General features: G+C 44.7%; 2 protein-coding genes across 6 annotated transcripts in view; both read right to left on the bottom strand.

The window, feature by feature from the left end:
- Nucleotides 1-36,168, bottom strand: part of pdlim4 (PDZ and LIM domain 4) — a 61,404-nt gene extending 25,236 nt beyond the window's left edge. The window contains exons 1-2 of the mRNA XM_078411343.1: nt 35,979-36,168; nt 16,183-16,334 (exon numbers count right to left, since the gene is read on the bottom strand). Coding sequence (XP_078267469.1) covers nt 16,183-16,334; nt 35,979-36,071 — 245 coding nt within the window. The 5' untranslated portion in view covers nt 36,072-36,168. The remainder of the gene's footprint in view (nt 1-16,182; nt 16,335-35,978) is intronic.
- A 29,533-nt stretch (nt 36,169-65,701) lies between these two features.
- LOC144599806 (uncharacterized) lies at nt 65,702-141,050 on the bottom strand. Of its 5 annotated transcripts, none has more exons than XM_078411047.1 (18): nt 140,838-141,050; nt 136,198-136,229; nt 135,238-135,332; nt 127,183-127,315; nt 125,003-125,169; nt 114,583-114,655; nt 108,354-108,756; nt 105,915-106,029; nt 100,338-100,393; nt 96,353-96,501; nt 93,913-93,989; nt 92,564-92,610; nt 88,188-88,302; nt 87,994-88,095; nt 82,489-82,695; nt 74,963-75,012; nt 71,454-71,560; nt 65,702-65,960 (listed from the first exon to the last, which is right to left on the bottom strand). In XM_078411047.1, exons 2-18 carry the CDS (start codon nt 136,202-136,204, stop codon nt 65,890-65,892), a joined length of 1,974 nt encoding a protein of 657 aa, XP_078267173.1. In that variant the 5' UTR covers nt 136,205-136,229; nt 140,838-141,050; the 3' UTR covers nt 65,702-65,889. The 5 variants fall into 5 exon arrangements, with proteins under 5 accessions (XP_078267173.1, XP_078267177.1, XP_078267178.1 ...); XM_078411051.1 differs by having other exon boundaries at nt 108,663-108,756; XM_078411052.1 differs by having other exon boundaries at nt 108,710-108,756; nt 114,587-114,655.
- Nucleotides 141,051-144,179: the final 3,129 nt, after the last annotated feature.

Here is a 144,179-nt window from a genome sequence, read left to right as displayed (position 1 = left end):
GAGAAGGAATGGGTGATGTTTCTGGCCAAAATTCTTCTTTAGAATCAGAGGGGAAGCAGCACAAGTTCACAAAATATAGTAAAATTAGGCCATTCGGCCCATCAAGTCTACTCCACCATTCATCATGGCTGATCTGTCTCCTCATCCCATTTTCCTGCCTCCTCATCCCATTTTCCTGCCTTCCCCATAACCCTTGACACCCATTCTAATCAATAATTTGTTTATCTCTGCCTTAAAAATATCCACTGGCTTGGCCTCCACAGCTCTCTGTGGCAATGAGTTCCACAAATTAACTACCCTCTGACTAAAGAAGTTCTTTCTCACCTCCTTTCTAAAAGAGCACCCTTTAATTGGTCCTCTGGTCCTAGACTCTCCCACCAGTGGAAACAACCTCTCCACATCCAAGAGAGGGTGTTGCAGAACTTCTTCAAAGTAGACGCACCTTGTGGAGGTTTTACAGTGGAGCAGACAATGTGTAGGAAGGAACTGCAGATGCTGGTTTACACCAAAGATAGACACAATACGCTGGAGTAACTCAGTGGCAGCATCTCCAGAGAGAAGCAATGGGTGACGTTTCGGTCCGAGACCCTTCTTCAAATCCTGATGGATTACTGTTTACTTGATGAAACAGATCTAATTACTAATGACAAGTTCTTTGTGCTTTCTACATGGAGGGTGTGTGGGGCAGGTGGGTGTAATAGGCAAGGGGTCAGTATCATTGCAGGTTAAGTGACAGGTTAAACATAGGTTAAGAGCAATCACCTGTTCCTGCCCTCAAAAAATGCAAAGACCTTCAACTAGTTGAGTTTAGTCTATTGTCACAAAGGTACAGCAAAAAGCTTTGTTGCTAACCAGTCAGCAGAAAGACTATACATGATTGCAATCGAACAGTCCAGTGTAGATACATGATAAAGGGAATAACATTTAGTGCAAGATGAAGTCCAATAAAGTCTGATTAAAGATAGTCTGAGGGTCTCCAGCTACTAGTCTTTCTGATTTCCAGACTTCCTAACTCCATGGGACAATACCAACTATCTTCATTTTCTGCACGCATTGTCACATTGCACTGCACAATGCAAATTTTTTCAATTAGGGTGGCACGGTGATGCAGCGGTAGAGCTGTTGCCTGACAGCGCCAAAGGCACGGGTTCTATCCTGACTACGGATGCTGTCTGCGTGGAGCTTGCAAGTTCTCCAATGAACTGCGTGGGTTTTCTCTGATCTTTGGTTTCCTCCCACCCTCCAAAGACATACAGGTTTGTAGGTTAATTGGCTTGGTATAATTGTAAATTGTTCCCAGTGTATAGGAGAGCATTCATTTTTTTAGTTTAGTGATACAGTGTGGAAACAGGCCTTTCGGCCCAGTGGGTCCGCGCCGACCAGCGATCCCCGCACATTAACACTATTCTATACACACTCGGGACAATTTTTACATTTACCAAGCCAATTAACCTACATACCTGTGGGTATGGGAGGAAACCGAAGATCTGAGAAAACCCAGGCAGGTCACGGGGAGAACGTACAAACTCCGAACAGACAGCAACCTTAGTCGGGATCGAGCCCAGGTCTCCGGCGCTGCATTCGCTGTAAGGCAGCAACTCTACCGCTGCGCCAAATGTGCAGGGATTGCTGGTAGCCGTGGACCAGGTGGACTGAAGATCCTGTTTCCATGCTGAATCACTAAACTAAATTAAGGCTCATGACTTGCTACGGTTTTTCCAGGCACCTGCAATCCACATTACCCTGTCCAAGAAGCCATTCTTGGTGCAAGGTTCACCTGTGATTATTAATAAGCTAAAAGCTAATCCAAGTTTCTCGAATGAACCTTGAAAGCTAATATTTCATTGTTTGCAGTGGAGCACCTAAAACCAACACTCCTAATTCCTCCCTTTGAATTGGCGCATGTGCAAGCACGAATTCACAACACTTTCAAAAAGCTAGGAATTTATGATGTGATTAATTGCTTTCACAAGAAATGTTTAATCTCTATTTACCCAAAAGGTTTGGGTTTTTCTTGTGAAACGAGGTTGTGGAGAAATTTAGTGATGGGATGGGAATAGTCAAAGCGCAGGTTGAGTTACACCAAATTGCAGAGAACTGCGGATGTAGCCCAGTCCATCACACACACCAGGCTCCCCACCATCAACTCCATCTACACTTCACTCTGCCTTAGGCCAGCATAATCAAAGACTTGTTCCACCCTAGTCATTCCCTCTTCTCCCTGCTCCCATTGGGAAGATGATACAGAAGCGTGAAAGTGTGCACCACCGGAATCAGAAACAACTTCTGCTCTGGTATCATGCTTCCGAACGGTCCTACCATAAGCTGGGCTACTGCCCAATTTTCCTCTAGCCCATTGCAGACATTAGGCTATCTCTGGAACTTATACACTACAATGCCAAGAACTACATTCTCCACTCTGCATCTTTCCATTCACAATACCTATTGTACTTGAGTTTGGTTGCATTTATGTATAGTATATCTGAACTGTTTGGACAGCGTACAAAACAAAGCTTTTCACTGCACCTCGATACACGCAACAATAATAAACCTAAACAATCTCCTTCAACATCACAAGGAAATCAGAAACTAAATCTCCATACAAAACACAACAGCTCAGAATATTGCAATTTTTTTTCTCCGTGAAAGAAAAATAATAGGCCAATCATATCATCATATCATATCATATATATACAGCGCAGAAACAGGCCTTTTCAGCCCACCAAGTCCGCGCCGCCCAGTGATCCCCGCACATTAACACTATCCTACACCCACTAGGGACAATTTTTACATTTACCCAATCAATTAACCTAAGGATTCCTGCTCAACAAATAGTCCAGACCACACCAAATTGGCGACTGCTAGAGTTCCTGCCAGGAGCTCCGGTTTCTTCCCACATCCCAAAGACGTGCAGGTTGGTAGGTTAATTGGCCTCTGTAAATTGCCCCTAGTGTGTAGGGAGTGGATGGGAAAGTGAACTAATGTGAATGGCCAATCGATGGTCGGCACTGACTCAGTGAGCCGAAGAGGATGTTTCAATGTTCCAACTCTAAACTAAATTAAACAAAACGAGTGGCATGGTGGTGCAGCAGTAGAATTGCTGCCTTACAGTGCCAGGGACCTGGGTTCAATCCATGGGTGCTGTCTGTACAGAGTTTGCACGTTCTCCCCGTGATTGGCCTGGGTTTTTGCCGAGATCTTCGGTTTCCTCCCACACTCCAAAGATGTACAGGTTTGTGGGTTAATTGGCTTGGTACGAATGTAAAAATCGTCCCTAGTGTGTGTAGGATAGTGTAAGTGTGCGGGGATCACTGGTCGGTGCGGACTCGGTGGGCCAGAGGGCCTGTTTCTGCGCTGTATCTTGAAAATAATAAACAAAAACTGGAAGAACTTAGGTCAAGCAGCATCTGTGGAGGCAAGGCTATGGCTGATAATTCTGGTCAGCACCTTGCATCATCACTTTTAACCACAGATGCTGCTTGATGCACTGAATTCCTCCAGCAGTATTTTGTTAAGTAATACATTTTTTTCCCCCTTCCCTGCCCAAGCCACCCCATGTCAAGACTCAATTAATTTCAACTTTAAACCATCCAAGCTGCTGGCTTAATGGAAATCTCAAAGCTTTCATTACGTTTTCAACTAAAAAACATATCCGAAAATCCAGGTGCCTAAAATAACACACAAATTTAGGACCAATGCAATATGCCATAATCGAAAAGCAGTTCTTCTCTATTGATTTTGCATTTAAATTCCAAATACAGAGATAGATTGGAACACAGCAAATTATTTGTAGAATTTCATGGATAAAGTCCCAGTAGAAACAAGGAACTGCAGATGCTGGTTTACAAAATATAAAAACCACAAAGTGCTGGAGTAGTTCAGCAGGTCAGGCAGCATCTCTGAAAAACATGGATAGGTGACCCTTCTTCTGACAGATAGTGGTGAGGGGATAGTGGGCGAAAGCTAGAAGAGAGGGACAGGACAAAGCCTAGCCAGAGACAGGTAGGCAAAATGTGCAGGAAGGAACTGCAGATGCTGGTTTATGCTGAAGGGAGACACAAAATGCTGGAGTAACTCAGTGGGCCAGGCAGCATCTCTGGAGAAAAGGAACTGGTGACATTTTGGGTCCAAACCCTTCTTCAGATGATAGATAGCTAGTTATAGGCTAGGAGTGTTGAGAGGCAGATGGTTGGATAAAGGACATAGATGAAAAGGTAAAAAGGTGTGAGATTAGGATAGAGGAGTTATGAATTGTGAAGCCAGAGAAAGGAATACAAGTAGAAGGGAGAAGGGAAGGGGAGAAATGTGTGCTACTCGGGTCAGCGGAAAGACATACATGACGACAATTGAGCCATTCAATGGGTACAGATACATAAGGGAATAATGTTTAGTGCAAGGTAAAGCCCGATCAAAGATAGTCCGAGGATCACCAATGAGGTATATAGTAGTTCAGGACTGCTCTCTGGTTGTGGTAGGATGGTTCAGTTGTCTGATACATTTGGGAAGAAACTGTCCCAGAATCTGGAGGTGTGCATTTTCACACTTCTATACTTCTGCCTGATGGGAGAGGGGAGAAGAGGGAGTGGCCAGGGTGTGACTTGTCCTTGATTATGCTGCTGGCCTTGCCGAGGTATAAATGGAGCAACCGGGACTCCTTGGCGGATCGATTGTACACCGAAATGGTGGCCAAGTCAACACTTGGTCTCAGTGATATAAAGAAAGCTATTTCGGAAGCTCTGGATGCAGTAGATGAGATTAGAGGAGGTGCACGTGAACGTCTGCCTCATCTAGAAGGATCGCTGGGCTACCTGGATAGAGGTGAGGGAGGAACAGAGGTGATAAAGTCCCAGGTAAAAAAGTGAACAAACCTACAGAGAAGCAAAGAAGTCATGATAGCATCTATTTCCATGTAGAGGTAGACTAATAGATTTAAGAAGTATTTCTGACAGCCTTTAAGTTCAAACATTTAAACCTAAACATTATACATTTAAAATATGTTTGCATTGCAGATGCTAAACCACTTTGAAAAAGTCCAGTCACAACATGCATTGTAAATCACTTAAACGTTTGAAATTCAGAGAATTAAATCCAACTGCTCCAGCAACTTGCAGCAAGGTAAATGCAGTTAGGCGGAAAAAATTAGGTTTAAAGAGGCACATCTGCCATGAATCATTTGCAACTGGTTTTCTTTAAGTAGCAGCTCTTACAACACAATGAAATGTCTGCAATTTTGGACAATACCCACAGGTGATCATTAATGGGTTTGTTACGGTGCAGATTTCACAGGGCACATGGCTCCCTTTGTATAGAGCAAATCAAAAGCTTTCAGACACGGGATTACTCCAACAGTGAAGCATCTTGCCAAAATATCTAGGTCAATTTTTCACCCTTCACATTCAATGCTGTGTTTGGGAATTACCGTAAACTGTTCCCTCTTGGCATTTCTCTTCTGAATTTAAAACACATCTCCGTTCACCCACAATCAACTGTATTTACACAGAAATGCTGGTTGACATTATAAATCAGGAAGCCAACATACGATTAATAATTCAACATACACACCAATATCAATACGTGTTTTAAAGAATAAGAGTGAACCGAGGTGTCCAAACCAGACACCGTAACAAGATGCGATGAAGGATGTCTTGTATTATTGGTAATTCCAAAACACATGGTGCAGTGGTAGTATAAGAAAATAACTGCAGATGCTGGTACAAATCGATTTATTCACAAAATGCTGAAGTAACTCAGCAGGTCAGGCAGCATTCTGAACTGGTGCAGTGGTAGAGTTGCTGCCTTGCAGTGCTAGAGACTCGGGTTCAATCCCGATTACAGGTGCTGTGTGCAAGGAGTTTGTATGCTCTCCCCGTGACCGCGTTGGTTTTCTCCGGATGCACCGGTTTCCTCCCATCCAAAGATGTACAGATTTTCGGTTAATTGTCTTGGTATAAATGCAAAATTGTTCCTAGTGTGTAGTATAGTGTTAGTGTGCGAGGATCGCTGGTCAGTGCAGACTCCGTGGACCAAAGGGCCTGTGTCCGTGCTGTATCTCTAAACTAAACAACTTTATCTGACGTTGATCTCCCTCTTAACTCCTCAGGAAAACAGCCAGGAACATAATATTACTTCACTTTTAAGTGTTTTATTCTGGTTAGAGGACATTGACACTTGACTTGGCCAGGCTGACCCTTGCAACACTGACCCAATGCTACCCTCAGGACAACAGGCCTGTGTAGGAATGAACTGCAGAGGCTGGTTTACACCGAAAATAGACAAAGTGCTGGAGTAACTCAGCGGGACAGGCAGATCTCTGAAGAGAAGGAATGGGTGTCCGAAGAAGGGTCTTGACCCAAAACATCATCCACTCCTTCTCTCCAGAGGACAATAGGACTTTATGGCTGGCACTCATTTTAACATTTCTTTTTTTACAAATTCAGACTGGAAGAGTACAAGATGGCACTTAAAATGTGACAACTCTTGTGTACTGCCTCAGTGTGGCCTCCAACTGAAATCTTGTACTTGGTATGATTGTGCCAAGTGTATGGTAGGATTACCACTGAACTGTATGCAAAAAAGAATCTCACTGTACTGAGATACACATGACAATAAAGAACCATTAAACCATTGCTTCCTCTGGGAACCTTCTACGGGGTGAGAGAGAAGGAACAGCCACCTGCTTTAGTTTAGTTTAGAGATACAGCATAGAAACAAACCTTTCAGTCTGCACCAACTATCAATCATCCATTCACACTAGTTCTACGTTATCCCACTTTTGCACCCACTCCCTGCACACTTGGAACAATTTACAGAGGGCAAATTAACCTACAAATCCACATGTCTTTGGGATGCAGTCACAGGAGGGAACGTGTAAACTCTGCACGCAGAGGTCAGGATCTAGCCCGGGACTCTGGTGCTGTGAGGCAGCAGCTCTACCCGCTGCACCACTCTTCCTTAGAAAAAGGAAAATCGTCACAATTGACTCGTAAGCAGCATGACCCAAACACGCGCAGGAAGAACACGACAAGATATCATCAGCTTTCTTCCTGCAAACACTGATAAAAATAAAAAAGGTCTTTCCCAAGTATGTTTGTCATCAGAGATAACTCTGATCTTTGAGAACTGACTGGAAAAATAAAATCACTCGAGCTATGGAAGTGGCAAGCAAGAACAGGCAGGATTAGTAAGACCAGATGGTCCAAGCAAGGGATCTGAAACTTGGCAAAACACATTGTTCGGAAACTAATTGAACAGAGCTTTTTGTTTAAGCTTGAAAAGGCTCCTTACCAACCGGCAGGGTGGGGGGAAAAAGAACACACATTTTGCCTAAATGCTGGCTCTTGCATGGTTTAGAATCACATGTGGTTTAGAAGGTTACATTAGATGAGAGGGTAGTTCTAGTTATTTAGTTATAGAGACAGTGAGGAAACAGACCCTTCGGCCTACTGGGTCTGCACCGACCGCACATTAACACTAACCTACACACACGAGGGACAATTTACATTTATATTAAGCCAAGTGGGAGGAAACCGGAGATCTCGGAGAAAACACACGCAGGTCACAGGGAGAACAGAACGTACAAACTCCATACAGACAGCACCCGTGGTCACGATTTAACCTGGGTCTCTGGCACTGTAAGGCAAGCACTGCGCTATCCAGAGTGATGCTCCAACAGTGCGCTTCAAGCCAAGGTCAGTACTATTCACAAAATTGGAGATAAATAATCAGGATCTCAAACCTCATTGGAGACCCTGGAACTATCTTTAATCACACTTTACCTTGCACTAAATATTATATCCTTCATCCTGTATCTGTACACTGGACCGCCTGACTGCAACCATGTATAGTCTTTTCGCTGACTGGATTGCACGCAACAAAAAGCTTTTTATTATACCTTGGTAGACGAGAGAGTAATAAACTAGACAAAAAATAGAATCTGTTAAGTCTTTTGAATAAGCAGCATTCATGGTGCCAATATTAAAGTATGATGCATCCATTAGTATTTGTGGAGATTACATAGCAACTGTGAATGGTTTCTTAGCAATAAATCTGCATGGCATTCCTTGAATAGAAGCCATTTGGAGTTTTTTGCAGGGCAGCAGTTCACCAAGTTAGATACAGGTCATGCATATTAACAAAGTTTTACAGAGGATTAGACTAAGTTTCTGGCTGTCCTCACACAAGAGCTCGTTCACAAACGGACAACCATGCTTCAGTTTTATCTGCACCTGCTCTCTTTGTGAAGACCATGAAAGGGCTGGTACAGGGCATGTCCAGGGTTGGTGTATGGATGACGTGAATAGTGAACATTTTCAATCAACAAAGCTGTTGCAATAAGGTAGGTCATTTTTTTTGTTTTAGTAATAGAGCGCAGAACAGGCCCTTTGGCCCACCGAGCCCGCACCGACCAGCGATCCCCGCACATTAACACAATCCCACACTAGGGACAATATTTACATATATACCAAGCCGATTAACCTACAAATCTGTACATCTTTGGAGTGTTGGAGGAAACCAAAGTTCTCAGAGAAAACCCTCGCAGCCACAGGGGGAACGTACAAACTCCGTACAGAAAAGAACCAGTAGCCAGGATCAAATAGGGTCCCTGGCACTGTAAGGAGCAACTCTACACTGCAACATCATTACAAAACATAACTAAAGACACAAGCACACACACACACACACACCTCGTGCCAACCAAGATGCCCCATCCAAGCAAGTCCCATTTGCCACATTTAGCTCCAGTCCCTCCATACCATTTTCATCCATGTACCTATCCAAGTGTCTTTTGAGTGTCTGAAGGGTCTCGACCCAAAACATCACCCATTCCTTCTGTCCAGAGATGCTGCCGGTCCCACTGAGTGACTCCAGCATTTTGTGTCTACCTTCGATTTAAACCAGCATCTGCAGTTCCTTCCTACACATCTGCAGTTCCTTCCTACACATCTGCAGTTCCTTCCTACACATCTGCAGTTCCTTCCTACACAAGTGTCTTTTAAAGCTGTTATATTACCTGCCTCAGCTGTCACCTCCAGCAGCTCATACCATATACCTACCACCAATAATGAAAAATATTTTCTGAATGAGGACTCAAAATATATATTATCAAAAAAAGTGCCAAGATAGTGAATGCTTGTCTTGTCAAAAATAAAGCAAGCTCTAAGTAAAGTACCTTGGCGGCACGGTGGTGGAGCTGCTGCCTTACAGTGCCAGAGACCCGGGTTCGATCCTGACTACGGATGCTTGTACTATGTACAGAGTTTGTACGTTCTCCCATGACCTGCGTGGGTTTTCTCAGAGATCTTCGGTTTCCTCCAACGCTCCAAAGACGTACAGGTTTGTAAGTTAATTGGTTTGGTATAAATGTAAATTGTCCAGGATGGTGCTCGTGTGCGGGGATCGCTGGTCGGTGCAGACTCGGTAGGCCGAAGGGCCCGCGCTCACGCTGCATCTCTAAAATAGACAGAAGAATCTAATGTAGCATCAAGAACTAAATGGTTTTTGCCTGTGGATATCCTAAATTGCCACAATGTGGAAGTATTAAACATGCAAGATCCAGCTTTGTGTAACTTCAACAGCTGGTGTCTACAATTGTTGCTTCAGGGCTTCACTCAACATAAACATCAACTTATCCACACTGGGCCTGGATCCTAAACCACTTTTCAGTGTCATCAGCCATTACGTTAATCTCCACAACACATTTGTTTTGTTTCAAGAACAACCCCTGGTGCCCGGTTTCCTTAGATATTCCAAAATGTTTTCTTCCTGCATCATTTGAACTCATCTAAGCAGAACTACCCATCTCCTTTCATCCACCAAACTACTCACTCCCCTCAGAGTCAGTTCTCTGGAATTTTCACACTAAACCATTCATGTTTGCTGCTACTTAGTTTAGAGATACAGCACAGAAACGGGCCGTATCTAGAGTATAACTAGAGTATCGGCAGTGAACTGTGTGAACAGGTGGGTGATTGATGATCCATGTGAACTCGGTGGGCCAAAGGGTCTGTTTCCATGCTGTTTCGTTCAGAGATACAGCATGTTAGCAGGCTGGTCGGCCCACCGAGTCCACACCGACCATCGATCACCTGTTTTCACACTACTTCTATGTTATCCCGCTTTCTCATCTAGGGGGCAATTTGCAGATCAATTAATCTACAAACCCACATGTGTTACAGATGTGGGGGGGAAACTGGAGCATCTGGAGGAAACCCACGTGGTCACAGGGAGAATACGCAAACTCCACACAGACAGCACCAGATTTCAGGATTGAAACCAGGTCTGGTAAAGGTTTAAAAAAGGTTGTTTTAAGTTGGAGAGAGAGAAGGTGGGGGAGATCGTCACACCAGACAGCAAAATACTTGGGTTTATGAAAACAACTATTTACATGGCAGTGGAGGATACACCCAGTTATTATTAGCAAATAAATACAATCAGCATCAGAGGTGCAGCAGTGCAGTTGCTGCCTTACAGCGCTAAAGACCTGGGTTCAATCCTGACTATGGGTGCTGTCTGTAGGGAGTTCACACGTTCTCCCTGTGACTAAGGGGTTTTCTCCTTCTGCTCCAGTTTCCTCCCAAACTCCAAAAAGTCTTGCAGGCTTGTAGGTTAATCTGCTTCTGTTAGTTGTGCCTCGTGTGCAGGATAGAACTACAGGTGATCAATGGTCGACCCAGACTCAGTGGGCCGAAGGGCCCGTTTCCACATTGTATCACTGAAATGAAAAGGTTTAACATATGGTAAGCAAAGCTTTCTCCAGCACACCCTACCCATTACATCCCCCGCCCATTCAAACACTAGAGATATTCAGTCAGTGAAAAGACAAGTAATTGTTAGCCGAAGGGTAAATTGCTCATTATTTACTGTTGCAAGTTCACAATTACTACAGCCATAGGCATTCCAAGTCTCAAAACGGCATTTGTAGACATCTAAAAAGCTGTAAAAAGCAAAAGTGCTGAAAACAATAACTGTCTGGGTTGCAGCTTTTAATGAGTTATTCTGTAAAATACTGATTACATAGTTTAAAATTGCTTACGAGGCATAATTTGATACCCAATTCAGCCTAGATTTACAGTCGCGCAATAATCCTTTTACCCAAAAGGGATTCCCTGTGCTGCAAGTGAGTGGTTACCATGGCAGCCTGTAGTTAGTGGCTTAATTTCATTGCATTTCTGAATTTAAGGGTGGAATTCAGGCCAAGCACGAGATGACATTGCAGTTTTGACAAAATAAAGCCAAACGAAAGGGAGTCATACTGCATGGAAACAGGCCCTTCGGCCCAACTTGCCCATGTTGGTCAGGATGCCCCATGTACACTAACCTGCCGCATTTGGCCCATATCCCTCTAAACCGTTCTTATCCATGTATCTGTCCAAATGTATGTTAATTGTTATTAGAGTACCTGCCTCAATTATCTCCTCTAACAGCTTGTTCCATATACCCATCACCCTCTGTGAAAAGTTTGCCCGTCGGGTTGCTATTAAATCTTTCCCTCCCTCACCTTAAACCTATGAAAAGATTCCGTGCATTCACTTCATTTATTCTCATCGTGATCGTAGTCACGAGATAAGATCACCCTCAGCCTCCTGCGCTCCAAGGAATAAAGTCCAAGCCTGCCAGACATCTCCCTATAGCTCAGGCCCCTCGGGTTCTTGCAATGTCCTCAAATGTCTCTGCACCTTTTCCAGCTTGACGACTTCCAAATATGCCAGTCATTATCTTTGGTTCCTTTGCAGAAAACACTGGAGTGGGCATGAAGATCCTGATCAAAAGCAATCATAAAGAAAGCCCATCAACACCTCTACTTCTCGAGAAGATTTGGTTTGTCAATGAATACTCTTTCGAATTTCTACAGGTGTACAGTGGAGAACATATTGACAGGTTGCATCATGGCCTGGTTTGGCAACTCGAATGCCCAGGAGCAACGAAGATTGCAAAAATTGGTGAACACTGCCTAGTTCATCATGGGTACTGACCTCCCCACCATTGAAGGGATCTACGCGAGTTGCTGCCTCAAAAAGGCAGCCAGCATCATCAGAGACCCACACCACCCTGGCCACGCTGTAGGCACTGGTCTGGCGGCCATCTTACGCGAGGACCGGCCCCAACTGCACATGCGCTGGTTTTTAAAAACTTTAAAATGTGAATAACTTAAAAAATATAACACCAATTTCAATAAAACTACCATTTTTACCATTAAAGCGATGGTGAATAAGGTGGGCCTAAAAATGTCGCGCTCTCTTGTACAGTTTTGGCTGAAGTTCAGTCACAAACAAACAAACAAGAGTTTTAGTATAGAGATTATATAGCGAAACTTTTGTTGTTTATTATGGTGTTTACCGAGCCCTGTTTAGATATCTGTTGTGCTGCTGCAAGTAAGGATTTAATTGTTCTGTTTCAGGATATATGATAATAAAACACTCTCGATTCTCGACTCTTATTAGCGGAACAAAGATTTGAGGCAGATTGCAAGTGTTATTTTTTTCAAAAAGATATTCTGCTTCAGCAAAGAACAAATAATATAAAATTGAAATACAAGCTTGCAAGCTTGTATGTAGAACTGTTTTTCCAATGTCAGACATTAACAAAGTCACCTTAACCTAGTCAGCTGTCGGAAGGTTTTGTGGATGAGACTTTACTTCAGTCCAATGCTCACAATGCAGTATATACCCTGGAAATCATACGACAATTGGCTTGTGTTTGTGACAAGGGCAAGTGAGGCAATAACAGGCAGATCATCCTAACCCAGTAAAATGTAGTCCAAGGCTTCCAGAGCAGACGACAGACACAAAATGCTGGAGTAACTCAGCGGCTCAGGAAGCATCTCTGGAGAGAAAGGATGGGTGACGTTTCTGGTCGTGACCCTTCTTCAGTCTGAGTGTCAGGGGCTGTCGCAGAGTGGGAGAGCAGGGGGAATCAGAGGGGGAGCAGCGAGAGAGGATGTTGCAGAACTCTCATCGGAGAGAGGAGGAGAACTTCTTCAAAGTAGGCACACCTTGAGGAGATATCGCAGTGGAGCAGACAAAGTGTATAAAGGAACTGCAGATGCTGGTTTACATCAAAAATAGATACAAAATGCTGGAGTAACTCAGCGGCTCAGGAAGTATCTCTGGAGAGAAGAAATGGGCGATGTTTTGGGTCAAGACCTTTCTTCAGACTGAGAGTCAGGTAGCATTCCATAGCAGACAAGTACAAATGTGGGCAGCATAGTGGCACAGCGGTAGAGTTGCTGCCTTACAGTGCTTAAAACACCTGAAACCCAGGTTTGATCTTGGCTACAAGTGCTGTTTGTTTGTACGTCCCCCCCGTGACATGCGTGTGGGTTTTCTCCGAGATCTTCGGTTTCCTCCCGCACTCAGACTTACAGGTTTGTAGGCTAATTGGCTTGGTATAAATGTAAATTGTCCCTCGTGTGTGTGTGAGGGATAGTGTTAATCGGCATAGACTCGGTGGGCCAAAGGGCCTGTTTCCGCACTGTATCACTAAACTAAAATTAAAAGTGGAAGTAGTTAGGCTTTGCTTTGCGATTGAAAGATACAGGGTCCAATGACATAAATTTAAAAAATGTGCTCACAAAATGTGCTCCTGAAATTCTATGAACCAAATATGCAAACCACAGAATGCTTCACTTTAAATTTTATTACTTCACGTTAATCAAATGCACATTAGCCAGAACAACGTACAATAGTTGATTCTGCAACGATTAAAAGAATCTCACTGTTGCTTTGCCCTTTCAAAAGTCCAAAGAATTCTAATTAAAATGTAACATTCTTTATTCACTTTGATGTTTAAAAAGTTGCATAAAGCATTGAGTTCCCGTTTTGTCGGGAGAGCAAGTAATTTGGAATGCAAAGGAAATCAATTAGAATCAAACCAAGGCCCCAATGTGTTGGTTCAAAAGCCTTGTTTACACCCTGCTCACAAGTCAGAGTCAGAGTCAAACAGCTGGGAAACAGGCCATTCGGCCCAACTCATCCATGCCAACCACAGACAGGCCTGCGGTGGGGGGCCGGAGGTCAGTCAAGGACGCGCCGCCGAGAACAAAGAGGGACCCAGCGTGGGGGGGCTGCCGACAGAACAAAGAGGGACCATTGGGGACCACATTGAACACTTTGTAACCTTGTGAGCGCCTTACACATGGTGATTCTTTGCATACTTTTGTATGGAATATAAAACAAAGAATGTCACTGTGACACGTCACATGTGATAATAAAGTATCATTCAAGATGCCCATCTAAGCTAGTCCCATATCCCTCTAAACATTTGCTACTTGCATACCTGTTCAAGAATCCTTCAAATGCTGTTATGGTACCAGCCGCAACTACCTCCTCTGGCAGCTCATTCCATACACCCACCACCCTCCGTGTGAAACAGTTGCTCCCAAGTTTACCATCGTGCATTTTTTCTCTCACCTTAGGCAACTTATGTTCTCTGGTAGGTAGGAACTACAGATGCTGGTTTAAATCAAAGATAGACACAAAATGCTGGAGTAACTTAGCGGGACAGGCAGCATCTTTGGAGAGAAGGAATGGGTAACATTTCAGGTCGAGACCTTCTTCAGACTGCATCATTTTGCAACTCTTCAATCCCTTTGTCTCACACCTTCCATCTTTCCATCTTCAGCCTTTGTCCAACCACCTGCCTTTCAAAACCCCTCTCACCTGTAACTACCTATTACCTGCCAGGCTTTGTCCTGCCCCTCCTCTTTTCCAGCATTCTATTCCCCCCCCTCCCACCTTTACAAATCAGTCTGAAGAAGGGTCTTGGCCCAAAACATCATCTTACGAGAACATCCGTGGTCTCCACAAATGCTTCCTGGCCCACCGAGTTACTCCAGCACTCGGTGTCTTTCTGTATATGTATCTGGAACACAAACCTATGGACATGCTAGGTTTATCAACTCTCCTGAATACTTGATAGGAGTAAGAGATGATGAGCAGAACTACTTGCTGTTACAACTCAGACTGGATAACGGCAGAGATGTATTATTATAAACACTTGAGAAGCTTCCATTTATGACAGTTTTCATATCTCTGCCTTGCCTCAAAGCAGCTGGTAACACATCGGGTTTTTTTTTGCAATCACAGTTAAGTGGAGATAAGACAGTGAAATTAGACACAAAATGCTGGAGTAACCAGCAGGTCAGGCAGCATCTCTGGAGAGAGGAATAGGTATCTCTTTGTGTCGGAACCCTTCTTTAGGCAAAGCGGGGGGGGGGGGGGGAAAGAGAAGAATCTGGCGATTGGAAAAGGTAATATATGCTGCCTGACTCGCTAAGTTACCCCAGCATTTTGTGTCTATCTTTGGTACAAACCAGCATTTGCAGTTCTGTTTTATTACAAGAACATATATGCTTGATAACAAACAGACTCATGGAGTGGCCTCAAAGATCAAGCAACAGTTCACATCAATCTTTAAAAAGTCAAAGTTGGCTCACTAGGATATTGAATTCAGTAATATAGTGTTACTACCTCTCGAATCCTTGTGCGTTAAGAACCCATATGAATGCCCAAGCTTAAATAAATGGGGCGAAGGTGCAGAAAGTTATTAAAATTAATTTCCAAAGCATTGGTATTTGGCCAATACATCAGCTTTACATTGCTGTACGACAACATTCTTATTTCATAAATCAAAGGATATTAAAGCACAGGAGGTCATGGGCTCATTACATTCATACCAGCTCGACAGAGTAATTCACTGGTTCCACCCCAAGACCTTTCCTTGTAGCTTTGCAATTATTTTCACCACCATATATTTATCCAATTCCCTTGAAGGCTTCAATGCAAGCTGCCGCCACCCCATCTCCAGCTGTGTGCTCCACATTCCAAAACGTCACCCATTCCTTCTCTCCCGAGCTGCTGCCTGACCTGCTGAGTTACTCCAGCATTTTGTGAATAAATACCTTTGTGTTAGTATATGGTGGTCAGCACAGACTCGGTGGGCCGAAGGGCCCATTTCCACACTGCATCTCTAAAGTCTAAAGCAATGTCTAACTCAACAGGTCAGCTAGCATCCCTGGAGAACATGAATAGGTGATGTTTCAGGTCTGGAAGTCACCCATCCATGTTTTCCAGGGATGCTGCCTGACCGCTGAGTTACTCCAGCATTTGTGCCTTTCCTTGACAAACCAGCATCTGCAGTTCCTCATTTCCGTATCTAGAGTCGTTTTAGACTGAAGTCACTGACCTGTTAATAGAAAGTGTAAGCTGCTCTGAACACGCCTTGATCTTGTTTTGGGCATCCAGATGGTTCATATTTTCCGTGCTGTCTTCATTGATAGCTACAATGATATCTCCGGGGCACAGGTTTGCTGAGGAGGCTTTACTTCCAGGAGTAACCTTCAACAAAATTAAAAAATATTACAAATTAAATCCACAAAGCAAGCATTAATCTACATATTAGTTTGAGTAGAGGCTGATTATTTGAGTAGGGCTGAATAAGACATGGGCAAAACGTTTTTGAATTGTTACAATACATTTTGAAAAGATGCTCTGAAGTTAAAATCATGTCATCACATGTATGTGGTGTGCTTTACCTTGGTAACTACAGCTTTTCCTCACAAAACAAATCTTTGGTGCACTGCTATTTAGGTTTTGGTGAAGGGGAGATTTAATAGGAATCTGAGGGGTAACTTTTCACACAAAGAGCAGTGATTGTGTGGAACGTGTTGCCAGAGGAGATGGTTGAGGCAGGTACTATCGCAATGTTTAAGAAGCAGTTAGACAGGTACATGGATGGGCCAAATGTAGACGGGTGGGACTAGTGTAGCTGGGACTGTTGGCCAGTGTGGGCAGGTTGGGCCTGTTTCCATGCTGTATCACTCTATTTAGGTTGATTATTGTCATGAGTTCTGAGGCACAATGATAAGCTTCCTTTTGCATGCTATCCAAACAATAATACCACACACAGATACAATCGCCTAAACTAAAGTACAATAGACAGAGCAAAGGGTCAGACAGAGTGCAAAATACAATTCTCAACAATGTAGCACATCAGTTCCATTGACATGCACTAATAGCAGCTGGAAACTAGTTTGAGAGAGTGCAAATTTTAGAACTTTATTTATTCAATAAGTCTTTGTTCCCCACCGTGGAACCAGAGGCCACAAGATAATTAATTTAATTGCACAGTGCAAATCTCGTGTACTCTAAAGTAGGTTAAATAGCTGTATTCCTTTGCACACAGAATATTTTGAATGTAAACACGATTCAAAGTTCAACGTCGAAACTCGCCTCTCTGCCTCCCTCATCACTTCAATTCCCAAGTGCTTTGCTGCTATTTCCATGACATTATTGAAACCTTTCCCAACTGTCACTGCAGGGGATCCACCCAAGGATTTGGGAAGTTTTACTCAAATCATGAGAACAATCTTGCACAACCAAAAATCAAACTAAAACAGAAAACATTGGAGATACTCAAGAAGTCTTTTAGTTTTTAGTTTTAGAGATACAGCTCGGAAACAGGCCCTTCGGCCCACCGAGTTCGCACCGACCAGCAATCCCTGCATTTTAGCACTATCCTACACACATTAGGGACAATTTACATTTATAGAAAGCCAATTAACCTACAAACCTGTACGTCTTGAGTGTGGGAGGAAACTGAAGATCTCGGAAAAAACTGACACGCATCATGGGGAGAACGTACAAACTCCGTACAGACAGCACCCGTAGTCGGGATCGAACCCAAGTCTCTGGTGCTGAAAGCATTGCAAGACAGCAACTCTACCGATGCGCCACCATGCTGCCCACACGACACATGTGGAGAGGAGAACAGAGGTAATCTTTCAATAGACAATCATCTGCAGATGCAGATTTTTTTTTTTTTTTTTTAAAGTGCAGGAGTAACTCAGCAGGTCAGCCAGCATGTAGAAATAAAGAATTGCAGATGCAGGTTTAGACTAAAGATAGACACAAAGTACTGGAGTATCTCTGCGAGTCAGGCAGCATCTCTAGAAAAAATGAATAGGTGATGTTTTGGGTTGGGACCCTCTTTCAGACTGAAAGTTTGAAGTTTCTTTCAGTCTGAAGAAGGCTCCCAACTCTAAATGTCATCCATCCTTTTTCTCCAGAGATACTGCCTGACCCATTGAGTTACTCCAGCACTTTGTGTCTATCTTCGGTCAGGCAGCATCTTTGGAGAACATAGATAGGTGCCATTTGGGGTCAGTACCTTTCTTTAGATTGAATGTAGTAGGGGGGAGAAAGCTGGAAGAGAATTGCGGATAGGCAAGAGATCGGCTTTTAAAGCAACTGAATGAACAGACAGTCCAGAGGACAATTTAAGATCACTTGCTTGGCTTTGTCCTGCTCCTACCTCTCAACCAGCTTTCACCCCTCTTCCACAATCAGTCTGAAAAAAAAAATCCTGACCTGAAATGTCATCTATCCATATTCTCTGGAGATGCTGCCTAACTTGTCGAGTTGAGGTACTGCATGCTTGAAGGTGCAGTTTCATTTGGAACACAGTAGATTGCCTGCCAATTGTTTTAATTTCATGGAATGAGATTATAAAGCCAGAGTGCTCCCAGCCCATGGCTTCGTATTGAGCTCCAGTTTAGAGGGAAGTTTCCTTCAATCTTCACCCACGAACTAGAGAGCAGTCCTGACCTACGATCTACCTGGAGTAACTCGGCTCCAGGTAGGTCGTAGACCTACGATCTACGAATGCTGGAGTAACTCAGCAGGTCAGACAGCATCTCGGGAGAGCAGGAATGGGTGACATTTCGGGTCGAGACCCTTCTTCAAAAGGAATGGGTGACGTTTCGGGTCGAGACCCTTCTTGATTGGACTTTACTGGCTTTATCTTGCACTAAATGTTATTCACGATGTTCCCTTTATCATGTATCAGTACACTGTGGATGGCTCGATTGTAACCATGTTTTGTCTTTCCACTGACTGGTTAACACGCAACAAAGGTTTTTCACTGTACCTCAGTACACGTGACAATAAATTAATGACTGACTAATTACCATCACCCCGACCAGCAAACTCCCAAACACTAGCTCTATCCTGCACACTAAGGACAATTTGCTGAAGCTAATTAACCGAATGTAGCCAATTAAACTATAAACCAGAGCACCCGGAGAAAACCCACGCGGTCACAGAATGTACCAAGTCTGTTCAGACAGCACCCGAGGTCAGGATCGAAGCTGGGTCTTTGGCGCTGTAAGGAAGCAACTCTACCATTGTGTCACTATGCCACCCCTTGCACCACTATGCCACCCCTTGCACCACTATGCCACCCCTTGCACCACTATGCCACCCCTTGCACCACTATGCCACCCCTTGCACCACTATGCCACCCCTTGCACCACTATGCCACCCCTTGCACCACTATGCCACCCCTTGCACCACTATGCCACCCCTTGCACCACTATGCCACCCCTTGCACCACTATGCCACCCCTTGCACCACTATGCCACCCCTTGCACCACTATGCCACCCCTTGCACCACTATGCCACCCCTTGCACCACTATGCCACCCCTTGCACCACTATGCCACCCCTTGCACCACTATGCCACCCCTTGCACCACTATGCCACCCCTTGCACCACTATGCCACCCCTTGCACCACTATGCCACCCCTTGCACCACTATGCCACCCCTTGCACCACTATGCCACCCCTTGCACCACTATGCCACCCCTTGCACCACTATGTTGCCCCATCTCATTCCAGAAATTAAAAAAATTGCCAGGCCTTCTGTGTTACGAATGAATACTGCACCTTCATCATCATATCATCATATATATACAGCCGGAAACAGGCCTTTTCGGCCCTCCAAGTCCGTGCCGCCCAGTGATCCCCGCACATTAACACTATCCTACACCCACTAGGGACAATTTTCACATTTACCCAGCCAATTAACCTACATACCTGTACGTCTTTGGAGTGTGGGAGGAAACCGAAGATCTCGGAGAAAACCCACGCAGGTCACGGGGAGAACGTACAAACTCCTTACAGTGCAGCACCCGTAGTCAGGATCGAACCTGAGTCTCCGGCGCTGCATTCGCTGTAAAGCAGCAACTCTACCGCTGCGCTACCGTGCCTTCAATAGTGTAGTATCTGTTGAAAGAGACCAGGTGTCAAGTCTGGTTACTCTCTCAACTGGGTCCAAAGACATCACAACAACCCTTTGAGGATCAGTGACATCACCTCTGGTAGAAGTTACAATCCCATTTGAGATGGACTTTTCTTACAGCAAAAGAAAATTAGACATTGTCTTATAACAGCATGGATTTGCCCTCAGAAACAAAAGAAATACAGATGCAGGTTTATGCTAAAGATAGACACAAAGTGTTGGAGTAACTCAGCGGGTCTGGCAGCATCGCAGGAGAAGAATGGGTGACAATAGACAATAGGTGCAGAAGTAGGCCATTCGGCCCTTCGAGCCAGCACCGCCATTCAATGTGATCATGGCTGATCATTCACAATCAGTACCCCGTCCCTGCCTTCTCCCCATACCCCCCGACTCCACTATCTTTACGAGCTCTATCTAGCTCTCTCTTGAAAGCATCCCGATAATTGGCCTCCACTGCTTTCTGAGGCAGAGAATTCCAGAGATTTACAACCCTCTGACTGAAAAAGTTTTTCCTCATCTCTGTTCAAAATGGCCTAACCCTTGGCCTAAATGGCCAAACTGTGGCCCCTGGTTCTGACGTTTTGGGTCTGGACCCTTCTCACCCATCCTTTCTCTCCAGAGATGCTGCCTGACCTGCTGAGTTACTCCAACACTTTGTGTCTATGGATTTCCCCTCCCATACAGAAAGGGAAATTCAGAGCCAGGAAGAACCCAAATGCCAGGAGCACAGAAATGTTGGCTGTCTGCCATGTGTAGAAATAAATAGAAACATGTATTCTGCAGGCTCTTTTTACTTTACAACTGGGGACTTCCAGAAATCACTGGGGGAATTCTGCACGAGACATAACCTTCATCCATTATAGATGGCTGTGCCAGTGATAATTAACAAACTGCATCAGATGCTTGCTGCCGAGGATGGTAGTGTTGTCTAATCAGCTGTCAATGGCCAGCATTTCACTGCATGTGGTTACAGAAGGGTGACAGAGAGGTGAGCAGATCAGAATTGTTAGAGATCCCTCAGCTCTAATTGAAAGGAATGGTCAATTAATCTCAAAATTGATTTCCTTGCTTAATATCATTCAGAACACCAAATTATTTGTAAACAATCCGCCCTCAAAATCCAGACACAATTTCCCACCAGAATGGCCAAATATTGGGTTACCTCTGAACTAAATAACTTCAGGACACCTATCTCATGAACACCAGGGTTACAAGGAATTTTAGAGTCAGTCATGAGAAAACCTTAAACTTTAGAGATGCAACAAGGAAACAGGCCTTTCAGAACATCAAGTCCACACTGACCTGTGATCACCCCTTACACGAGCACTGCCTACACACGAGGGACAATTTACAATGAACAAGAAGCCAATTAACTTACAAACCTGCACGACATTAGGATGTGGGAGGAAACCAGAGCCCGGAGACAGCATCCGTAGTCGGGTTTGAACCCGGGTGTCTGGCACTAAGGTAGCAACTCTAGCGCTGCACCACAGTGCCGCCCAAGAACAGAGCACTTTGGATTTTGGACATGTTCCCGATGTTGGGGGAGTCCAGAACCAGGGGTCACGCTTTAAGAATAAGGGGTAGGCCATTTAGGACTGAGATGAGGAAAAACTTTTTCACCCAGAGAGTTGCGAATCTGTGGAATTGTCTGGCACAGAAGGCAGTAGAGGCCAATTCACTGGATGTTTTCAAGAGAGAGTTAGATTTGGCTCTTAGGTCTAACGAAATCAAGGGATACGGGGGAAAAGCAGTCGTAGAGCACGAAAACAAGCCCAACTCCTCCATGAATAGACACTACATGCTGGGGTAACTCAGAGGGACAGGCAGCATCTCTGTATAGAAGGACTCCAGAGACGCTGCTTGGGCCGCTGAGTTACTCCAGCATTTAGTCTACCTTCGGTGAAAACCAGCATCTGCAGTTCGTTCCTACCCAACTCGTCCATGCTGACCAAGATGCCCCATCTAAGCTCGTCCCTTTGGGCCACATTTGGCCTTTACCTTGAAACAGTCCTCCCTGCAGGCAATGTTTGGAAACAGCTAGAAACTTTGTCAAAGATAAAATAAAACCTGCCCACCTATAATTCAAATAAAATGTTGGCAGTCCTAATCCCTGGTATCGTGTCCAACATCTAGCAACTAATTAAGTAATGTTCCTAAAGTAAACACCCCAAGAATCATCATTTTGTGTAAACAGACTGCCTTATTTCCTGCATTGCAACTCTCTTAAATACTTCAGAAAGCACATTATTGGCAGCAAAAGAGGTCAGAAGACTATAAATATTTCTTTTTACAGAGAGGCGTCCAATGATGGTGCAATCGTTGAATGCGATCTTGCTTTGGTCTCTACTCTGCCTGAAGAAGTGTTCCGACACAAAATGTTGCCTGGCCTTTCCCTTCAGATGATGATATCTGGCCCGCCAAGTTCCTAAGTCAATTTAAAGGCACGAAGCGCTGGAGTAACTCAACAGGTCAGGCAACATCTCAGGAAAACATAGAGGTGACATTTCTGGTTGGACCCTTCTTCAGACCTCTTCAGGTCCAGACGCAAAACATCACCTATTCATGTTCTCCAGAGATTCTGCCTGATCCGCTGAGTGACCCCAGCACTTTGTGTATTTATTTGTACACCAGCATTGTATCCTCCTGCAATTCGTTTTATGGTTAAACATTAGATGACAATGCAAACGGCATGCAAGGAGTAATCATAAACTTGTTCGACCTAACTTACTGCAGTAGAGCCTTGTTGACCATGGGAGGGGGGGGTAGAATGGTGTCCATTGTTGCTGATTGCCCATTATAACCAAGTACGAGATTATCGTGTGCAGGGAGGAACGGCAGATGCCGGTTTAAACCAAAGACAGACACAAAAAGCTGGAGTAACTCAGCAGGTCAGGCGGCATCCCTGGAGAGAAGGCTTAAGTGACGTTAAGTGATAGGAGCAGAATTAGGCCATTTAGCCCATCAAGTCTACTCCACCATTCAATCATGGCTAATCTATCTTTCTCTCTTAACCCCATTCTCCTGCCACTGCCCCTGACACCCATACTAATCAAGGATCTATCTATCTCTGCCTTAAAAATATTCATTGACTTGGCCTCCACAGCCTTCTGAACCAGATTCACCACCCTCTGACTAAAGAAATTCCTCCTCATCTCCTTCCTAAAGAAACTTCCTTTCATTCTGAGGCTATGACCTCTGGTACTAGTATCTTCCACTAGTGGAAACATCCTTTCCACATCATTCTATCCAGGCCTTTCACTAGTTGGTAAATATCAATGAGGTCCACCGCTCATCCTTCTAAACTCCAGTGAGTCCAGGCTGAAGGCTCTCGACCCCGAAACATCACCTATCCCTTTTCTCCAGAGATGCTGCCAGACCCGCTGAGTTACTCCATCCAGCTTTCTGTGTTTGTCTAAGGGATTACCATTGTACAAGTAGTAGCAACAACACGCAAAATAAAATGCAAAATGCTGTAAGCACTTAGTAGGTCAAGCCATGCCCAGGGGAAGGGAGGCAGAGCTAACACTTGAAGACACTTACGCAAAACACAAAGTCATGGAGAAACCCAATCCACGACACGGCTCGTTATTCCCCTTTTGATCAAGTCTGGCATTTAGCGGCGTTCTTCAAAAACTGATCAAGTCAACAAAAAATATAATTGTTTGCAATTTGAAAATGCATAGATCAAGTCATCTTTTAAAATCATACAGCTCATATTTCACTCTACTAGACAGGAGTCAAATTCCTTTTGGACAATTGAGACATCTCTGTACATGCTTTTGATTACAAAAGAATTTTGTGGAATAATGCACCGATGAACATAGAAACATAGAAAATAGGTGCAGGAGTAGGCCATTCGGCCCTTCGAGCCTGCACCGCCATTCAATATGATCATGGCTGATCATCCAGCTCAGTAGCCTGTACCTGCCTTCTCTCCATACCCCCTGATCCCTTTAGCAAAAAGGGCCACATCTAACTCCCTCTTAAATATAGCCAATGAACTGGCCTCAACTACCCTCTGTGGCAGAGAATTCCACAGACTCACCACTCTCTGTGTGAAGAAATGTTTTCTCATCTCGGTCCTAAAAGACTTCCCCCTTATCCTTAAGCTGTGACCCCTGGTTCTGGACTCCCCCAACATCGGGAACAATCTTCCCGCATCTAGCCTCTCCAACCCCTCTCCAACCCCTTAAGAATTTTATATGTTTCTATAAGATCCCCCCTCAGTCTTCTAAATTCCAGCGAGTACAAGCCCAGTCTATCCAGTCTTTCCTCATATGAAAGTCCCGCCATCCCAGGGATCAATCTGGTGAACCTTCTCTGTACTCCCTCTAAGGCAAGAACGTCTTTCCTCAGGTTAGGAGACCAAAATGGCACACAATACTCCAGGTGCGGTCTCACCAAGGCACTGTATAACTGCAGCATAACCTCCCTGCTCCTAAACTCAAATCCTCTTGCTATGAATGCCAACATACCATTCGCTTTCTTCACTGCCTGCTGCACCTGCATGCTTGCTTTCAATGACTGGTGCACCATGACACCCAGGTCACGTTGCATCTCCCCTTCTCCCAATCGGTCACCATTCAGGTAATACTCTGCTTTCCTGTTCTTGCCGCCAAAGTGGATAACCTCACATTTATCCACATTATATTGCATCTGCCATGCATTTGCCCACTCGCCTAATCTATCCAAGTCACTCTGCAGCCTCCTAGCATCCTCCTCGCAGCTAACACTGCCACCCAGCTTCGTGTCATCCGCAAACTTAGAGATGTTGCATTCAATTCCCTCGTCCAAATCATTAATATACACTAAATAACTGGGGTCCCAGCACTGAGCCTTGCGGTACCCCACTAGTCACTGCCTGCCATTCCGAAAAGGACCAGTTTATTCCTACTCTTTGCTTCCTGTCCGCCAACCAATTTTCTATCCACCTCAGGGATGAACCTGAGGGATGAATCATTTTTTAAACTTTACTTTTGGCTCTATTCACAGGCAGATAATCAATAATTCCAGCACTAAAGTAATGACCAGTGGATCAAGACAAACAAGTGTCAGTGGATATCCGAAGAACACAACCACTCCAAAGAAACCAATAATGTAGAATGGTCTGCTTTGATCTGTCGTTTTCACACCTTACCCTTTCATATCTCTAGACTCCCTCTCCCCTGACTCTCAGTCTGAAGGGTTTCGAGCCAAAACATCACCCATTCCTTCTCTCCAGAGATGCTCCTGTCCTGCTGAGTTACTCCAGCATTTTGTCTATCATTGGTGTAAACCTGCATCTGTAGTTCCTTCCTACACAAACCAGTAATGTTATTTTTTTTGGTTGGGGTAGGCCGAGTGCTTGGTATTTTAATTAAAGAATAGACTGGTTGTGTTACAGCCTAGCTCGGTAAATCAAACGCCCAGGAATGAACAAGGTTACAGAGAGCAGCAGACATTGCCTGGCCCATTACAGGTTATTCCCTTATATATCTGTACACTGTAAATGGCTCGACTGTAATAACGTATTGTCTTTCCGCTGACTTGTTAGCATGCAACTTTTCACTATACCTCTTGAACAATGAACTAAAACTGAACTGAAATAGTGGGGGTATAGAAATGAATCAAGGTGCAACCTGATGTTCACTAATTAACAACTGCTTAACAAAACCTTGTTCAACTGGGGATTTCCACAGAATGTTTAAAACCGACCATTGTCTAACACGACCCGAGATGCCCGAGGAGTTCCCCTGAGATTCCATGGAGATGTGTGCACTCTGTAGCCCGATGCCAATGCCTGCTACAGGAGTAGAGGCATTTATGGACACACAGCTAATCGCAGGTAGGGCCTCATGGTTGAGGAGCATGGAGGAACAGGAAGAGTCCAAAAAAGGCTTTTGCATTTGACTTTTAAAGCTGCTGAAAAAAACCCCGAGTCAATGTTAAAAATCACTTGAAGATTCTTCAGTCAAATAGTCCAGTCACCCAGTCAGAGAATGTTTTGTAAACACGCATCTAAAGTTCCTTAGTGGGACAGGCAGCATCTCTGGAGAGAAGGAATGGGTGACATTTCGAGTTGAGACCCTTCCTCAGACCTCGAATCGCGGCCCAAAACATCACCCATTCTGTCTCTCCAGAGATGCTGCCTGTCCCACTGAGTTACCCCAGCTTTTTGCACCTATCTTCGGTTTAAACCAGTTATTAAGTTGTGCCAATTTATAAATTGCATGTTAGATTTTGTAATTTACAGGAATAAAATAACATTTTCATTATCTAAATGAATACTTGGCAGAAATAGCATTCTCAAAGGCAGCTTTAGTTTAGAACTATCTTTGCGTGAAATTCTGGCGAGACTCCGATGTCTCAATACATCATCTCCAAGCCCCTCTGTGGTGATGAATGCAGCTGTAGTTTATATGACTAATTCCACATTAATGTGCTGACTAGCAATCACTTGGGTATTTCAAATACAGTGCACCAGTCCAGACATTCACCAATTGCAACTTCCAGCAAAAGAAAATCCAGCATTTCAGCCAAAAGAACAGAACCTCTTTCAATTTATAAGCCGAGAGGAGATAGCAAAGTAATGCCTTATAGCCCATTCCATCACAGTCACGACTTCCCACCATTGACCCAGTCCGTATTTCACGTTGCCTTGGAAAAGTAAACAACATAATCACTGACTTGTCCTACCCTGATCATTCCTCCTTCTGTGTTCAGGAACAGCTTCTTCCCCTCCGTTATCTGGGTTCTGAACAGTCCTTCCATAAGCCATTGTTCTGTCAAGGGCGGCACAGTGGAGCAGTGGCAGAGTTGCTGCCTTACAGCACCAGAAACCCTGGTTCCATCCTGACTACAGGTGCTGAATGTACGGAGTTTGTATGCTCTCCCTGTGCTTGCATGCGTTTTCCCCGGGCGCTCTGGTTTCCTCCCACACTCCAAAGATGTACAGATTTGTAGGTTAATTGGCTTCAGTAAAAATTGTAAATTGTCCCTAGCCTGTAGGATAGTGCTAGTGTACGGGGATTGCTGTTCGGCACTGACTCGGAGGGCCAAATGGCATACTGCTGCATCTGCATCACTAAACTAAACTGTCCGGATACATCTCTATCCCATTGTGGACATCGGATTTTGTTTATGGAACTGATTTGCCACAATGTTGAGAACTATATTCTGCACTCTGTATCTTTCCCTTTGCACTACCTATTGTACTAGAGTTTAACTTGATTGGATTTATGTATGGTATATCTGATTGAATAGCATGCAAAACAATGTTTCTCACAGTACCTGGGTGCTCAGGACAATAATCCCAAACACAAAATGATGAGAGTTTTAATCAATGTATCAATGTCCAAAGAAATATCAGCCTACAGGTGGCAGCACAATGTTAGCTCCAAAAGAACCTAACTGGAGTAAACCTACCTAGGTAAAGTCTGACATTCAGTTATACATCATGGAAACAGGCTCTTCAGCCCAACTTGCTGACCAAGATGCCCCATCTAAGCTACTTCCACCTGCCCACGTTTGGCCCATATCTCTCAAACATACAATGATGATTGGAAAGGGGCAGGAAACCTTACTTTTAGTTTAGAGATACAGTGCGAAAACAGGCCCTTTGGCCCACCGAGTCCATCACCCATTCACTCGTCCTATGCTATCCCACTTTCGCATCCTACACACTAGGGACAATTTACAGAAGCCAATTAACCTATAAACCTGCATGTCTTTGACATGTGGGAGGAACCCAGAGAAACCCCACACGGTTACAAGGCGTACAAGCTCCGTGCAGGCAGCACCCATACTCAGGATCTAACCTGGGTCTCTGGCGCTGAGGCAGCAACTCTACCGCTGCGCCACTGCTTTGTAGTTTCTCCCTGGCCACCATAACCAAGTATCCATATCTGCCATTACTTTGGGTGCTTAGCATCTCGGCAGGAAAATTTACAAAATACCCATACGCACATGACAAACCATCTTCCACATAACATGCACAAAGTGCTCAGTTTTCTTTGCATTCCAAGCTTCTAGTTGAAGATTTGTTGTGAGATTTGTTCAAAGACCGAACAAGACGGCCATTTGATGGATTTGCACAAAAGGGAGAACTGAGCCAGACAGAAAAGTGACAAATAACTGAACATTATATCACCATCTCAAATTGTGACCTCTGAACTTAAACCCTAACAGTGGACAGAGAGCTCCAGTTAATGTTTGCTGTCATTTTAATTCTATAAACTAATTACACAGATTTTCTATTTTAATTAATTTCAACATTGAAAAACAAATTTGTTCAGCAACTGTTGCCTTGTCATTAAATGTGCTGCATACTATAGCAATCATCATTTAGAAAAGTTTCATAGTATTTTATGACTGCAGTCAGTTCTTACAGCAGAATCTCATATCCTGCTAACACTAAAGGCTTTGTGGGGAAGGACATAATCTAAGTTTAGTTTTAGTTTAGTTTAGTTTGGAGATACAGTGCGGAAACAGGCCCTTCGGTTCACCGAGTCCTCACTGACCAGCGATCCCCGCACATTAACATTATTCTATACACGCCAAGGACAATTTATTTACATTTATACCAACCAATTAACCTACAAACTTGCACATCTTTGGAGTGTGGGAGGAAACCGAAGTTCTTGGAGAAAACCCCAGCGTTTACAGGGAGAACGTACAAACTACGTACAGACAGCACCCGTAGTCGGGATCAAACCTGGGTCTCTGGCGTTGAAAGTGTTGTAAGGCAGCAACTGTACCGCTGCGCCACCGTGCTACCCCCGAGTGAAAAGCTTTTGTTGCGTGCTAACCAGTCAGCGCAAAGACAATACATGATTACAATCGAGCCATCCACAGTGTACAGAGAAGTGATACATTTAAAAGAGTGGAGCGATTGTAATGCGTGATTGCAGATCCACTTCTGCGGCTAGCACAGAGTCACCCGAGTTGGGCGCCATCTTTGGGTCTAGTGCTTGCATCTCAAACTAAGTTTGTATCGTCCAAGGAGGTCACATGAACAGCAGCGGTGTTTTGTACAGGGACGACACTCAAACTATGTGCAGGCAGTCCCCAACGTACACAAGGGTTATTACGGTCCACGAACCCTTCGGCAAGTCAGATTTTATGCAAGGTGGAATCACCATCCCCAGCCCAAAATAACTGAGACTATCAACTGTCTCAGCAGCATCCAGAGCACTTTCTGCGGCGCCCAGCCTTCTGGGTAAGCAATGCCACCATTGCCGGCTTGTTGCCGATGTAAACTTGAGCGATCGTAAGGTGTTGTGGCAATCACAAACTGCCTTGATTTCACTTGGGGGCCGAGTACAGAATTGTCTACGTCAGTTTGAAACTCTGCAAGTGGCCTATCGTGCAAGTCAGGGGGTGTCTGTATATAACCAATACCTCTACAACTTTAGCAGGTACCATCGCAAAGTTTAAGAAACATTTAGACAGGTGCACAGATAGGACAGGTTTAGAGGGATATGGGGCAAATCCAGGCAGGTGGGACTGGTGTAGATGGGACATGTTGGGCCGATGGGCTTGTTTCCACGCTGTGACTCTACGAATGTACAATCTGAATGTCACTGTTAATGACCAGGCAATCTTCAGGGCCACACGAGGGCCCTATCCTCCAGACCAGTCTTTAAGCTGATATCGCCACTTGTTAGAAACATCTTTTGTATAATAACCCATATCTTAACGCTCCAAATATATTTGCTATAATTCGTTTCATTGCAAATTCACCCAAACACCATCCATAATAGGAATAATAGAAGATATGCTATATCCAGACATTCATGAAGAATACCACAAAGCTTTATCATTATGCAAAATACCTTGAAAGGGGATGGGAGAATTTGTGTAAAGCTGGATTATACCAAGTCAGTTCTCTCATGGCCCAGGAAGACATGGACTGAACGACACTACAACTATAGAGAAAGCCAGCAACAATGTCCGAAGAAGGGTCCCAACTCTAAACATCACCTATTCCTTTTCTCCAGAATTGCTGCCTGACCCACTGAGTTACTCCACCATTTTGTGTCTGTCCTTGGTATAAACCAGCATCTGCATTTCATTCCTACAGTGTTCATCTTTCTTATATATTTATGAATACAAAGTTTATTTTTGAAATAAAAACTACATATTTCAGGATTTTACCAAATATTACTTTGTGTTTTTTAAAATCCTAAAAAGGTTTGAAACATCTGCACCCCTTCAACCACGCACACATTGAAATCACCACAACATTCTCAATTTATTAAAAAGTGATTTTTTTATTTTTATTTTTAAAAAAAGCACTCACGAATGGGCAATGCTAATACAACATTAAGAATGTAAAAGCGTTTGATTTATTGATACACCAATGAAATTTTAAAAACTAATTTACCAGATGATTTTAAAGGAAATATTGGTCATAACCATCTTCATTGATACTGTGATTGAGGGGATTGTGGCAAGGGTAGATGGATTGAGTGCCACTGACAAATGGCTTCATATTTCACTCTTTTTATCTGATACACTGTCTCCTTTATCTCTAGTCTTTGTCCACCCATCAAAACCACCTCACCTACAACAGAAGATAGGCACAAAATGCTGGAGTAACTCGCAGGTCAGGCAGCATCTCTGGAGAAAAGGAGTAGGCGATGTTTCGGGTCAGAACCCTTCTTCAGACTGTGAGTCAGGGGAGAGGGAGAGACTCAATCTGAAGTAGGGTCTCGACCCGAAACGTCACCTTTTCCTTTTTTCCCCCAGAGATGCTGCCTGACCCGCTGAGTTACTCCAGCATTTTATGTTTATCTTCAGTGTAAACCAGCATCTGCAGTTCCTTAATTCACCTCTCTCTTGCCAGGCTTAGTCCCACCCCCATTTCTTTCCTACCTTTCTCCTTCCTACCACAATCTGACTGAAGAAAGTACCCTGACCCAGAACGTCACCTATCCATGTTCCCACAGAAGCTGCCTGACCTGCTGAGTTACTCCAGCACTGGGTTTTTCTTTTGTGTACCAGCATCTGCATCTCCTTGTGTCTGCAGCTGACTTATTGTGGTGGAGAAAAAAAAATCAAAAGAAAAGTAAGGCCATTTTAAATCCGTGAAGCAACACGCTTCTGATCCAACTCTTCAGTTTAATATTTTGCAATATTCAAATTCACGAATAACAAGTTAATGCCCATTAAAATCTCCAGGATAATCTCCAAATTAAGAACTGCATTGTGCAATCTACCCTATCGATCCAAGAAAAACAATATGCACAATCCTATCCTTCTATTTGAAATAGGGTTCATGATTTCAACTTAGTTTAGATATATTTTTTATTTACATGCAACAATTATGCTGCCAAGTTATTTAAACCCGTGCTCTCTGGTTATAGGTGCCTCTTATGGGGAAAGTTGACTACCAACTTGTTAATAAGCCCCATAAGTAATTCCCAGAAAATAAAATGTATGCCCAAACTATATGTGCAAATATTCTTTGATCTTTAAAATGGTGTGGTCTTTCCAAGGTGAAAGTCAACGTCTCACTTAAAACAATTTCACTCATCTAGCAATTTAAATTTGACGAAGATCTATAAAGAATTGCTTTCACCCATTTCACAAAAACAAAGTGATCAAGAATTTCTCTGCACCTTGGTGACAATAAAGTATTATTGTATTATTGAAGTTTAAAAGAAAGTTACCAATCCACCTACACTGTAGCATATAATCACCATTCCAATATTTTAAAAATATCCCCATTTGTATATTGATCTTAAGCTACAATGAATACAATTTTGTACAAATAACATAAATTTACTTCTCAGAGAGTGATAAAACACAGAAACAAGTCCTTCGGCCTAACTCGCCCAAACCAACCAAGATGCCCCATCTAAGCTTGTCCCATTTGATCCATATCCCTCTAAATCTTTCCTATCTATGTACTGTCCAAATGTATTATTTGCTGTTATTGAAGGTATTTATTCACAAAATGCTGGAGTAACTCAGCAGGTCAGGCAGCATCTCAGGAGAGAAGGAATGGGTGACGTTTCAGGTCGAGACCCTTCTTCAGACTTGTACCAGCATCTGCAGTTATTTTCTTACATGTGCTGTTATTGTATCTGCCTCAATTAACTCCTCTGGCAACTCATCCACATATCCACCACCAACTGTGTGAAAATGCTGCCCTTAGCTTCGCATTAAATTTTCTCCCCATTCACTTTAAATCTAGGCCTTGGTTGTGGTTTGCCAGTTGCTGTAAGCCAGAGGTGAGGTGCGAGTGCAGAAGGGAGATGTCTTAACAATATCCAACGTCCATGTTAAAACTCTCATGAAGGGTCTCAACCCGAAATGTCACCCATTCCTTTTCTCCAGAGATGCTGCCTGATCCGCTGAGTTACTCCAGCACTTTTAGTGTCTATTCAGCCTTGTGCACTATCACAGGGAAATCGCACATTGGTTCTGGGGTGACTTTGAGACGACAAACTAGTCTATGATCTCCAACCAAGTGGCGGGAACTGCAGCTTACAAGGAGAGGGGCAACTTTGGAATAAATTTGTCTCAAGAGAGCAATTTATTTGGACAGGAATTAACCATCCCCGACAGTCATTGCGATGCTGAGCAGTTGGAATTGGCCACCAAAGGCAGTGTTACCACTGTTCTGTAGTGGCAGGACGAAGCATTAGTGTGAGAAATAGATACCTTGGGATCATCCTTCAAGATACAGAGGTGGCACAGCTGGTAGAGCTGCTGACTCACAGTGCCAGAGACCTAGGTTCGATCCTGACTACGGGTGCTTGCATGTTCCCCTTGTGACCACGCAAGTTTCCTCCCACATGCCAAAGACATGTAGGTTTGTAGGTTAATTGGTCTCTGTAAATTAGCCCTCGGCCCAGTCACTTCATGCCCACTAACCCACTGGGCCTGCTGCATTCAAGGTCTGTAAATGTTGTCATTCTTGTATCTGCACTACAACATCCTACAGCATCAGTCATGCATTGCAAACACTTAGACACAAAATGCAGGACTAACTTAGCAAGCCAGGCTGCATCTATGGAGAAAATGGATACATGAAAATTTGGGTTGGGTCAGAAGAAAGCTCCAGTCCTGAAATGCCAACTATTAATGTTCTCCACAGATGCAGTTACTCCTTCACTTTGCTTCTCTCTTTGGTTATAAACCATCACCTGCAGTTTCTTATTACGATGCAAACCACTTGACCCAGCTCTAAACACAAAGCACAGTTACTGCATATCATATTCCTGGATGAGCTATGCGCATGTAGGGGTTAGTTTTTTTTGAAGGTTGTTGGATCAACCACGATTGAATGGCCGAGTAGACTTGATGGGCCGAATGGCCTAATTCTGCTACCCTATCTTATGAACATAAATGGGGCTTGCCCAATATGCCAACTCAAGGACATGGGTAGGTGACATTTTGGGTCTGAAGGAGGGTCCCAACCAAAATGTCTTCCTGTCCATGTACTCTAGAGATGCTGCCTGACCTGCTGAGTCACTCCAGCACTTTGTGCTCCATGCAGGATTCCAATATCTGTAGTTCCTTGTGTCTCCATGCCAACCCAATGCCTCGGTCCATGCTGTAGAGCTCTATGATGATGTCACAAGTTTACCAAAACATTTAGGGTGTTGCCAGTTGAGTTTAGTTATCATTTTCCAGTCAGTCAAAAGGTTGTTATTTAACACTCAATGAAAATGATTCTATACGCAATAGAATTTCTAACCCAGTACATTGGACCCAATTGTATATTGGGTACACAGTACCCTCTCCCGATTCTCGGTCTGAAGAAGTGTCCTGACCCAAAACGTCACCCATTCCTTCTCTCCAGAGATGCTGCTTAACCTGCCGAGTTACTCCAGCATTTTGAGTCTATCCAGTGTAAACCAGCATCTGCAGTTCCTTCCCACACGAATCTGTGGAATTCACGCATGTGGAGGCCAAGTCATTGGGTAGGAAGGAACTGCAGATGGTAGTTTAAACCGAAGATGACACGAAAAGCTTGCTCGGAGAGTGGGGAACTTCGTCAAAGTAGACAAAGCTTGAAGAAGGCTCTCGACCCGAAACGTCACCCATTCCTCCTCTCCAGAAATACTGCCCATCCCACTGAATTACTCCGGCTTTCTGTGTCTATCTCCACGTCATGGGTATTTTTAAAGTGGAGATTCACAGGTTCTTGATTATCAAGGGTGTCATGGGGAGAAGTTAGAAGAATGGGGTTGAGGAAAAAAGTAGATTAGCCATGATTGAAGGGCAGAGCAGACTTGATGGGCTGAATGGCCTACTTCAGCTCCTGTGACGTATGAACTTAATGAGCTTCATGCCAACAAGTAATTCCATTGTACCCTGGTGTTTGGGACAATATACTAATCATACAAGTAATTTAAACAATCAACTTTGGTTACTGATTTCCGCAGCACAAGTGCTCAGATGTGGTCTCTGAATTAACATAACAGCCGTATAAACAGACCGATCCCAACCAACTCCTAGCTCCTACGGTCAACACAATTGATTTCTTTCCCCTACCAAACATTTGCACAGAGCATTAAATTCACAAAGGTAGACACAAAAAGCTGGAGTAACTCAGGGGGTCATGCAGCATCTCTGGAGAGAAGGAATGGATGACGTTTTGGGTCGAGACCCAATCAGCATTTTGTGTCTACCTTCGATTCAAATCAGCATCTGCAGTTCTTTCCTACACAATAAATTCACAAACATTCATTTAAAAAACATTCGACATTTGTTTGAGCCTAAATGCTCGACTCTAAGTATTAACATTAATGACAAAGCCAACATTTCCATTTACATATTTTGATACAATCGGAGAATCCAAAACGAAAAGATATTTGGTTTTATTGTATTGTAGAATTCATACAAATTCCCTTGAGTACCATTTTTATAGTTCCTTCTTTGTAAGATGTAGTTACAATTTTGTTACCCCTGGAGAATACTGGAAGTCTCTCAATTTAGAAACTGTCTTCAGCTAAAGTGGGTCCCAACCAACGAGGGATACATGTGCACTTACTGTGAACAAAAAAAACTTACTTAAACAAGCAAAAACTATGCAAAGCGAGAAAGGAATGAGATTTATTAACGATGCCAAATGAGGACAAGTGATTTAAAACAACGTTAATGGCCATTTAAAATTGTTACATACATGCACTACTGGCATTAATAGATGATCTACAGAGAGCGGAAAGAGCGCCACATTATTTGCTAAATATTTCAACTGAGCCCTGGATGAATTATTGCTCAACGTTAATCCTTCATCCAAAAATGCGCCCTCATTGAGAGTTGTAGCGTGGTTCCCCCCCAAAAAAGATTTTTCTCTCAGAACTGAACTTTGCATGTTGTATTAACCCACTCGTGCTTTCAGGAAAATTGCCTTCAGCATTTTCAACGAGTCCTATTTCACCACTTGAAATAACACTAAAGTCTGGAACCCAGCAGAGGTTCACTTACGGTGAACTAGTCTGCAACCCGTTATGCCTTCGAGATAACAATAGGGGCGATTGTTTTAAAAACTCGCATCCAGGACTAGGCACCAAGTAAATATTGGAGTTAGCACATAATTGCAACATCCCAAGTGCAGAGTACCAAGCCACTGTTCCACCTTCACAGAATGAAACGAACACTGGCAAGAATACCCTTACCAAGGGTTTGAAGAATCTTCAAACCACATTTAAAGCAGAAACTTAAAGGCCATTCCAGAATTACTGTTGAACGCATAGTGACCCATACAAGTTTGCTGCAAGTTTCTACCATCTGCTGACCTCCTTCAAGACCTGAAAATCACAATGACACGGTCAAACATTGTCTCCAGCTATCGCTGGCTGCCAGGATGAGCTGTACCACGCACGGCTCGCCGACCAAATAGCTTCAAGTGCAATGGAAGAGAAGTTTCCAATTGCCCATCTCCCACAGAGAGGTGTTGCTTACCCGCGATATTGTTAAGGGCTGGCTATAATCCTTGCCTCCTACTAATCTAAAGCCCCATGGTGAAGGTCCGTAAAGAGTCACAGGGTGAGGCATTTTTAAAAAAATGTGCAGTGCACCTCCAGCAACAATTTGCAACAAGCACTTTCTGTCCTCCCAGCGAGACTGAGTAAGTAAAACAAAAGCTGCAACAACCCTTCCCTCTCTGCCCCCCTCCCTTTAAATGAACTGCTTTCGCATTACGTCATTGGCCGGGCCATCCCCCGTCCGCGCGTGACGGAGAACAAAGGAGCCGCCGCCGTGATTGACAGCCCGGCCGTCGTTGCCAGGGCGACCGCTCCCGGGAATCCAGGACGCGCGCAGTGCTCGCTGGGAGTTGTAGTCCGAAGTCAAAGACAGCAGCATGTCCACCAAGTGAACTATTGAAGGGAGACACAAAATGCTGGAGTAACTCAGCGGGACAGGCAGCATCTCTGGAGAGAAGGGATGGGTGACGTTTCAGGTCGAGATGCTTGACTCCATTTACACTTTGCAAATCAGTGAAGGTCAAAATAGGGTTGTCGGCTCACTGGGAATTTTAACATATTAGTAAGCTTCTGGAAAGCGAAATTTCCAACTGGAATTGGTTCATGATGACCCCGTTGAAAAGCCTCATTCACGGCAATATCATCGAGTCTTAAAGTCACAGAGTCATACAGTGTGGAAACAGGCCCTTCGCCCAACTTGCCCACACCGACTGTTGGGATTCTGAAATGTTGGGATAGTCCCAGCCTTTCATAGCCTCCTCTGGTTGCTCGTTCCAGACACCCACCACCCTTTGTGTAGAAAGGTTACCCCTCAGATTCCTATTAAATCATTTCCCTTTCACCTGGCCCTCGATTCTCTTATTCTGGGCAAGAGGCTCTGTGCAACTACCTGATCTATTCCTCTCATGGCTTTATACATCTCGACCACTATGTATACCAGTGAACCATTGACTCCGTTTATACCATGCAAATCGGTGCAGGTCAAAATAGGGTTGTTGGCTAACTGGGTATTTCAACATCTTAGTAAGCTTCTGGATAGGGAAATTTCTAACTGGAATTGTTTCATGATGACCCCAATGGAAGCCTCATTCACGGCAATGTCTGAAGAAGAGTCTTGACCCGAAACATCATCCATTCCTTCTCTCCAGAGATGCTGCCTGTCCTGCTGAGATACTCAAGCACTTTGGGTCTAACTGCAGCCACTGACCTAATTTTCTCCCTTCTCCTTCTGTTCAACATGTTAAATCTCAGTTTCTGTTTTTGAATTCTTGCAAATACTTTGTTTTACTATTTTTTTTAGTTTGAGTTGAGTTTATTGTCACATGTACAGTGAAAAGCTTTTTTGTTGCGTACTAACCAGTCAGCGGAAAGAGTCTAAAGAAGGGTCTCGACCTGAAATGTCACCCATTCCTTTGCTCCAGAGATGTTGCCATTCCCACTGACTTACTCCAGCATTTTGTGTCTATCTTCAGCGGAAAGACTATATAAAATTGCAATCAAGCCATCCACAGTGTACAGATACACGATAAATGGAATAATGCGAATAAAGTTTAGTGCAAGATAAAGCCAGTAAAGTTCGATCAAAGATATTCCGAGGATCTCCAATGTGGTAGATAGTAGCCCAGGACTGCTCTCTGGCAGTGGTAGGATGGTTCAGTTGCCTGATAGCAGCTTGGAAGAAACTGACCCTGAATCTGGAGGTGTGTGTTTTCACACTTCTATAACTTGTGCCCGATGGGAGAGGGGAGAAGAGGGAGTGGCCAGGGTGCAACTTGTTCATGATTATGCTGCTGGCTTTGCCGAGGCAGCATGAGATATAAATGGATTCAATAGTTCACTATCAAAGGCAGCTGCCTGCCTGCCGGAACTGTAGCCGCTGACCTCATTTTCTCCCTTCTCCCTCTGCTCAAAATGTTAAACCTCAGCTTCTCTTTGCAATTCTCACAAATCCATTGCTTTACTGGTTTTATTGGATTTCATCCAGGGTTGTGGTCACACAAAAAAAAACTTGCAAATCAGTACAGCTCAAAATAGGGTTGTTGGATCACGGAGAATTTTAACATCTTAGTAAGGTTCTGGAAAGGGAAATTTCCAATTGGAATTGTTTCATGATGACCCCAAGGGAAAGCCTCTTTCGTGGCAATATTCTGCAAATAAATGTAATCTGAGGTATTTGAATGATTTTAAGATCAGTAACTTGTCCAACGCAAATAGTTTAGCTGTCATAATAATAATAATAATAATGCTATTAATATTTAGACTTTAGGCTTTAGAGATGCAACATAGAAACAGGCCCTTCAGCCCACCAAGTCCATGCTGATCAGTGATTACCCCGTACACCAGCACAAATTGGAGACAATTTACAATTTTACCTACAAACCCGTACATCTTTGGAGTGTGGGAGGAAACCGGGGAAACCCAGAGAAATTCCACGCAGTCACAGGGAGAACGTACAAACTCCGTACAGACAGCACCTGTAGTCAGGATTGAACCCGGGTCCCTGGCGCTGTAAGGCAGCAACCTACCATTACGCTACCTTGCCGTCCCCAAGTTGTCAACTGTAGTTGGCAAAAAACAGAAAATTAACGACGGCAATTGGGAGACCTTGAAAGAACATGATTGCGAGAAACGTGTGATTGGTTCACAACATCAACAAAACGTTCACAATGATGTCTTTGTACTAATGTAAATAACGTCTTTGTGAAGGATTTCTAAAGGTTGTGCAACATGTGCTTCCAGGGTTTTGTAAGAGAGGATCCAATAGTTAGATTCTGAAATGTTATTGCTATGTAGACAAATTAAATATGACCATATAATTTTCCAGTTTACTCTTGGCTATTTAGGATGATTTCTGTTTAGGATTTAGAAGAGTTATGCTGCCTAACTATTAAAAATAAAGCTAAGAAAGAAGAAAAGCATTTGCAATAATTTATTTTTCTTTCAGGGTAATTGAAAAAAATAATTAAAAAAAGTTCACAGGCAGTTAAATTCTTCTGTGACTGTTGTAATGGAAGCAAACAGATGATAATTTATCTACAGTGAAATCCCACAAGTGGCAATACAAGGTAAATGTTTGGATAATCAACTCTCGTGGTGTTGGCTAAAGGACAAATATTGCCCAGAGTGCTAAAAGATGTTTTGATGCCTTTCCTCACGTTGTGTTGTGGCAATGCTTGCTTTCTATCCAGAAGTGCAGATGGAGCTTCAGTCTCCTTATCTGAAAGTATTGCAAAGAAGAATCAGTCCAGAATATCCAGGGCGATCCAAAGCAGCACGGTGGTGCAGCGGTAGAGTTGCTGCCTTACAGCGCCAGAGACCCGCGTTCAATCCTGGCCTCAGGTGCTGTCTGTACGGGGTTTGTACATTCTCCCTGTGACGACATGGGTTTTCTCTGGGTGCTCCAGTGTCCTGAAGAATTGCAAGGGTAAAAATACCCTAGTGGGAGTTATCTACAGGCCCCCAAACAGTAGCCTGGATATAGGGTGCAAGTTGAATCAAGAGTTAAAATTGGCATGTAGCAAAGGTAATGCTACGGTGGTCATGGGAGATTTCAACATGCAGGTAGACTGGGAAAATCAGGTTGGTAATGGACCCCAAGAAAGGGAGATTGTGGAGTGCCTCCGAGATGGATTCTTAGAGCCACTTGTACTGGAGCTTACCAGGAAGAAGGCAATTCTGGATTTGGTGTTGTCTAATGAACTGGATTTGATAAGGGAACTCAAGGTAAAGGAGGTAGTGACCATAATATGATAAGTTTTAATCTACAATTTGGGAGGGAGAAGGGAAAATCGGAAGATGTCAGTATTACAGTTGACCACAGGCATGAGGGAGGAGCTGGCCAAAGTTGACTGGAAAGAGACCCTAGCAGGGATGACAGTGGAACAGCAATGGCAGGTCTTTCTGGGAATAATCCAGAAGATGCAGGATCAGTTCATTCCAAAGAGGAAGAAAGATTCTAAGGGGACTAAGAGGCGACCATGGCTGACAAGGGAAGTCAAGGACAGTATAAAAATAAAAGAGAAGTATAACATAGCCAAGATGAGCGTGAAGCCAGAGGATTGGAAAAATTTAAAGAGCAACAGAAGATACCTAAAAATGCAATACGGGGAGAAAAGATGAAGTACGAGGGTAAACTAGCCAAGAATATAAAGGAGGATAGTAAAAGCTTCTTTAGCTATGTGAAGAGGAAAAAAATAGTTAAGACAAATGTGGGTCCCTTGAAGACAGAAGCAGGTGAATTTATTATGGGGAACAAGGAAATGGCGGACAGGTTGAACAGGTACTTTGGATCTGTCTTCACTAAGGAAGACACACACAATCTCCCAGATGTACTAGTGATCAGAGGACCGAGGGAAACGGAGGAACTGAGGGAAATTCACATTCGGCAGTAAATGGTGTTGGGTAGACTGATGGGACTGTAGGCTGATAAATCCACAGGGCCAGATGGTCTGCAACCTAGGGTACTTAAGGAGGTGGCTCTAAAAATCATGGACGCATTGGTGATCATTTTCCAATGTTCTATAGATTCAGGATCAGTTCCTGTGGATTCCCACTTTTTAAGAAAGGAGGGAGAGAGAAAACGGAATTATAAACCAGTTAGCCTGACATCGGTGATGGGGAAGATGCAGGAGTCAATTATAAAAGAAGAAATTGCGGAGCATTTGGATAGCAGTACAGGATGGAGTCAGCATGGATTTACGAAGGGGAAATCATGCTTGACTAATCTTCTGGAATTTTTTGAGGATGTAACTTGGAAAATGGATAAGGGAGAGCCAGTGGATATAGTGTACCTGGACTGTCAGAAAGCCTTTGATAAAGTCCCACATAGGAGATTAATGGGCAAAATTAGAGCACATGGTATTGGGGGTGGGGTACTGACATGGATAGAAAATTGGTTGGCAGATAGGAAACAAAGAGTAGGGATTAACGGGTCCTTTTCAGAATGTCAGGCAGACTAGTGGGGTACCGCAAGGCTCGGTGCTGGGACCGCAGCTATTTACAATATGCATTAATGATTTAGATGGAGGAATTAAAAGTAACATTAGCAAATTTGCAGATGACACGAAGTTGGGTGGCAGTGTGAACTGTGAGGAGGATGTTATGAAGTTGCAGGGTGACTTGGACAGGTTGGGTGAATGGGCAGATGCATGGCAGATGCAGTTTAATGTGGATACATGTGAGGTTATTCACTTTGGTGGCAAGAACAGGAAGGTAGATTATTATCTGAATGGTGTCAAGTTAGGAAAAGGGGAAATACAACGAGATCTGGGTGTCCTTGTACATCAGTCACTGAAAGTAAGCATGCAGGTACAGCAGGCAGTGAAGAAATCTAATGACATGTTGGCCTTCATAACAAGAGGAGTTGAGTATAGCAGCAAAGAGGTCCTTCTGCAGTTGTACCGGGCTCTGGTGAGACAACTTAGTACTGAGGGCAGTTTTGGTCTCCAAATTTGAGGAAGGATAATTTTGCTATTGAGGGCGTGTAGTGTAGGTTTACTAGGTTAATTCCCGGAATGGCGGGACTGTCATATGTTGAAAGACTGGAGCGACTGGGCTTGTATACACTGGAATTTATAAGGATGAGAGGGGATCTTATTGAAACATATAAGATTATTAAGGGATTGGACATGCTGGAGGCAGGAAACATGTTCCCAATGTTGGGGGAGTCCAGAACCAGGGCCACAGTTTAACAATAAGGCGTAGGCTATTTAGAACGGAGATGAGGAAAAACTTTTTCACCCAGAGAGTTGCGAATCTGTGGAATTCTCTGCCTCAGAAGGCAGTGGAGGCCGATTCTCTGAATGCTTTCAAGAGAGTGTTAGATAGATCTCTTAAAGATAGTGGAGTCAAGGGTTATGGGGAGAAGGCAGGAACGGGGTACTGATTGTGGATGATCAGCCATGATCACAGTGAATGGCAGTGCTGGCTCGAAGTTTCGAATGGCCTACTCCTGCACCTATTGTCTATTGTCTATTGTCCTCCCACATCCCAAAGACATGTAGGTTTATTGATTAATCGGCGTCTGAAAATTGCCTCTTGTGTGTGGGATAGAACTAGTGTACATATGATTGTTGGTTGGCGTGGACTTGTTGGGCCAAAGGGCTTGTTTCCATGCTGTACCTCTAAATAAAACTAAACTAACTAAGGGAAACTAAACTAAACTAATCTATACCAGTTCTTATCTGCATGCACATAATCCACATCCTTCCATTCCCTGCATATCCATGTGCCTGTCCAAAAGTCCATCATATCTATCTTGACCACCACCTCTGGAAGCACATTGCAGACACCCACCACCCTCTGTGTAACATTCTTCTCCTGCACACTTCCTTTAAACTTTGCTCCTCTCACCTTAAAGCTGTGCTCTTTACTATCTTGATTCTGACTGTCGTCCCTATCGATGCTTCTTATAATTTTATATACTTCTTTTAGGTTATGCCCCTAGCCTGTCTTCAATCCTTCCATAGGTCATAGCCCCAGAATTAAAGGATATTCTTTCAGGAAGGAGATGACAAGGGATTTCGTTAGTCAGAGGGTGGTGAATCTGTGGAATTCATTGCCACAGAATACTATGGAGGCAAAGTCGGTGGATATATTTAAGGCAGAGATAGATAGATTCTTGATTAGTACTGATGTCAGAGGTTATGGAGAGAAGGCAGAAGCATGGGGTTACGTGGGAGACATAGATAGCCATGATTGAATGGCGTAGACTTGACTTGACTTGGCGGGCCGAATGGCCTAATTCTACTCCTATCACTTATGACCTTATGACCATATGACTTTCCACCAAAGGGAACAGTCTCGCACAATCCATTCTGTTCTGACCTTTCGTGATTTAACTTACTATACTTCTATCAAATCTTCCTCAGCTTTCTCTACAAAACTGTCCCAGCTTCTCTCATCTCTGGCCTTCATCCCAGGAGCCATTATCATGAACCCTCTCACACACCCTCACATCCTTCCTATCATGTGGGGACCTGAACTCAGCACAATACTCCAGCTTGGGCCAAACCATTGTTGTATAAAATTCATCATAACTTCCCTGCTTTTATAACCTCTGCTTCTGTTCATAAAGCCCAAAGTTGCGTAAGTCTAATTAATTGTTTTTTTTAGTTTATAGATACAGCATGGAAGCAGGCCCTTCGGCCCACTGAGACTACACCGACAAGCGATCACCTGTGGTCACTAGTTCTATCCTACACACTAGGGATAATTTACAGAGACCAATTAACCTACATCTGTACACAGCGGGTGGCTTGACTGTAATCATGTATTGTCAGTAAGCATACACCGAAAGCTTTTCACTGTACCTCTGTACTGTACACTGTACTCATGACAATAAACTAAGCTCAAACTCAATCTGCACGGCTTTGGAATGTGGGAGGAAACCAGAGTAACCAGTGTAAACTCACTTGTTCTCAGGGAGAACGTACAGACTCGGTACAGACAGCACCCATGGTCAGGATTGGACCCGGGTCTCTTGCGCTATCAGGCAGTAACTCTACCGCTGTGCCACTGTGCTGCCCACAGTTGCTTTTTCAACCTGCTTTACTAGTTTTGGTGATTTGCGCACACAGAGTCCTGGCCCACTCTGCTGCTGCACATACCTTTCAGAACACTATTGCTTGTTTTATTTGGCTCTCCTCATGTTCCCCAGCAAGATGCATCATACATATTGAATGCCATTAGCCACGTGTCTTGCCGTTCCACCAGCTCGTTCGTGTCATGCTGAGCTCTAGCATTATCTTCTCCTCATTATCTTTGAAATGATTCCCAGTTTTGTGTGATCTGCAAGTTTAGAAATTCTGCCCTGCATCCACAAGTCTAGGTCACTAATATAGCTCAGAATAGCAATCGTCCCGGGTTTGATCCTCACTACAGGTGCTGACTGTACGGAGTTTGTACGCCCAAGACCGTGTGGGTTTTCTCTGGGTGCTTTGAGAATAAAAATATGTTAAGTTCATAAATCCACACATTATATCACTTCTTAGCTTAGCATATGCATATGCATATCAACATATTGATAGGATAGGAATAGATACTGACCGGATAGGACAGGTTTAGAGGGATATGGACCAAACGCAGGCAGGTGGCCAAGTTGGGGAGAATGGCCTGTTTCCACGCTGTAGGACTCTATGACTCTACATTATGCCAGCACACTGCACATCGTTCCTCAAGGGCGGCACGGTGGCGCAGCGGTAGAGTTGCTGCCTTATAGGCCCAGATACCCAGGTTCGATCCTGACTATGGGTGCTGTCTGTACGGAGTTCTCCCTGTGACGGCGTGGGTTTGCTCCAGGTCCTCCCATTTTCTCCCACACTCCAAAGACGTGCAGGTTTGTAGGTTAATTGTCTTCTGTATTGTAAATGGTCCCTGGTGTGTATGAGTATTCGGGCTAGTGTATGGATGATCGCTGGTCGTCGCGGACTCAGAGGGCTGAAGGGCCTGCTTCCCTGCTGCATCCCTAAACTAAAAACTCAACTAAACTAAATCCTCAGTATATCACTTCTCATCTCAGCATATGAATATCAATATATTACGTCTGCATACTGCACTACTATGTAATGTATTACAAATATGTAAGCTGAATATCTAGCGTTTATATTTATTAACTGAATAATGGATGTTTCATTGCATTTCCCTTTGAATACACTAGAATTTATGAGACAATGTTGACACAATATGGAATTCCACAGCAAAAATAATACACCATGCTTGAAATCATGGCATGTTTTCCAACTCTGCGTATAAATCTTATTCCTATGCTTGGTTTGTAAGTCAAACTGAGGTCTGTAAATGTTTGTGATTTGATGACTTTTATAAATATAAAATATAATATTATAAATATAAATATAAAATGTCAAATGACTGCTCGGAGAGCCATTAACCGCTGACCAATACCAGTAGTACGATTTTATGAACACTTACTGCGACGGATTTCAACTCATTTAAAACACAGAGAGCTCTGTTTATTTTCACGAGAACGAGACAAGAAGGAATATATTACACTTTCTGTTAGAATGTGGAGTTACATTTGCACTTAAAAAGACATGGCTCAGGGCAGAATGATATCTGCGGCCCAGGCATATTTCGTTTTTAGTTTGGTTTAGTTTAGAGACATGGCATGGACACAGGCCCTTTAGCCCATTGACCATTGATCACCCATTCACACACTACTTCTACGTTATCCCACTTTAACACCCCCTCCCTCCACACCAGAGGCAATTTTTACAGTGGCCAATTAACCTGCAAAACCGCACGTCTTTGGGAAGTGGGAGGAAACCGGAGCACCTGGAGAAAACCCACGCGGTCACAGGGAGAACGTACAAACTCCGTACAGACAAGCACCCGTAGTCAGCATCAAAGCTGGGTCTCTGGCGCTGCAGGGCAGCAACTCTACCGCTGCACCACCTTGCCCTATGGTGCAAGGACTATTTTTCCTCCACTTGTAGATTTCAAGATCATTTTCTGGCCAGTTGAGAATCAACTACTTTTGTGCAGAACTGATGTTGTACATAGGCCAAACTGAAACTTGGCGACCTTCTCTGGAAGATATTTGGAGCCAATGAGGCCTATTAAAACAATCTGACAGATTTTACAAATAAAAGTTTTCTTTATCTATTTCCTCATTTCCTTTTAAAAGTGAACACAAATCACCGTGATTGGTTTTGAATTCACATTCCACTGGATTAATAGATCGGACGGGCAGCTGAGTGGTGCGGCGGCAGAGTTGCTGCCTCACCGCCAGAGACCCGGGTTCGATCCTGACTACGGGTGCTGTCTGTACGGAGTTTGCACGTTCTCTCTGCGACCACGTGGGTTTTGTCCGAGATATTCGGTTTTCTCCCACACTCCAAAGATGTGCTGGTTTGTAGGTTAGTTGGCTTGGTATAAATTTAAATTGTCCCTTGAGTGTGTAGGATAATGCTGGTCGGTATGGACTCAGTTGGCCAAAGGTCCTATTTCTGCACTGTATCTCTAAACTAAACTAAATCACATAACATTCTAGGATTTACACCCAGAAAAATGTACTTTCTTTTCATAATTTTTAATTATATTTTATGGGACATCCCTTCGTCATTTTTACTGCACCAGGTATAATATCATGTTGCTTACAATATTGATATTAAGTCAACCTGAAATCCAGGTGTCTGTAACAAAAATGGGAAAACATAGAACTAGTGCAAGTGGGTGATTGATGGTTGGTGTGGACTCACTGGGCCGAAGGGCCTGTTTCGGTGCTCGAAACTGAACAAAGCTAAACTAAACTATCCCAATGTTTAAAAAACATTTGGACAGGTACATGGACTGGATAGGTCTAGAGTGATTTGGGCGAAACACAGGATGGTGGCACGAATGTAGATGGGGCTTATTTATCGGTGTGGGCAAGCTGGGCCGACGGGCTTGTTTCCATGCTGAACGATTCTATGAAACTAAACCAATCAGTTTAATTTAGTTTATTGTCATGTGTATGAGGTACAGTGAAAAGCTGTTTTTGGTTGCGTGTTATCCAGTCAGCGGAAAGACTACACATGATTATAATCGAGCTGTCCTCAGCGTTTTATATATATATATATATATATATCTTTGATTTACTGAATTTATTTTTATTGTTTATCATGGTGTCTAGTGAGCACTGTGTTTATTTACCTGTTGTGCTGCTACAGGTAAGAATTTCATTGTTCCGTATCGGGACATATGACAATAAAACTATCTTGACCCTTGACTTAAACTTGTGGCGGGAGGGGAGGGAGGCAAAGAAATGAAAACTTTCACTTCCCTGCAGTTAATGCACCATTTCCAACCTTGATCTCCACCTGACCTTCACAGCCTCGTTCTTTCTCACCTTTGCAACCACTTTCAGTGTGCCTCTCAGAATCTGTGAAACTGTAACTCAGGCCAAAGGATCAACCAGAACATGTCCTCAAAAATATACTTTATTCACACAATTATTAATTGTACAATGATCCATTGTCATCTCTCTTTGTATAGAGTATAACATTACATTGCTTTACAATACAGTAAACCTTTGTTATTACGGGCCTCTTTATACTGGGTTCTGGTTATAATGGCTGGACCTACCGACCTTCACCTCCAGGCTGGGCTGCTGATGCCACCCCGGGCCTGTATCGCCTCTCCGGCTACTTCCAGGCCGGACCTACCGTTGCCACCGACAGCGCCGACCCTTACCTGCACTCCGGCCAAGACCAGTGACTTCGCCGATCCTCACCTCAGCTCACCAGGATTCCTGTTCGCAATGTGACATTTTAAAGACGATGACACTTACTCGTAGACACGTGGCACTAGACGTGCTGGAATCTTGAGCAAAAAACACAAAGCGCTGGAGTAACTCAACGGGTCAGGCAACAACTCTGGAGAACACGGATAGGCAACGTTTTGGGCTGGGATCTTTCTTCCGATTGATTGTAGTATTCAATCGACAATAGACAGTAGACAATAGGTGCAGGAGTAGGCCATTCGGCCCTTCGAGCCAACACTGCCATTCAATGTGATCATGGCTGATCATTCACAATCAGTACCCCTGCCCTCTCCCCATTCCCCCTGACTCCGCTATCATTAAGAGTATCTAACTCTCTCTTGAAAGCATTCAGAGAATTGGCCTCCACTGCCTTCTGAGGCAGAGAATTCTACAGATTTACAATTCTCTGAGTGAAAATGTTTTTCCTCATCTCCATTCTAAATGGCCTACCTATGGCGAGTCCGAAAACTTGTTGGTTGTAGAAGAAGTTTATTGCAGCCGCAATATTCGAATACAGAGTTAAACAACAAGGTAAAGGACAACCATCAAAAACTTACTGTCTTCTTCGAAGACTTCGCCGAACTGATATATCTGGCGCCAAAAGCGCACATGACCACGCTGGCCAATCCGCGATGTCGCTCCCTGGACCAATCCCCACGGTTGCGTTCCCACGAGACCTCGCTGGCCAATCCGAGGGTTCGACGACCTGGACCATTCTCTATGGTCGCTACATGACCCCCCCCAGAACCCGAGGTGCGGAACCTAGCAGGGAGCCGGATTTCGCGACCATAACGAGTACGGAGAGGGACAGCCTGAACCACAGGAGCCGGGGGTTCCGGACTTGGCGGAACTGCCGGAACGGGAGGTCCTGGAGGAACTGCCGGAACGGGGGGTCCTGGAGGAACTGTCGGAACGGGGGGTCCTGGAGGAACTGTCGGAACGGGGGGTCCTGGACTGAGCGGAACTAACGGAGGTCGGCCTCTCCTAGGGGTTTGACCGACCAGGACTGGTTGATCCGGATCTAAATGTGCAGGTTTGAGCCGGGACACCGAGACGAGCTCACTCTTGCCGCACATGTCTAAGTTGAAGGTAGCCGTTCCCTTACGCAAAACCCGGAACGGCCCTTGATAGACCCTCTGCAACGGGGCGCGATGGGAATCTTTTCGCAGAAAAACAAACTCACAGTCCTTCAGGGAAGGCGGTTCATGTACCATGGGACACCCATGACGTGAAGTCGGAACTGGAGCCAGGGAGCCCACCCGTTCCCGGAGAGATGCTAACACTGATGGGACTGTAGGCAGCTGGTCTGAAGGGTCCGGAAACAAATCTCCGGGTACTCGAAGTGTCGAGCCATATACTAGCTCCGCGGACGACGCACCGAGATCTAGCTTAGGAGCAGTCCGGATGCCCAAAAGAACCCAAGGGAGCTGGTCTACCCAGTCCGGGCCTTCAAGCCTTGCACTGAGGGACGCCTTAAGTTGACGGTGGAACCTTTCTACGAGTCCATTTGCCTGGGGGTGATATGCAGTTGTGGGTTGTAACTTGGAACCGTACAGTTCTGCGAGCGCGGCCCAGAGGGACGAAGTGAACTGAGGGCCTCTGTCAGTGGTAATAACTGCCGGGACCCCGAAACGAGCTACCCAATGAAGGGCCAAAGTCCTAGCACAAGACGCTGACGAAATATCGGACAAAGGGAAAGCCTCTGGCCACCGGGTGAACCAATCCACCACCGTGAGGAGGTGGGTGTAGCCCCGGGAGGAAGGCAAAGGACCGACCAAATCCACGTGGATGTGGAAAAAACGAACAGCAGGGACCTCGAAATCCTGTACGGGGGGCTGGACATGGCGCTGGACTTTAGCGGTCTGACAGGGAACGCAGGCACGCGCCCAACCCACTACCTGTTTCCGTAGGCCATGCCAGACAAACCGAGCTGCTACCAAAGCAGAGGTGGAGCGGATGGACGGGTGCGCCAGCCCATGAATGGCATCGAAAACCCGGCGCTGAAGGGAGGGCGGTACTACCGGCCTGGGACGGGGAAGAGAAACATCGCACCAGACTTTTGTGCCTTCTGACCCACAAGCTACCTGGGCCAACTTCAATCCCGAAGTGGTGGACTGGTATGCCGAAGCGGTATCCGCTAGAAGCTGTGCCTCCGCAAGCTCCTAGGGATCCACTTCGCAGTCCACCGCCGAAATAGGGGGAAAAGCAGGTCTAGACAGGGCGTCAGCAACGGCATTAAGCTTACCCGCGACATGACGGACATCGGTGGTGAATTCGGAGATAGCAGTCAGGTGCCGCTGCTGGCGGGCCGACCATGGGTCAGACAATTTGAAAAAAGCAAATGTTAATGGTTTATGGTCCGTAAAGGCCACAAATGGGCGGCCCTCAAGGAAGTACCTGAAATGACGAACAGCTAAATAGAGGGCCAAAAGCTCTCGGTCAAATGCGCTATACTTCAGCTCGGCCGAATTTAGTTGCCGGCTGAAAAACGCCAAAGGCTGCCAACGGCCACCGACCTGCTGCTCCAGAACCCCGCCCACTGCCACGTCAGAGGCGTCAACCGTCAGGGCCGTGGGGGCGGAGGGGCTCGGGTGGACCAACATGGTGGCGTCTGCCAAGGCTGCCTTAGCTGCTGTAAAAGCCGACTCTGCGGTCGGGGACCATATCAACTCTACCGGATTCCCAGCAAGGCATTGGAAGAGTGGGCGCATGACTCGCGCAGCTGCCGGAACGAACCTATGGTAGAAATTAACCATGCCTACGAACTCCTGTAGCCCTTTTACTGTGGTGGGCCTAGGAAATGCCCGGATAGCCTCCACCTTTTCGGGCAAAGGGGAGGCGCCGGCAGGGGTAATTCTGTGCCCTAGAAAATCAAGAGCAGGAAGGCCGAATTGACATTTGGAGGGTTGGATAATGAGCCCGTGGTCTTGGAGCCGCTGGAACACGGTCCGCAAGTGGGCCTGGTGTTCCTGTACTGAGGGGCTGGCGACCAGGATGTCGTCTAAATAAATAAACAAAAAGGGTAAACCCCGGCCCACGCGGTCCATCAGTTGTTGGAAAGCCTGTGCCGCGTTCTTTAAACCGAAAGGCATACGCAACCATTCAAACAACCCGAACGGAGTAATCGTTGCAGTTTTCTGTATGTCCTCCGGTCGCACCGGGATCTGGTGGTATCCTTGCACCAAATCGATTTTGGAGAACACCACCGCTCCTTCCAGCCCAGATGAAAAGTCCTGTAGGTGCGGTATGGGGTAGCGATCAGCCGTGGTGACAGCATTGAGACGCCGATAATCGCCACATGGTCTCCACCCCCCAGATGCCTTGGAGACCATATGTAACGGCGAGGCCCACGGGCTGTCAGACTGACGGACAATTCCCATTTCCTCCATCTTCCTGAACTCCGCCCGTGCCACCACCAGTTTGTCTGGCGGTAGTCTCCTGGCCCGAGCGAAAACGGGAGGGCCTTCGGTGCGGATGTAATGGACCACGCCGTGCTTGGCCGAAGATGTGTCAAAACGTTGAATGAGCAGCTCTGGAAACTCCACCAGAATCTCAGCATACGAGTCGGGGGCCGCGACGACGGCCTGGACAGTAGGGCTGGGCGGGGAGGCGATTGTCGGAGCGACGTGCTCATCTTCGGCGGAGGGTCGGAGGTCGTTACCGCGGACATCAGGGACCAGTGAAAAAGCCCAGAGAAAATCTGCTCCCAGGATCGCTTGTTTGACGTCGGCTTTGATGAATGGCCATTCGTACATGCGGAGGCCTAACACAAGGGACATCTTCCGTATACCGAAAGTGCGAATTGGGCTGCCATTAACCGCGATGAGGGTGGGACCTGTCTTACCCGATCTGGTTTCGAGGTCGGTCGGCGGCACTATACTGACGATGGCTCCCGTGTCCACCAAAAATTCTGTGTCCGTGAATCGATCATGGACATAGAGGCGCCGGTTCTGGCCAATCGTAACTGCCCCTATGTACGATCGGCCGAGGCATTTCCCGCGAAGGTACAAGGCGAGCGGCAGTTGCGGGATTCGCTACCCCATCGTAGGTGATAATAGCACCAGCCGCGCTTGTGCGGATCTTTTTGGCGGGCTTTCGGAGAATTGGCGGGAGACGCGGCGCCATCTTGCCGTCGCTGTGGCGTGGTCACTGATGTCGAGACCTTGTTGATCGAACCGCTTGCCTTGTTTTTTGCCGCTATTAGCGCGTCCGCTTTCGCTGCATATGCTTCGGGGTCCTTAAAAGAACAATCCGTGAGCAGCATTCGGACATCCTCAGGAAGCTTCTCGCGGAATGCCTGTTCGAACATAGGGCAATCCGTATCCTCACCGGCTAGCATCATCATTTCGGACATGAGGACGGAAGGCAGTCGGTCTCCAAGATCCGGTAGGTGCAGAAGTTTTGCCGCACCACCATGCTTATTAAACCCGAAGATTCGCAGTAATACTTTCTTCATGGCCTCGTACTTGCTTTCCGCAGGTGGATTAACGATGAACCGCATCACGCGCGTGGTCGTCTCCGACGATAGAGCGCTGACGAGGTAGTAATACATCGTGGAGTCGTCCGATATCTTCTTTATATGAAATTGAGCTTCGGTGTGTATAAACCAAGATTGCGGTGCGTGCGTCCAAAACCACGGAAGGTGAACGCTTACCGCGCTTGACTCCGGTGTGCCCGGCGCGGCCATCGACAACGAGGCGTCGGCTTCCTGCATAGTCGGTGATCGTCCAGATCACGTCGGGGTCACCAATATGGCGAGTCCGAAAAGTTGTTGGTTGTAGAAGAAGTTTATTGCAGCCGCAATATTCGAATACAGAGTTAAACAACAAGGCAAAGGACAACCATCAAAAACTTACTGTCTTCTTCGAAGACTTCGCCGAACTGATATATCTGGCGCCAAAAGCGCACATGACCACGCTGGCCAATCCGCGATGTCGCTCCCTGGACCAATCCCCACGGTTGCGTTCCCACGTGACCTCGCTGGCCAATCCGAGGGTTCGACGACCTGGACCATTCTCTATGGTCGCTACATACCCCTTATTCTTAAACTGTGGCCCCTGGTTCTGGACTCCCCCAACGTTGGGAACATGTTTCCTGCCTCTAGCATGTCCAATCCCTTAATAATCTTATATGTTTCATTAAGATCCCCTCTCATCCTTCTAAATTCCAGTGTATACAAACCCAGTCGCTCCAGTCTTTCAACATACAACAGTCCTGCCATTCTGGGAATTAACCTAGTGAACCTACGCTGCACTCCCTCAATAGCAAGAATGTCCTTCCTCAAATTTGGAGACCAAAACTGCACACATTCAGGGGGGAGAAAGCTGTAAGAGAAGATGGGGCAGGATAAACCCCGGGCCAGTGATAGGTGGACACTGCTGAGGGATGTATGAACTAACTGCAGATGCAGATGCTGGTTTAAACCAAAGGTAGACACAAAATGCTGGAGTAACTCAGCAGGACAGGCAGCATCTCGGGAGAGAAGGAATGGGTGATGTTTCTGGTCGAGACCCTTCTTCAGACTCCTGGGGTCTGTCAGGGGTCTAAAGAAGGGTCTTAACCCGAAACCTCAACCATTCTTTCTCTCCAGAGATGCTGCCTGTCCCGCTGAGTTACTCCTGCATTTTGTGTCTTCAACTGAGTGGCATTGATTGGCAGATGGCTGGACAAGGGGCAATGATAAACAGGAGACAGAATGCTTTGAGATAAGGAGAGAAGAAGTGTGAATTTTGAGGCAGGAGGAAGGAATGCAGTTGGAAGGTAATGGAGCGGAGGTGAAAGTGGGGCAGAATAGTGGGATAAATGGGTACGCATCCAGGTGGGGCACAGGGAAGAGAGGGGAAAGGGTTAAAAAAAACAGAAGTAGGGTGGTTTCCAACACTGATTTCAGAAGCCTGTCGAGGCCAAGTCAAAGGATATTTTTAAGGCAGAGATAGATAGATTCCTGATTAGTACGGGTGTCAGGGGTTATGGGGAGAAGGCAGGAGAATGGGGTTTGGAGGGGGAAATAGATCAGCCATGATCGAATGGCGGGGTAGACATGATGGGCCGAATGGCCTAATTCTGCTCCTATCACATATTTCAAGTTCAATTCCTGATCCCATCCTTAACAAACCCAGTTAGCAAAGGAAACAGCAACCATCCTGATTAATGCCTGGTGAGCCGTGCGTTCAAGTGTCTTCACGTGCATGTGGATAGGATCCAGGCTCCAGTTTGATGCTCTCCATATGTGAAGCCAGGCAGTCGTCTCTGTTTAAGTTCACACGTGAAGAAAAGACATTTGGATAAAGCGTTAAAAGCTTCAGAGTGCCTCTGGAAGCGAAGCAATCATTCATGGAATTTTCAAGATGTCTGGTCAGAAGTAGAAACTTTTCACATAAAACATATCCTCTGCATTTACCGTGGTCCAGACTAAAACCTGTTTATTTCCACCAGTCCATTTTGTCCCCTCTTGACAGCACTGGCTCCATGATAGAGTACAGTTGCCTTGTGGGCGCGCTCCATACTGCTGTGACTGCTCCATCCAAGTCACCATTATTCATATGCAATCCCAGCTGGTTAGACGTTGACAGACTGCATGACTAATAGAGCTTTACCACTGAGACTTTAGAGGCTGTAGAGAGACTGTTTAAAATGTACAGAATAGTGAAAGGCTTGGATATAGTGATTTTTGAGAGGATGTTTCCACTCGTGGGAGAGTCTAGGACTAAAGGACATTGCTTTAGGAAGGAGATGAGGAGGAGTTTCTTTGGTCAGAGGGTGGTAAATCTGTGGAATTCTTTGTGGAGGCCAAGTCAATGGATATTTTTATTGGATAGATTCTTGATCAGTACGGGTGTCAGGGGTTATGGGGAGAAGGCAGATGAATGGGATGAGGGGGGGGAGGGATAGATCAGCTATGATTGAATGGCGGAGTAGACTTGATGGGCTGAAGTGGAAACTGGCCCTTCGGCCCTCCAAGTCCGCGCTAACCAGTGATCACCCCTTAGACTAGCAGTATCTTACACACCAGGGACAATTTACAATTATTTTTACCGAATCCAATTAACTTACAAACCTGTACATCTTTGGAGTGTGGGAGGAAACTGGAGATCTCAAAGAAAACCCGCGCAGATCACGGGGAGAACGTACAAACTCCGTACAGACAGCACCCGTAGTCAGGATCAGACCGGGTCTCTGGCGCTCTAAGGCAGCAAATCCACCGCTGCACAGTCTAATTCTGTTCTGTCCTGTTTTCCTATTGGGGATAAGCGGGTAATAGTTATCAACAGAAATCCTAAGCAATTTTTCTCTTCCTAACCAAGGAGCACTGATAATAACCATAAGCATTCCAAACACCGTTCCAGCTGGGATCCTTAATTCACCACAGATGATGGATCGAATCAATGAACGTTCAAATATGAAGGATCGGAGGAAAGGACAGCTGGTTTATAAACATTAAAAACCATTGAAATCTTCATGGTTCGAGCAGCTCAGCTGCTCTTTAGATAAACGTTCTGAATGTCAGACAATCTTCAAAACATGTTGAAAAAAATGACTTGACAACAGGCCTGCCTTACTGTTTATGGCAATACTTAATAACTCAGGAGGCCATTCAGCCCAGGGCCCTATACTGACTCACATCTTCCACAGGTGTATGGTAGAGCATATTGACTGGTTGCTTCACGACCTGGGTCGGCAACGCGAATGCCCAGGAATGAAGGAGATTACAGGAAGTGGTGGACACCCGGTCCAACACGAATACAGACCTCCCCACGTTCAAAGGAATCTACAGGAGTCGCTGCCTCACAAAGGCAGCCAGCATCATCAGAGACCCACACCACCCTGGCCTCGCTCTCAGTTCACTCCTGCCATCGGGAAAGTGGTACAGAGGAGTCTGAAAACCGTAACCATCAATTTCAAGAATAGCTTCTTCCCAACAACCATCACAACACTAGCAAACACTAACTCAACGATGAACAATGGACTGCCTTGGTTGGACTGAGGACTTTCGACTTTGTCCACTAATTTGGGGGGTTTTGAATTCATTGTATTTTCTTTTTGTTTATTATGCTATCTGTGAGTAATGTGCTTACAGGCCTGTTATACTGCTGAAAGTAAGAATGTTATTGTTCTGTTGTCAGAATATGATAACACGTGACAATTAAACACAGTTTACCTTTGACATCCATTAATCCCATTCCATCCCTCCTTACTTCCCTGCATATCATTTGACCAACAACTCCCCTTTAATTAACCTGCAAACCCACACACCCTGGCACCCCGGCCACTCCCTCTTCTCTCCTCTCCCATCGGGCAAAACGTATAGAAGTGTGAAAACGCACATCTCCAGATTCAGGGACAGTTTCTTCCCAGCTGTAATCAGGCAACTGAATCATGCTCCCACAACCAGAGAAGCAGTGCTGAACTACCATCTACCTCTTTGGAGACCCTCGGACTATCTTTGATTGGACTTTACTGACTTTACTTGCATTAAACGTTGTTCCCTTATCATGTTCTGTTGGCATTCATAGCAAGAGGATTTGAGTTTAGGAGCAGGGAGGTTCTACTGCAGTTGTACAGGGCCTTGGTGAGACCGCACCTGGAGTATTGTGTGCAGTTTTGGTCTCCTAATCTGAGGAAAGACGTTCTTGCCTTAGAGGGAGTACAGAGAAGGTTCACTAGATTGATCCCTGGGATGGCGGGACTTTCATATGAAGAGAGACTGGATAGACTCGGCTTGTACTCACTGGAATTTAGAAGACTGAGGGGGGATCTTATAGAAACATATAAAATTCTTAAGGGGTTGGAGAGGCTAGATGCGGGAAGATTGTTCCCGATGTTGGGGGAGTCCAGAACCAGGGGTCACTGCTTAAGGATAAGGGGGAAGTCTTTTAGGACCGAGATGAGAAAACATTTCTTCACACAGAGAGTGGTGAGTCTGTGGAATTCTCTGCCACAGAAGGTAGTTGAGGCCAGTTCATTGGCTATATTTAAGAGGGAGTTAGATGTAAACTAAACTAAACTAATCTTCTTTGATATTAGTTCAGTTTAGAGATATAACGTGGAAACAGGCCATTGGGCAAAAAGCTTTTATTTGCGTGCTAACCAGTCAAATCAAATGATACTACACTTTACATGGATGCAGTCAAGAAATATACAGGAACTACAGGTGCTGTTTTACACTAAAGATGGACACAAAATGCTGGAGTAAATCAGTGGGTCAGGCATCTGGAGAAAAGTATTCGGGTCGAGAACCTTCTTCAGACCCTGAAGTATCATTGAAGAACATGGATCAGTGATGTTTCAGGTCGGGGCCCTTCTTCAGACCAAGCCATACACAAGTACAATAAGTGGAATGAAGAGAAAAATATCATAGTGCAGAATATAGTTTCTCAGCATTGTGGCGTAACAGTTGCGGAGAAAATGTCCGATGCTTGCAATGAGGTAGGTAGGAAGATCGGGACTATACCGTAGATTATGGAAGTACTGTTGAGGAATCTGATAACAGTTGTGGCACATTGGCACAGCGGTAGAGTTGCTGCCTCACAGCGCCAGAGACCTGGGTTCAATCCTGACTACGGGTACAGTCTGTACGGAGTTTGTACATTCTCCCCGTGAACTGCGTGGGTTTTCTTCGGGATCTCCAGTTTCCTCCCACACTCCAGAGATGTACAAATTTGAAGGTTAACAGGCTTGGTATAAATGTAAATTGTCCCTAGTGTGTAGGATAGTGTTAGTGTGTGGGGACCGCTGGTTGGTGTGGACTCGGTGGGCCGAAGGGCCTGTTTCCGCGCTGTATCGCTGAACTAAACGAAACAGTTCAGCAGTCAGATTTGAAAACTGGCTCACGAACAGTTCCCAGGAATGGAGTCCGTTCGTAAACTTGGCACAGTAAAGTCGTTCGGTATTTTGTTTGTTGATACGTCACTGCAGAGGCACCTTAGGCAATCAGATAAGGCAATCAAAATACGGCCTCACCTACAATTGTCTCTGTGTGTGTGTGCACAATGTTGTGTGTGAATAAGCCTCTGGTAGCACCCAAAATTATTAAATGTGTAATGAAGAGAACTCACTATAAATAAAATTTGACTTCAGTGTTTCGGAGTCCAAACATCCATTTGTCTTTTTGAAAATGAATCAATTTTATCTTTCTTTATTCCATTTGCAGACTTATGTTAGTAACACGAAGCAAGTGTCTTGATTTGCCAGTATCTGGTTGCTTTCCCATCTAAGGATGTATTTAAGATTGTAAGATAACAGGCGCAGCGGTAGAGTTGCTGCCTCACAGCACTAGAGACCCGGGTTCGATCCTGTCTACGGGTGCTGTCTGTACAGAGTTTGTACGTTCTCCTCGAAACCTGCGTGGGGTTTCTTTGAGTGCTCCGGTTTCCTCCCACACTCCAAAGACGTACAGACTGAGAGTCACGAAGGGTCTCGATCCGAATAGTCATCTATTCCTTTTCTCCAGAGATGCTGCTTGGCCCGCTGAGTTATTCCAGCTTTTTGTGTCTATCTTCAGTTTAAACCAGCTTTTGCAGTTCCTTCCTACAATTTTCATCTCCGTACAGCATTGGGAATGCAATATTTGGAAACTAATACTGTCTGACTTCCCCAGAATGGCCCATTGTCACGCTAACACACTACAATGCCTAGACAAAATATAGTTGTATATTACTTTTTTTAAAATCGCCAGATGCTACAATATCAAAGCCACATCCTCCTCATTCAGTGATACTTGAATTGATCCATCCTAGCCCATACAATCAGCATTGTTAAATATTTCCTGTCCTGGCATTCTGCCAAACCACGAGATAAAAGAGGTGTGCGATGGAGAAGGTGAGCTGGATACGACAAAATCACCATAACAACAAAAAAAACATCGATAAACAAAGGAAGCTGTCTCCGCGGAACTGATTTTTCAACTGTCTCCGCGGAACTGATTTTTCAACTGTCAAGCTAATAAAAACTTTACAATGGAAACTGTGTTTAATGCTGAACTACTGATATGCATCTACAACCGTACGATAAGGGGAATAGATACAAATGCTTGGGATTGGTAATTACGTTTGTTATGGTTTGTGCAGAGCATGATTCAACAAAGGCGCAGCACAGTGGCGCAGCGGTAGAGTTGCTGCCTCACAGCGCCCGAGGCCCGGGTTCGATCCTGACCATGGGTGCTGTCTGTACGAAGCTTGTACCTTCTCCCGGTGACCGCGTGGACTTTTTCCGGGTGCTCTGGCTTCCTCCCACATTCCAAAGACGTGCAGGTTTGTATGTTAATTGGCTTTTGTAAATTGCAAATTGTCCCCAATGTGTAGGTTAGTGCAAGTGTACAGGGTGATCGCTTGTCGGCACGGTCTCGGTGGGACTACGTTTCCACACTGTATCTCCAAAGTCTAAAATCTCAATCTTAATTAGTTTAGTTTAGTTTAGAGATCAACAATTCCTTCAGTCTGCTGAGTCCGTGCCACCCAGTGATCACCCGCACACTAATTCTACCCTACTCACGAGGGACAATTAACCTACAAACCCGCACGTCTTTGAAATGTGGGAGGTAACCAGAGCACCCGGAGAGATACCTAAAGTTTGAAGAAGGGTCCTATCCATGTTCTCCATAGATACTGCCTGACCCGCCGAGTTACTCCAGCAGTTTGTCTTATTTTTTTGTAAACCAGCATCTGCAGTTCCTTGTTTCTACAAGAAATTCTCCTTGTTCTCTTGAATCTCTCTCAAACTTTTCCCTGCAACTTAAAATATATTAGATTTGTGAATTTACCCAGTTTCGCTGAAAGATTATCGGCCATGAAATATCAATGCTTTCACTCTTCTCAGCTGCTAAACAATCTCAGCCTTTCTACGAACCGCCGTGGGGGGGGGGGGGGAAAGAACAAAGGAGGACCTGGTGAGGGATACTTTGTAACTTTGTCCGCGCCCTTTATGTGGCAACTCTTTGCATACCTTGTGTGCGCAAAACAAAGAATATCACTGTGACATAAAGTATAAAGTCATAAAGTATCATTCATTGAATTTTATGACAAGTATAAATTGAGAGACATAACAAATAATTGAGGACATTTGTGCAAAGCAAGTTCAGTCATTAAGCCATTTTTAGTTTGTTATGTGTATATTACCTTAGAAAACATCTGATGTTAATTGGCACTTACGTCATTTCTGACTCAAAAATTACAATTAGATGTTGGATCAATATACTATGGAACAATAAAGTCTTAAAAATCCCTCTGGTTATGAACTTGAATGGAGAATTAAGTTGTTTTTGGACGGAGTTCGTCATCGCTGTTATAAATCTCAGAAGTGCATTAAATAGGCAGAATGACAGCTCCAGTCAACCAAAAAATTAGGTGGAAATCATTTCCAATATTCCAACTACGTAATCAAAATATCAGTAATGCGCAGTAACGTTGCCAGACCACACACATGGTGCAATAATAAAGAATATCTGGTTCAGTTACAATGGTAATGAACAGACATATGCCTGTGCATGTACATTAGTTTAGTTTAGAGATACTGCTCGGTCAGGTCTTTAGACTCACTGAGTCCGTGCCGACCATCGATCCCCATTCACACTAGTCCACTTACTCATCAACACCATACACACCAGGGGAATTTACAGAGGCCAATTAACCCACAAACCTGTTAGACTTTGTGAGGTTTTGTTTAGTTTGGAGATACGGCACAGAAACAGGCCCTTCAGCCCACCGAGTCCCTGCCGAACAATGATCCTATACACTAGCGCTATCCTACACACACTAGGGACTTTTTACAATTTTTTTTACTGGTTCCAATTAAACTACAAATCTGTGCGTCTTTGGATTGTGGAAGGATAGCGCAGCACCTAGAGAAAACCCATGCGGTAATGGGAAGAATGTATAAACTCCGTACAGACAGCACCCATAGTCAGGATCGAACCCTGGACTCTGGCGCTGTAAGGCAGCAACTCTACCGCTGCACCACCGTGCTTCCCATTGGCATTCAATAAATAAATGTCCCTTCCCTTTTTAATGCAATGGAATAAATTATGAGCTATTTCTTCCCGTCTTGCATTTTGGGTCAAAACATTGGTTCAAACATTGGTTCAAACATTGGTTCAAACATTGGTTCAAACATTGGTTCAAACATTGGTTCAAACATTGGTTCAAACATTCCAGCTGTTAAATTACACCGGGAAAATGCATATAAACACTGATTATATAAGTCATTTATTATTTAAAGAAGTCATTCATTCATGAAGTCTCCAAAGACTTAGAGTCGGAGAGTCATGTAGCATAGAAACAGGCCCCTTTGCCCAACTTGACCATGCCACCCAAGATGCCCGTCTAAGCTTGCCCTCTTTGTGTGCAGAAACAAGGAACTGGAGAGTGTCAGAAGGAACTGCAGATGCTGGCTTGGACCGAAGAGAGACACAAAGTGCTGGAGTAACTTAGCAGGTCAGGCAGCATCTCTGGAGAAAAGGATGGGTGACGTTTCGGGTCAGGACCATGGTTCAGAAACTGAAACAGAAGATCTTGGTTTTCAAAAAAAGACTGAAGAAGGGTCCCGACCTAAAACGCCACCCAGCCACATCCACCGGAGATGCTGCCTGACCCGCTGAGTTACTCCACCACTTTGTGTCTCGATATTTGTGAACCAGCATCTGCAGTTCCTCGTGTGTCCATACCTTGAGTTTATTCGCCTTACTTCTGAGGCCTCGAGAGTGAGTTTTAATTCCCATGCAGAATACAGGAAGAGGTCACTAAACTTTCCACATAATTGTTGCTCTGACATATAGAGTTGCTTGTTATGGCCATTGCTCAGCAACAATTTGTCTTTAAGCTGCGTGCTTGAATTAGATCCAGAGAGACAGCGCTAAGCTTTTCATGTGAAACATTTGACTCCTCTTGATCTTAAAAAGAGGGATGTAGTATTCATTGGTGCTTTCCTGGTCTGACTTTTGGGTGGCCAAAATGAAGTCATAGATTCCTACAGCGGAGAAACCAGCCCTTCGGCCTAACTTTCCCATGCCGACCAACATGTCCCATCTACACCAGTCCCACCTGCCTGTGTTTGGCCCATATCCCTCTAAAGGTGCCCTATCCATGTACCTGCCCAAAATGCTTTTTAATTGTTGTGATAGTACCCGCCTCAACTACCTCCTCTGGCAGCTCGTTCCGTACACTTACCACCGTTTGTGTAAAACAATGTTAGATGCAGCTGCAAAGGGCCAACTTGCAACCTTGTCCATTTGCTGGGCCAATACTTTTTAACGCACAGATGTGAAATACAGATGTAAAGCAAATGCCTTGGGCATTAACCCCAATGTGCTCCTACATTGTAGAAAAAATGAACTGCACTTGCTGATTAATACACAAAGTGCTGGAGGAACTCAGCAGGCCAGGCAGCACCTCTGGAGAACATGGATTGGTGGCGTTTCACAAAGTGCTGGTTTAACTCAGCAGGTCAGGCAGCACCTCAGGAGAACATGGATAGGTGACGTTTCACAAAGTGCTGGAGTAACTCAGCAGGTCAGGCAGCATCTCTGGAGAACATGGATTGGTGGGGTTTCGAGTCAGAACCCTTCTTTGGACTGATTGAGCCAGTAACTGATTCAGCAATTGATTCAGTTGCAGCTGTTATCAGGCAGCTGAATCATCCCACCACAACCAGAAAGCAGACCTGAACTACTATCCATCTCCTCGGTGACCCTCGGACTATCCTTGATTGGGCTTTGCTGGCTTTACCTTGCACTAAACGTTATCCCCTTATCATGTATCTGTACACTGTAAATGGCTCGATTGTAATCATGGATTGTCTTTCTGCTGACTGGATAGCACGCAACAAAAGCTTTTCACTGTACCTCGGTACACGTGACAATAAACTAAACTGTAATCTGTACAGTCAGTCTGAAGAAGGGTCCTGACCCGAAACATCATGTATCCATGTTCTCCAGAGACGCTGCCTGACCCGCTAAATTACTCCAGCACTTTGTGTCTTTTCTGCTCCATCATTTATCTCTCCCAGATTTTACATAGTCAGTTCTTTATACTATTATTCATAGTGAGACATTTTATATGCACGTCTGTCTTAGTTCTGTTCTGATAAGATGATTAATAAGTGATTAGTCATTCAATCTCCATTTCTCATGCTGTGTGAACTTTGAATGCACAGGGTTGAATTCACTGCTGTGACTCAGTGTGTCTGGTGCCTGATTAAACATGTGCAATTAGCTCATGTTTGAAATATTGCTCAAAGTGATGATGTAAACGCGGCACATTTAATGAGATCGAATGTTGGGTTCTAAGGAAAGGCTGCTAGACATTGTTGGAAGGCAGCCACGTGTGTCATTGTTTTGGGCGTATCTCTTACACAATTGAACCTCTGACATAGTCGGACGTCATGTCAGACAAGGAAGATCTATTCAAAGAAATCAAGATGTAACTTGCCAGAGTGAGGCCAAATGCAAATTGGAGGAACAACACCTCATATTTGGCTTGGGCAGCTTACACCCCAGCGGTATTTAGTGTTAATTTCCCTAACTTCAAGTAACCCTTCTCTCTCTCTCAGTCCTTCCCCAGCCTAGTCATTGTACTAGTTTCAATGTTGTCCTGGTGAGTTTCATTGTCTGTAACTTGTTTTCACCTGACCCCACAGCTAACAATGGCCTGTTTCCTTTATCATCATGACTTTTTTACACATCTTTCATTCATTTGTTCTATATCTCTCTATATCGCCATCCAGATTTCTCATTTCCCTTTCCTCTGACTCTCAGTATGAAGGGTCTCGACCCAAAACGTCACCTGTTCCTTTTCTCCAGAGATGATGCCTGACCCGCTGAGTTACACCAGCTTTTTGTGTCTTTGGTTTCAACCAGCATCCTTCTTACACAAGATGTAACTTGTAGTCTATAGTCCAACAGGGTATGGTGTGTGACTAGCCCAGTCAGAGAAGGATGAGTTCATTCTAAAGGCCTTGTCTCATTGACGTTCTGCAGAAGAAAGGAAATGAGCTGTGCAGTAAGCCAAAATGTAGGGACTTGTCGTGTCTGAAGAGGGGTTTCGACCTGAAATGTTACCCATTCCTTCTCTCCAAAGATGCTGCCTGTCCTGCTGAGTTACTCCAGCCTTTTGTGTCTATCTTCAGTTTAAACCAGCATCTGCAGTTCTGTCCTACACAATAAGTTTCTTTGTCTGTGGTTGAAGTATGTTCAATTTTGACAGATGTAATATGGGGATGGTATAATTGATCATAATTTTCATGGTAATGGTTTGGAGTCATGGGGCCATACAGCATAAAAACAGGCCCTTCGGCCCAGCTTGCCTATGCTGATCAAGGTACCCCAATTTTGTTAGCCCCATCTCTCTGCATTTGGCCCATGTCCCCCTAAATCTTCCCTATCCATGTACCTGTTTAAATGTCTTTTACACTCAACTTAAACCAATTTTAGTTTAGTTTAAGTTTAGTTTAGAGATACAGAGCAGAAACAAGCCTTTCGGCCCACTGAGTCCGCACCGACCAGCGATTTACGCACATTAACACCATCCAACACACACTCGGAACAATCTTTTTAAACATTTATGCCAAGCCAGGACCGTCTTAACGCATGGGCCTGATGGGCACTTGCCCGGGGGCCCACGAGCATAGGGGCCCCATGCTGATCTGTGTATGTTAAGTGACTTGCAATAAATAAATACTACTTTAAAAATGTAGGTTCAATAAGTGCTTTTTTCGCAACATTTTCAGTCCCTAAGTGCTTCTCACAGCGATCTGTAAGTGCTTTTCGCAACAATGTAGCACCCTGAGTCCATCGCTAAGTGCTTTTCGGTAAGTGCTTTTCGCCGGCACGACAGGGGGGGGCTGGTAGGGAAAGGGGGGTGGGGGAGAGTAACGGTAGGGGCCCCAGTACACTGCTTTGCCCGGGGGCCCATAATGCTGTAAAAACAGCCCTGTGGCAAGCCAATTAACCTACAAATCTGTACGTCTTCGGAGTGTGGGAGGAAACTAAATTGCAGAGCATTTGGATAGTAGTAACAGGATCGTTCCGTGTCAGCATGGATTTACGAAGGGGAAATCATGCTTGATTAATCTTGTGGAATTCTTTGAGGATGTAACTAGGAAAATTGACAGGGGAGAGCCGGTGGATGTGGTGTACCTTGACTTTCAGAAAGCCTTCGACAAGGTTCCACATAGGAGATTAGTGGGCAAAATTAGAGCACATGGTATTGGAGGTATGGTACTGACATGGATAGAAAATTGGTTGACAGACAGAAAGCAAAGAGTGGGGATAAATGGGTCCCTTTCAGAATGGCAGGCAGTAACTAGTGGGGTACCGCAAGGCTCGGTGCTGGGACCGCATCTATTTACAATATACATTAATGACTTGGATGAAGGGATTAAAAGTACCATTAGCAAATTTGCAGATGATACAAAGCTGGGTGGTAGTGTGAACTGTGAGGAAGATGCTATGAGGTTGCAGGGTGACTTGGACAGTTGTGTAAGTGGGCAGATGCATGGCAGATGCAGTTTAATGTGGATGTGTGAGGTTATCCACTTTGGTGGTAAGAATAGGAAGGCAGAGTATTATCTGAATGGTGTCAAGTTAGGAAAAGGGGACGTACAATGAGATCTGGGTGTCCTAGTGCATCAGTCACTGAAAGGAAGCATGCAGGTACAGCAGGCAGTGAAGAAAGCCAATGGAATGTTGGCCTTCATAACAAGAGGAGTTGAATATAGGAGCAAAGAGGTCCTTCTGCAGTTGTACAGGGTCCTAGTGAGACTGCACCTGGAGCATGGTGTGCAATTTCTGTCTCCAAATTTGAGGAAGGATATTCTTGCTATTGAGGGCGTGCAGCGTAGGTTTACTAGGTTAATTCCCGGAATGGCGAGACTGTCGTATGTTGAAAGACTGGATCGACTAGGCTTGTATACACTGGATTTAGAAGGATGAGAGGAGATCTTATCGAAACGTATAAGATTATTAAGGGGTTGGATACTTTAGATGCAGGAAACATGTTCCCAATGTTGGGGGAGTCCAGAACAAGGGGCCACAGTTTAAGAATAAGGGGTAGGCCATTTAGAACTGAGATGAGGAAAAACTTTTTCAGTTAGAGAGTTGTAAATCTGTGGAATTCTCTGCCTCAGAAGGCAGTGGAGGCCAATTCTCTGAATGCATTCAAGAGAGAGCTAGATAGAGCTCTTAAGGATAGCGGAGTCAGGGGGTATGGGGCGAAGGCAGGAACGGGGTACTGATTGAGAATGATCAGCCATGATCACGTTGAATGGCGGTGCTGGCTCGAAGGCCTCCTCCTGCACCTATTGTCTATTGTTTATTGAAACCGGAGCTCCAGGGAGAAACCCATGCAGGTCACAGGGAGAAGGTACAAACTCTGTACAGACAGCACCCGTAGTGAGGATGGAACCCGTGTCTCTGGTGCTGTAAGGCAGCAACTCTACCCCTGCGCCACCATGCTGCCCTACAATTGTTCACCAGTTTTGATAAAGCAGTAAAATACTTAACCGAAAATAATTTAGGATACTCCAGTCAATTTAGTTTGACCATTGGCATTTTGATTATCTTTACAGATTGGACATTCTTTACATTTCCTGGCCATGTTAAAGCATTTCCTAATACAGTCAGTAACTTGGCTAATGGTAATTAAACAGACTCAAATTTTCGCACATAATTTCCTGGAAAGGTGCCAAACTTCTTGGTTCTTATAGATGTACCTGAAAATAAAATACAACTGTAATTAATAGTAATACCATCTTCGGCCCAATTTGCCCACACCAACCAACATGTCCCATCTACACTAGTCCCACCTGCCTGCGTTTGGCCCATATCCCTCCAAACCTGTCCCATCCATGTACCTGTCTAATTCTTTCTTAAACATTAGTCCCTGCCTAAACTACCTCTTCTGGCAGCTCATTCCATATACCCACCACCCTTTGTGTGAAAACATTTATTAAATTTTTCCCTCATCACCTTAAACCTATGTCCTCTGGTTCTCGATTCCCCTACTCTGGGCAAGAGAACTCTATGTCTATTCTTCTCATGATTTTATACACCTCTATAAGATTACCCCTCATCCTCCTGCGCTCCAAGGAATAGAGTCCCAGCCTTCTCAACCTCTCCCTGTAGCTCAGACTCTCAAGTCCTGGCAACATCCTTGTAAATATTTCATGCCTTGAATTGTTCAGTTAAACTTGGACACAGATCGACCCAAGGAGTTTGTACGTTCTCCTCGTGACAGTGTGGGTTTTCTCCGAGATCTTCGGCTTCCTCCCACACTCCAAAGACCTGCAGGTTTGTAGGTTAATTGGCTTGGTAGAAATGTATATTGTCCCTAGTGTGTGTAGGATAGTGCTAATGTGCGGGGATCACTGGTCGGCGTGGACTCGGTGGGCCGAAGGGCCTGTTTCCGCACTGTGTCTCTAAAGTAAACTAAACTAAAATTATTCATGTACTATAGCTGAAAGTGTCTCATATGTGTCACATACTGCATGAATTTGATGCCTCCGTGACAAATAATTTTCAAGTACTTACCACGTAAGTGGCCATTTAGAACTCACAAACTTTGCACAACTTTTACAAAGCTACTCATTCATCCATTTCACTTAGCACTGACAACGTGCTATAAAAATGTTGAAAATTAATAATCAGACGATAAATCACTTATGAGCACTGGGCTTCACACACTTTGCATTCTATGCACCAGCATTAAATTAGTTACAACATATCTAGAGCATAATTAAGCAGGAATCCTTCAGATTTTTGTAAGAATAATAGCCATTTTGGGTGATTTCTTAAACTATGCTTTAAAAATAGTCCTAAGATAGACACAAAATGCTGGAGTAACTCATTGGATCAGACAGCATCTCTGGAGAAAAGGAATAGGTGATGTTTCGGGTCGAGACCCTTCTGCAGTCTTCAGACAAAATAGTCCCACCTAGTTAAAACACTCATTTTTTTCAGTGTAACTGAGTGGTTTACCAACATTTCCTTCTAGCTTCTCACACTTGACAGCTTCATTTGCTTTACTGGACTGACCCACAACTCTCAGCTGCTGGGGAATACCTTTCATCAGAAAAGCATCAATAATTATTTTCCAGCTGCACCCACTCTCAGTCTGTTCCCCACAGATCAGCACAATTGCTATAAGATGTTAGGCCTCACATGGACTCAATGATAAGTGGTAAAGAGGCAACACATCTGTAGTGGATTGTGTGCAGGAAGGAACTGCAGATGCTGGTTAACACCGAAGATAGACACCGGTCGGCACGGTGGCGCAGCGGTAGAGTTGCTGCCTTACAGCGAATGCAGCGCCGGAGACTCAGGTTCGATCCTGACTACGGGCGCCGTCTGTACGGAGTTTGTACGTTCTCCCCGTGACCTGCGTGGGTTTTCTCCGACATCTTCGGTTTCCTCCCACACTCCAAAGACGTACAGGTTTGTAGGTTAATTGACTGGGTAATATGTAAGAATTGTCCCTAATGTGTGTAGGATACTGTTAATGTGCGGGGATCGCTGGGCGGTGCGGACTCGCTGGGCCGAAGGGCCTGTTTCCGCGCTATATCTCTAAAAAAAAAAATTTTTAAATGCTGGAGTAACGATAGGCATCTCAGGAGAGAAGGAAGAGGTGACTTTTCGGATTTAGACCCTTTCTTCAGACTGGACATGGTAAATTGATGTTAGAGACACCTTAAAAAGTGCTTAAACTAACATGATATTTGATTTCTCCAAGATAATAATCATGCAGCACGGTGGCGCAGCGGCAGAGTTGCTGCCTCACAGCGCCAGAGATCCGGGTACGATCCTGACTATGGGTGCTGTCTTTATAGAGTTTGTACGTTGCCCCTGCAACCTCATGGGTTTTCTCCGGGTGCTCCGGTTTCCTCTCACATTCCAAGGATGTATAGGCTCGTCTACAAGATTCTGACTATATATTCTGTCTATGCCTCTCATAATTTAATATGCTTCTATCAATTTCTTCTTAACCGCCAACCTACCGGAGAAAACAATCCAAGTTTGTCCAACCTCTCCCTGTAGCCTAACACCCTCTAATCACTCTCCCTTGTTTCCCTCTCCCCTGACTCTCAGTCTGATGAAGGGTCTCGACCCAAAACATCACCTAATCCTTTTCTCCAGAGATGCTGCCTGATCCGCTGAGTTACTCTAGCATTTTGTGTGTACCCTCTAATCCAAGGAGCATTCTGGGAAACCTCTTCTGCACCCTCCCCAAAACCCTCACATCCTTCCTGTAATGGGGTGACCAGAACTGCAGGCAAATGCGGCCTAACCAACATTATGAGAAGAAAGAATGACGTCAGCTCATTTTATCATCTTGGAATTGGGTCTTCCTGTTATGGATATGATACGATTGATTAGGGAGAGCCAGCATGTGCACGGAAGGCCATGCCTGACAAATTTGACTGAGATTTTGAAAAATAATCTAGTCTATATGGCCTTCAGCAGAGTCTTTGATTAGGTTCTACATGGTCGCTTGCTCCAGAAGGTTAAATTGCATGGGAGCTAGCTAACTGGATACAGCGTGTGTAGGAAGGAACGGCAGATGCTGGTTTACACTGAAGATAGACACAAAAAGCAGGACCTCTGGAAAGAAGGAGTGGGTGACGTTTCAGGTTGAGACCCTTCTTCAGAGATGCTGCCTGTCCCGTCTGACCCGCTGAATGACTCCAGCATTTTGTGTCTATCTTAACTGGATACAGAATTGGATTCATGGTAGGAAGCATAGGCTGGTGGTGGAAAGTTGATTTTCGGACAAGAGGCCTGTTTGAACTGGAGACTAGTCGTGTGCTTTTTGCTGGGTGCTGGGCCCACTGGATCTGTCATCTATACCAATGATTCGGAGGAGAATGTACAAGGCATGATTAGATCTGAAGACAACGTCACCCATTCCTTCTATGCAGAGATGCTGCTGCTGAGTTATTCCCGCAGTTTGTGTCTGTCTTCGGTGTAAACCAGCATCTGCAGTTCATCGCTATCCATGATTAGCAAGCCTGCAGATGACCTTGTAACAGATGCTATTGTAGACAATAAAGATAGTTATCAAAATTTTAGATTTAGATTTAGAGATACAGCGCGGAAACAGGCCCTTCGGCCCACCGAGTCCGCTCCGCCCAGTGATCCCCGCACATTAACACTATCCTACACACACTAGGGACAATTTTTTTTACATTTTACCCAGTCAATTAACCTACAAACCTGTACGTCTTTGGAGTGTGGGAGGAAACCGAAGATCTCGGAGAAAACCCACGCAGGTCACGGGGAGAACGTACAAACTCCGTACAGACGGCGCCCGTAGTCAGGATCGAACCTGAGTCTCCGGCGCTGCATTCGCTGTAAGGCAGCAACTCTACCACTGCGCCACCGTGACGCCCTCAAGAATTACAGTGGGATCAGCTGAGCTAGTGGGCTGAACAATGGCTAGTGGAGTCGGAGTGCCTGTTGAAGACACAAAACCTTTTCTAGGAAGAGCTGGTACAATGAAGCAGCTCTGTTGGAAACCGCGTGCACTAATTAGGTTTCAGAGTTGCATTATGAGCGCAAATGCCATCGGGATGGGCCTGCAGTTTACTCTCTCCACTTTCACGCCTTGCCCTTCCGCATGACACTTCCTGGAATCCAGTTCACTTAACAGTGAAAATTTGTTTTCCTTTTCTGCATTTAAGATGTCATAAAATTCCAGCTGGATGAGGCACGAGCAGAAGGAAACCTATAGTTGGAACAGATTCAGGTCCCATGAGCCTACTCTGCCATTTAGCAAAACCCTAGCTGAACCTTTGACCATTTTCCTGTCCTGTCCTCTCCCCCTCATCCCTCGATTCCCTTAATATCAGACATCTATCAATCCCTGTTATGAGTGCAATCAACGACTGCCCTCGGGGTAGATGATTTCAAAGATTCATCATTCTCAAAGTTAAAGAAAGTCTGAAGAATGGTCTCGACCTGAAACGTCACCCATTCTTTCTATCCAGAGATGCTGCCTGCCTGAGTTGCTCCAGCATTTTATGTCTATCTTAAAGAAATGTTCAGGAAAGAACTGCAGGTGCTGGTTTAAATCGAAGGTGGACACAAAATGCTGGAGTAACTCAGTGGGCCAGGCAGCATCTCTGGAGAGAAGAAATGGGTCTCGACCCGAAACGTCACCCATTCCTTCTCTCCAGAGATGCTGCCTGTCCTGTTGAGTTAAATAAATTTTCCCTTGTTTATGGCCTAATTGGCTCCAAGACTGTTATCTTTTGCTCTGGGCTCACAGTAGCTGGGGAAACACCCTCTCCACATCAACCATAATGAGCCCTCTAAGAATTTTGGACGTAATGAAGCCTCCACTCATTCTTCTGAACATCTAACATGCTCAATCAGCACAGTGGCAGTAGAGTTACTGCCTCACAGCACCAGAAACCCTGGTTCGATCCTGACTATGGGTGCTGTCTGTAAGGAGTCTCTCTCTCTCTCTTTCTCTCTCTCTCTCTCTCTCTCTCTCTCTCTCTCTCTCTCTCTCTCTCTCTCTCTCTCTCTCTCTCTCTCTCTCTCTCTCTCTCTCTCTCTCTCTCTCTCTCTCTCTCTCTCTTTTTCTCGCTATCTCTCTCTTTCTGTCTCTCTCTGTCAGTCTCTGTCTTTCTCTCTCTCTGTCTCTCTGTGTCTCTATCTGTCTTTCTCTGCCTTTCTCTGTCTCTCTCTCTCTCTCCCTGTCTCTCTCTCTCTCTCTCTCTCTCTCTCTCTCTGTCTTTCTCTGTCTTTCTCTGTCTCTCTCTGTCTCTCTCTGTCTTTCTCTGTCTCTCTCTATCTCTCCCTGTCTCTCTCTCTCTGTCTTTCTCTGTCTTTCTCTGTCTCTCTCTGTCTCTCTCTGTCTTTCTCTGTCTCTCTCTATCTCTCCCTGTCTCTCTCTCTCTGTCTTTCTCTGTCTTTCTCTGTCTCTCAGTCTCCAATCCATCGGAACCATTTCAGAATGTGTAATGTTTGGGAGATGGCGTTTCGAGCTTCGCCGCCTCTCTATCTCCACCTCTCCCTTGGAATTGATCATCAGTCTGCAGGTTCATTCCAGTCTGAGGCAACTGTGAAATATCAATTGCATTATGTGATACAGTTAACACTTGCTTTGCATCTTCTAGCTCGTTCTACAGTGAGATGGTTCTTATGCATTTTATTTCACGGGACTCTATAGAATCTGCCCCAATTAGAATGTACATGTGACTTACCCAAGTACCATCCATCATCGCATTTTTTAATAACTTTAATGCGGTCTCCTTGTCTGAGCTCCAACTCATCGTGCTTGTGGGGGACAAATGAATATAAAGCCAAGTATCTGTAAAATAATGGGAGTTTTATGACATATTATTTGCATTTGATTCAAGATATATTGGGCGGCACAGTGGCGCATCGGTAGAGTTCCTGCCTCACAGTGCCAGAGACCCGAGTTCGATCCTGACTACAGGTGCTGTCTGAACGGAGTTTGCACATTCTCCCCGTGACCGCGTGGGTTTTCCCTGGGATCTCCCGTTTCCTCCCACACGCCAGAGATGTACAGGTTTGTTGGTTAATTGGCTTGGTATAATTGTATATAGGCCCTAGTGTGTAGGTTAGTGTTTGTGTAGGGAGATAGCTGGTCGGCACGGACTCGGTAGGCTGAAGGGCCTGTTTCCACGCTGTATCTCTAAACTGGACTAAACTAAGCCACTGCAATCTTGGAGGCACATGGCAGAGTATAAATGAATCATTGTTCTACCATCCATTCTTCTGAATATCAGTATCTGTGTGGCCGCAGGGGGGATGGTTGTGGTTGAACGCATATGTTTCTCAGTAGCATGAGTGTTACAACAATATCAGCTTGTTATTATAAAGCATCTTCAACACAGCAAAGCACTCAGGGCCATTTCTCAAGAGTACTATCAGAAACAACTTTACACCAAGCTCCACGAGACAGATGGTCAGAAGATTGTTCCGAGCAATAGCTTCTGAGTGCCTTTGAGGGGGAAAGAAAGGGTGAAGGAGTGAATGACAGAGCCTTGGGCCTTGGCTGTTGAAGGCAGGGTCACCAGTGGTGATTTGGAGCATTTAAACGCCAGTGAGTAGAGAAGTTGAAACCTTGAAACCTTGAAGTAAGTACAGGTATGTTGAAATGTTGAAACAACGGCCTGCAGATCGACACAAAATGCTGGAGTAACTCAGCCAGACATGCAGCATCTCTGGAGAGAAGGAGTGGGTAGGAAAGTCTGATGAAGGGTCTCGACCAGAAACGTCACCCATTCCTTCCCTCCAGAAAAGCTGCCTGTCCCGCTGAGTTACTCCAGCATTTTGTGTCTATCTTAGAAGGAATGGGTGATGTTTCGGGTTGAGATCCTGCAGGTGACGGTTTACGAATAAAATGACCCAAGGTGCTGGAGTAACTCAGCAGGTCATGCAGCGTCCCTGGAGAACATGGAGAGGTGACGCTATGGGTTGGGACCCTTCTTTGTACTTTAGATCTACTCAAGAAGGCACACAGGCTTTTTAAAATTTTAAACACTAAATGTTGGAATTATTCTGCATCAGCGCCTATCCATGTCCTCCAGAAATGCTGCTTGACCTGCTGACTTACTCCAGCACTGTGTGTTCTAAACAAAACAAAACTGTTTGCCATCTTAGGTAGATATAAAGTTTTACTGTGCTTTATTGAAGAATAAAAGTACAGCTTGCCCCAATGGTGAAGACAGTATTTAAGTCCTCAGCCAATATCACAATTAGCTCATTCTTGTAGAAGATGCTATGAATAAATTGGTTTTGTTACTTTCATTACAGCAACAAGCTGACATCAAAGGTGAAATATAATAGCAGAAAATACTTATAAAGGCAAGCAGCACAAGTGTCATGGGTTATGGGGAGAAGGCAGGAGAATGGGGTTAGGAGCGTGCGATAAATGAGCCATGATTGAATGACGGAGTAGACTAGATGGGCCGAATGGCCTAATTCTACTCCTATTCCTTATGACCTTATGAGTATAATGATGATGTTGTGGCTTATTTCCCTGTCCCACGCTCCAAAGACGTACAGGTTTGTAGGTTAACTGGCTTGGTATAAATGTAAATTGTCCCTAATGTGTGTAGGGCAGTGTTAATGTGTGGGGATCACTGGTCAGTGCAGACTCGGTGTGCCAAAGTGCCTGTTTGTGCGCTGTATCTCTAAACTAAACTAATGTAAATCAAAAGCTTTCAAACATTTCCTCATGTTGATGGTGTACATTCTTAAAAAGAATTGGAGAGACAGATAACGTTGATCTTGTTATTTGGGAGCATTGTATGGCAATGTTACATAACAAGACATTGGATAAGTCTGAATTAAGCTGACGCACTTTGGTCTTCTGTTTGTATATCCGCAAGTGATAACTCAGTACTCTTTTTGACTAACTCTTTCAAGAGAGTTTTCCAAATGTAAACAGATTCTATTGAACAAAATTTGGATGAAACAAAATAAAACATTAATCTTGATTAACATCCTTGGTAAATATCTGTAATAGCTAGACCGAGTGGGCAGCATGGTGGTGCATGGTGGTGCATGGTGGTGCATGGTGGTGCATGGCGGTGCATGGTGGTGCATGGCGGTGCATGGCAGTGCATGGTGCTGCATGGTGCTGCATGGTGGTGCATGGTGCTGCATGGTGGTGCATGGTGGAGCATGGTGGTGCAGGGTGGTGCATGATGGTGCATGGTGGTGCATGGTGGTGCATGGTGGTGCATGGTGGTGCAGCGGTAGAGTTGCTGTCACAGTGCCAGAGATCTGGGTTGGATCCTGACTATGGGTGCTTGTCTGTACAGAGTTTATACCTTCTCCCCATGACCTGCATGGATTTTATCTGGGTGCTCCGGTTTCCTCCCACACTCCAAAGACATACAAATTTGTAGGTTAATTCGATAAAATTGGAAATTGTATCTCCACACTGACGCTAAACTAAGCAAAACTAAACAAAGTACTGGAGTAACTCAGCGGCCCGGCTGCATCTCTGGAGAGATGGAATGGGTGACATTTTGGGTCGAGACCCTTCTTCAGACTCAGAGAAGGAATGGGTGACGTTTCGGGTCGAGAACCTTCCTCAGAGATGCTGCATCTCTGGAGGACAGGAATAGGGATATCTGCAGTCTGACCCTTGACCCTTGTGCCCTAACCTGAAACGTCCCCTATCCATGTCCTCCAGAGATGATGCTGCCTATCCCACTGAGTTAATCCAGCATTTTGTATCTATGCAGCCTGACCTGCTGAGTTACTCCAGCACTTTGTGTTCTACGCAAGATTCCAGCATCTGGTTCCTTGTGTCTGCTTCTTATAATCATTGCCAGCTGTTTATGCATGATATTAGATTAATTTTTTTTAGATTTCTTTGTCTCTTATACACAACTATCTGAAGCATGGAACAAATTAGATATAGTGTCTTTTTTGTTTCTTTTTTGCTCTAGTTTATTTTCACCCACATGTTTAGACCGTAATGTTGTATCCTTATTGTTTTGATGTGTTTATGCTTTATTCTTAATTGTTAACTGTATGTTTGTGTTGTCATTTGTGAGCGGAGCACCAAGGCACATTCCTTGTATATGCACATACTTGGCCAATAAACTTATTCACTCAGGCACTATTGTTTTAATTAATGCTGAGGGACTTTTAGTTAGGCATCCTTGAGCGATTTTTCAGTGCATTTGAAGCAGTGTATTTTTAAAACCCAATTAAATTAAATACTTACATTTCTCCACCAAGCTGAACGTTGTCATAATTCATTCTTCTTTGATGAAGCTACAGGAAAGAAAAGACATCCTTTAAAACTTTGGAGACGATGGAACCTTGAGCAGCACGGTGGTGCAGTGATAGAGTTGCTGCCTTACAACACCAGAGACCCGGGTTCGATCCTGACTACGGGTGCTGTCTGTATGGAGTTTGTACGTTCTCCCTGTGACCACTTGGGTTCCCTTCGGGTGCTCAGGTTTACTCCCACACTCCAAAGACGTGGAGTTTTGTAGGTTAATTGGCTTATGTAAATTGTAATTTGCCCCTAGTGTGTTGGATGATGCTAGTGTACCAGATGAACACTGGTTGACGCGGATTTGGTGGGCTGAACGGCCAGTTTCCACACTTAAATTGTAATGTAAAGTAATTGTAAAGTAAAGTAAAAGTAAAAGTAAAAAGTAATGGATAGAGCAGAAAATGAGCAGACAGTCGAGGTGTAATTTTGATTTGCAACTCCATTTATCGAAAGAAAAGCAGAATGCTCCTATGATTTGCTGATCCATTTTGAAAAATATGGCTCAATAAGTCTGCAGTTGTAAGGAACATTGCAGGAGACATCCGTATACATATCAGCAAGTCTCAATGTTTGCATAATCACCAATGATTTCAGTGCGAGACCGATGATTTCACAAGTCAAGAGTCATGAGAGTCAAGAGTGTTTTAATGCCATACGTCCTAAAATGGTTGTAGTCTCGGCAAGGCCATTATCTGAATGGTGTCAAGTTAGGAAAAGGGGACGTACAACGAGATCTGGGTGCATCAGTCACTGAAAGGAAGCATGCAGGTACAGCAGGCAGTGAAGAAAGCCAATGGAATGTTGGCCTTCATAACAAGAGGAGTTGAGTATAGGAGCAAAGAGGTCCTTCTGCAGTTGTACAGGGCCGTAGTGAGACAGCACCTGGAGTACTGTGTGCAGTTTTGGTCTCCAAATTTGAGGAAGGATATTCTTGTTATTGAGGGCGTGCAGCGCAGGTTTACTAGGTTAATTCCCGGAATGGCGGGACTGTCATATGTTGAAAGACTGGAGTGACTGGGCTTGTATACACTGGAATTTAGAAGGATGAGAGGGGATCTTATCGAAACGTATAAGATTATTAAGGGTTTGGACACGTTAGAGGCAGGAAACATGTTCCCAATGTTGGGGGAGTCCAGAACAAGGGGCCACAGTTTAAGAATAAGGGGTAGGCCATTTAGAACTGAGATGAGGAAAAACTTTTTCAGTCAGAGTTGTGAATCTGTTGAATTCAATGCCTCAGAAGGCAGTGGAGGCCAATTCTCTGAATACATTCAAGAGAGAGCTAGATAGAGCTCTTAAGGATAGCGGAGTCAGGGGGTATGGGGAGAAGGCAGGAGCGGGGAACTGATTGAGAATGATCAGTCATGATCACATTGAATGGCGGTGCTGGCTCTAAGGGTCAAATGGCCTCCTCCTGCACCTATTGTCTATTGTCTATTGTCTATTATCTATAATCAAGGACAAATCTCATCCCAGTCACTCCCTCTTCTCCCCTCTCCCATCAGGCAAGAGGTACAGAAGTGTGAAAATGCACACCTCCAGATTCCGGGGCTGTTTCTTCTCAACTGAACTGTCCTCTCACCAACTAGCAAGCGGTCCTGAACTACTATCGACCTCATCGGAGTCCCTCGGTCTATCTTTAATCGGACTTTACTGGACTTAACCTTGCACTAAATGTTACTCTCTTTATCATGTCTCTGTACACTGTTGACGGCTCGAATGTAATCATGTATTGGCTTTCCGATGACTGGTTAGCTGGGTAAATGTAAAAATTGTCCCTAGTGGGTGTAGGATAGTGTTAATGTACGGGGATCGCTGGGCGGCGCGGACTTGGTGGGCCGAAAAGGCCTGTTTCCGCGCTGTATATATATGATATGATGATGATAACAAAAGCTTTTCACTGAACCTCGGTATATGTGACAATAAACTAAACTTAGCGAAACTAAATGAAAATAAACTAAACTTAGCTAAATAAACTCAACTAAACATCTAAACTAAACTGGGGAAGAAGCTGCTTCTGAACCTGGACGTTCAAGTCTAACAAATATTTCAAATTCTTTGCCAAAATGAATGACGCTATAAAGTGACAGTGAAGGTCAAATGTCCCGTAATTCATTCGCGTTTAAGCGCAGCAAACCCTTTAACCATTTACAACATGTTGAAACTCTTCCTGTGCGCGCATCAAGTCTCAAGTCAAACCAAATGGTGGAGTCTCTTTGCCTGTCAGGGTTCAACGAGTTATGATTGAAAATAGGAAAGAGCTGCCATCTGTACATTCAACAGAAACAAATATTCATTCTCATGTAAAGGAAAAACATTCCACTGAGTTATTGCGTAGTTTAACATTTAAAATGGCAATCACATCGATATTTTCTTTCTTTGTTAGTATTCAAGTGCGTAAAGGAACCTATCGTACTTTGCAACTTTGTCAGCGCCCTATAGGTGGTGACTCTTTGCATACCTTGTGTATGATATGCAAGACAAATCATTTCACTGTGGCATGCCAGTTGTGATAATAGATTATCAATCAATCAATATGACGCCTCTGCTAACATGACGACAGTCATTTCAATCCAGAGATGTTATGAAATGAAATAAAGAGGTGTGGGGAGACTTTGTCATTCAGTCTGAAGATAGTGGATGTTGCAGTCTTTCATATTGTGTGCAGTTTAGTTTAGTTTAGAGATACTGCATGGAAACAGGCCCTTCGGCCCATCGAGTCCGCGCCGACCTGCGATCACTCCATACTTTAGCACTATCCTCTACACACTCGGGATAATGTACAATTTTACCAAAGCCAATTAGCCTACAAACCTGTACTTGTTTGGAGTGTGGGAGGAAACCGGAGCACCCGGAGAAAACCCACGCAGGGCAGGGTCGAACCTGGGTCTCTTGCGCTGTAAGGCAGCAGGTTTGCCGGTGCGCCACCATGCCAGCTCTGGTCACCCCATTACAGAAAGAATGTAAAGGCTTTGGAAAGGGTGCAGAATGAGGGACAATTTATGATTTACAGAAGCCAATTAACTAACCTACAAACATGTACATCTTTGGAGCATGGGAGGAAACTGGAGCACCCGGAAAAAACCTCAGCAGGTCACGGGGAGATCATACAGACAGCACATGTAGTCAGGATCGAACTTGGGTCTCTGGCGCTGTGAGTCAGCAACTCTACCGCTGCGCCCAAAGAAAATGGTGTCTTCAAATAAAATATTAGCAAGGCAACCAACTACAGTGCAAGACGAGCAAAATCTCTCTCTGTGGCAAAGCAAAGTTTCCAGATGAAAATAGTTAGAGGTGAAGCAATGGATTGGAATAATAAATCAGCTACACCTTTTTCCATAACAAGGGCACCTCATGTTTGTTGGAAATATGTGCACGCATCCAGCCTGACTGTTCATATTCGCAGATAGACACAAAATGCTGGAGTAACTCAGCGGGACAGGCAGCATCTATGGAGAGAAGGAATGGGTGATGTTTCGGGTCGAGACCCTTCTTCAGACTGAGAACTAGGATGGGGGAGGGATGGAGGGAGAGGAAATGCAAGGGTTATTTAAAGTTAGAGAAGTCAATGTTCATACCGCTGAGGGGTAACCTGTCCAAGCAAAATATGAGGTGTTGTTCCTTCAATTTGCGCTGGGCCTCACTTTGACAATGGAGGAGGCCCAGGACAGAAAGGTCAGTGTAGGAATGGGAGGGGGAGTTAAAGTGTTGAGCAACTGGGAGATCAGGTAGGTTTAGGCAGACTGAGCGGAGGTGTTCAGCAAGCATTATTTCCATTTCCTTCAATATTCATACTGCTGTTCGCAGATGGGCAGTCATAAACCGGATACAAACACAACTTGTTGAAATTCTGTCGTCATGCACTTTAGCACACAACCAATTGTTAGCACAAGCCAGCTTTATAAAATGTGTTTATTTTCAGTTTGATCTACAGTCAACACCAAGGCTGGCCTCAATATGGAGTTAAAAGGAGCAAACACCAATCTTAAATCTGTAAGAAGGATGCTGGGTTAGACAAGATAGACACAAAAAGCTGGAGTAACTCAGCAGGGCAGACAGCACATCTGGAGAAAAGGAAGAAGTGACCCTGACTCTCAGTCTGAAGAAGGGTCTTGACCCAAAAAGTCACCCATTCCTTTTCTCCAGAGATGCTGTCTGATCCACTGAGTTACTCCAGCTTTTTGTGTCTATCATTGATCTTAAATCTATACGCTCAAATAATGAATCATTCACAGCCATGGTGTCAAATTTAGAACAGTAAAATTGTTAAACTACTTCAGTAATTTACTCATAGTGTAGGAAAATAACTGCAGATGCTGGTACAAATCAAAGGTATTTATTCACAAAATGCTTGAATAACTCAGTAGGTCAGGCAGTATCTCAGGATTCCTTCTCTCCCGAGATGCTGCCTGACCTGCTGAGTTACTCCAGCAATCAGTAATTTACTCAGATTCTTGTCAGTGTGGGTGGGCAAATGTGCATTTACTCTGTGCTGTATTATGTTCAATAACTTGGTGGTATGGTGGCGCAGCGGTAGAGTTGCTGCCTTACAGTGCTTGCAGCGGCAGAGACCTGGGATCGATCCCGATAGCGGGTGATGTCTGTACGGAGTTTGTACGTTCTCCCCGTGACCTGCGTGGGTTTTCTCCGAGATCTACGGTTTCCTCTCGCACTCCAAAGACGTGCAGGTATGTAGGTATGTAAATTGACTTGGTATTAATGTAAAATTGTCCCTAGTGTGTGTAGGATAGCGTTAGTGTGCGGGGATCGCTGGTCGGCGCGGACTCGGTGGGCCTAAGGGCCTGTTTCCGTGCTGTATCTCTAAACTAAACTACAGTAAACTAAACTAAACTAAACTTCAAATATTAGACGGATGGAATTCTTGTGGCTCACCATGAGTTCTTTCAGTTTACATCTTCTGGTTATAGGATTTGCAGAATGTTTAACAGTTTAGGACAAATTGTTCTGCTCTGCTATTCTCTTTAGTTGGCTGATCCTTGAGGAGGTAATGTGTTAGCAATACGGTGGGAATTGATTATGCCTGTTACAGCTTTCCCACAGAGTTGATGGGACCAGAACAAGCCTGGAGGAATAAGGCTTGATTTTGTTGCATGCTATCCTGTCAGTGGAAAGAATATACGTGATTACAATCAAGCTGTCCACAGTGTTCAGGTACAGGATTAAGGGAATAATGTTTAGTGCAAGGTAAAGTCCAGTTAAGTCCGATTAAAGATAGTCTGAGGTTCTCCAATGAGGTAGATTGGACTCTTTATTGCCTCAATACTGTTCTGTATAGACCATCGGAGATAGATACAAAATGCTGGAATAACTCAGCAGGACAAACAGCATCTCTGGAGAGAAGGAATGGGTGACGTTTCGGGTCAAGACCCTTCTTTAGACCATCATTGATCTCTGTAAAATTACTGCTGGACTGTGTTGCAAATAACCTGCTTTGATTTGCTTTACACTTGGTGCTGAGGACATATGGTAGTCGCATTTAAGTGGAAAACTCAAAGTGTTGAAGGTACTTAGCAGGTAAGGTGGCAACTGTGGAGGGAATCTTATTTAGTTTGTGGAATATTAATTAGTTTAGTTATTGTCACGTGCACTGGTGAAAAGTGAAAAGCTTTTTGTTGCCTGCCATTCAGTCAGCGGAAAGACTATACATGATTACAATCGAGCATGATTACAGTCCAAGACAACACATGATGACTACACTTCTTCCCACCCGGTCTCCTGCAAAAAGTCTATCCCCTACTCCCAATTCCTCCGTCTGCACCGCATCTGCGCCCAGGATGAAGTGTTCCACACTAGGGCAACAGAGATGTCCTCATTCTTCAGGAAACGGGGCTTCCCCTCTTCCATTATAGATGAGGCTCTCACTAGGGCCTCCTCTATATCCCGCAGCTCCGCTCTTGCTCCCCCTCCCCCCATTCGTAACGACAGAATCCCCCTCGTTCTCACCTTCCACCCCATCAGCCAGCGTATCCAACAAATCATCCTCCAACATTTCCGTCACCTCCAACGGGATCCCACTACTGGCCACATCTTCCTATCTCCTCCCCTTTCTGTGTTCCGCAGAGACCGTTCCCTCCGTAACTCCCTGGTCCACTCGTCCCTTCCTACCCAAACCACCCCCTCCCCGGGCACTTTCCCCTGCAACCGCAGGAGATGCAACACCTGTCCCTCTACCTCCCCCCTCGACTCCATCCAAGGACCCAAACAGTCTTGCCAGGTGAGGCAGAGGTTCACCTGCACCTCCTCCAACCTCATCTATTGTATCCACTGCTCCAGATGTCAACTTCTCTACAACGGTGACACCAAACGCAGGCTCGGCGATCATTTCGCTCAACACCTTCGCTCAGTCCGCCTTAACCAACCTGATCTCCCAGTGGCTGAGCACTTCAACTCCCCCTCCCACTCCCAGTCTGACCTTTCTGTCATGGGCCTCCTCCAGTGCCACAGTGAGGCCCACCGGAAATTGGAAGAACAGCACCTCATATTTCGCTTGGGCAGCTTGCAGCCCAACGGTATGAACATTGACTTCTCCAACTTTAGATAGTTCCTCTGTCCCTCTCTTCCCCTCCCCTTTCCCAGTTCTCCCACTGTCTTCCTGTCTCCACCTATATCCTTCCTTTGTCCCACCCCCTGACATCAGTCTGAAGAAGAGTCTTGACCCGAAACATCACCCATTCCTTCTTCCCTAGATGCTGCCTGTCCTGCTGAGTTACTCCAGCATTTTGTGATACCTTCGATTTGTACCAGCATCTGCAGTTATTTTCCTACACAACATGATTACACTGTGTGCATATATCCACAGTGTACATATACAGGATAAAGGGTATAACATTTAGTGCAGTATGAAGTCCAGCAAAATCTGATTAGAGATAGTCCAAGGGTCTTCAATGAGGTAGATGGTAAGATTTAGATTTTTAGATTGAGAGATTTTTAGATTTATATAAGTCAGGACTGCTCTCCAGTTGGTGAGAGGATGGTTCAGTAGGATGGACTGATGACCTTTTAGGATTGAGACCCTTCTTCAGACTGAAAGGATCAGGGGATAGAAAGCTGAAATGGGGAGTTGAGGGTAGGACAAAGCTTGGTGAGTGATAGGTGGATACAAGTGAGTTTTGATTTAAGTGAAGTGAGTGGCAAAGGCTAGAAGTGAAATGGAGATGAAAGCCTGACAGATAAGGAGAAAAGAGGAGATGTGTAAATAAAGGTGTAAGGAGAGAGATAGGTACATGGATATGCAGGGAAAGGAGGTGATATGGATCACGTGCAGGCAGAGGAGATTAGTTTAAATTGGCATCATGATCAGCATGGACAATGTGGGCCAAAGGGCCTGTTCCTTTGCTGCTTTATGCTGTGCTATTTTATACTCCTTAGTCCCCCTACTTACCACCACTCTCATGCATTTCCGCTAGCATCTAAAACATCAACCAAAGATATCCCTTGTGCCATCTTACCTGATGAAAAGACCTCTGTGAAGCCACCTCTAAGTTCAAGTGACTTGCAGGTGTTGGCGTGTGATCTCGGTGGCAAATGTAATCACCTGCTGGTTTTCCAATCACTTCCACATATGCGACAGGAAATATCCCCTTATGATCTGTCCCAGGGACTTTTCCCTCGTACCAGTTCTCATCTATTCTCCGGAGCAAAACTACCAATTGATTCTGAAATAAATCCATTGTTCGTTAAACCTACTGTGGAGCATGGACCAATATCACAGATTTAAATAGTAAGGTTCAAGGTGGGCAGCACAGTGGCAAAACAGTTGAGTTGCTGCCTTACAGCGCCAGAGACCCGGGTTCGATCCTGACTATGGGCGCTGTCTATACGGTGTTCGTATGTTCTCCCCGTGACCTGCGTAGGTTTTCTCCGGGTGCTCCGGTTTCCTCCCACACGCCAAAGACGTACAGGTCTGTAGATTAATTGGCTTGGTAAAATTGTAAATCGTCCCTAGTGTGTGTAGGATAGTGTTAATGTGCGGGAAACACTGGTCGGTGCAGACACGGTGGCCGTAGGGCCTGTTTCCACACTTTCTCTCTAAACTTAACTAAAAAACTCGCCCGAACCGACCAGCAATCACACCGTACTCTACGATTAACACATAGTGGGGACAATTTGCAATTTACAAAAGCCAATTAACCTACAAACCTGTACGTCTTTGGAGTGTGGCGGGAAACTGGAGCACCCGGAGAAAACCCACAAGGTCACAGGGAGAACGTACAAACACCGTACAGATGGCACCCGGAGTCAGAATCGAACCCTGGTTGCTGGTGCTGTAGGCAGCAACTCTACTGCTGCACCACCGTGCTGACCCAAGAAAGCTAACATAAAACCATAAAGTACTGGAGGAACTCAGCGGGTCAGGCAGCATCTGTGGAGGGAAGAGAAAAGCGACATTTTGGATTGGGACTCTTGTTTAGAGTCCGAACAAGGGTCCTCACCTGAAAGTCACCTTTCCATTCCAGGATCCCGACCCGAATCAGCGCTGCCCTCGCAGCTGCGGTTTGCCTGCAGTCCGTCTGTCTTTTGTGTTTTTTGTTGTTTTTGTATGAATTGTAGTTTTAATATGGTGTAGTGTTTGTATGTTATGTTGGGGGGGGGGGGGGGTGGGAGGGAAGGGGAACTGTAAAATTCTCTCTCCCGAACGGAGCCGCGACCTTTGTTTCTGTGTCGTGTCTCCGTTCCCGCTGCGGCCTACCACCGGCCATGCACCTGGGACCACCTGGGGCTCTGGTTCGCAGAGCCCGCGGCCCGGACTCACCACCTGCGGCGCTGGCCGCCTTCGGATGCTGCGGGAGCGGCTGCAACTCGTCTCCGGAGGCTCCGGCGTGGGCCGCGTGGACGTCGAAAGCCCGCAGGCCCCTGGGTGGGGGCCGACATCGGGAGCTCCGACAGCGGCAGCGACAGTGGCAGCGACAGCGTCTTCGCCCGCCCCGAATCGCGGGGCTTGGGTCGGCCCGCCGCATACCTTTCACCGTCCGGCGCGGCCTGGAATAGGCCGTGGACCTTTCACCACCCGGCGGGGGCTTCAATGTCGGGAGCCCCGACCCCCCGGACGTGGCAACTCCAACAGCCTGACCGCGGGAGAAGACGGCAGGGAAGAGAAAAAGACATTCTGGCCTTCCATCGCAGTGAGGAGGTGACTGGAGGAGACTCACTGTGATGGATGTTTCTTTTGTTTGGTGTTAGTTTATGATTGTGTGTGTTATTGCATTTTTATTGATTATTCTTATTGGTCTTATTGTTGAACTGCGGGTAATGTTTCATTTCACTACACATTTATGTGTATGTGACAAATAAACGACTATTGACTATTGACTATTGGGGAATCGTCACAAGTCCATTCCCTCCACAGATGCCACCTGACCCTCTGAGTTCCTCCAGCACTTTGCCATTTGCTCAGGTTTCCAGCATCTGCCGTTCCTTGTGTCCCTCATATAAAACCAAGTCAATTCTTTCAAAGCCTAAATGGCCACTATTCGCTATAAACCTGAAGCAAAGCAGACTTAACTTTCAAGGATAATTCAACGCAACACTATTTCAAGTTGAACATTGATGTATAACCCCCTTTCATTCTTTTCACATTCATTCAGGGATTATGACTGTAATGTCTTTTTGAATCAAGCTGCTTTGTGTCTTGGTCAAGATGATCAATCAAACATAATAATGATAAAGAGTCATTGACCTGAAAGATTGACTTTGAGTCCCTGCCTGTGGATACTCCCTGACCTATTCAGTTCTTCCTGCATTTCTTTCTACATTTTGTTTTTGATTAACAGCATCTGGGATTTTTTAATGCTTCAGACCACAATTTTATGTACGAGACATTTTTAATGTTATGGTCCATGGGGATAATTGTTATCTTCTGTAACCTGTTTCTCCCTGAAGATAATAAACAATTCCCGAGTGTGTGTGTGTCTGTGTGTGTGTGTGTGTGTGTGTGTGTGTGTGTGTGTGTGTGTGTGTGTGTGTGTGTGTGTGTGTGTGTGTGTGTGTGTGTGTGTGTGTGTGTGTGTGTGTGTAAGTAGTTGTTGTTTCAGAAACACCTGATGTAATTTTACCCATCCCACAAAACAAATTGCTTGAAGATGAAAATTGATTTTTCATGCTGTAATGATAATCCAGGTTACAATTTTTAGGGAAAAAAGGTTACAGTTGATGTCATATATTCCCAGAAACTGGATGTCAGCTATTTGGAGTATTGAATGGGTGCTTTGTTTTATACTCATAGAGTCATTCTGCGTGGAAACAGGCCCTTCGGCCCAACACATCCATGCTGACCAAGACGTCCTCTGAAGGTTTTTTGGCCAATTTGTTCCAGTTTCTTATTATCATAATAAAAGACCAATGAAAAGGTACCCCCAAGAAACATTCATTCTGGATTATCCAGGGCGTTTAGGAATTGGGTTTGCAAATATCTCCTACCTGCCACTGGCACACAAAAGTTTCTAAGTCCTTCTAGAGAGACCTGCTGGACAGTAGGCAATGCAGGAACAGATTGCTGCCTTGGTTACATTAGCTGATTTGCAAGAGATTTGGTAATGTTTCTAAGGCATTGAAATGCCCCAGATACTACATCAAGACAATAAGCTAGATACAAGGAACTGTGGTCTGAAGAAGGATCTCAACCAGAAAAGTCACCCATTCTTTCTCTCCAGAGAACAAAACTAATCCATTGGATGGGTGAAGCTGATGGAAAATTCATTGGTAACTTCAGTAAGTTCTACATGAATCAAGGAGATACCACAACTAAAAAACACATAATTGCTAATATTCTAAAGAAACAGATGAATGTAAATTATAGCAACTAGGAAATCATTTTAAAGAGCAACAGAAATGTTAACAGTGAAGAGAACTTTAGCTTTTGATGTGTCTTTAAAAGCAATTTCTCCAATTTTTTCATGCACTCACAAGAGTAACTAAATAGTGAAGACCAATATCCAACTGATCATGGCACCCAAGCCCGGTGACTCTCTGCTTGCTGTGGTGGCACAAGTTGGCACGGTGGTGCAGTGGTACAGTGGCTGCCTTACAGCGCCAGAGACCCGGGTTCGATCCTGACTACGGGTGCTGTTAGTACGGAGTTTGTACGTTTTCCCCATGACCACATGGGTTTTCTCCGGGTGCTCCGGTTTCCTCCCACACTCCAGAAAGGTACGGGTTTGTAGGTTAATTAGATTTGGTAAAAATTGCAAATTGTCCCTAGTGTGCAGGATAGTGCTAGTGTACGGGGTGATCGCTAGTCAGCGTGGACTCGGTGGACCAAAGGGCCTGTTTCTATGCTGTATCTCTAAGGTTTAAAGTCTAAAGTGGATCTGCAATCATTCATTACAGTCGCTCCACTATTTTAAACCTCTACTCCAAGAGCAGCATTTCATACTCTAACTGTGCTCGTCTCTATCAATCTTTAATTGGACTTTACTGGACTTTATCTGGCACTAAACATTACACCCTTTATCCTGTATCCGTACACCTTGGACGGCGTGATTGTAATCATAGTCTTTCCACTGACTGGATAGCAAGCTTTTCACTTGAAACACCTTGATACACGTGAATATAAATTAACCTATCGAGGGAGCAGCCCTTTTGCCTGAGTTAAGGTTCCGTGGCCAGAATACATGAAAATGCAGCTGTTTAAAATAAAATGTGTAAATTGACATCTGGTAACAACATTTTGACACCGCTCTGAGAGGTGGAATTCTGTTGGGGGAACTTACGCTAATTAAAGGAGACAAAGGTCGCCACTAGGCCAGACAGGAAAAGGACGGCAGATTTCCTTTCCTGAAGGAATTAGTGAACTAGCTGGAGGTTTCTTCTGAGGTAATCCAACTGCAAGGCCATTCTTTACTGATTCCAGACTCATAAACGAGAAGCAAAATTGATCTATTCACGGAATAATTTGAAGTCTCATTTTCTATAATATCTGTTGAGCAACATGACCACTGGATTTTAACAGTTCAAGATGTTTCAAATTTGATGTTTTTCATTGAAGGCTAGGTTATGATTTTTCTCAGAACCTCCCTGTTCTGCATTCATTTTCTGTAATTACTTCTAAATATTTGTCGTCATTTATCTTTTATTAACTCCAGGCGAATGAGGACAACAGCAGATATTTTTCAGGACACAAGAAACTGCAGATGCTGGAAAATTGAGAAAAAAATCAAAGTGCTGGAGTAACTCAGCGGGTCAGGCAGTATCTGTGGAGGGAGTGAAGGAGGGTCCCGACCCAAAACATTCTTTGTCTATTTCCTCCACAGACGCTGCCTGACCCACTGAGTTTAATTTAGTTTTGTTTATTATTGTCCTGTGTACTGAGGTACAGTGAAAAGATTTGCGTGCTATTCAGTCAGAGAAAAGACTATACGTGAATGCAATCACGCTGACCACAGTGCACAGATAAGGGATAAAGGGTACGACATTCACAGAGTCATACAGCATGGAAACAGGCCCTTCGGCCCAACTTGCCCACACCGACCAACATGTCCCAGCTACACGAGTCCCACCTGCCTGCGTTTGGCCCATATCCCTCTAAGCCTGTCCTATTCATTTATCTGTCTAATTATTTCTAAAATGTTGGGATAGACCCTGCCTAAACTGCCTCCTCTGACAGCTCATTCTATACACCCGCCGACTTTTGTGTGAAAAAGTTACCCCTCAGATTCCTCTTAAATATTTTCCACCTTCACCTTAAACCTATGGATCTCAGGTCCTCAATGCCCCTACTCTGGGCAAGAGACTCTGTGCGTCTACCCGATCTATTCCTCTCATGATTTGATACACCTCTATAAGATTACCCCTCATCCTCCTGCGCTCCAAGGAATAGAGACCCGGCCTGCTCACCCTCTCCCTACAGCTCACACCCTCGGCTCAGCCATATGTTGTGCTTTGTGGTTCTTGCCCTTGCTCCATAAAAGCCTCTAAATCATGCTTGCTAACGAGAGAACAGCAAGAGAGCGCTTCACCTTTTCAAGCGGCAACTCTATGTTCGTCAAAGCCACAAATCTGAATTTGGCAATTGCAATTTCATCCATGGTATTGTCGTGAGGTTGAAACTCAGAAGGGGGCTGTCAAAAAGAAGAAAGTTGAAATTAGGAATAAAGTTTGTACTTAAACTTTAGGTTCAGAGTGGAATGAAATCAGTGAAGCAGTCTCCAACCTCCACATAGCAAACTGGGAGTAAGCCTCTGTTTCCATTGCATTCGGCCACATACCAGTTGTCATCTCTCTGTCTGTGGATAAAGACCGAGTCTCCCTTTTTGACAGCCAGTTCCCTGTAGAGATATTATTAAGTTTCATTCAGTCTTGCAAGCGAACCTTGAACATGATTATGTTACCACATCAAAAGAAACCGTCGCTTGTAGATGGTCTTTCAGATCTGTTTGCCAGTAATTGCAGTCTCAGACCACTTTAATGCATCTTCTGTGATGTGAAAAGTTTGTGTGCTTTTTTGGAATGTTTATTAGCATTACATCCAAATTAAAAACAACTTGAATGCTCTTATTTCTCTGGAACGCCGGAGGTTGAAGGGAGACCTGATATAAGTATATGAAATTATGAGAGGCATAGACAGGGTATCCACTTTGGTGGTAAGAATAGGAATGCAGAGTATTATCTGAAATGCTGGAGTACAATGAGATCTGGGTGTTCTAGTGCAACAGTCACTGAAAGGAAGCATGCAGGTACAGCAGGCAGTGAAGAAATCCAATGGAATGTTGGCCTTCATAACAAGAGGAGTTGAGAATAGGAGCAAAGAGGTCCTTCTGCAATTGTACAGGGCCCTAGTGAGACCGCACCTGGAGTACTGTGTGCAGTTTTGGTTTCCAAATTTGAGGAAGGATATTCTTGCTATTGAGGGCGTGCAGCGTGGGTTTAGTAGGTTAATTCCCGGAATGGCGGGACTATCATATTGTGAAAGACTGGAGCGACTAGGCTTGTATACACTGGAATTTAGAAGGATGAGAGGAGATCTTATCGAAACGTATAAGATTATTAAGGGGTTGGACACGTTAGAGGCAGGAAACATGTTCCCAATGTTGGGGGAGTCCAGAACAAGGGGCCACAGTTTAAGAATAAGGCGTAGGCCATTTAGAACGGAGATGGGGAAAAACGTTTTCAGTCAGAGAGTTGTGAATCTGTGGAATTCTCTGCCTCAGAAGGCAGTGGAGGCCAATTCTCTGAATGCATTCAAGAGAGAGCTGGATAGAGCTCTTAAGGATATCGGAGTCAGGGGGTATGGGGAGAAGGCAGGAACGGGGTACTGATTGAGAATGATCAGCCATGATCACATTGAATGGCGGTGCTGGCTCGAAGGGCCGAATGGCCTCCTCCTGCACCTATTGTCTATTGTCTATTGGTAGACATTCAAAACTTTTTTCCCCAAGATGGAAATGTCAAATATTAGAGGGCATAACTTTAAGGTGAGAGGAGCAAAGTTTAAAGGAGATGGAAGGCACATGGGTGTCAGGGGTTACAGGGAGAAGGCAGGAGAATGGGGTTAGGAGGGAGAGATAAATCAGCCATGATTGAATGGCGGAGTAGACTTGATGGGCCGAATGGCCAGTTGTGCTCCTATCACTCATGAAATGTATGCCCAGTAATGTTAGAGCCTGGACTGCAGGGACTGCAGAGGGTGGTTTACAAAGAAAAAGACAAATGCTGGAGTAACTCAATGGGTCGAGCCGCATCTGTGGAGAAGGTGAATAGATGATATTTCGGGCCCGAACCCTGGTTCAGACTGATTGAAGTTGGGGGGAGAAAGCTGGAAGCATGGTGGGGTGCAGGACAAGGCAGGTAAGTGGCCGGTGGATACAGGCGAGGAGGATGTGAATGGGAAATGGTTGGACAAAGACCAGAGATGAAAAGACATAAAGGGATGAGGAGAAAAGAGGCGTGAAATGTGATCGCAGAGGAAGGGGTATAGGTGTAAGGGCAAAGGGGGGTCTGTATGTGGGAGAAATGGGTACGCTTCCAGGTGGGGCACAGGGAGGAGAGGAGGGAAAAACATTGAGTGGGATGGGGGTGGGTGAGGGGGTGTTTGTTGATTAGTTACCTAACATTGGAGAATTCAGTGTCCGTACTATTGGGTTGTAAGCTACCCAAGTAAAAAACTTGAAGCTATTTCAGATAGGAACATTTTAAGTCACCTCAGAGAAAGATATTTTCTTTCCATTAGATTTGACCAAAGAACATGGAAAGTAAAGTTAAAGGACAATTTATGTTTGAAGCAAATGCCAGTCTTTTTATTATATTAAAGCTGGGGCAGCACAGTGGCTCAGCAGTAGAGTTGCTGCCACACAACGCCAGAGACCCGTGTTCGATCCTATCCTCTGTTGCTGTCGGTACGGAGTTCGTACGTTCTCCCTGTGACCGCATGGGTTTTCTCTAGGTGATCCGGATTCCTCCCACTTTCCAAAGATGTGTGGTTTGCAGGTTAATTGTCTTCTGTAGATTGCCCCTAATGTGCAGGATGTGAAAGTGGGATGACATAGAACTAGTGTGTGGCTGATCGATGCTCAGCGTGGACTCAGTGGGCCGAAGGGTTTATTTCCATGCTGAGTCTCCAAAATAAACTGAACTAAAAAGTCAATTATTCGGGTATTTTTATTAGATTCTCAACAATTCCTTCTGCATATTTACCACAATTACCACAAGCGAACACTTAATTATAGCTTAATTCTGTCATGGGCCTCCTCTAGTGCCATAGTGAGGCCCACCGGAAATTGGAGGAACAGCACCTCATATTTCGCCTGGGCAGCTTGCAGCCCAGTGGTATGAACATCGACTTCTCCAACTTTAGATAGTTCCTCTGTCCCTCTCTTCCCCTCGTCCTTCCCAGATCTCCCTCTATCTTCCTGTCTACACCTATATCCTTCCTTTGTCCCGCCCCCCTAACATCAGTCTGAAGAAGGGTCTCGACCCGAAACGTCACCCATTCCTTCTCTCCAGAGATGCTGCCTGACCCGCTGAGTTACTCCAGCATTTTGTGTCTAACTTCGATTTAAACCAGCATCTGCAGTTTTTGTCCTACATACTTAATTATAGTAGATGTGCATATTTTAACTTTATTCAAGTAATTTTGCTATATTACAGTTATGATGATTTAATATATTTTTAGGACCTTTGGATCCTGCATTATATTTGTATGCTACAGTTATGTGCATGATGATTACATACAGTTGATGAACAACTCATGATTTAATATTCTAACTGCAGTCACCCGTGCTCTGGTGATTCCTATTTACAGTTTGCTTCTGTTTACACACACAACACCAAGGAATGCTTTGCATCACTCCCTGTAGATCGCAAGCTGCTTTCTCTCCCGATGAGCTTGCTGACAGATTATAGGGTGGATCCTCTGACTGGGTGGATCTGTGCGGAGAGCACTTATGTCAGCAATTGCCAAAAAATGTTTGGGACTAGAGTCCTCTCCAATTTATGTCACTGCCTTTCACTTTCTACAGGATTTAAATCCTTTGTGTAACAGCCTGGATTTGTGCCTGAAGGTAAGCTGCCACAGATGGCTGTGGAGGCCAAGTCAATGGATATTTTTAAAGTGGAGATTGACAGATTATTGCTTAGTTAGAATCTCAGAGGTTATGGGGGGAAGGCAGGAGAATGGGGTTAGAGAGGGAAAGAGTTAATGGGAGAGTAGACTTGATGGGTCAAATGGCCTTATCTTGCTCTGAGAATTTATGAACCTTCCTGAACTGTCTAAACTTTATCAACAATTCTTACTTTGTTTAGACTGTAGACTTTAGAGATATAGCACAGAAACAGGCCCTTTGGCCCACCGAGTCCACGCCGAACACTGGTCGGCCCATAGACCAACACAAGGGGCAATTTACAATTTACAGAAGCCAATTCACCTACAAACCTGTACATCTTTGGAGTGTGGGAGGAAACCGGTGCATCTGGAGAAAACCCACGTAGGTCACGGGGAGAACGTACAAACTGCGTATGGACAGTCCCCCTAGTCAGGATCGAACCTGGGTCTCTGGCACTGTGAGGCAGCAACTCTACCGAATGACCTCTTTTCATGTTGTATCTCTAATCTGGTTCAATCTAATCTGAAACCTTAGCAGCATATTTTCATGGAACAACTGTTAGAAAGACTATGGATGAAAAATTATATATTCAAACCCCAAGAACAAAATTATGAGCCATTTACATTTTAGCTAAAGTCAAATATATCTACAACCTTACATTAAACAACCATTATATTAGAACTGTAAATTACTTTTTGGATAAAACATATTTTACGGGTAATAAAGCAGAACGCTTCTGCACAAAATATTTCTATTTTTAAGATCATAACTTCAGTGGATTATCGTATGATCCTAGCCCAAAAAACATTATAATATTGATTGAAATCTTGTTAATAAAGTTTTGAAACAGGAAAGAGTGGAGATTTGGAGTTTACTGTTTGTTTTTCATAGATTGCTAATAGCTAATGTCAGGAAAACCTATTTCTTCACGGACTACAATCTTTAAACAATCACATGCAAGTAGTAACATTGACTTATGGAAACTCACTTTGACGTTTGACCATGGAAGTCATATTTTGCACGTGTGATCCATTCCTGAAATAATAAAATTGAAAGATTTAAAGATACATTGAATGATCAACTGGCACAGAAATTATTCTGGGCCAATCTAGTTCTTGACTTTTTAGAGGCGCGTACGTTCAGAAGAAAAGCACTGGTGACACGGAAAGTGCAAGGTGGTAAGGTGGTATAAGGTGGTATAAGGTGGTATAAGGTGGTATAACATAACATAACATAACATAACATAACATAACATAACATAACATAACATAACACTCAGATGTAGTCAAGAGAGATTTAGGTAGAGCTCTTAGGGCTAACGGAATCAAGGGATATGGGGAGAAAGCAGGAACGGGGTACTGATTTTGGATGATCAGCCATGATCATATTGAATGGCGGTGCTGGCTCGAAGGGCTGAATGGCCTACTCCTGCGCCTATTTTCTATGTTGTGGTAAAATATGAAACTATCGACTTCGGAGCATATAACAGAAAAGCAGCATGTTTGCTAAAGGATGAGAGGTCTAGTAGATAGACACAAAATGCTGGAGTAACTCAACGGGTTGGGCAGCATCGCTGGAGAAAAGAAATGGGTGGCGTTTCGAGTCGAGACCCTTCTTCAGACTGAGCGTCTGGGGAAAGGGAAATGAGAGTTATAGATGGTACGATTAAAATATCTTTCATTCATTTGTTCTATGTACAGTCTGTGTCTCTCGTTTCTCTCTCCACTGACTCTCAGTCTGAAGATAGGTCTCGACCTGAAATGTCACCTATTCCTTTTCTCCAGAGATGCTGCCTGACCCATTGAGTTACTCCAGCATTTGGTGTCCATCTTCAGTTTAAACCAGCATCTGCAGTTGCTTCCTACGCTTAGAGATCTGGTAGTTTTGGTGTTGAAGGTGCCTTGTATAAACTTACTCAGTGTACTGAAGACCAACCTGCAGCTGTGGCAAGCAATTAAGTAAGGAAAATGTACGATAGCCTTTTTTAAGAAAGGATCTGAATTTAGGAGAAAAATCCTGGATGCCCTTCTGACTCACTCCTGCTTCTTATGTTTTAATCCCAGCAGAAAGACAATACATGATTACAATCGAGCCATTTACAGTGTATAGATACATGATAAGGTAATAACGTTTGGTGCAAGGTAAAGCCAGCAAAGTCCGATCAAGGGTAGTCCGAGTGTCTCCAATGAGGTGGATAGTAGTTCTGCACTGATGTCTGGATAAATTATTTACACACAATGCCATTTGCAAAATAAATAACAAATAAGATTAGGCTGAAACTGTAAAAATGGCCAGCGATGGTCAACATATTAAAGGTTATGCTAAGCATTTTGTTACCATATTCAGTTGCTGTTTTGGATCAGATATTTCCTCTTGTGGTTTTTGCTTTTGGGTCGGACGGTTCAGATTGGCATCTGGACAAAGCAAGAGTTCCACAGCAATAATAAGAACTCAAACGTCGTTCAAGTGTCAACAGAGTCAAGAGTGTTTAATTGTCATTTGTACTGATAAAGTAACAAATGAAATTCTTACTTGCAGCACTATAAAAGGGATATAAGCACAATACTTATAGATAACATCATAAACAAAAAAACATTCAATAAATTAAAAACCCCTACTTAAGTGCAAAAAGCCCAAAGTCTTTACTGTAACCAAGACAGTTCACAGGTGGCACGGTGGCACAGTGGTAGAGTTGCTGCCTTACAGCGTCAGAGTCCCGGGTTCGATCCTGACCATGGGTGATGTTTGTACGTTCTCCCCGTGACCGCGTGGGCTTTCTCCGGGTACTCCTGTTTCCTGTCCACATTCCAACGACGTACAGGTTTGTAGGTTTATTGGCTTCGGTAAAAATTGTAAATTGTCCCTAATGTGTAGGATAGTGCTAGTGTACGGGGTGATCACTGGTCGGTGCGGACTCGGTGGGCTGAAGGGCCTGTTTCCACGCTTTATCTCTGAAGCCTAAAGTCTTAAGTAAAATAGATAGGGTCGACTGGCAGAGGACATAGCGTTAGGGTGAGTGGGGTGAAGTTTAAAGATGTGCAAGACAAGTCTTTTTGACCCAGTTTGGTGGTTGCCTGGAAAGCACTCAGGGCTGGTGGTGGAGGTAGACAAATTAGCGTCATTTAAGGGGCTTTAAATAGGTGCATGCATTCACAGGCGTATGGATTGTGTGCGTGCATAGGAGATTGGCTTGACCTGGCATAATTTTCAGCATGTGCATTGTGGGCTGAAGGGCCTGTTCCAGTGCTTTAGACGTCTTACTTCAGAGGTACAATGCGGAAACAGGCCCTAGTAAGTTACTCCAGCTTTTTGTGTCTATCTTCGGTTTATACCAGTATCTGCAGTTCCTTCCTGCACATAAGAGTATTAATATTGCCATTGGACTTTAGAGTTTGGAGATACGGCACAGAAACAGCCTCTTCGGCCCATTGATTCCGTGCTGACCAGCGATCACCCCATACACTAGCACCATCCTACAAACTAGGGACAATTTATAATTTTACCAAAGAAAATTAACCCACAAACCTGTACGTCTTTGGAGTATGGAAGGAGAAATCCCGCTATGGTCATAGGGAGAATGCACAATCTCCGTACAGACAGCACCCATGGTCAGGATCAAACCTGGGTCCCTAGTGCTTTGAGGCAGCAACTCTACTGCTGTGCCACTAGAATGAAAGGATTGGTGTAATTTTTGTCCCAGGACCACTGATCCTGTTAACAATTGGAAGGCAAGATAATGCTTCCTTGCTGGAGGCATAAGAGACATACAAACATAGAAAATAGGCGCAGGAGTAGGCCATTTGGCTCACCATGGCTGATCATCCAAAATCAGTATCCCGATCCTGCTTTCTCCCCATATCCCTTGATTCCGTTAGCCCAAAGAGCTATATCTAATTGTCTTGAAAACATCCAGTGAATTGGCCTCCACTGTGGCAGAGAATTCCAGATTCACAACTCTCTGGGTGAAAATGTTTTTCCCCATCTCAGCCCTCAATCTTAGCTTCTTGACAGATTTAGCTCTTCAATTTACTCCATTCCCCTCTCTTGCCAAAGGCACCAATTAGTTAGCTCGGTTTGTTTCCTCAGGTGCAAATTATTCTTTGATGTTCAGGTGAGCAGTCATCACTCACACATTCACTTTGTCTTTTGTGCAATAACAGAAGATTCTATCTGGCATTATTGGAGGATAATCGGAAGTAAGAGCACTAACTGTGTCTGGAGAAGGGTCTCGACCCGAAACGTCACCCATTCCTTTTCCCCAGAGATGCATTTTGTGTCTTTCTTCAGTGTAAACCAGCATCTGCAGTTCCTTCCCACACATATACTAACATCCTTTACTAACCTCACTAATTAAAAGGCACCAATGTCAATTGTAACGCTTCAGCTGCGAACTCGGTGGAGATTGGCATAAGGGGAAAGATTAGTGAGAGCTAATAACTAGTAAATAGGGATGTGGATTGTGCTAATGTGGTGACAGGGAACCACAGACAAAGCCTAAAAGTAGAGACATGGAATGCAGCAGTGACGACACCCAAGTTTCCAGAACTTCATTGATGATGTTATAGCGGGCACCCATCGTTGTAACAGAAAATTGGATCTACTGTCAACTAAGTTAGACTTGTGGATAATCATTTTATTCTGTAATCAAGACCTAGTTTGTTCCCTAATTAAGTCTTTCTGTAACCTCCCTTCTGTAATCAAGACCTAGTTTTACTGTTGAGCAGCAAGTGCTTACAATTCAATCTCTACTGTATCCTTTCTAATAATTTTAATTTACCATTTTCGATGTCTACTGAAATGAGCTTAGTTGAGTCACGCCTGATTTCTGAGCATGGGTCTGTGTCTGTGCCTGGGCTTGTGTGGGATCTTGGTACAGGATCTTGGATGGCCAGATGACTGGTTGATGCTTTTACTGCCGGGACTGATCTGTGAATGTGAAACAAAAGCAATTTAGCAACAGTTTAAAATGTAAAATGAAGATATTAGTTCAGTCTAGTTTAGAGATACAGCGCGGAAACAGGCCCTTCGACCAATCGAGTCCATGCCGACCATCGATCATCTTTTTAGTTTAGTTTAGTTTAGACATACAACATAGTAACAGGCCCTTCGGCCCACCAAGTCTGCACCGACCTGCGATCCCCATACACTGGCACTATCCTACACACTAGGGGCAATTTACAGAGGCTAATTAACTTACAAACCCACACGTCTTTGGGATGTGGGAGCACCCAGAGTAAACCCACGTGGTCTGAGGGAGAACATGCAAACTCCACACAGTCAGCACTCGAGGTCAGGATCGAATGTGGCAAATTATCGTTGGCTGTGAAACAATTAAAAATGAGGACAATTTTGGTATCCCACCAATATAACTCAAGTTGGTAACAGTGCAGATGTGATATATGGCAGATTAGCAAGCAATTTGCTTCAGGAATAAACCTTTGTTTGTTAAATAAAGGCTAGAGGGTGACATGAGTATGATCTGGTTGGTAAATGTAACATATGTCCCATCTTCTGCAATATAAATGGTGAAAGTATAAGTTCAGATCATTGGAATATGAGGTGCTGTTCCTCCAGTTTGCGCGTGGTCTTACTCTAGCAATGGAGGAGGTCCAGGACAGAAAAATCAGTGTGGGAATGGGAAGGGAAGATGGTTAACAACCATTATATCTGTCTCATAGATCTGTCTCATCCTCACATACGTCTTAACTTCTGTGTTTCCAGCATTCCCTTGGACTCCACACAGGGACCTTGTCAGGGGCGGGCGGCATGGTGGCGCAGTGGTAGAGTTGCTGCCTTACAGCGCCAGAGACCCGGCTCCCATCCTGACTACTGGTGCTGTATGAGTTTGTACGTTCCTCCTGTGACCACTCTGGGATCTCTGGTTTCCTCCCACAGGTTTGTAGGTTAATTGACTTGGTAAAATTGTGAATTGTCCCTAATGTGTGTAGGATAGTGTTAGTGTGTAGGGATCGCTGGTCGGAGTGGACTCGGTGGACCAAAGGGCCTGTTTCCACACCCTATCTCTAAAGTAAAACAGTTTCACTGGTAGCACCAGCCCGTCTTCCCCACCTGAGATCCAGGTTGCTTTTAATCAGCCAGGTTTAGGGTATAAACATCTGAATTTCAATTAAATTCTTCTCCCTTGGAAATTCCGAGCTTTCAGAACTTTCAGGCTCTTCCCCGCTTCCCTATAAATGATGGGCCCCACTTAGTCAAATTCAATGCTTTAACTTGCCAAGTGGCACAGTGGTACATTGGTAGAGTTGCAGCCTCACAGCGCCAGAGACCCGGGTTCGATCCTGACTATGGGTGCTGTCTGTACGGAGTTTGTACTCCCCATGACCTGCGTGGGTATTCTCCGGGCTCCCTGGTCTCTCCCACACTCCAAAGCTGTACAGGGTTTGTAGGTTAATTGGCTTGGTATACTTGTAAATTGTCCCTCGTGTGTGTGTAGGACAGTGTTAGTGTGTAGGGATCGCAGATCGGTGCAGACTCGATGGGCCGAAGGACCTGTTTCCGCGCTGTATCTCTAAACTAAACTAAACTAAGTTTTGTTTAGTTTAGTTTATTTAATTGTACCTGTTCCGAGGTACAGTTAAAAGCTTTTTGCTGCATGCTATCCAGTCAGTGGAAAGACTCTACATGATTACAATCAAGCCGTCCACAGTGTACAGATATGAGATAAAGGGAATAATGTTAAGTGCAAGATAGCAATCTGGGAATGAAATAACTGAAGAGGAGAAAGCAATGAGTTATAGAAGTTAGGTCAGTGGGTTGTACGTGAAATATCTGAGATGGGTACCTCAGGGCTCGATGACCTTGGCTTAGAAACATTACACAGATATAAACGGACAAGGATGAAGTGGAAAGAAATCTTTTGATTTCTCACATTGTGGGAAAAAATAACGGAACGTCAATCGACAAAATGAATACGCTGTTAAATTTCTTGAGCTAAACAATTGAACAGTAGTCCGAAGCAGTCCAGATCAATGTGCGCACACTGCTCTGTCTGATCATAGTTCACAGACTACACCCTTGGGAGAAACAAGGGAGACATTCTTGCACAAAAGATAAGCACAGTGCAGGATCAATGGGAAAGCAGGAAGGGCGTGTAAACCAGGTGAAACAATCCCTGCATGCACACCATTGGGAAGGTCGATTGCATCTTAATAAATCATCACAAACTCTCTGACAGTAGATATAATGTATTAAAAGGGGCAGGTGGCCATGGGAATGGTATCGTTCAAATCAAATGGTATCAAGTTCGCCGCAGATAGACACAAAATGCTGGAGTAACTCAGCGGGTCAAGCAACATCTCTGGAGAGAAGGAAAAGGCGATGTTGCAGGTCGAGACCGTTCTTTAGTTCTTGTGTCTCAACCTGAAACGTCACCTATTCCTTTCAGTTTTTAGTTTAGTTTAGAGATTCAGATTAGTTTAGGCCCTTCAGCTCACCAAGTCCGCACCGACCAGTGTTCCCACACACTAACACTGTCCTACACACACTAGGGACAATTTACATTAATACAAAGCCAATTAACCTACAATCCTGTTCGTCTTTGGAGCGTGGGAGGAAACTGAAGATCTCGGAGAAAGCCCACGCAGGTCACGAGGAGAATGTACAAACTCCGTACAGACAGCACCCGTGGTCAGGATCGAACCCGGGGCACTGGCGCTGAAAGACAGCAACTCGATCGCCGTGCCATCGTGCCACCTGTTCTTTTCTCCAGAGATGCTGCCTGACCCGCTGAGTTACTCTAGCATTTTGTGTTTATCTTCAGTATCAGGTTCACTATAGAACGGGGACAGGGGAAGGGATGAAGGGAAAGCACAAGCTCATGATTTGGAAGAGGAGGAGGGACGAAGATGAAATTTGGGATGTGTAGGAAGGAACAGCAGATGCTGGTTTAAACGGACGATAGACACAAAATGCTGGTAACACTCAGCGGGACAGGTGGCATCTCTGGAGAGAAGGAGTGGGTGACGTTTCAGGTCGAGACCCTTCTTCAGACTGATGAGTCTGATGAGAATTGGGATGTATGATCATGGAGGGGAAGTTGCAAAATCCCAATGTGGGGTTTAGTTTTGGGCGGTCAGAGGATGAATAATAATTGGAATGGACATAAAGAACGACAGGGCCAGTTTCCACATTGTATCTCTAAACTCATCTTGTACCCTAATCCATGTATTTAAGTACTTATATCTATTAACGATAAGGAAAGGAAGAAATCCATGGAAAAGTGTTGAGACAAGGCAGAGAGGAGCGAATCGCAGACGTAGAAGGAAGTCTTTCAGATGAAGAGAGTACTGTCCCAGAATCTGGACGTATGCGTTTACACACTTTGGCCAAAAGGTATAGAAGTGTGAAAATGCATACCTCCAAATTCAGGGACAGTTACTTCCCAGCAGTTGTCAGGTAACTGAATCATTCGACCACAAGCATTGAACAGTCCTGAACTACTATCTGCCTCATTGGTGACCCTCAGACTATCTTTGATCGGACTTTACTGGCTTTACCTTGCGCTAATCATTATAATGTGTAAACGTTAGTACCCTGGAAATGGCTCGATTGCAATCATGTATTGTCTTTCCGCTGACTGGTTAGCACGCGACAAAAGCTTTTCCCTGTACCTCAGTACACGTGACAATAAATTAAACTGAACTTTGTGGTTAGGTACTCAGTCTCAGAAGTGGGATGGTGTCTGCATGGAATTAATGCAATATGTTGACCACATGTGTATCAGAGATTGAACTAATACATACCCAGTCCTATGTAGAACTGAATCCACTAATGTTGCATTTCGTGTAGGTTTCTGAAACTAAAAAAATACCAAGTTAAAGACATCACTGATTCTTGACATGCTTTGTTCCTTTAAAGAGCATTTTTCAATATAATATTTTAAATTAACTTAAGCTCTGCAAGTATATGTAGGAAATGGAGGGAAATTGATTATATGGAGGCAGATAAGAGATGGCTTTTTGTTTGGCCCAGGAACGAAGAAGATTGTAAAAAGTGGAGACCGCTACCCAGTCCATCACGGGTACTGACCTCCCCACCAAACGGAAGGATCTACACAAGTCCCTGCCTCAAAAAGGCAGCCAATGTCATCAGAGACCCACACCAGTCTGTCTAAGCTCTCATTTCACGCCTGTTATCGGGAAGAAGGTAAAGGACGCTGAAAACTGTAACGTCCAAACTAGACAGACTTGGGGGGATTATTTTTTACTTTGCACAACTATTGCTTATTTATTTGTCTGTTTATGTGTGTGTGTGTGTGTGTGTGCATGTGTAAATATATGTGTGTGTGTATATACACACATATACACACACATAGAAATATGTAATACACACACACATAAATATATATATACACACATATACATACACATACACAAACTCATAAATATATATATACACACATATACATACACACACACACATATATTATTATTTAATACACACACACATAAATATATATATATATATATATATATATATATATATATATATATATATATATATATATATATATATACACACACACACATACACACACACATACACACACACATATACACACACATATACACCGATGAGCCAAAACATTATGACCACTGACAGGTAAAGTGAATAACATTGATTATCTTGTTGCAATGGCACCTGTCAAGGGGTGGGATATATTAGGCAACAAGTGAACAGTCAGTTCTTGAAGTTGATGTGTTGGATGCAGGAGAAAGGGGCAGGAGTAAAGACCTGAGCGACTTTGACAAGGGTCAAATTGTTATGGCCAGACGATTGGGTCAGAGCATCTCTGAAACGGCAAGGTTTGTGGGGTGCTCCCGGTCAGCAGCGGTGAGTCCCTACCGACAGTGGTCCGAGGAGGGACAAACCACAAACCGGCAACAAGGTGTTAGGTGCCCAAGGCTCATCGATGCGTGAGGGCAACGAAGGCACATTAGGCAGGTGGTCATAATGTCTTGGCTCATCAGTGTATATGTAATACACACACACACACACATAAATATATACACATATACGCACACACATACACACATATACATATCACACACACACACATACATATCACACACATATACATATATAAAAAAACTTTTGTTTATATGGGTTTTACTGAGTACTATGTTTACATATCTGTCGTGCTGCTGCAAGTAAGAACATAATTGTTCAGTTTTGGACATATGACAATAAAACCCCTCTTGACTTGACTCGACTCATATCTGGTACAGTCATTGTGGCCGAGGGGGTCTGTTCCAGTGCTGCACTGTTCTATGTTCTATGTTCTAACAATGAAAGGTTTGGATCAGGTCCTGTCCCTGAAAATACCGGCATCAGCCTTTACCAAAAACATTGCCTGCCGAACGGGTAGGATCTGATTTAGCAAATCCCATCGATATTGCTCCTCAGTTTTGGCCAGTCTGAGAGAAGAAGAGATTAAGTCATCCTTGAATATTTTTCTCCGTTCCTGTGGAGCATGACTCACTTCAGCTCATCACTGGAAAGTGTGTCTATTTGGATATACGTGTTAGATTGAGTTGGTGCCAGGGTTTGCTATAATCTTCCCAGGTTTGAATCATCTGCTCCTACCGAGTCTCTGAGTTTAAACCTAAGGAACAGGCAAGGCAATGGAGAGCTGCCAGTGTCTATGGAACTATATTCCAGCGTGATTCTTTTCCGTCTGGAGGCAGTGCAGGAAAACTGACATTAGTACAGCTAATTAGTGAGTTTATAATACCGTAAGATGGCAGCCTCGCCAACATTCTGTCTCATCCTTTCCTTCTTTTGCTGTGTTTAGTCTGTTGTTAAATGTATGTTTTAGTGTATCTTTAATTTTGTATTACGTGGGGGGGGGGGAATCTTTTTTATCTCTTTCCTCGACGGAGATGTGACTTTTTTTTTCGTATTGTATCTCCATCCGCGCTGCGGCCTACCATTGTGGAGCTGGCGGCCTCTTGCTGCCGATCGACTTCGGGAGCTCCAACCGAGGGTGCCTGCACACTTAACATCGTGGAGCTCGTAGAGGTTAATGACCGACTTCGGGAGCTCCAACCATGGGTGCCTGCACACTTAACATTGTGGAGCTCGCGGTGCCTTGGTTAAGGACCGACTTCGGGAGCTCCAACTGCAGGAGCTTCGACCGCCCCGATCACCGGAGCTTCGATTGCCCCGACTGCGGATGGTTCGACTGCCCCGACCGCGGGAGAAAAGGAGGAAAGACCAAGTGCACTGTGGTGGATGTATATGTTAATTTTTCATGTAGTTGTGTGTCTTACTGCTTTTTGGTATGACTGTATGGCAAATCAAATTCCTTGTATGTTCTTACATACTTGGCTAATAAATTATTTGTATTGGTACCTTGTATCTTAACCTAACAGCAGGGTGGCGCAGCAGTAGAGTTGCTGCCTTACAGCGCTAGAGACCCAGGTTCAATCCTGACCACGGGTACTGTCTGTCCTGAGTTTGTACATTCTCCCTATATTTCTCCGGATGCTTCAAGGATGTGCAGGTTTGTAGGTTAATTGACTTCGGTAAAATTGTAAATTGTCCCTAGTGTGTGTAGGATAGTGTGCAGGGATTACTGGTCTGTGCGGACTCGGTAGGCCAAAGAGCCTGTTTCCGCGCTGAATCTCTAAACTAAACTAAACTAATTTTGTTGATCACAACGCTGATTTATCATATTTGGTATTATGTTGATGGAAATGGAGACTGATGACTCTGAAGAAGGGTCTCGACCCGAAACGTCACCCATTCCTTCTCTCCAGAGACGCTGCCTGTCCCGCTGAGTTACTCCAGCATTTTGTGTCTACCTTCAGAACAACAGCAAACCCTGACATAAGCTCTGTACGCCTGAAAACAGCAAAAGGCAAAATGCTTTGTGTAAATATATTGACTTTGCTTGTAAACACAGACGGGGCGGGGAGACAGTGTGCACCAAGCACTGGGAACCGGGTCCTGGGTACATTTTTGCATATTAGGAGTGGCAAGTCTCCAAAGGCAGGCAAGCACTAGGTCCTGCTAAAGTAACTGCAGGAGAAGAGACAATGCTGAAAGAGTGGTAAATCCACATTCCTATTTCAAGATCTATTACCACTGGTTTTAACAGGTGGGACAGCACAGTGGCTCAGCAGTAGGAATTGCTGCCTTGCAGCGCTTACAGTGCCGGTGACCCGGGTTTGATCCCGACTACGGGAGCTTGTCTGCACGTTCACCCCGTGACTTGTTGAAAGACTGGAGTGACTAGGCTTGTATACACTGGAATCTAGAAGGATGAGAGGGGATCTTATCGAAACGTATAAGATTATTAAGGGGTTGGACACGTTAGAGGTAGGAAACATGTTCCCAATTTTGCGGGAGTCCAGAACAAGGGGCCACAGTTTAAGAATAAGGGGTAGGCCATTTAGAACGGAGATGAGGAAAAATCTTTTCTGTCAGAGAGTTGTGAATCTGTGGAATTCTCTGTCTCAGAAGGCAGTGGAGGCCAATTCTCTGAATGCATTCAAGAGAGAGCTAGATAGAGCTCTTAAGGATAGCGGAGTCAGGGGGTATGGGAAGAAGGCAGGAACGGGATACTGATTGAGAATGATCAGCCATGATCACATTGAATGGCGGTGCTGGCACGAAGGGCCGAATGGCTTCCTCCTGCACCTATTGTCTATTGTCTGCGAGGGTTTTCTCCGAGATCTTCGGTTTCCTCCCACACTCCAAAGACGTACAGGTTTGTATGTTAATTGGCCTGGTATAAATGTAAAAATTGTCCCGAGTGTAGGACAGGGTTAATGTGCGGGGATCGCTGGCTGGTGTGCACTCCATGGCACTCTCTGTATCTCTAAACTAACCTCAACTAATTTTGTTGATCACAATGTTGATTTAGCATATTTGGTATTATAAGTTGATGGAAATGGAGATTGATGAGTCTGAAGAAGGATCTCGACCCGAAACGTCACCCATTCCTAGAAGGGCCTTTTCCCGGGCTCTATCTCTAAACTAAACTAAACTAATTCACCACCATGGCAGCAGAGTTTAATCATTTGTTTTGTCTGAAGAAGTCTCTTATCTAAACCTAAGGAACCTGCAAGGCAATGGACAGCTGCCAGTATCTATGGAGATATTGCTTCATCTCCTTCTGGAGTCAATGCAGGAAAACTGCCATTAGTACAGGCAATGCGTGAGTTTGTAATACAATCCAGCATTTAACCTAATATCCTAGTATTGTGATGCAACATGAAAACGGGCCCTTCGCCCACCGTCTCCATTTTCTCCAGAGATACTGCCTGACCCACTGAGTTATTCCAGCAGTGTGACTACCTCACCAACACACCTTTATAGTGTGGAACTTTGATATATGTACAAGAGTGGTGGGAATTCGTATCTTCTATATAGGCACCTGCACACGTGACTCTGGAGAGCTCAGATCTAGTTTGTTAAACTAACAAACTAGATTTCCCTAAATAGCCCGAGCAGTTTCTAATGCTAAACTGTCCATTTTCTCCAGAGATGCTGCCTGACCCGCTGAGTTACTCCAGCATTTAGTGTCTATCTTCAAGAGACAAGAGTGTTTTAATGTCATATGTCCCAAAACGGAACAATGAAATTCTTACTTGCAGCAGCACAACAATCAGATGGCGGTGAATGTGTGGAAATCTTTGCCACAGAAGGCTGTGGAGGCCAAGTCAATTATATTTTTAAGGCAGAGATCGATTCTTGATTAGTACGGGTGTCAGCGATTATGGGGAGAGGACAGGGGAATGGGGTTAGGAGGGAGAGATGATTGAGTGGCAGAGTAGACTTGATGGGCCGAGTGGCCTAATTCTGCTCCTATGAACTTATGAACATGAATAGACATGTAAACATAAACAAGCATCTGCAGTTCCTTTTTATAACAAGTATTTTTGTGTGGACTCATTTACTCTTCCGCTCAGAGGTACCACAAGGCACCAGAAGATGGTGTCTTCTGCATTCGAAGTTCAGATACAAGCTTTTAAGAGTTTGGCAAGGACTCAGCATGCTTATGCAATGGAATGTTTCTGTGGTATATTTTGAGATCTATTAACACCGGCTTCACCCAGGTAGAATTGACCACCATAGTTGCAAAGCTTAATAAATTGTTTTGATACATTTTTTTAAATGATGCATTAATAAGTGACAAGTATTTTTACATTATCTCACTAGACTAAACTAAACTAAACCTAAAACTAAAATAAACTAAAGTAAACCAAACTTCTTGAGGTTCTCAAGGGAGTTTTTCTGGATCAGTTTTATTCCGTGTAGCTTCTGCTTCACAGCAGGTGAGTGCTTAGGCACACTAATGTTGGAACACTTACTTGGCAACTGTGATGTGAAACAGATGACCATCTATCCTCAAAAGCACACACATTCCCTGCTTCAGCGTGACCGCTGGAGGTATCGATGTTTCCCTTGTGAAGTGCCCAGTCATTCCTGAGGAAAGATATTCAAATACAATTATTGGTAATGACTTGGTTTGCATTTTTTTTTCAACTCCGAAATGTACTTTGCACGATTGTAATTTAGATACACTAGGACAGACAGCATCTTAGTGAGCTCAGTGTGACTTGGTAGAATCATAGAGCAGTATAGCATTGAAACAGGCCCTTCGGCCCAACCTGTCCATGTTTGAATATTGGGCTAGTCCCATTTGCCTGCATTTAGTCCACAGTCCTCTTAACCCTTCCTCAGTTTTGGGTTGTTATCATGTGTACTAAGGTAAAATGAAAAACTTTTGCATGCTATCCAAACAGATGAGATAATACTATATGTAAATACAGTCAAGCCAAACTCAAGTACAATAGAGAGAGAGCAAAGGGGAAGATACAGAGTGCGGGATATAGTTCTGAGCATTGTAGTGTATGTGTTCTGTGGACAAAGTCCAATGTCCACAATGGGGTAGAGGTGAATCGGACATGACCCCAGTTTATGGAACGGCTATACAGAAACACATTAGCAGAGAGGAAGAAGCTATTCCTCCAATCTATATATCTGTCCAAATGTCTTTTAAAAGTCATAATTATATCTGCTTCTACTGGGTTTTTTTTAATTTCCAGAAGTAAACTTTATTCAGAATAAAATATATACAAAACAAGAACAGAGCAAAAACCCTTCTGACATTCTCAGTGTTTATCCATTCATTATTGTCATATTCAGTAGTGTTTGCAACTATCTTTAAACAAGCACCCTTGCCACTCTTGTGGCCCCCAAGGGTGACATCCCTTCCCTTGTCTGAGGGGTATCCCCATCGAACTCTGTCCCTCAATGTCCAGCAGTGGAAGGAACTTAGACTGTGGTCCTTCTGGAGCAGAGTTGTCTAACTCTATTCTGTCTAAGAGAAGACACAAAGTGCTGGAGTAACTCAGTGGGTCAGGCAGCATCTCAGGAGAACGTGGATGGGTGACTTTTCAGGTTGGGACCCTTGGTCATACTGAGACCCTCGGACTACTTGTGATCGGACTTTGCTGGCTTTACCTTGCACTAAACGTTATTCCCTTATCACTTATCACTATAAATGGCTCGATTGTAATCTTTCCGCTGAATGGTTAACATACAACAAAAGCTTTCCACTGTACCTTGGTACACGTGACAATAAAATAAACTCAACTCAGTCTGAAGAAGGCTCCCAACCTGAAACATCACCTATCCAGAGATGTTGCCTGTCCAGCTGAGTTCCTCCATCCAGCACTTTGTGACTTCTTTTGTAAACCAGCATCGGTAGTTCCTTGTTCCTGCTGTGTCTACCTCAACTATTATAGAAAACCCCACTAAAGCCTCTATGCATTTGCAATGGTTTGTTTCTGGTGATTTGAAATGACGAAATGTCAGCTTATCCAAACATAAACTATTCTGCTGCCATGTTCAGCAGTGCAGGAAAGGTCACGATCTTCCCCACCCATGACCGTTTACTCTTTCAAAAGCTGGCCAAGCCAGTTCTGTGCAGAACACAGCGGACACAGCAGTCAAAATTATGTTCTGCATCTGAACTCCCATCTGCAGAATGACACAGTCTCCTGTAACTAGAGGTTTGCTGCCACATCAAACTGTCAAAGGGGAAAGGAGTCACAGAAACACAGAACATAGAAAAAGAGGTGCAGGAGTAGGCCATTCGGCCCTTCGAGTCAGCACCGCCATTCAATATGATCATGGCTGATCATCTAAGATCAGTATCCCGTTCCTGCTTTCCCCCATATCCCTTGTCATCCTGCTCTTGGTGTTCCTATTCATAGGTGTTCCTATTCATACATTTATATAAGAATCCAGAAGAGAAAACTTAAGACTGAGATTAACTAACATTGTTTCTTAGATGGACACAAAGTGCTGGAGTAACTCAGCGGGTCAGGCAGCTTCTCGGGAGAATAAGGATGGGTGACGTTTCGGGTTGGGACCCTTCTTCAGACTCAAAGAGAGGTGACATTTCAGGTCGGGACCCTTCTCAAAGAGTCTGAAGAAAGGTCCCGACCCAAAAACGTCACCCATACCTTTTCTTCCAGAGATGCTGCCTGACCCACTAAGGTACCCCAGCACTTTGTGTCTACCTCACTAACACACCCTTATAGTGGAGAACTTTGATTATATGTACAAGAGTGATGGTAATTCGTATCTCTTCTATAGGGACTTGCACACCTGATTCTGGAGAGCTCGGATCTAGTCAATTAAACTAACGGACTAGATTTTCCCAAATAGCCCAAGCAATTTCCAACGCCGAAACTCTCTTGTCCAATTAACGATTCAATGCAAGGATGTATGAAACTTACTCTTCTGGATTGGCTGTAGTCGAAACATGTGTCAGCGAACTAGCCAATATTTCCATAGACATTGTATACTGACAGTGGCTAGAAGGGGCGTAGTTTTGGCAATTCCAACCAGTACTAACAAGAGAGTTGGCTGATAAGGGATTGGAACCATTTTGGTCTCTTTGGGCATCTGAAGATTTAGGCTGTAGACACAGTGATTGAGTGTTTTGCTTTTCGTAATCAGAGTTGCATTGTGGGTCTGACAGAAATGGCTGTTTGAGTGCACACTTGTCCTTGGTTGTTGAATTGTAGGGCAATGGTTCTGTTAACCTTGATGTAAGAACTGCAGCAGAGCTGGGAAAGGACTGGTTAGTTACGTTAGGTTCCCGCTTGGCATCCGTATAAGAAGGCCATCCATCATCATCTACAAAACAGAAAAAGTAATTGAATAAACTGACTCGGCATTTTGTAAAATCTCCAAATATTTCATCATCCCATAGTCAAAAATGGAAAATGCAAACAATTATCAAATAAATTATTTCTCAGAACAAAAAACACTGCTTACCCCACCCCCCCCTTCCCCTTCCCACCCTAGTGCCACACCTAGTGACACTACTTATTTCTCCCTTCAACCAAGGTGGCAAGGTGGTGCAGCGGTAGAGTTGCTGCCTTACAGCACCAGAGACCCAGGTTCGATCCTGACTACGTCCCGTGACCTGCCTGGGTTTTCTCCGGGGTCTCCTGTTTCCTCCCACACTCCAAAGACGTGCAGGTTTGTAGGTTAATTGGTTTGGTATAAAAGTAAATTGTCCCTGGTGTGTAGGATAGTGCTAGTACATGGGGTGATTGCTTGTCGGTGTGGACTTGGTGAGCCGAAGAGCCTGTTTCTGCGCTGTATTTCTCAAGTCTAAAATTGAACCAAAGCATAAAACTGACTGCGAAATGCGATCAGCACGTTGTGTGCAGGGCATGACTATGACATCAGTGTGAGTATCGTGGCCAAACACAGAGACCACAGACATGCAGCAGTGACACCCACTGCCCAACACTACACATCTGGCACCACTGATGCAAATAAACTAAGACATCTCAAGGGAACACTGATCATAATGGAAGGGCCGCATAGTGGCGCAGCTGGTAGAGCTGCTGCCTCACAGCGCCAGAGATGCGGGTTCGATCCTGAACTCAGGTGCTGTCTGTGTGGAGTTAACCTGCTTGCTGATCTGCCATATATTACATCTGCACTGTTATCAACTTGAATTATATTGTTGGGAAACCAAAATTGTCCTCAATTTTAATTGTTTCACAGCCAATGATAATTTGCAATATTTGAACTAAGGCTGAGTTTAAAGTCAACTATTATTCGTGGAGAATTAATATGTGTATGCCAAAGGCGCGGCGGTAGAGTTGCTGCCTTACAGCGAATGCAGCGCCGGAGACTCAGGTTCGATCCCGAATACGGGCGCTGTCTGTACGGAGTTTGTACGTTCTCCCCGTGACCTGCGTGGGTTTTCTCCGAGATCTTCGGTTTCCTCCCACACTCCAAAGACGTACAGGTATGTAGGTTAATTGGCTTGGCAAAATGTAAAAATTGTCCCTAGGGTGTAGGATAGTGTTAATGTGCGGGGATCGCTGGGCGGCGCGGACCCGGTTGGCCGAAGGGCCTGTTTCCGCGCTGTATCTCTAAATCTAAAAATCAATTTAGGGGCGGCACAGTGGTGTAGCTGGTAGAGCTGCTGCCTCACAGCGCCAGAGATCTGGGTTCAATCCTGACCTCAGGTGCTGTCTGTGTGGAGTTTGCATGTTCTCACTGTGACCACGTGGGTCTCCTCCAGGTCGTCCGATTTCCCCACACATCCCAAAGACGTGCGGATTGAATTATCAACCACTAGATGGCATGGCTTTAAGGTGAGACGGGCAAAGTTTAAAGGAGATGTGCGGGGTACGTTTGTTCAAATAGAAGATGGTGAGTACCTGTTCAGGTGAGTACCTGGATCGTGCTGCCAGGGGTGGTGGTGGAGGCAGACACAAGAGTGGTATTTAAGAGACTTTCATAAAGGCACATGCATGTGCAGAGAATGCAGGAATATGGATTATGTGCAAGCAGAAAATAATTCATAAATTCATGTTATAGGGGCAGAATTAGGCCATTCAGCCCATCAAGCCCACTCTGCCATTCAATCATGGCTGATCTATCTTTCCCTCTCAACCACATTCTCCTGCCTTCTCCCCGTAACCCCTGACACCCGCACTAATCAAGAATCAGTTGGTCTTGGTATTTTGTTCAGCGCAGACATGATGGGCTGAAGGGCCTGTTCCTGTGCTGTATTGTTCTGTGCTCTAACGTGGCCGGTCAACAGAGTATGTGGCGAAATCTTTGTGAGCAATAAGCTCACGTCTTGTCCTCCAGAACGTTTTTAGAATTATTCTGATGGAAAGCAACTGAAAATTACTTTTTTACATACAGGGTTAATTAGGAAATAACTGAACCGAGACAGGGCTTCGGTAGATGGATAAGCTCAGGTGAATTCACGGGCACAATCTCAGTAACAAACAGGGGAACTGTAGGACGGCACGGTGGCGCAGCAATAGAGCTATTGCCTTACAGTTCCAGAAACCCGGGTTCGATCTTGACTATGGGTTCTTTCTATAGGGAGTTTGTACGTTCTCCCTGTGACCTGCATGGGTTTTCTCCAAGATTGGTCTCTTCCCACACTCCAAAGACGTACAGGTTTGTAAGTTAATTGGCTTGGTATCAATGTAAATTGTCCCTCGTGTGTGTAGGATAGTGCTAGTGTGCGGGGATCGATGGTTGGTGCGGACTGAGTGGGCCGAAGGGCCTGTTTTCACGCTGTCTCTCTAAACTAAACTCTAAACCAGGAGCGTTTTTGATTAAAGCTTTTAGCCTTTACTCAAATGCTGATGGCTAAAGAGAACCAGCGAGCTGGGAAATGCTCCAGATGGTCTTTTTTTGGCAAGTCAATCTCTGAGCACGAGGTCTTCAATCAACACCTGGTTGTTCCAGACATCATGAATGAATTATGAATAGACTTGGTGAGTTGGTAATACTGAAAGGCTCCATGTCTTTCTTGCAGCATTGGATATGCAGCACTTAACAATTGCATCTATCAAAACAAGCACAAGATGAAAACTGTGTAGGAAGGAACTGCAGATGCTGGTTTAAACTGAAGATAGGCACAAAAAAACTGGAGTAACTCAACGGGTCAGACAGCATCTCTGGAGAAAAGGAATATTTGATGTTTCGGGTTGAGACCCTTCTTCAGACTGAGAGTCAGGGGAAAGAGAAACGAGAGATATAGACCATCATATAGAGAGATATAGAACAAATGAATGAAAGATATGTAAAAAAGTAACGATGATAAAGGAGACAGGCCATTGTTTGCTGTGGTCTAGGTGAAAACGAGTTACAATGAGGCTCGACAAGATGACTTTGAAGCTAAGGTGGGGGGAGGGCCAGAGAGCGAGGGTTGCAAGGGTCACTAGAAGTTCAATGAAAACTGTCCCTTTTTACCCCAACTATTAATTTACTGATCAAGTGGAAAACTGCAGCTATCTTTCTTGTGGTCACAATTTTGAAACAACACAGTGAAGCTCTTTCCTTGTCACATACATAGTTTCTGGCTTTGCATAGCTTTGCTAAGATGTAATTGGAGCCACCAGACAGGGAAAATAACGCACAGGAACTGTGTTTATGAGGGCATGAACTGAAGAATGGATCTATTACAAATGGCCAGCCTGTGTTCAGAGATAGCAGGAATGGAGATTTAGGAGTCCACATACAGAAGCAATTAAAATTCAGTTCAAATGCCTCACAGCGCCAGAGACCCAAGTTCGATCCTGACCTCGGCTGCTGCCAGTGTGGAATTTGCACGTTCTCCCTGAGACTGCATGGGTTTACTCCGGGTGGTCCCACATCCTAAAGACGTGCGGGTTCGTCGGTCAATTGGCCTCTGCAAATTGCCCCGAGTGTGTAGGGAGTGGTTGAGAAAATGGGATAGCATAGAACTAGTGTGAACGGGTGAGCAATGGTCGGCATGGACTTGGTGGGCTGAAGGGCCTGTTGCAACTCTGAACTAAAGTGTCAGGTACAGAGAATAATACAAAGGCGAACTGAACACAAGCCTTTTAGTTTGAAGATAGAAAAATATCACTCTACACATGGTCTTGATTACATTTCACCTGGAGTCCTGTGCAATATACTTTTGGAAGGACATCTTATGATCTTAAAAAAACAGCATGGACAATTTACAAACTTGGATGCTATTTGATGGAAATTGAAAGGTTAAGGTTGTAAGAAGTACATTTCAAGGAGAATCTTTCAGGTGTATAGTTCGAGTGGACAATGTTTAGTATTTCAATGTAGTCTTTTCAGGAATGACGATGTAGGAACTGAAGATGCAGGAATTTGAACAAATTAAGAGCACCATGCTCCTTTCCCCTCCATTCACGCATTTCCCATCCCCAAATCCCGCATTTCACCTTTATCTCCCCTCTCTCTCCGCCCCCCTGTCCCTTTTCACCAATATTCCTCCCTCTGGATATTACTCCTCTCCTTAACCTAACACCCTCTTATCTTCTTTGTCACTTACTCCATCGATCTGCCAATCCAACCTCACTCACAAGTATCCACCTATCACTTGCCAGGCTTTGTCCCACCCCCATCTCTCTTCATTGGTTTTCTACCCCCTACGACAATCAGTCTGAAGAAGGGTCCCAACCCGAAACGTCATCTGTCCATTCCTTCTGCAGATGCTGCCCGACCTGCTGAAGTGCTACAGCACTTTGTGGGATTTAGGAGTGAAGTAAGGAATCAGTTCTATAAGCAATGGGTGGAAGAAATCCTAAACGTGCTTCTGCAAATGGCAATTGAAGGTAAGTATGTTGCTACTTTTAAATGTAAGGGGGGAGAAGACACAAAGATAAACCTGGGTGCAAATCAATCAAATGGCAGAAAGGTTCTTCGATCAGAGTATTGAGTATAGATGTTGGGAGGTCATGTTTAGTTTAGTTTAAAGATACAGTACGGAAACAGGCCCTTCAGCCCACCGAATCCACGCCGACCAGTGATCCCTGCACACTAACACTATCCTACACACACTAGGGACAATTTACTATTTATACCAAGCCAATTAACCTACAAACCAGTACGTCTTTGGAGTGTAGGAGAAAACCGAAGATCTCGGAGAAAACCCACGCAGGTCACGGGGAGAACGTACAAACTCCTTACAGACAGCACCTGTAGTCAGGATGGAACCCGGGCCTGTGGCGTTGTGAGGCAACAATTCTACCGCTGCGCCACTATGCCAGAGGGCATAGACTGTTCAGCTCCAGTTGGTACTCAGACGAGCTGTAGACGATTTTAGCGAGTGATGTTTAGTTTCTGAAGGATTACTTTTTGAAATGAGTTCAGTAACGGAAAGCATGACTGCACATTCCAACTGGGCACAAAAACAACATTTTGCTCTTTTATATAATTTTTCAGCTGCTTTAATACATTCAGTATTGTAGGCCTATGTTAATACTCCTATTAAATTTTAAAGCTTTTTTCAATTTTTAAAATGTTCCAATAAAATAGAAAACAACTATTATCCAGAAAGAGTGATTTATTCAATAAGATGCGTGGGAGGACAGGTGTTCAGTGAAAGGTTATAAACATCCCTTTATTACCATACAAACTGTTCCATTTTATGCACGAGATCTTTCCCAAAGCTACCAAATCAGGAATTTATAATGGAGGCACAAGGAACTGCACTTGCTGTTTACACAGAGTGCTGGAGTAGTTCAGCAGGTCAGGCAGCATCTCTGGATAACCTGAATAGGGGTGACGTTTCATGTCAGGACCTTTATTTTGTTTAGTTTTAGTTTAGTTTAGAGATACTGCGCAGAAACAGGCCCTTCGGCCCGCCGGGTCCGCGCCGAACAGCGATCCCCGCACATTAACACAACCCTACACACACTAGGGACAATTTACATTTATACCAAGTCAATGAACATACAAATCTGTACGTATTTGGAGTGTGAGAGGAAACCGAAGATCGTGGAGAAAACCCATGCGGGCACGAGGAAAACGTACAAACTCCGTACAGATAACACCGGTAGTCAGGATCGAACCGGGGTCTCTGGCGCTGAAAGCGCTGTGAGGCAGCAACTCCAAAGCCACCACACGGCCCTAGATATGGATTATAGATTACTTTTATACTAAATATAAGGAGAGTAAAATGCTATTTACCTGCCTTTGGTATGCTGTGATCATCTTTAATCATTGATGTGTACCAGGTCTTTGGCATAACGTCAGATGGAACCTGAAATGAATTGCGAACATATATCAGTGTCTATCTAACACATTTTTTTCACGTAACAAACGATATATTGTAGTGGGTCTGGAACAGTCCCTCCCCCAGCCCTCTCCAACCCGTGTTTATTGCTACCTGTTCATAAGTTCATAAATTCATAAGTGATAGAAGCAGAATTAGGCCATTCAGCCCATCAAGTCTACTCCGCCATTCGATCATGGCTGATCTATCTTTCCCTCCTAACCCCATTCTCCTGCTTTCTCCCCATAAACCCTGACACCCGTACCAATCAAGAATCTATCTCTGCCGTAAAAATATCCAGTGACTTCGCCTCCACAGCCTTCAGTGGCAGTGGCAGCTAATGGCATGTTGGCCTTTATGACAAGAGGAGTTAAGTATAGGAGCAAAGAGGTCCTTCTGCTATTGTACAGGGCCCTAGTGAGACCGCACCTGGAGTACTGTGTGCAATTTTGGTCTCCAAATTTGAGGAAGGATATTCTTGCTATTGAGGGTGTGCAGCGTAGGTTCACTAGGTTAATTCCCGGATTGGCGGGACTGTCGTATGTTGAAAGACTGGAGCGACTAGGCTTGTATACACTGGAATTTAGAAGGATGAGAGGGGATCTTATTGAAACATATAAGATTATGAAGGGATTGGACATGTTAGAGGCAGGAAACATGTTCCCAATGTTGGGGGAGTCCAGAACAAGGGGCCACAGTTTAAGAATAAGGGGTAGGCCATTTAGAATGGGGATGAGGAAAAACGTTTTCAGTCAGAGAGTTGTAAATCTGTGGAATTCTCTGCCTCAGAAGGCAGTGGAGGCCAATTCTCTGGATGCTTTCAAGAGAGAGCTAGATAGAGCTCTTAAAAATAGCGGAGTCAAGGGATATGGGGAAAAGGCAGGAACGGGGTACTGATTGTGAATGATCAGCCATGATCACATTGAATGGCGGTGCTGGCTCGAAGGGCCGAATGACCTACTCCTGCACCTATTGTCTATTGTCTATTGAATCACCACCCTCTGACTAAAGAAATTCCTCCTCATCTCCTTCCTAAAGGAACGTCCTTTAATTCTGAGGCTGTGACCTCTGGTCCTAGACGCTCCCACTGGTGGAAACATCCTCTCCACATCCACTCTATCCAAGCCGAGGTATAGAGAAAAGCTTTTAGTGCGTGCTAACCAGTCTGCGGAAAGACTACACACGATTACAATCGAGCCATTCACAGTGTAACGATACACAATAATAAAAATAATAATAATAATGCATTTTATTTATATAGCGCTTTTCATATACTCAAAGACGCTTTACAGAGATTTAGAGAACATAGGGAAATGAATAAATAGATAAATAAGTAAATAAGTAAACGAACAGAGAAAGGAGACAGAAGGTGAGGTGACCTTCAGTGGTTGAAGGCAGTACTGAACAGGTGAAACTTCAGCGATGTTTTGAATGTGGTGAGTGTGGAGGAGTCTCTAACGGTTTGGGGTAGTGAGTTCCATAGGGTGGGAGCAGCGATGGAGAAAGCCCTGTCCCCCCAGGATCTGAGTTTGGTACGGATGTGGGGGGATAGGAGATTGGCAGCAGCAGAGCGGAGGGTGCAGGTGGGAGTGTGCCTGTGGAGGAGGTCGGTCAGGTAGGATGGGGCCAGGTTATGGAGGGCTTTGTAGGTTATGAGGAGGATTTTGTACTGGATTTGTATTGTATTGTACAATAGAGAGAATAAGGTGAATATCTTCATCTCCAACAAGTGGGAACCCATGGATTTTGTCACCAAGACAGAAGGCAGGAGAATGGGGTTGAGAGAGAAAGATAGATCATCCATGATTGAACGGCGGAGTAGTCTTGATGGGTCAAATGGCCTTATTCTGCTCCTAGAACATATGACCATCCATTCACCTGTATCTCCTACTGATCACCTTTGTGCAAGGCTATGTCCAACCCAAGCTCTTCACCCAATGTCGTCTCTCATCTCTTCAATCTCCTCCCAACGTCCTCTTTACTTTAGATTTTATTTTACTTTAAAGATACAGCGTGGAAACAGGCCCTTCACCCCACGAGTCCATGGCGACCAGCGATCACCCCATACACAAGCACTATTCTACACACTAGGGACAATTTACACATTTCTCCAAAGCCAATTAACCTACAAACCAGTACGTCTTTGGAGTGTGCAAGGAAACCGGAACACCCAGAGAAAACCTACGCAGTCACAGGGAGAACGTACAAACTCTCTTCAGACAGCACCCGTAGTCAGGATGGAACAATCATCTTATGTCTTTATCATCTCCCATCGTGCAGTTTTCTCTCCGCATCTCTGCTGAGCTATTTGGCAGTTTGCAAAGGAAGGACTCAGCGTACTGTTGGTGTGGCCAAGTCTGCAACGTTGATCCCACCAGATGCGTGTGCAAAGCACACAAAACCCTTGAAGCTTCATTAAAAATGGTACGAGTGAAAATACACATTGAAGAACTTGATACTCTTGCAGATAGACCCAAAAGGCTGGAGTAACTCAGCGGGTCAGGCACCATCTCTGGAGAAAGAGTAAGACGTGACGTTTCAGGTCGCGACCCTCCTTCAGACTGGGAGTCAGGGGAAAGGGAAACGAGAGATATAGGAGGTAAATAGAACAAATGAATGAAAGATGTGCAAAAAGCAACAATGATCAAGGAAAAGTAGAGCCCACAATGGTCCATTGTTGCCTGTGTGATAGGTGATAACGAGTTATACAGACAGTGAAACTCAACAGGGCGACAATGAAATTTGCCATGTACTATATTCCCTTCCTTGACCATGGTCTTAGACTGGATCAGTCTGACGATAATCCTGCCATCCTATTTAATGCAGAATCAAACTTCAGCATTGTGAATATTATTCTGTGTAGGCAGGAACTGCAGATGCTGGTTCTCATTGAAGATAGACACAAAAAGCTGGAGTAACTCAGCGGGTCAGGCAGCGTCTCTGGAGAAAAGGAATAGGTGACGTTTCGGGTCGAGACCCTTCTTCGGACTGAAAGATAGAGGTGGGGAGGGGCAAGGAGAGAAACTGGAGGCAAGAAAAGGCCAGAACAAATCATGTGCTGGTAACAGATGACCTCAGGAAGGGTGGAGTCCACAATGGCCCATTGTCAGCTGAGGAAGATATGCTAACGAGAGGGATACAGGTATGCGAACAGCGGAACTAGTTGGACTGCATGTGTGCGCTATGCAATAAGCATTTCACTGTGCATTGCACACGTGACAATAAAGTGCCTTGTGCATCAGTCACTGAAAGTAAACGTGCAGGTATGGCAGGCAGTGAAGAAAGGTAATGGCATGTTGGCCTTCGTAACGAGAGGAGTTGGGTTTCGGAGCAAGGAGGTCCTTCTGCAGTTGTACAGGGCCCTGGTGAGACCACACCTGGAGTATTGTGTGCAGTTTTGGTCTCCTAATTTGAGGAAGGACATTCTTGCCATTAAGGGAATGCAGCGTAGGTTCACCAGCGCAGGACTGTCATATGATGAAAGAATGGAGCGACTGGGTTTGTATTCACTGGAATTTAGAAGGATGAGAAGGGATCTTATAGAAACTTGTAAAATTATTAAGGGATTGGACACGCTAGATGCAGAAAACATGTTCCCGATGTTGGGGGAGTCCAAAACCAGGGGCCACAGTTTAAGAATAAGGGGTACGCCATTTAGAACTGAGATGAGGAAAAACGTTTTCACCCAGAGAGTTGTGAATCTGTGGAATTCTCTGCCTTAGAAGGCAGTGGAGGTCAATTCACTGGATGCATTAAAAAGATAGAGGTCTTAGGGCTAGCGGAATCAAGGGCTATGGGGAGAAGGCAGGAACGGGGTACTGATTGTGGATGATCAGCCATGATCACATTGAATTGCAGTGCTGGCTCGAAGGGCCGAACGGCATGCTCCTGCTCCTGTTGTCTATGTATCTATAAACCATTGAAGACGACCAGGGTGGGGGACGGGGGTCGAGGGAATAGAAGGGTTACTTGAAATTATAGAAACCAACGTTCATACCATTGGGTTGTAAGCTGCCCATGCAATTCTCAATGATATCAAAATCTTCGTGGGGAGATCACTAAACAGTTTTTCATCTTTTAGACAATCACAAAATAGAAACATAGAAACATAGAAAATAGGTGCAGGAGTAGGCCATTCGGCCCTTCGAGCCTGCACCGCCATTCAATATGATCATGGCTGATCATCCAGCTCAGTAACCTGTACCTGCCTTCTCTCCATACCCTCTGATCCCTTTAGCCACAAGGGCCACATCTAACTCCCTCTTAAATATAGCCAATGAACTGGCCTCAACTACCTTCTGTGGCAGAGAATTCCACAGACTCACCACTCTCTGTGTGAAGAAATGTTTTCTCATCTCGGTCCTAAAAGACTTCCCCCTTATCCTTAAGCTGTGACCCTGGTTCTGGACTTCCCCAACATCGGGAACAATCTTCCCGCATCTAGCCTCTCCAACCCCTTAAGAATTTTATATGTTTCAATAAGATCCCCCCTCAGTCTTCTAAATTCCAGCGAGTAAACTTAAACTTGCCAAAAATATGCCTTGCTGAATCAAAGAATGCTACTGCACAGATAGAGGCCTTGACTTACCCTTGACTTAATGCTGGGCCTTTCAATGAGGCCTCTCTGCCCATTTCACTGACCTGCTGGAAACTTTCTTGAGTCTAAAGGAACTGCCGATGCTGGTTTATGTCGAAGATGGACACAAAGTGCTGGTGCAACTCGGCGGGTCAGGCTGCATCTCTGGAGAGAAAGGATGGGTGATGTTTCGGGTTGGGACCCTTCTTCAGACTCAAGACATTCTTCAGGGTTCCGACCTGAAACATCACCCGCCCTTTTTCTCCAGAGATGCTGCCAGACCCGTTGAGTTACTCCACCACTTAGTGTCTATCTTCGGAAACTTTCCTGACATTTGTGTCACCAACTCAGCAGTTAAACTATGAATGGGTGTTTGTATATCTTCAATCTGTGGGAATATTATGTTATTTCTGCATGTTATATTAATGTAATCTGAACTTTGCTTTTATTATGGCCCATAGTACGTAGTCTGTAGATCTTCTCCACTGAGCTAAATGCCATGCTTTTAAAAGAAAAAGAGGCTTAAATAAATGTGCATTCATCGATGAAACATATCTGCAGAAAACTACATGGAGTTCATTCCAACCAAACCAACCATATTAACTGTAAGAAACTTTGATAAAGAAAAAATGATTCCCAAGTGGTCTGACTACTGGTGCTATAAAAATCCAATGATTTAATACGACAGTGTTTGATTTCAATCATATCACATTGATCTCGACGCGGCCTACAGCAGTGGAGGACACCACGCTACGCTTGGCCAGGCCGACCCTGCAATGCCGCCAGGCCAAGAGACCTTCATGGTCAGAACAAGATCCCTGCACTTACAACAACTGGGACTTGGAAATGGCGCCAAACTCTGTACACTGTCTCAGTGTACTGCTGCTGTACACAGTGTACTAATGCGATATGTATCTGAGATGTTTATCTAATACTAGACCAAGTGGACCCGTTGGGCCCAAACCTCTCCTGCATTGGTGCAGCACCCTGTCCTCCCCACCTCCCCTCTCTCCTCAATCCCCCCTCCCTTCTCCCTTCTCCCCCACTCCCCCCTTCCCCCTTCTCCCCTCCCTCCCTCCCTCCCCTCCTTTTAAACGTAAAAATGTGAATAACTTTAAAAATATAACACCAATTTCAATAAAACTACTTGCATTATCACTAAAGTGACAATGGTGATTAAGGTGGGCCTAAAATTGTCGTGCTATCGGGTACTGTTTTGGCTGAAGTTCAGTCACAAACAAGATTACAAACGAGAGTTTTAGTATATAGATGTATCCAAGTCTTCGATTTAAACCAGCATCTGCAGCTCCTTCTTACACGGGCATCTAAGTGTTTATGTATATAAACATCATTATACAACATCAGGCAAAAGGTGTGGAAGTGTGAAAACTCACACCTCACACCTCACACCTCCAGGTTCAGGGAGAGTTTCTTCCCAGCAGTTATCAGGCAACTGAACCATGCTCGCACAACCAGGGAGCAGTGCTGAACTACTATCCCTACCATCTGCCTCATTTGGTGACGCCCAGACTATCCTTACATGGACTTTGCTAGCTTTACCTAGCACTAAACATTATTCCCTTATCATGTTGGATAAGAGGTTGGTGAGACTGCATTTAGAATATTGTGTTCAGTTCTGGGCACCATGTTATAGGAAACATATTGTCAAGCTTGAAAGGGTTCAGAGAAGATTTACGAGGATGTTGCCAGGACTAGAGGGTGTGAGCTATAGGGGGAGGTTGAACAGGCTGGGACTCTATTCCTTGGAGCGCAGGAGGATGAGGGGTGACCTTATAGAGGTGTATAAAATCATGAGAGGAATAGATCAGGTAGATGCACAGAGTCCCTTGCCCAGAGTGGGGGAAATCGAGGACCAGAGGACATAGGTTCAAGGTGAAGGGGAAAATATTTAATAGGAATCTGAGGGGTAACTTTTTCACACAAAGGGTAGTGGGTGTATGGAATAAGCTGACAGATGAGGTAGTTGAGGCTGGACTATCCCAATGTTTATGAAACAGTTAGACAGGTACATGGATGGGACAGGCTTGGAGGGATATGGACCAAGCACAGGCAGGTGCGATTAGTGTAGCTGGGGCATGTTGGCCGGTGTGGGCAAGTTGGGCCAAAGGGCCTGTTTCCACACTATATCACTATGATTCTATGTATCTATACACTGTAAATGGCTCAATTGTAATCAATCATTGTCTTTCCGCTGACTGGTGAGCACTCATCAAAAGCTTTTTACTGTACCTCGGTACACGTGCCAATAAACAAAACTAACTAACGTGCACTGAGCTGTACACAAAAATGAATTTCACTGTACCTCGGTACATGTGACACAGTACCACGCCGTAGTATAATGGTGTTTCAAAATACCAGAGTGGTTTTGAATTTTACTTTAAATTGTGTAGGCAGGAATGATTTGAAAACGATTTAAGTGCCATAGCACTAACCTGACCCAGAACACCATGTTACATTCCATTGTAACACGGTGACCTTAAGCAGTCTATTATGTGGAAGATTTTCATATCAGTCTAAAACAATGTGCTATCAGAAGGATCTGGAACATTATGTTACTCATAGAATTCTCGAGGATCAAATTTAAGATGTGTAGTTGTGAGGAACACATAATGAAGTTACTACATTGCGACAAAAACCCATTTCAAGCATGCAGTGACTCTTCAGGGGGTGGGGAGGGGGGCGAAGGGGGATGGGGAGGAGGGGGGTGGGGAGGGGGATGGGGATGGGGAGGGGGAGAGGGATGGGTAGAGGAATGGGGAGGAGGGGAGGGGGAGTTGGATGATGGGGAGGGGAGGAGGAGGGGAAAGTGGAGGGGGAGGGGGTGGAGTATAGAGGAGGGGTACAGACAGATGCGACGTGAATATGGACGTCTCTGGAGAAAAAGGATAGGTGACATTTTGGGTCGGGACCCTTCTTCAGACTGAAAGAGTCTGAATAAGTGTTCCGACCAGAAACCTGTCAGCATGGAAAAGTTGGGCCGAAGGGCCTGTTTCTGTGCCGTATGACTCCATAACTATAATCTACGGCCTTGCAAATTCCATACCAGGTCAAAAATGATGTTTGATCGAAGAACCGATTCCTTGCATTATCTCAAAACATACAGTATATTGCAAAATACTCATTGGCTAGGTCTGGAACTTCTATGACCGACTGGGTGGGAAGGAACTGCAGGTGCTGGTTTACACCGAAGATAGACACAAACTGCTGGAGTACCTCGGAGGGACAGTCAGCATCTCTCGATGGAGGGAATGGGTGATGTTTAAGGTCGAGCACATTCTGCAGACCTGAAGAAGGGTTTCGACGCAAAACGTCACCCATTCCTTCTTTCCAGAGATGCTGCCTGTCCCGCTGAGATACTCCACCATTTGGTGTCTCACTTCTGTGATCGACTGCTCATTTGCAGAATTCCTGAGCCAACTGCCACTTAAATTGATAAATACCAGTGCCTCTGCTCGGAATTTGTCATCTGAATCCAAACCAATGTGTCCGTAAGTGGCCTAATGCATAAAGTGTTGTACAGCGACACACCTGTGAAGTAATTTGATGTTGAATTGTAATTGTAATTCATTTATTAGCGAAGTATGTAAAAAAGTTGCATGTAAAATGTGTTATTTCAATGCAAGTTGTTGTTCTGCAAGCACCTCAAGCTTAGTTGTGGTTTAGATCTATTACTCAGCCTGTTAAAGGAGAAAACTATATTCTCTTCATCAAGTGAGCTTCAAAGGAAAATACTCAGACGGAACCTTTCCTTTCCCCGAGGTCATTGACTCACGCGGAGCATCAGAGGCCCTCCAGCAGATGACTGGTCATTTTCCACGCCCTCACCCATGGAAGTGGATTATTTAAGCCGGATCTTATCCTGGCTCATGATTTGCAGCACAGAGGAGAGTCAGAAAGCCTGGCTCTTTCCCCTGGGCGATATTAATGGCTACACTGTCACGCTGATTGACTTAACCGAGTCAACACAGAGGAAGTATTGAGGCCTCCTTGCTCTCTAGTTTCACAAGAGTTTTACTCCGACTCTCACTGGAGTTGCAAAGTCTGATTGGAAACATTTGCGGAGATTTGATCAAGTAAGGGCATTGGAGTGGCTCAGCGGTAGAGTTGCTGCCTTACAGCACCAGAGACCCGGGTTCCATCCTGTGTACGGGTGCTGTATTGCACGTTCTCCTTATGACCGTGTGGCTTTTCTCTGGGTGCTCCTGTTTCTTCCCACGCTGCAAAGGCGTGCGGGTTTATAGAATTAGTCTGAAGAAGGGTCCCGACCTGAAACATCACCTCCCACATTTCAAAGACATGCAGGTCTGAAGAAGGGTTTCAACCCGAAACGTCACCCATTCCTTCTCTCCAGAGATGCTGCCTGTCCCGCTGAGTTACTCCAGCACTCTGTGAAACGTCACCCATTCCTTCTCTCCAGAGATGCTGCCTGTCCCGTTGAGTTACTCCAGCATTTTGTGTCTATCTTTGTTTTGCAGGTCAATTGGCTTCAAGTGTGCATAATGCAAAACAGGGATAACGTGGAACTAATGTGAATGGGTGATTGTGGGTCGCTGGGGACTCGGTGGGCCAAAGGGCCTGTTTCCATGCTGTATCTGTAAAACTAAAACTGAAACTAAAATTGACATAGTACCTAATTAAATCATCACCCTCTAGAGAGCCAAAAGATCCTGAAATTGTGTAAGATTGCGACTGGTTTAAGAAAGTTATTCGGAAAGTTCGATGGTACACCACAAGGAAGGAAGTATAGGAAGGGAAGAGCAGGAAAGAGAGGGGCTGGTGACTGGGAATAGTTCACGTCAGGAAACTGAAGGCGAGAGGAACTTTGTCACAAGTCAAGAGTGTTTAATTATTATATGTACCAACAATGGAACAATGTGTGTAGGAAAATAACTGCAGATGCTGGTTCAAATTGAAGGTCAACACAAAATGCTGGAGTAACTCAGCGGGTCAGGCAGCATCTCAGGAGAGAAGGGATGGGTGACGTTTCGGGTCGAGACCCTTCTTCGGACTGATGTCAGGGGAGGGGGCGGGACAAAGATGTTACTCCAGCATTTTGTGTCTACCTTCAACAATGGGACAATGACATTCTTAGTTGCAACAGCTGACAGAGCCTGTAAGTGCAACACACACAAACGATACAAAATAATTTTTTTAAACTACAATAAATGAACAATAATAGTAATACTAGTGCAAAAATCAAATGCACCCAAAGACAGTCCCTAGAGGTTCATGTAAACACAAGGAACTGCAGATGCTGGATTACAAAAAAAGACACAAAGTGCTGGAGGAACTCAGTGGGGCAGGCAGCATCTCTGGAGAACATGGATAGATAAAGATTCAGGTCAGGACCCTTCTTCGGACTGATTGTAGTTGGGGGGAAAAAGATAGAAGAGAGGTGGGGGTGGGACAAAGCCTGGCAAGTGATAGGTGGATACAGGGGAGGGGTATTTGGAATAGTTCTTCCTCTTCCATTTTCTCCAGAGATGCTGCCTGACCTGCACTCCAGCACTCTGTTTATCTTCATGATAAATTGATGTTTTGGTGCCACCTAGTGGCCTAATTCCAATTCTCTGAATTGAAAACTGTAAAAAAGACACAAAGTGCTGGAGTAACTCAGCGGTTCAGGCAGCACCTATGGAGAACATAGATAGGTGACGTTTTGGATCGAGACCCTTCTTCAGACTGATTGTGGGGGAGGGGAAAGAAAGATAATCTTCATGAACATATGTAATACTTACTTTTTCTGTTATTAAAGGTGAGGCTCCCTTTTCTGAAGTCATTGCTGCAGTAGCAGGCAATACATTGGCAGTGGTCATCTTTTGACCCGCAGTTTGCAGCGTGATTTTGTAGGCAGGGTGGAGGTCCATTTCTGAATCAGATGTATTAACTTCTTTGTCCTTGAAATCTTGGAGAAGTAAAGCTTGTTTAGACATGGTCTTACTCACTTCTAAGTCAAACGGAGAACATTCAGTAGAAAGCACTTACTTCTGATAACCTAATATTTTGCTTTGGCAGCTTACAACCAGTGGTATGAGTTTTGATTTCTCTAACTTCAAGTAACCCTTGTTTTCCCTCTCTCTCCATCCCTCCCCCATCCTAGATCTCCGACCAGTCTGACTGTCCCTCTGATTAACTTTTATCTGTATATGCCTCGTTGTCACCTTACCCAAGCTAACAATGAGTTTTAGTTCAGTTTAGTTTAGAGATACAACGCGGAAACAGGTGCATCGGCCCACCGGGCCTGCGCCGACCAGCATCCCACACATTACACCCACTAGGGACAATTTACACTTAAACCGAGCCAGTTAACTTACAAACCTGTACATCTTTGGCGTGTGGGAAGAAACCGAAGATCTCGGAGAAACCCCAAGCAGGTCACGGGGAGAACGTACAAACGCCGTACAGACAGCGCCCGTAGTCGGGATCGAACCCGGGTTTCCGGCGCTGCATTCGCTGTAAGGCAGCAACTCTACTGCTGCGCCACCGTGACCACCCTGGTCTATTCTACATTTTCCGTGAACTTTGTCCCCTTTGATATCTCGTTTTCACACCTTATGCATCCATATCTCTGTGCCTTCCATTCCCCTGACTCTCAGTCTGAAGAAGGGTCATAACCTGAAACATCACCCATTCCTTCTATCCAGAGATACTGCCTGTCCCGCTGAGTTACTCCAGCATTTTGTGTCGATCTTCAGTGCCTTCTTGCATTTGCATCTGAGTCACTTACTGACATGGTTTTGATTTAAATGACATCAATCTAGTTTTTTTTGGGAGAAACATATTGTTTATTAGGTCATTGAACCTAATAAGGTAATAATGAACCTCTCTCTAACCATTAACTACTTGTGCATTTTGCCAAGCATATATTCATAGATTTAATAAGAAATGAGAAATAGGTCTTTAAGTGGATATTTACCTTTCCCGTCCTAAAGAGAATTATAATATAATAATGTAATATATTATAACATAATGAAACAATATAATAAAATAAATAATAATAAAATAACATAACAGTATAAATATAATATAATAACATAAATATAATATAATAACATTGATTAATATAATACATAATATAATATATGATAAAATATAATAAAAAATAATAATAACATAGTATAAAATAATATAATACTCTTTATTTGAACTACAAGTTATCAAATGTCATGCTGGCATTATTAGATTTAGTTTAAAGATACAACGTGGAAACGTACCCTTCGGCCCACGCTAACCAATAATCACCCATTCACATTAGTCCTATGTTATCCCACTTTTAATATCTCATCCAGTTTGGACACATTAGAGACATTTTTTTAGAGGAAAATTAACCTACATACCTGCATGGTTTAGGGATGTGGGAGGCTATGGGAACAGCGAGAGGAAACCTATGCAGTCACAGGGAGAACGTGCAAACTCCACACAGACAGCACCCGAAGTCAGGATCGAACCCCAGATCGCTACCGCAGTGAGGCAGCAGCTCTACCAGCTGTGCCTCTGTGCTGCCAGGCAACCTCTTAGTAGATAAGACACCATTGTCTTTGATTACCAAATCCTCAGGTATCCACAGAAATCATTGTGAGAGGACTTGAGCACTCGGGAGGTTGAGTATATGAATTGTGATATTGCACATCCGAATTTTCAAATCATTAAATCAGAAAAACAGATCATTCTGTTTCAGAAAGAAAATCAGTCTGAAGAAGGATCATAACCCAAAATGCCATCTATCCTTGGCGTCGAAGTAGAGATGGTTGAAAGTTTCAAATTCCTCGGAGTCAATATCACCAACAATTTTTCCTGGACTATTGAAGCAATGGCCAAGAAGGCACACTAATGCCTCTAATTCCTTAGAAGGAATTACTCCAGCATTTTGCTCCGCTGAGTTACTCCAGCATTTTGTGTCTATCTTTGGATCGTTTACCTGTTTCATTATCACGTGGGATGCTTGACTGAGCCCTCATTGAAGATGTCTCTTGGTTTGAATTACGTGAAGAGAGGCAATCTTCTGTTCTTGGGTTGTCATTTCTCTCTTTGGTATCCACCTTCCCATTTTGCTGGAATTGAGAAAAGGGAAGCCAAATATCACACTCAGTAAAATAATGAATGAAAAAAACGAACCCAGCATGAAATGAATAGGACGATCCAAAGATAGACGCAAAACGCTGGAGTAACTCAGCGGGTCAGGCAGCATCTCTGGAGCGAAGGAATAGGTGATGTTTCGGGTCAAGACCCTCCTTCAAATCCGTGAAGGGGGGAGTGGAAGAACAATGGAGGACCCGGCGTGGGGGGACCGCTGTGGGTGGGGGGGGGGGGGAGTGGAAGAACAATGGAGGACTTGGTGTGGGGGGACCGCTGTGGGTGGGGGGGGGGGGGATGAGAACAATGGGCAATGGAGGACCTGGAGTGGGGGGACCGCTGTGGAGGGGGGGGGAGAACAATGGACAATGGAGGACCTGGTGTGGGGGGACCGCTGTGGGTGGGGGGGGGGGGAGGGGATGGCGGGGGGGAGACCAATGGACAATGGAGGACCTGGCGTGGGGGGACCACTGTGGGGGGGGGGGAGAACAAAGGAGGAGCGGGCGTACTTTGTAACTTTGTCAGCACCGTAGGCGGCTGCCATTTGTTTACATTGGATATGGAAGCAAAGAATCTCACTCTAACCACGAGTCCTAAATCAGAGTATTAACACTTAAGAATAAATAGAATTAGAAACAGCCAAATTCGGAATTGATCCCCAGCTTTGTGGGGATATGAAACAAACTGCCAGAGTCATAGAGTGATACAGCTTGGAAACAGGCCCTTCGGCCCAACTTGCCCGCACTGACCAACATGTCCCATCTACACTAGTCCCACCTGCCTGCATTGGGCCAATATTCTTCCAAACCTGTCCTTTCCATGTGCCTGTCTAATTGTTTCTTAAACATTGTGACAGTTCCTGCCTCGACTACCTCTTCCGGCAGTTCGTTCCCTACACCAACCACACTTTGTGCAAAAAAATTACCTTTCAGATTCCTATGAAATCTTTTCCCCTTCTCCTTAAACCTGTGTTTTCTGGTTCTCGTTTCCCTTACTGGGCAAGAGACTCTATGCATCTACCTAATCTATTCCTCTCATGATTTTATACACCTCTATAAGATCAGCCCTCATCCTCCTGTGCTCCAAGGAATAGAATTCCAGCCTACTCATCCTCTCCCTGTAGCTCAGACCCTCGTATCCTGGCAACATCCTCGTAAATCTTCACTGCACCTTTTCTAACTTGACAACATCTGTCCTTTTGCATGGTGCCCAGAACTGAACACAATACTCTAAATGCAGCCTCACCAATGTCTTATATAACTACAACATGACCTCCCAATTTCTATACTCAAGGACTCAAGGAAGTAGTTGAGGCAAACACAATAACAATATTTGGACAGGTACAAGGATGAGAAAGGTTTAGAATGATATGGGCCAAAACTGGGCAAGTGGGATTAGCTTAGTTGGAGCATCTTGGTCAGCATAGATGAGTTGGGCCGATGGGCCTTTTCCAGTGCTGTATAGCTCTGTTATTTATTTAAAGGTGGAGGAAGGAACTACAGATGCTGGTTTACACCGAAGATAGACACAAATTGCTGGAGTAACTCAGCAGGACAGACAGAACCTGTATCTTTTTATACCTCTAGTTTCCCTCTCCCCGACCCTCGGTCTGAAGAAGGATCTCGACCCGAAACGTCACCTTTGCCTTTTCTCCAGAGATGCTGCCTGATCCGCTGAGTTCCTCCAGCATTTTGTGTCTTTCTTAATAGGGTTTAATGACAGGGCTGTGAGCAAGCGATGTTTTAGTAATTGTAAGAAAATAATAATGTTGTACATACCTGCAAAAAGATTAACTCCATTGAACTTTGAATCATCTTTTGATCTTTTGCACTGAAACTAATCATTTGAGGGGTGCCATTTTAATTTACTTGCATAAATCAGTAAGCAGCTAATTGAAGTTGTGGCTCTTAATTAGGTCATTCTATGCAGATTAATTGTTTAATTTAGATTAACAGATGTGCAAAAATACTGAGGGAGATAGTCTTACACAGATTCACATGAATGAACAACAATTAGCAGCTTTAAAATGTTTCCTCTAACCGGTTCTCACTCTTGCCAAAACAGCGTTAAAAAATATTTCATGTAAATTCATGGATTTTATTTCGGAGTCACGTGAGTGACTACGTGAAGACCCCGTCCAGCACGCATGCGCGACATTAGCGTTCATGCAGTGCACCCGCGACGAACGGGAGTTCAAGGTGCTCCCGCTACAATTTAAAAAGTCGGGCCGACAGGTAAGTTCTACCGTGGCCGTGAGTATTTTCTCTGTGGTCTGCTTTAGGTCCCAAGATGAGCAAGACCAGAGGAAAGAAATTTGCAGCTCGCCCCCGTTCGTCTTCCGTTGAGGAACGTTCTTTGGAGGGGGGGCAAGAGGCGGCAGCAACTACCGAGCCGAGCCCAGCACCGCTAGTGCAGCCTGAGCAGCGAGCTGGAGGTACCTGCAGCCAGAACCGGGCGGTAGTATCCGACGATTCGGATGAAGATGCCACACCGCTCCAGAGCGGCACTGGCAGCCGCCTAAGCCGAATGGAACGGCTTATGGAGCAAATGCTCCAGCGAGATCTGCTGAGAGAGCAGCAGCAGACTCGCCAAGGGAGCCCAGGTACTCCCGCAGTGCCCTTTACGGCACTGGCCATTGCCTCACCTTCTTTTGAAGGCAGCATTGGCGACCAGGTCTGGGCTGGTCAAGAAGAGGGGTTGTTGGCTGAAGATGTCCGGAGTACGCAGAGTGTACAGGATCAGGAAGAGCTGCTGGGTGTGGTCAACCGCTACGTGGTCATTCCACGAGGGGGTCGGCCTTTAGAGCCGAAACTTGCAGCCAGCATTGACCACCTGTCCTCAAAACCCCTACAAGAACGGGTGGTCAATGAGGCTCTTGAGCTATATACAGCCCCAGAAAATTGTACATCATTAAATGTACCAGCTGTAAACAGCCAAATTTGGGGACATTTGGGGCAGAACATCAGGAACCTGGAGTTGAAGCTCCAGAAAATCCTTAATCTCCTGACTGCAGGGATAACATCATATGCTCGGTCCATTGATGGTGTGGACATCTCCACAAATCAGCAAGATACATTAGCTCTGCTGTGCACCACTCAATACCAGATAAATATTTTACGAAAGGAAATCATCAAGCCTGCCCTCAACCCTAAGTTTGCGGGACTCTGCAAAACACCGGGTTCAGAACCTCCAATTCTGCTTTTTGGAAAGGATCTTCCAAAAAAGGTGAAAGACCTAGAGGAAGAATCCAAGACCTTTGGTCTCGTGAGGGCAGGTTTGGGACCGAGCAGACCTAACAAACCCAGGCGGCAGTACCTCACGGCGTCCACCAGTCATAGACCACCATATGGGACTGGTGAAAGCTCGGGGTCCGCAACCATTCCCCGTAAGCCTTTTTTAGGCCAGGGCCCAGAGCGGACCCCATGGAAAATGCGCCACCCCCAACAACATCAACGTCAACAGCAGCCCTCTACAGCCCAGCAGACACCTCATCGTCCAGCGAAGAGGCAGAAGAAAAATTAACACCAGTAACCATGGAGGTAGGTGGGTCTGGTACCTCTCGGCATATGAGCAGTAGGGACTCTATACTATCAGGGGGGAGATTGCACTTGTTTTTGGATGCATGGGAAACCATCACTAATGACAAATACATACTAAGCTGCATTCATGGCTATAAAATTGACTTTGTTCATGAAAACATTCCGCCAGTTCAGCACATACCCCAAAGGGTATTCACCCTCTCAGTCAAAGAGACACAAGAGGGTCAAGCTGAACTTGTGAGGCTACTAGCAAAAGGTGTCATTGAAAGAACAAAACATGAACCTTTGGAATTTGTGTCTAATATTTTCACTAAAACTAAAAAAGATGGTGGATGTCGCATCATCATTGACTTAACTACGTTAAACGAGTCAGTTAAGTATACATATTTTAAGATGGAAACTTTTGAAACCGCCAGACTTTTGATTTCTACAGGGTACTTTCTAGCAGGCATTGATTTAAAAGATGCCTACTACTCAGTACCCATACACAAGGAGCACCGTAAATACTTAAAATTTATCTGGATGAAACAGCTATGGCAATTTAAAGCCTTACCAAATGGACTAACCTCCGCTCCAAGGTTGTTCACTAAAATCTTAAAACCCGCCTTGGCATTATTGAGAAAACAAAAGCATATAGTCATGGCGTACTTAGACGACATTTTAATAGTAGGGAAAACCTTGGAGACAGCTATTTTGGCAGTAGCAGCCACCAAACGTTTGTTTGAAACTTTGGGGTTTGTCATACATCCAGATAAATCCAATTTTACACCGTCCACTACCATGGACTATCTTGGATTTACGATTGATACTGTTCGCATGGTTGTAACTCTGCCAAAGGGAAAAGCATCACAATTGGCACTATCATGCCACGAACTAATGCATAAACGTCAGCCAACCATACGGCAGGTAGCTAGAGTTATTGGTAAAATGGTAGCAGCTTTTCCAGCTGTACAATTTGGGCCTTTGCACTACCAAAATTTACAAAGAGCAAAAGTGCACGCACTAAAGCAAAACTCAGGTCACTTTGACCGAGCTATGTATTTAACTGCTGAATCCATTCCAGAGTTACAATGGTGGACAAGGAACATTAGGCTCAGTTCCAGTCCCATAATAATCACCAACCCAGTATTAACCATTCAAACGGATGCCAGTGCTTTGGGCTGGGGAGCAACTAACATGCAATCCAGCACAGGGGGCAGATGGACTAATTCTGAATCATCTTGCCTACAGACACGGGGTATCAACTATTTAGAAATGTTGGGTGCGTTTTATGGTTTAAAAGCATATTCATCTAATACGCATCATGCACATGTCCGGTTGCAATTAGATAATACCACGGTGGTGGCTTATATCAACCACATGGGTGGTATAAAGTCGATATCGTGTGACAAATTGGTCAACCTAATCTGGCAATGGTGTGTCGAAAGACATACTTGGTTATCAGCAACTTACCTACCAGGTAAGCAAAATACAGTGGCAGACACCAGGTCACGCAAATTTAACGATAACATCGAATGGATGTTAAATCCCAAAGTATTTGCCGAAATTACAAAGCAATATGGCACACCAGATATCGATCTATTTGCATCCAGGCTGAATCACCAGGTACCAACGTATGTCGCTTGGGAACCAGACCCTGAGGCAGCAGCAGTTGATGCATTCACGCTGTATTGGGGGAAAATGTTCTTTTATGCTTTTCCTCCCTTCTGCCTCATCAGTCGGGTATTACGCAAGATTCAATTGGATTCCGCTTCAGGAATCTTGATAACACCCGACTGGCCTACACAGCCATGGTTCCCAGTGGCCCTCGACATGGCTGTCGAAACACCGTTGGAATTCCCCAGCAGTCCGGAATTATTAATCCACCCAGTGTCAGGCATTAGTCACCCGTGCCATGACAGAGTCAATCTCCTGGCTTGCAGATTCTAAAAAGACCTCTACTGGGCCTGGGACTGTCTGAGGACGCCATCAACATGATGACCGCATCCCACCGGGAGTCCACCAGGAGACAATACCTGACCAACATAAGAAAATGGGAACGGTATTGCTCCAAAACAGGAACTACCTACACTACAGCAACACCCACCAGTGTTGTGGAGTTCCTGGTTGGATTACATCGGGAAGGACTCAGTTACAGCGCCATAAATACAGCCAGGAGTGCGTTGTCAGCTTATTTGGTTCCAGCAGCAGGACAACTGGCTTTGGGGTCCCATCCACTAGTAATCAAAATCATGAGGGGCATTTTTAACACTAACCCCCCCAGACCAAGGTACACTCAGATCTGGGATGTCAGCATTGTGCTGACGTACCTTAGGGGATGGCCACCGCCCAGGGCACTCACGCTGGAACAACTTACACTGAAATCAGTCATGCTCATGGCACTAGTGTCAGCTCAAAGGGTACAATCCCTCCACCTTCTGAGGCTGGACAGCATGACAGAGTCATTGGACTGTTTCACATTCCATATTCAGGGACTGGTCAAACAAACTAGACCAGGTACCACGCCTCCAGTCATGGAGTTCTGGGCATATTCATCTGACCCACGGCTGTGTGCCAAGACCCATCTCGCCAATTACATAGACACAACATACAACTTAAGAGGGAGAGAAAAAGCCTTATGGATAAGCCACAAGAAGCCTCATGGTCAGGTGACGAGCCAAACCATTTCAAGGTGGCTCAAGCAGGTGCTTAAGTCCGCGGGAGTCAATACCAATGTTTACAAATCTCACTCCACCAGGGCTGCATCTACGTCGGCGGCTAGTCGAATGGACGTGCCTATGGACCATATTCTGGCCAGAGCAGGATGGTCCTCGGAAAGAACTTTCCAAAGGTTTCATAATAAACCGCTGGCGCAACCTGCTACATTTGCAGACAGAATTTTACAGTCTGCAGATAATATTTAATTTGAGCCCTGGGGAGCTCTCTGTTTTTTGTTGTCATTAATAAACCTTTTTTGTTCACAAACAGGCTCTTTATTGCGATAACATACTTCCTCCCTCTAAGGTCTTCAGACAGTGAGTGAAGCATGAGCTGGTACACGGTTCGGAATCACAGAGCTTTGAAGTCTTCACGTAGTCACTCACGTGACTCCGAAATAAAATAGTAAGATTAAATGAGAACTTACCAGTTCGAAGTTTGATCTGTATTTTATGAGGAGTTACGATGAGGGATTACGTGCCCTCCGCTCCCACCCTCTTTTATACAGATCAACTGGTAATTAAGTTCTTATTTTTTCTTTACTATATTTATTTCAATCGTTGTGTTTTTTCTGTGAATCCACACCGCTGCTTTGAAGAATGTCGCGCATGCGTGCTGGACGGGGTCTTCACGTAATCCCTCATCGTAACTCCTCATAAAATACAGATCAAACTTCGAACTGGTAAGTTCTCATTTAATCTTACTATTCTCATGACATTCAAATGCATTGGCTCCATTTTCACTGAAGAACATTCTCAATTTAATCGTGATATTTCATTACGAATAGAGAAAGGCCTGGATAGAGTGGATGAGGAGAGGATATTTCCACTAGTGCTGGACTCCAGGACATAGCCTCAGAATTAAAGGATGTTCCTTCAGGAAGGAGATGAGGAGGGTGGTGAATCTGCGGAATTCTTTGCCACAGAAGGCTGGAGAGGCCAAGTCAATGGATATTTTTAAAGCAGAGATGGATAGATTCTTGATTAGTACGGGTGTCAGGGGTTATGGCGAGAAGGCAGGTGAGTGGGGTTAGGGGAGAGATAGATCAACCATGATTGAATAGTGGGGTAGACTTGTTGGGTCGAATGGCCTTAATTACACTCCTATCACTTATGACCTTATGTACAGCACAGACATTGTGGGCCGAAGAGCCTGTTCCTGTTCAAACGCTGCACTATTCGATATTCTAGATTTTGGATCAACAAGCTAGAATTATTTCAAGTCCATGTTTCTATCAGCATCAGTGGTTTGCATTTTCTTTCAGGAGTTTGACGTTTTTGATCTTTGATCCTCAAACTTTCATGTTTTATTGTCAATAACCTTGCTATTCCTAGCTTCTTTGTCTCTGGTACTGCCAAGTGACATCTCAGCTGGTTATACTCTTTTCTAAACCAAGCAAGCATTTCTTCCGCTATGGATACTCCTGGATCATTTCCAGTTTAATTTTAATCTGTGTGGTAATTTATGTATCTCCCAGGCAAGAGAACCGCTGTAGGAATTTGTCGTTATCCCCTCTCTACTTTAGCGTAGGAAAATAACTGCAGATGCTGGTACAAATCGAAGGTATCACAAAATGTTGGAGTAACTCAGCAGGTCAGGCAGCATCTAGGAGAGAGGGAATGAGAACATCCTCATGGGTAAACGGAAGTATTTCGAGTTTTTACCTGGAGTGCTGGCTTCCTGGCAGATGTGAGGAATTTTGGCCTCACACTGCGGAAACCCTTTGTGGCAAGACTGTTCAGAGGCAAAGGTTTCCAAGCTGCAAGAGAAAAATGGGGGAAGAAATGGACAGAAGACCATCAGGAAACTCTTCCATCAGTCACAACAAGACGGGTGATTGAAGCCAATGATACTGTCCTATTCACTTGTCGAGACCCTGGTCACTCCATCTTCTTCCCTCTCCGATCGGGCAAAAGGTATCAAAGTGTGAAAACGTACACCTCCAGATCCTGGGACAGTGTGGGCAGTTTACAACCCAACGATATACATATAGATTTCAAGTAACCCTTGCTTTCCCTCTCTCTCCGTCCCTCCCCCATCCTAGTTCTCTGACTAGTTTCACTGTCCTCCTGATTAATTTTACTGATTGTATGCCACATTGTCACCTTCCCCTCAGCTAACAATGAACCATTCTCCATTTTCCTTGATTAGGGTCCCTTTTGATCTGTTGTTTTCACACTTCCATATCTCTATGTCCCTCTCTCCACTGACTCCCAGTCTGAAAAACCCGAAACGTCGCCCAATCCTTCTCTCCAGAGATGCTGCCTGTCCTGCTGAGTTACTCCAACATTTTGTGTCTATCTACAGTTTCTTCCAACCTGTTATCAGGCAACGGAACCATCCTACCAACAACTGGAGAGCAGTCCTGAACTACTATCTACCTCAGTGGAGACCCTTGGACTAACTTTGATTGGACTTTACTGGTTTTATTTTGCACTAAATGTTATTCAAGTTATACCCTTTATCCTGTGTCTGCACACTGGGGCTGGCTTGATTGTAATCATGTATTGTCTTTCCGCTGACTAGTTCGCACGCAACAAAAGCTTTTCACTGTTCCTCGGTAAACGTGACAATAAACGAAATTCAAACTCCGAGACCAGTATTCTGTAATGAACAAAACTAACCTGACATGTTGACACCTTAAGGTTCGCCTCACCTGAAATAAAGAGGAATTAATAAATTAATATTATTATTCTTGCTTCTAAATGCAAACCTGAAGCCAACAACTTAAATTTGAATAACTCTCCATCTATATACTAAAACTCTCGTTTGTTTGTTTGTTTGTTCCTGAACTACAGCCAAAACGATCGCGCGACAATTCTAGGCCCACCTTACTCACCATCGTCCCTTTGATCCTCATGGGAGGTTTCATTGAAATCGGTGTTATATTTTTAAAAGTTATTCACATTTAAAAGTTTAAATCTATCTCCTAGGAGGGGGGAGGGAGGGAGGATTAGGGGGGTTGAGGGGGATGGAGTGGGGTGGCGAGGGGAAGGGGGGAGGTAAAGGGGGAGGGCAAGGGGAGGGGGAAGGGGGTGGAGGGTGGGGAGGGGAGGGGAGGAGGGAGGGGGAGGGAAGGAGGTGGGGAGGAGTGAGGGGGGGAGGGAAGGAGGGGGAGGAGGAGGGGAGGGGAGGGGGAGGGGGAGGGGAGGGGGAGAGGGAGGGGGAGGGGAGGGGAGGGGGAGAGGGAGAGGGAGGGGGAGGGGAGGGGGAGGGGGAGGGGGAGGGGGAGGGGGAGGGGGGAGGGGGAGGGGGGAGGGGGAGGGGGAGGGGGAGGGGGGAGGGGGAGGGGAGAGGGGAGAGGGCAGGAGGGGAGAGAGGGAGAGGGGAGAGGGGAGAGGGGAGAGGGGAGAGGGGAGAGGGGAGAGGGGAGAGGGGAGAGGGGAGAGGGGAGAGGGGAGAGGGGAGAGGGGAGAGGGGAGAGGGGAGAGGGGAGAGGGGAGAGGGGAGAGGGGAGAAGGGAGGGGGAGGGGGAGGGGGGGGAGGGGGGAGGGGGGGGAGGGGGGAGGGGGGAGGGGGGAGGGGAGGGGGGAGGGGGGAGGGGGGAGGGGGGAGGGGGGAGGGGGGAGGGGGGAGGGGGAGGGGGAGGGGGGAGGAGAGGGTGCTGCCCCAATGCAGGAGAGGTTTGGGCCAAACGGGTCCACTTGGTCTAGTTAAATTTAAATTTAATATTTAAATGATCGCCACCACTCCTTAAATTGTCCTTTGAGTCTGTTGATTGGAGCCAAGAATTAGCAGGAAAAAGACTTGCATTTATGCCACCAAGAATTCATCCACACTGCTGTGCCACAACACTGGGCGGCAGAGCAGCTGCCTTACAGCGCCAGAGACCCGGGTTCGATCCTGACTACGGCTGCTGCCTGTATGGAGTTTGTACGTTCTCCCCGTGACCTGCGTGGGTTTTCATATTTCACTTGGGCAGCTGTCAACCCAGCGGTGTGAATGTTGATATCTCTAACTTCAGGTAAACCTTGCATCCCCTCTCTCCATCCCTCCCCCACCCAAGTCGCAATAGCTTCAAAGTCGTCTTGTTGAGTCTCATTGTAACTCCTTTTAACCTAACTCATAGCTAAGAATGTCCTGTTTCCTTTATCATCGTTATTTTTTTGCATATCTTTCATTCATTTGTTCTACATCTCTCTATATCACCATCTATATCCCTTTCCCCTGACTTTCAGTCTGAAGAAGGATCTCAACCCGAAACATCACCTATTCCTTTTCTCCAGAGATGCTGTCTGACCCGCTGAGTAACACTGGCTTTCTGTGTCAGTCTTCTGTAGAGGTGCAGCCCAAACTAAATGAGGACCTGCACATATTTCCTTGTACTTGAATCTACTCTATGTCATGCAGAGTGAAGTTAATGAATGTTAGATAAATAATATTGAACAAACAGGGTCATAGTAGTGTATTTGATTGAAACATCATGCAAGTAAACTCAAGAGGAATGTTGGTATAAATTCCATAGATTGATGCATTTACAGACAATACATTTTATTTAATTTGTTCTTTGTCTTTTCTAAGATTATTGTCCTGGTGCTCCAGTTTCCTCATACATCCCCAAAACATGATTTGTAGGTTAATTGGCCTCTGTAAATGTGTGGTGTGGGAGAGGACACGAAAGTGGGATAACATCGAACTAGTGTGAACGGGTGATGTACGGCCAGCAGGACTCAGTGGGTTGAAGGGCCCATTTCCCTGCTGTATCTACTAAAGAGTTCAATGATTCAAATGTAGCAGGTTTAGGGGGAATGTGCTCCAAACGCAGGCAGGTGGGACTAGTGCAGCTGGGGCATGTTGGCCAGTATGGGCAAGTTGGGCCAAAGGGTCGGTTTCCATGCTGTGTGACTCAATAACTTTATGACTCTACCAGCATTACACAGTTTTCAGGAGAGAGTTAGATTTAGCTCTTAGGGCTAACGGAATCAAAAGATATGGGGGGAACAAGCAGGAACGGGGTGCTAATTTTGCATGATCAGTCAAGATCATATTGAATGGCGGCACTGGCTCGAAGGGCCGAATGGCCTACTCCTGCACCTATTTTCGATGTTTCTATGTTTCTACACATGCAAAGCAAGGATGCAATAATGTTGTGACCTATTGCTGTCCCCAAAACAAAAAGTGAATTATTTAATTAAGCATTTAATTAACATTTCATTTAACAAGCATTAAATTCCCAGTCTGAAGAAGGGACTCGACCCGAAACGTCACATATGTATTCTCTCCAGAAATGCTGCCTGACCGGCTGTGTTACTCCAGCTTTTCACTGTACTTTGGTACATGTGACAATAAACTCAAACTAAACTACATCAAACTCAGCATTTTGTGTCTATCTTTGGTGTAAACCAGCATCTGCAGTTCCTTCCTACACATTAAATTCTTCACAACCGATTCTAACCTCTGTACAGCTGGAAGCCTGTGTGGACCTGATGGGCTGAATAGTGTCCTTCATGTCAGGTAAGTAACACTCAATAAGAATGCACAAGAAAATAGAGGGGAGGGAAGGGGGGAGAGGGTAGGTTTTCAGGCCTCTCAAGCCTCCTCCATCACTAAATATGATCATGGCTGATTTAACCCAGGCCTCAAATTTGTGTCTTTCTTGGTAAAACAGCATCTGCAGTTCCTGCAGGAACAAAGAACTGAAGATGCTGCTTTATGTCAAAGACAGACACAAAGTGCTGGAGTAACTCAGCGGGTCAGGCAGCATCGCTGGGGAAAAAGGATGGGTGACGTTTCAGATCGGGACCGGAAACTTTCAGTGTGAAGAAGGTTTCCGACCCGGATTGTCATCCACCCTTTCTCTCCAGAGATGCTGCCTGACCTGCTGAGTTACTCCAGCACTCTGTGTCTGTCTGCAGTTCCTTGCATTAAATCACCCTCTACCACTTCAACCAATCTTACATACGTGCATAAAGTGAATTAATGAACTACTTCCCAGAAATATAGAAGCAGCTAAGGTACAAACTGTCTTTTCTGTGTAATGTGATGGTTCTTACGTAAAGATAAGTGTGAGGAATTATTCATTGCAGATGCAGTGACTCCAGGCTATTAATTCACCATTGATCGAGCTGTGGAGACTGATGGCATACAGCATGTTTGTTTAATTAATGCCTTCAAAATAGTTTCAGAAAAATGAACTATCGTAGTGCTATCTATTTGCTCAGACAAGAGACAGGTGGCTTCATGAATTCAAGATTAGTTTTCAGTTCAAATAACAGAGCACAAACCTCAAAATCAAACTGAGTAAAATAAATACACAAAGTGGCACGGTGGCACAGTGGTAGAGTTGCTGTCCTACTGCGCAGAGACCCGGGTTCGATCCTGACTACGGGCGCTGTCTGTACGGAGTTTGTACGTTCTCCCCGTGACCTGCATGGCTTTTCTCCGGGTGCTCCAGTTTCCTCCCACACTCCAAAGACGTACAGGTTTGTATGTTAATTGGCTTCTGTAAATTGTAAATTGTCGCTAGAGTGTGTAGGGTTGTGCTAGTATACGAGGTGATCGCTGGTCGGTGTGGACTCGGTGGGACGAAAGGCCTGCTTCCACGTTGTATCTCCAAAATCTAACGTCTAAACTACAGATGTTGGAATCTGGAGCAGAAATACAAAGTGCTAGAAGAGCACAGTGGATCGGTCAGCATCTGGGGAGGAAATGGACAGACGACGATTTGTATCGGGACCTTTGTTCAGTCCGTCTTCCATGTTGTCTCTCTATTTCCCTCCATATACGTTGCCTGACTCACTGAGTTCCTCCAGCATGTGAGGTTTTGCTCAGTAAAATAGATTACTGACTAAAACTCGTATTCCATCAGCACTCAATGCCCACGCCAGGTCTAAAGTGGGGAGAGGAAGGGAGGTGACACTGTCAGGGTAATGTAGAGAACATTATGTTAAGGGCGGCACAGTGGCACGGCGGTAGAGTTGCTGCCTTACTGTGCCAGAGACCCGGGTTCGATCCTGACCACGGGTGTTGTCTGTATAGAGTTTGTATGTTTTCCCCGTGACCTGCGTGGGTCTCTGTGGGATCGCCAGTTTCCTCCCACACTCCAAAGACGTACAGGTTTGATATAATTGGCTTGATATAATTATAGCCAATTATATAATTGGCTTGATATAATTGAAAATTGTCGTTGGTGTGTGTGGGATAGTGTTAGTGTGCGGGGATCGCTGGTCAGTGCGAACTCGGTGGGCCGAAGGATCTGTTTCCGAGCAGTATCTCTAGAGTAAACGAAACTAAATATGTTAAATAAGCAGTAATGGCTACTTACCTAACAACATTGAATACGTTTCAGCACATGAGTAAACGATAAACCAGCAAGCTAGCTAAAAAAAAACAGCGAATCAGTTGATTATTACACAACACAAACTGAGGATACTGTTCAATATCTCAATTTTGTCCTCTCTAAATTTAAAAATTATTTTTTTCTATCTAAAAGTAGAAACGAGTTCTTGATGTTTGGTTCTTCCGGGTGCATGTGGAGAAGCTATGGAGCTTTGATTATGAAACTGGGCTTGGCTTCTCCGAAATGCAGGGGCAGAGTTCAACTTTCTTTTACAGCAATCGGTAAACACTGGCACTGCCTTGTGACTGATACCACTTTCATGCTCATTCTCCCTTCCTCACCATTCCCTCACAGTTCAACAGTGACGAGAGGAATCTTGAGAGGAATAGATCGGGTAGACGCACAGAGTCTCTTGCCCAGAGTAGGGGAATCAAGAACCAGAGGACATAGGTTTAAGGTGAGGGGAGAAAGATTCAATGGGAACCCGAGGGGTAACTTTTTCACACAAAGGGTGGTGGGTGTATGGAACGAGCTGCCGGAGGAGGTAGTTGTGGCCTGTGCTATCGCAATGCTTAAGAAACATTTGGAACAGGTACATAGATAGGACAGGTTTAGACAAATGCAGGCAGCTGGGTCTTGTGTAGATGAGATATGTTGGTCAGTGTGGGCAAGGTGGGCCAAAGGGCCTGTTTTCACACTATATCACTCTCTGACTCTAAGTACAAGACATTAGTGAGGCCACTTTTAGAGCACATTGTGCAAGATTTGGTGAGTCCACATTTAGAGTATACTGTACAAGACATTGGTAAAGCCACAGCTATAGTATATTGTATAAAACATTGATGAGGCCACATTTAGAGTTTAATGTACAAAACCTTAGTAAGGCCACAGTTACAGTATATTGTACAAAACACCAGTGAAACCACATTCAGAGCATATTGTACAAGACATTGATAAGGATGCAATTGTGAATGATCAGCCATGATCAGATTTTAGATTTAGAGATACAGCGCGGAAACAGGCCCTTTGGCCCACCGAGTCCGCGCCGCCCAGCGATCCCCGCACACACTAACACTATTCTATACACACTAGGGACAATTTTTACAATTACCCAGTCAATTAACCTACATACCTGTACGTCTTTGGAGTGTGGGAGGAAACTGAAGATCTCGGAGAAAACCCACGCAGGTCATGGGGAGAACGTACAAACTCCGTACAGACGGCGCCCATAGTCAGGATCAAACCTGAGTCTCCGGTGCTGCATTCGCTGTAAGGCAGCAACTCTACCGCTGCGCCACCGTGCCGCCCCATTGAATCACATTGAATGGTGGTGTTGGCTCAAAGGGCCGAATGGCCGACTCCTGCACCTATTGTTTATTGTCTATAATTAGAGTACATTGTGCAAGACATTGATAAGGCCACGTTTTGAGTATTGTGTTCAGTTTTGATCACCCTGTTATAGGAAAGATGTTGTTAAGCTGGTTAGGGTGCAGAGAAGATTCTCGAGGATTTTGGTAGGACTGAGGGCCTGAGCCACAGGGGGAGGTTGAGCAGGCTAGAACTTTATTCCTTGGAGCACCTTGTTCATGTCATTGTTCCATTGCTGGCACATATGACAATTAAACACTCTGGACAATATGGATGACCATATATTTTTGAAATAGTGTTCGTTTTGAGAGAAACATGCTGGTTGCACCTACCTTAGCAAACCCCCTCAGAATCTTATATATTCTCATTTAATCTTCCTATCTCAAATAAATACAGGTCCAAACTGATCATCCTCTCACTGGTTGGTTCCCAGGAATCAAACCAGTGAACCAATAGCCTCTAATGCAAGTATATCCTTCCTTAATAAAATCAGAAAATACTGGAAATACTCAGCAGGTCAGGTAGCATTTGTAGAAAGAGCATCATCTATCTTTTCACAACCTTCATGATCTTAAATGATCTAATCTCTCCATTTTCTGTCAGTTGGCAACTCCTATCCATGTTGTCTTGATTAGTACGGGTATCAAAGGTTACGGGGAGAAGGCAGGCGAATGGGGTTGAGAGAGAAATGTAGATCAGCCATGATTGAATGGCGGAATAGACTCGAAGGGCCAAATGGCCTAATTCTGCTCATGCCTTATGATGGTGTATTTTACTTAATGCATAAAATGAATGACGAAAACCCAAATCCAGCGATTTACTGCCCTAGAGTTATTGCTATTAAATAGTGTTCACCTGTTTCGCTTCAGGGCAAAGAATTCGAGTGCAAATCTGATCAGATAAATAAAAACATCAGTTTCAGTTTCAGTTTTAGTTTAATGTCACATTTACCAAGATGCAGTGAAAAGTTTTTGTTGCGTGCTATCCAGTTAGCGTAAAGACAATACATGATTACAATCCAGCCATTTACAGTGTCATAGTTAAAGTAAGAAATGTTGCATAAAATCCCGATTCTGCCTAGGTAGGAAATTCAAACACGCAGAAGATGAAAATGAATGATAATGAGAACTGAAATGAAACTGATAATTTTACTCAAGGTAGTTTTTTATGCAGCTGCTACTCAATTTATACATTCAGTTCACCCACGGCTTCTGTCCAATTGCTTTACGGAAACAATCGTTCCACATTCTCTGATTAAGGGTTTGGATACTGGTTTTAAACTGTCATCACATGTTTTACAATTAATAAGGAATATTAGAGAGAGAGACAGAGAGAAGAGAGGCTTTTAGAATCCCGGACTCATTAGTTTATCATTTGCTTCCTCCGTGATCAGAAAATTGATGGATGAGATGAAACGAAAATTGGCAGTGAAAACAAGGAAAGACACAAAGTGCTGGAGTAACTCAGCGGGTCGGGCAGCATCTCTGGAGAACATGGATAGGTAATGTTTCGGACTGCTCCGAAGAAGCATCCTTACTCGAAAAATCACCAATCTTCACAGAAAAAAATGAGCTGCAGATGCTGGTTGGTGTAAAAACAGACACAAAGTGCTGGAGTAATTCAGTGGGTCAGGCAGTATCCCCGGAGAACATGGATAGGTGATGTTTCAGGTTGGGACCCATCTTCAGCCTGATTCTACATGTCTTTGCAGTGTGGGAGGAAACAGGAACACCTGGTCACGGGGAGAACGTACAAACTCCGTACGGACAGCACCCATAGTCAGGATCGAACCCGGGTCTCTGCGCAGTAGGACAGCAACTCTACCACTGTGCCACCGTGCCACTTTGTGCATTTATTTTACTGAGTTTGATTTTGAGGTTTGTGCTCTGTTATTTGAACTGAAACCTAATCTTGAATTCATGAAGCCACCTGTCTCTTGTCTGAGCAAATAGATAGCAC

This window comes from Rhinoraja longicauda, chromosome 14, assembly GCF_053455715.1.
Source record: "Rhinoraja longicauda isolate Sanriku21f chromosome 14, sRhiLon1.1, whole genome shotgun sequence".
In the NCBI taxonomy this organism is placed as follows: domain Eukaryota; kingdom Metazoa; phylum Chordata; class Chondrichthyes; order Rajiformes; family Arhynchobatidae; genus Rhinoraja; species Rhinoraja longicauda.
Note: the sequence above shows the minus strand (reverse complement) of the source record. Positions and strands in the feature narration are given on the sequence as shown.

Coding starts and splice junctions, on each gene's coding strand:
- LOC144599806 (XM_078411047.1), bottom strand. Junction 127,316..135,237: donor CCAGGAAGCCAGCACTCCAG/GTAAAAACTCGA, acceptor TCTCAATTCCAG/CAAAATGGGAAGGTGGATAC. Junction 88,303..92,563: donor TTCCATGGTCAAACGTCAAA/GTGAGTTTCCAT, acceptor ATATCTCTACAG/GGAACTGGCTGTCAAAAAGG.